Source organism: Rosa rugosa, chromosome 6 (genome assembly GCF_958449725.1).
Source record: "Rosa rugosa chromosome 6, drRosRugo1.1, whole genome shotgun sequence".
Classification (NCBI taxonomy): domain Eukaryota; kingdom Viridiplantae; phylum Streptophyta; class Magnoliopsida; order Rosales; family Rosaceae; genus Rosa; species Rosa rugosa.
The window spans coordinates 51313617-51450413 of record NC_084825.1 but is presented as its reverse complement, the minus strand read 5'-3'; the positions used below and the strand labels follow the sequence as shown (position 1 = coordinate 51450413).

Here is a 136797-nt window from a genome sequence, read left to right as displayed (position 1 = left end):
CTTTCTCACTTGTAGTCTGGTCTTACTAGAGAGTCACTTTTAGTGACCAAAAATCCTGGTTATGGTGTTTACTCAGGATCAACATGCAAACAAGGAGAAATTGAAGCAGTTGTTATTGCAACAAGAGATTTTGTTGTCTAAGTAACTTCCAACAAGATTCCAGACTTTGTATAGAAGAAGAATGGTATTATCAAAAGTTCCATGCGTTGTCTCATCCTATGAAGGATATTTGTAATGTGATATAACACATGTTGCATCAATCCTTGCACCTTTCCTTTCTGGAGATGTAACTATGGTTCCAATGTACTATATGTCATGATGTGATCAGCTATTGTATTATAATTTAGTCTAAGATATGCCATGACTTGTACGTTATATATATCAAAAAAGTACATGATTCTTTTTGGAGCTTTGATTATTAATTTATTATCATATTTCATTCTTTTGGAATTTTGATTAGTTTGGTGCAATTAGGTGTGATTAATCCAGCTCATCTTGGGAAACTTTCTAACACTTTTTCTAGAAACCATACAACTAGAATAAAAAATAAAAATTTTAAATTGCATGTATAATTTGTATAATTAATATAGAAGATGAGATAAAAGTGATGCATTAATAATTTGAACTAGTGTACAAGGATAACACATTAGACAAATTTTAATTTGGTATGGTTATATATTCAGATAACAAAATTATGTATCAGTACTATTTTTAGCATTTATGAACATTTTGGTAATTATACCCATCCACAGCACTTTTTATTTATAACTTACTAAACACTCAAAAATTATTTTTCGTTCTCTGATTACACGCATTTCTATGCATGTAATTGTATCTAAAACACTAGAAATAAGCTAATCCCTAAGTCAATTAATATGTGATTAATCCATTTTATTTGTTTTGTAGAAAATAAGCGGAGTTGCGGAAATCGAGTTAAAATAACGTGAAATTAGAGCAATTTGGAATTTCCGACAAAAAGATGACATTGTCAATGCCGATGTACTGTGGTCCATGTCAATGAAGAAGTGGAATCCAACCCATGCAGTCATTCGTGAGTGTGGCGAAAAAGAAAGAAAAATAGAAAAGGAAAAAGAAAATAATAATAATGGAAGATATGAAATGAAGAAGCAGCAGCTTAATTAAACAAAGTTAATTAAGTAAATCTGTTAATTAAGCAAATCTGCATGTTGTTTCTCCACCCTCCACGTGACATCCTCTTTCCTCTCACTCATCACAACTAATCATACATTGACACATCATTCCTTCATTCTCACCTCACGAACCACACACATTAACCTTTATATTTTGCTGTTATATTTCTTTCTTTCTCACGCACCGCACGACACCGTTTGGGTGTCTACTCGTTCAGCCACACAAAGAACCCTATATATCGAAAGACACTGTTCCCTTCTCTCTTGGACAGCGCCGGCGCACTTCCCAGTTTCCATAGGGGGAGGGCTGCTGCCCTCTCCTTTCCACCCTTTCATTTCTCTTATTTTCTTTATTTTTCTTGTGGATATTTGGAGGATTTCTCACTCAAACTTCAAAGAATCATCATCAAGAGCACCACACTTCTATTTTGGGTAGTTTGGTAAAGAAATTACTTGGTTCATACTAGCTAAAAGTGACCAAGCTAACTCTCCCATCTCTTCCTTATTATCTATTCCATAATTTTATTTGCTATTGATGATGATTTGACTATGGATAGTGAGTAGTTCAATTTTGTGAGAGCTAGGATTGTGAAACTCTAACTCATCTTGTGTAAATATTAATGCTTTAATGAAAGGTAAATTTTTAAGAACAGTACATGAACTTAAGGCCACTCCGAATTAAGGTGCCCAATTTTTATATAACCCAACATAAGTACATGGGCTTTGAAACCCGACCCACCTTCTGTACATGCCGTTATCTTCTCCGTTACGGAGGGTGCCAGCTGTCTACTGAATTGCCCTAGTAAATATGACACGTGGCACCCTCCGTAACGGAGGAGATAACGGCATGTACGGAAGGTGGGTCGGGTTTCAAAGCCCATGTACTTATGTTGGGTTATATAAAAGTTGGGCACCTTAATTTGGAGTGGCCTTAAGTTCATGTACTGTTCTTAAAAATTTCTCTTAATGAAATAAATGTAATTTTTCTTGTGTATGCTTTAAATCCGAATTTATTGGTCCTTAGAATCATGTTTCTAGGCTTTGTCACCCTTTGAAATTATGTTATGGGCAATTGTGATGATTAGATTGATAAATTGACAACTTATTAGTCTATGACATCCAGGATTTAAGTGTGGTAACCATTAGCTAGCTTAATTGTAGCTAAGCTTGCTTGGGTCTCTATTATCTTACTCTCTAGGCCTCTAATTTTAGATATTGCGGCCTTGACCGGCGTAATGCCTAAGTTAGAGAGTTGATTGTGGCCTTAACCGGCATAGTCAATACACCGAAATGATAATTGGTTTAGTAGCCTTGACCGGTACTAGATACGGGACTTAACACATATAGAAAATGCATGCATTTGTGAAATTGGCATCGATATTTGCAAGATAGTTAGTGTGAATCATCCAACACTCCCATGTTCCCATTAATTTGAAAACCCAAATTTAATTTTCTAGTTCGTTAATTAGTTGTTTAGTTTACTTTTCGGTTGCGTTTAATTTAGTTAATTCACAATTCAAAACTTCCTACAATTTTCGACTCATTTGTGCATATCCACCACTAGGCTCTTAGTTTTGATTAGACTCATGGTGAAAACTAAAGCCGAGCATTGCTAAGGCTTGGTGCCTTAGAATAGCATTTTTATTTATTTTCTTTTTCTTTTTCCTTTATTTTCTTAGTGACTCTAGTTCCGGCTATCCAATGATTGTGGGTTAGCCACTAATCCCCGTGGTACGATAATTTTGGGCTTAATACTTCCCTATCTTGACACGATTCGTACGCTTGCAAGAGTATATGATTCAAGTCATTCTCACAGCACTTTAAAAAACAGTTTACCAAACACCCAGCTGCTTCTTCTCACAGCAATATCAGAAGCGCTTCTTCTCGCAGCACAGCAATGCCAAACTAGGCCTTAGTCTACATATTATTTTGTCAAATTGGATGGAATCAAGCTTGGTCTAGTTTATTCCTAACCCAATTCTCCACTATTCCTCATCACTTGGGTTTAGTCTACATATTCTTTTGTCAAATTGGATGGAATCAAGCTTGGTCTAGTTTATTCCTAACTCAATTCTCCACTATTCCTCATCACTTGGGCTTCAATGTTTGTGTATTTTATCTAAACCGATGTAGCCGGTATGATACTAGCTGGGACAACACAATTAGTTTTTAGTACGGGGATGTATGTACAAGAACTAAGAACTGAAGTATGAGATGGGTACCTCTAGTTCACCAACAAGGATCCTCCTCAAATTTTATATTATATATGACAGAGTGACATACCATCCATGCAACAAGTGAAAATAAAAGAACAAGAAAGCTGTCTCAAGGAAGCCTACCTAAAATACAGGATTTTCAATCCTAGCAGGAAAAGGATGGAAACGGATACTCAATTTAAAGTGAGTAAACAGAATTCCATACTCGATCTCATAGAATGTGTAGAGTATGACTTTTAGAATATGTCTGAACTTGAGAAACACTGAAATACGAACGAATTTTTTTCAAAAAAAAAAATTTGTTATTTTCATTCAGGTGTGGCTATTGCCACACTACCATTTTCTTAGTTCACCCTACAATCATTTAAATTATTAAAAGACTATATTACCCAAGTGCAAAATGACTAATAAGTACACTAATTTTCTAAAATTTAAATATGTAAGGAAAAATAAATACATAACCAATTAATTAAATACACATACTACTTAATTTCTCATTGGATAACATTAATCTTCATTTTCTCCACTCAAATGTGAATTTATCACTATTTTTTGTCTTTTTGTTGCCTTCTCATCGTTAATTCATTATTCAATTCATAAAACCATTAATGTGAACTTCATCAAAATCTTTGTAGTACCCTTTGTGAGCACCGAAAGTGAAAACTTTTAAATACAAAAAAAAAAAAATCAATCTCTTCTTCATTGCTCATAGTTATTAACTTACTAATATTTTGACATGAATTGAAATAGACGAACATTGAAATTGAAAGAAGAAAAAAAATGGAAGTAAACCTGATTAAGTTTAAAAAAAAACTTTTTTAATTGAATATATCTTATAAGGATATTTCTGGAAAGAAAAATGGGTTAGATAAGTAAATTTAATAATTGAAATTAAAATATAGGGTGTAATCCTCTATGAATCGGCGGCTGGGCAAAAAATTAATTTTGAGAAATCAGCGGTGGCATTTGGCCCTGGTGTAAGAAATAGTGTGAAATTGGAAGTGCAGCACATTTTGGGGGTACAAATTGTTCCTTTCCATGAACGTCATCTTGGACTACCTACAGTTGCTGGAAGAAACAAGAAGGAGATGTATAAGAAATTGCATGAAAGACTTTATCATCATTTGGTAGGGTGGCAAAGTAAATTCTTATTGAAGGCTGGCAAGATGATTTTAGTTAAGGCAGTGGCACAGGCAATCCCTACTTATACAATGAGTATTTTCAGGTTACCAAAAGGAGTGCAAAAAGTCTATCAGTCAAAAATTACAAAATTTTGGTGGGGGAAAGGCGGAGGTAAGAAGGGGATGCACTGGTGTAAATGGGAGAAGCTTTGTCGAAGTAAATGGGAGGGAGGTTTGGGGTTTAGGGATTTGGAGGTGTTCAATCAAGCCTTACTGGCGAAAACCTTTTGGCGCATCATGCAGACGCCCCATTCTCTGATTGGCAGACTTCTCAGAGCTCAATATTTTCCAAATGAAGAATGGTTGACTGCAAGGCTGGGTAGGGGTGCGTCGCTAATTTGGAGGAGTTTGGTTTGGAGTAAAGAAGTGTTGGATTTGGGCATGAGGTGGAGAGTAGGGAATGGGGAACTTATCAATGTAAAATCTGATAAGTGGCTTCCTAGGCCTTCTACGTTCAAGGTAATATCACCTAATTTGGCTCTGTTGAATTCAAAAGTGTCAGATCTTATTAATTCTAATCATGAGTGGAGGGTGGAGTTTATTTATAGCCATTTTCTTGAGGTTGATGCACGAACCATCCTATCTATTCCTTTGCCTAGAAATGGTGGGTCAGATAAATTGGTGTGGCACTACAATAAAAATGGGAGGTTTTCAGTGAAGTCAGGGTATTGGGTAGCAGCACAGGAGAAGTTGAGAAGAGATGATTTGCATGCCTCGGGGAGTGGAGTGGGTGGTTGTTGTGGGTCCCAAAAGGGGTGGAAGCTTTTGTGGGGATTAAGACTTCCTAATAAGATAAAAGTTTTTTTATGGAGAGCATGCAATAACTTTATTACATGTGCAGCAGAATTAAAAAGAAGGAAAGTTAGTGGGGATGGTAGGTGTTTGGGGTGTGGATGGGGTGATGAAACGGTGTTACATGCTTTGTGGGAATGTCCTTTGACCCGTAAAGTATGGCATCACACTTTTCTTGGGGAAGTTTGTAAATTTTGGAAAGAAATAAGTTTTTTTGATTTTTTTTTGCATGTATCCATGGTAGCATGTGGCAAGGATTTAGAGTGGTTTGGGGTGGTGGCATGGCAGCTATGGCATGAAAGGAATAGTAGGTTGCATGGGCAGATTGTAATGATGGCTGAATCCTTAATCACCAAGGCTGCTGCTTGGTGGGAGGTGTACGAACAGTGGGGAGATCATGGCAGTAATGTGCAGCAAGGTACTTGCATTGGGCAGTTGGGTGGGGGCAGTTGGGTGGGGTAAGGCGTGATGTGCAGTCAAATGCTCTTAGTGGGCAAGGAAGTAGGCACTCTGGTAGTAGACAAGAGAGATGGGAGAAGCCTAGGATGGGCTCAGTAAAACTAAATATTGATGGTGCCTTGAACATGAGCCAGGGTGTGTATGGTACAGGGGTAGTGGTTAGAGATGACAGAGGAGTCTGCCTTGGGGTGTTGGCAGTACCAAGTGTGGGGTTTGTTAACCCACAGACATGCGAGGTTCTAGCATTAGTGAATGGCTTACATTTTTGCTATCAAGCAGGCTTCACTAATTTGGGGATTGAAGGAGACGCACAGAATGTGTTTGTGGCATTAAATTCCAACCTTGAAGACCTCAGTCCAGATGGAGCTCTAATTGATGAAGCTAAGGTACGTACTTTTGAGTTTGTTTCACTCTTGTAGTTGGGGTTATATCCCTAGAAAGTGTAATAAAGCTGCTCATAGTGTAGCAAGGGAAGCTCTTTCCCTTCCTTTTCCTACATATTGGTGGCAAATGGCCCCGGAGTGGCTCTTACCAATCCTAGTTGATGAAGTCTAGTACTTGAGATGTAGTTGGAGTGTGGTACTCTTCCCAACCGGTTTGTGGTGGGTTTAATGAGGCCACTATATACTCCTTGATGTAATCCGTTATTTGGTTAATGAAATCTTTTGATCAAAAAAAAAAAAAATAGCGTGAACAAAGCAAATTGTAGGGTGGCAATAGCGTTCTCATGTAAAGAGAAAAGGAACTCCCCTATTCCTTAAATTATAGGGGTAAGAATCCAGGTAAATAAGGGTTAGGGTGTGGCTATTGTCACCCTACCATTTTCTTTGTTCACCCTACTTGCTCATTACACCCTACGTTTTAATTTCAATTATTAAATTTACTTATCTAACCCATTTATCTTTCCAAAAATATCCTTATATAACATATCCAATTAAAAAAAATTAACTAAAATCTCACATTTAATTTATACCAATAAAAAACTAAAATATGCTAAAGTTTCCTAATAAAATCACAATCTGATTTACTTTCATTAAAAAAAAAATGTCAAGTATCATCGTTCGTCTATTTCCATCTATATATATATATATTTTTTGAATAAAGGGTGGTGCGGCTGCCCTCAAGCCTTGATTAATGAAACTGTCGAATACAAGGAGGGGGGACATTGAGCCAAAACCCCTTATTACAATACGCAACTAGAGAACATTCTGAAATACTATCATGAGGCTCTACTAAACAATTGTATTCAACGAAGCACCAACTAGCAAAGAGCGCTCTACTGGCGACTCTATTTGCTTTGACACAGGTCACACAGCGGTGACACAACGGAAAGATAACTCGATCTGCAACTCGATTACAGCATAGCATAATTTCCATATGCACAGCTTTCCCATCATGTTGCCACTGGAAAATACATCTAGTGACACTAAGTTTCACCCTGCCACTAGGAGGCAGTGACCATTTGACCAAGCAAAGAACTCGCCGCCTGCCTAGAGCAGACACGTTACTGCCACTAGGAGGTTGCGACCATTTGCAAATGCAAGGAACTCGCCGCCTACCTAGAGCAGACAAGGCACACCAGGTGCATAAACCGGCACGAAGCCCATCTCGTCCTACCAACCTATGGCAGTGACTTATTATAAACAAAAAACAAGCAACAAAATAACAAACATAAATAACATAGCTATCCCAAGCCTGGCCCACGAAGGGAGCCCAAGCCCAAGCAAACATCCAAGGAAGAGGAAGCCCACCAACTGCCAGCCGGGCCTGGCCCAACCCCACCACAGCCACTGTTGTCGAGACCTGCCCAGCGCCGCCCCGCCGCCTTCGCCGGAACACGGTTATCGGTTTGGCATCTCCGACGCGCCTACGACGACTATTCTGCCAGATCGGAGCCAAGCCTTGCAGCAACGCCCTCGTCGTCGAACCATGGAGCCGCCATCTTCGACGCCCACTCGGATCGGGATCTGATGATCCAACCCAGATTGGGTCGCTCGGATTATCCCCCAGCCACGCCGCACCGGACGCCGCACTGCCTGGCCACCTTCGAAACGCAAATCTAGTATGTCGATTAGGCCATCGAAGAGAGAAGCCTTGCCAGCCAACAGCCACGGACTTCCTCACCCTCACCTCACTGACCACCACCGTAATCTCCCCAATCGGAATGACGTTGATTAAGGAAACCGGCCTCAAACCCAACTCACGCGGAGTCGACAGTAGCCCGTCCGACGACGGCGTAGGGGCACGCCGCCGGACAGGGGGAAGCTCTATCTTTTTCTCTCAGGCGCGTGCAAGCGCGTTCTTTTAATTATAGAAGTACTTAATTTCCATCTATATTAACAGATTTGTTAAATACTATAAGCAAAAAAGAAGAGATTTTTTTTTTTTTTTTTTAATTTTTACTTTCGGTGTTCACAAAGAGTATTGCAAAGATTTTGATGAAATTAACATGAATAGTTTTGTGAATTGAGTTCAATGAGGAGGCAAGTAGGCAACAAAGAGACAAAAAAAAAAGTAATTAATAAATTCAATTTTGGATTAAGAAGATGAAGATTAATTTTATCCAATGAGAAATTAAGTAGTCTTTGTATTTAATTAATTGGTTATGTATATAGTTTTCCTTATAGATTTGGATTTTAGAAAATTAGTGTACTTATTAGTCATTTTGCACTTGGGTAATATAGTATTTCAATAATTTAAATGTTTGTAGAGTGAACTAAGAAAATAGAAGGGTGGCAATAGCCGCACCCTAAGGGTTATTGACCCAAAATGATAAAATTACGAAAAATGTTCCCATCAGTTTACAAACATGAAACTCCCTAGTGTGGACGGGAAATATGGAATAACACTGATAAACTCATTACACTGGTCTAAAGGGATGAGGACCGATAATGCAATTATTAAGGTTGCTCCATTACCCCCTCTAGAAGTGGTCTTTCCAGAAAAGTTTAGCAAGTTTGGTGTTGATAAAGTTGCCTACGTACGATACTTGCCTATTAAGGATCAAGGTCTCGTGTTGGTTAAGAGGATTTATGATTATGTAAAAACAACAAGAGATTTTATAGTATTTCAAGTCACTGTCGATGGGAATGAACGGACTTGGGAGATGTTGCCCTATTTGTTGGCGGAAACTCCACCATTGCACTTGTTGCTTCAAGTGTTGAAGGTTGTTTTGCAAATCATATGTACTTCTTGTAAGATTTGGAATGGTATAGCTAGGCAGGATCAGGGCCGGTCTTGACATTTTGAAAGCCTGAGGCAAATAATTAAAATGTGGCCTCACATAAAAAAACCATATAATCGAACAAATTTTTTTATATATATAAATTAAACCCCTACATTAATAGTAATGCAAAAAAAAAAAAAAAAGTGTTCAATTCCAAAATAATTTTTCTCTTAGAAGTTGAAAAAATAAAAAAGAACATAATATAATATATTCTTTACAAAAGAAACTAATGAAAAACAAAGGGCAAATACATTAGTATTCAATTTCAAAATATTCTTTCCATAGAAGGTGGAAAAAGAAGGAACCAAAAAAGTTTAATTGCAAAGAAACTAATTAAGAAAAAGAAAAAGACAAAAAAGTGCAATTAAACTAATTAAGACAAAAAAAAAGGCCACTGTGCTTCGAACCTTGGTGCTGCAAGCAACAGCAAATCTATGTTGCCGCTGCAATAGCGTGGCCATTTTGTATTGTATACGCAAAAGAAGATTATCTAATTATACAATGAATTTATGTAAAATAAAAAAAATAAAAATAAAACTTGGCGGAGGCCCGTCGGAGAGTGGTGGCCTGAGGCGGCTGCCTCAGGCAGCAGCCCTCAGGGCCGGCCCTGGGCAGGATGCATGGAGTCAAAATTATGGGGCTTATAGAAGATATTATGAACCCAATATTGGCAAAATCAAATCAACAAGTGTTTCTCTATGATGATACTAGAGGTATATGTAGATAAGGGTTGTTATTTTCTCAAATGAGTGAGGGCGTTATTAGAATTTAAAAAAAAATTCATTCAACCTCTGTGTTTTTATCTATAGGAGCTAACATTTAGATTGCTTTTATAAGCTGCTGCTAATGATCCATAATTTTTAATTAAAGCTGTTTCTTTTTAAAATACCAAAAATCTTAAAACCTAAAATTTTAGAAAAATTCTTATTTTTATAAAAGCAAAGCAATTCCAAATTAGCCCTAATCAAATACACTATAGTGTTCAAAGCCTTCACCTCAGGGATAATGGGATACATGCTTATCAATGAACAAAGAGCGAGTCACTTTCATAAGGTGATGCATTGGTGCCGCACCTGGATCAAGCTGGAATGGTAAATGATATTCTACAATTGAATTTGGCTTCCGGTGCTTCTCAAAGCATGTCTTTTTTTTTTTTTTTTGAAAATGGGCTTGGGTCTCCCGCTAGGTTGGAGTAGTGGTCCTCCACCCTACATTATTATTAATAAGAGTTTGAGAGTACAACGAGGGGGACAGAGCCTATACCTCGTGAGAATATACACTCATCCTCAATAAGTACATCCTGAATAATATCAGGAGTGTCCTCAACCCAATAATCGATCATCCATCTCGGATATACTAGCAAGGTGTGTAAGTCTATTTGCAACACCATTTGCTTCACCAAAGACATGTCTAAGGGAAATAAAACTGAATTTGGCTTCCGGTGCTTCTCAAAGCATGTCAGAAAATATATGCTTCATTTGTTATACCAATTTTTTTTTTTTCAAATTTACTTCAGCAGTTTACAATATGCCATGTTTCTATGTAGTTTTACAATTACATAGAAACAAAGATTGCAAAAGATTCTTTCCTTAAAGCAAATGTTCTTTCTTGATACATCCATGAGCGTGCCTAAGACAATTTTCATCCAAAGGTAGGGATAGTTTTTTTTTTTTTTTTTTTTTTTGAGTAAAACATATCTTACATTGAACTCATAGACGATGGTTACAATTATTAATAAGGGCATCATGAACATCTACAGAAGCATAACTTAACCTAAGAAGATTAACCTAAAAATAAAAGATAGAACAAACCATAAGTTGTCAGAATGGTTGTTTGGTTACAAAGTTGAAGCTCACTTTTTGAAATTAAAAAAACAAAACTACAAACTGATGTAGATTATCCTTAACCCTAAAAAACCCGAGAGATGTACTAAGGCAGAACGAGGATCCATCACTTCCAAAACAGAGGACAAACCTTCTACCCACCACCTGATCGAAGATCAGATTCATGAGATGAGAGATTTGACGGATGCAGGTACTCCACACCGCCAATTGGCGGGAACGCTTCTCGCTCCTAAGAGATTTGTCGCCGACGCCATCTGGGCAGTGCACAACTCTCCCCTCAAAGGGTAAAGAGCCGGCACCAATCGAAAAAGTAATTTACGATAAACATCGCCATTGAAACCTTTCCCTAAGAAGGTATGAATAGTATAGTACTTGTTTGGCGCAAAAACCAGTTGGCTTGCAAACTGTCTCTTTTGAGCGTGTGCGCAGGCGTGCCAGCATCGTGGGGTGCAGTCGTCGGGGTAGTCCCTTGACCTGACTTCTTCTTCAAGCGTTGTAGACGAGGAGAGCACCAACCTCGCCACAAGGTTCTTCTCTAGCCTTCCGGGAAAGGACTTTCTGCCTTACGGATAAGGACTTTGGGTGTGATCTCTTCGCGTCACCGAATCGATACTTAGTATTGTAGACTAAGCAGAGCAATCACTGGGAAGTTTGGAGAAAGCACGGGTTGCGCTAAAGCGTGACTTTAGCTTCGCTGGATTGCGAGGGCGTTACCCTTGCTTCGCTGGTAGTAACGGTGGCGGTTGCGCTCGCAGTCGGCTCCCGGGGAGACTGGGAGTGGAAGTACGGTCGCCGGGTTGATCTGGTGATGCTGACAGTCGGCTCTTGGAGAGACTAGGACTGGCGGGCGGTCACCGGGTTTCAACAAGGTTGAAGGTTTGCTCCGGGGAGGCTTTGTAATCGCTAGGATTGATTGATATGATCGAGGTCCTTTTCTTCGTCCTTGAAACTTGGTATATATACCTAGGGTTTCGACTGTTCCTTGTCATAGAAGGGATATTGATTGAAGTTTCCTATTCAATCCTCGCTACCCGACTCCAATAAGGTTTCGTTTTCCTCATGGATCACTGAATGGGTGAAGCTGTAACCCAAACCCGAGTAGGCTTATTTTTTGGGCCGCAGGTATCGGCCCGCTATGCTAAATCCACTAAAGGATCTTGCCAAAATTACTTTTGGGCTCAAACATTGCCCCCCAGGCCCCGATATCAGGCCCATATTTGTAACTGATTGAAGGGGACTAAAACGACACGTCTGATGATCGAAACGATGCAATTAATGAGGGTTGCGTCTATTCGCTTGGCAAAATGTCTTTTCGTCGCATCGTTTCCCTCACAAAATCTTTTATTTAAATACCGCAGCCACTCTAGGCCTGTCACATCAGAAACCCTTCCAGTCTCTTAAACCCAGAAAAACTCTTGCTCCATACCCACTTTGCAGAAACCCAGAAATGGCTCCGCCAAAGAAGGTGATCATAGATCAAGAAGAAGAACTCACTGATGGCATCGCTCACACCTGGGGAGTCAAAATCGGTGCCCGCTGTCGCACTCATACTTCCGTCCAGAGACCTTTGCTTCTCAGGCTTTCAAATCATCACGCCGGGCTGGGTCCGACACCGCGAGACTCCATTCCCGACGATGTCATCGTCCTTTATAGCCTGCCCATTCGTCGACCCGCTCAAGTCCTCCAGAGAACCCCTGCAGATTTCAGCAGTTGGGGTGCACACAATCATCGAGCAAAAATAGGGCATTGGCCGTCCAAAATCAGCCAGAAGAGCTTTCATGGTATCGTGAAGTAAGAGCATGAGATTTGGCTCGCTGGGACAGGGCAGGTATTACCCACACCATCGATTTATGCTTTCGCCTTCCTCGCGGTGGGAATCGCTCACCACTCGCTGCCTTTCTTTGCTTTTGGCATACTGCCACCAACACCTTTGATTTTCGATTTGGCCAAATGAGTATAACATTGTTGGATATCCTCACCATTACTGGATTACCCATCGATGGCGAGCCCTACCTGCATGGCCAATTCGATTCTGACACCTTTGCATCAACCATGGCCCAAACTGGCCGTAGCGCTCATAGTGGCTCCTATCCGCGGTGGGTGATCCACTATCGCAAGGAGCGCAACGCGACTGGTGGTATTGCTTTTCTGGAGTATTGGCTCTGCAAGTTCATTTTCTGTACTTCTGCTTGTAAGCTCACTGGCGCTTGGACTCTTCTAGCAACGGCCCTCTACAACGGTCGCCGCGTGGGGTTAGGACAACCGGTGCTGGGTGCCCTCTACCGCACTTTATACCAGGCCACAATGCATCCCTTCGAGACTAGCATTTCTGGCCCCTTTTGGATTCTTGACTTCTGGATTCAAACCTACTTTCCATTCTTCCGCCGCGACGACATTCCTCTGCTGCCACCAACTGATGCCCTTCTTGGTCAATGGTTTTGTCGTGAAGCGAGGTACATATCTCCACCATATTCTGAGTGCTTCTCATACTTGTACCTCCTGCATGAAATGCCCTACTGCGATTTAATACTTAATAGGAGATTCCCTGCTCCTCTTGAAAATGGGTTTCTTCCTGGGGCACCTGGTTATAGCGATCGCGCGCGCTTGGCTTTTTGCCGTGCGATCTCTTGTTCAGATATTAGGCTCGCTGTTGACGAACTCACCTATGAGCTTTATGCTCCCAATCACTTTGCTCGCCAGTTTGGTCTCGTCCAATTGGTGCCATTTCCCCTCTATGATGCCTGGAACTACAACACTTCTTGGCGCCGAATTGGCCCCTTAACTGGACCTCCGCCCGAACAAAGCATGCTTGCGTTAGTCGATCTCCCTGACTGGGCGGCTGATATCGTCCCCATAGATGGGACCGCTGAAGATTATGATCAATGGTGGAAGGAAGTCTCTGTTAACTGCTGGAGGCAAAGAGATGACGAACTCTTCGCGGCCATCTTCGAAGAACTGAGATATCCTTACGATGCTGACACTGAAGAACTTGCTCGCTTCCATGAAAATGAAGAAAGACCTCCACCACCTGAACCGGCTCCGCGACCCGCGCGAGCCCCACGCTTGGTTCAGGCTGGAATTGTAATCCGCGAGCATCCTTCAGAGGTAAATTTTTAGCATATTCGTTGTTTCCTTGATCATTTCCATCTTCAAACTCTTAACTCAAAGTTCATAACAGGGGCGCACACCGCCTTCAAGCCATCGCGCCGCAGGTGTTCCTCCAACCACTGGCCCGGCCGCTAAACAGAAAGCAAAGCTGAGCAAGCCTGAAGTAGAGGACTCTTCCTCTGATGATGATGATCCTCAAACTGTAAGGATTTTCTTCTCAACACGCATAATTTGGCAGCCTTCTCAAATTCTAATTTGGTTTGTTTGCCAGATCGCTGCTGCTTTAGTACGCAAACGCAGTCGCGCTGAATTCCGGACCGGTCCTTGGGCAACAGATGAACCAGTCGCTGATCGACTGGTAATATTCCTCTTTACAGTGGGCATTGACACTTTGTTTTGCCATATATGATAACGTTTCTCTGCTTCAGGTTCGTCGTAGGTTTTCGAGGCACGTTAGGGAAGGCTCCTCTGCTGCCGGAGAGGGTGTATCTGGCACGCCAGCCCAAGAAAACAATGGTGACTCTCCTTCTGTAATCAATGCTGCAAGCAACATGCAGTTGGTTGTAGTTCCGGCGCAAGTCATAGATGACAGCTCGCCTGAGCTTGAGGAAAGGCTGCCGCTTCTCCATACTCCCCGCGAGCAACCAATTCTCCTTCTAGAATCAGCAGTGTCCAACCCGGGTCCAACTTCTGGTGAGACTGCCCCAATACCAACAGCGGATTCCCGCGAGCTACCAATTGAAGAGGTACTTCTTTTAACCAAAAGTTTTATCTTTACCTTTGACTTGGTTATTCTGAAGATGTTTCTTTCCAGGGTCCAAATGCAGAAGCGGTAGTCAGAGAAATAGCGGATGAGGCTCCTGTTGAACCTGCTCCCAATGTGGTTGGTGAAGAACCTGCTCCTCATGCCCCCCAAGTCATTGAAGTCGAGGAGATAGGAGTACTGCCTGAGCCAGCGCCGGAAGCGATACCTGTCGCGGAGCCTCTTGAGGCCCCTGTCGCTGAGCAACCTACTCTGTTCACTTTAGAACGGTTAGCTCGCGTACTTGAAGTGACCCCACCTGGGGTCGTAGACGACGCCAGAGAAGGTCTTCGTCGCCTCTTGGGCCCTGATATTCTAATCCCTGGGGCGCCCGCGAAAGTTTTGGAATATCTGAGAGTGCTTCTCCGCGAGGGTGTTGTCTCTGAAGATCAATTTCGCGAGGTTGACCAGCTGCTGCAGCAACTCCCGCAAGGGCTCAATGAGAGGGCGGTCGCGAGCGCTCAAGCCAGGCAAACCGAAGCACATTACCAGACCCTTACTCACCAGAAAGATACTGCGCGCGATTTCTTGGGTGATCAAGCTGACCTCATCAGGGATCTGACTCTCGAGAGGAACCACCTGAGGTCCCAGATTCAGGCCCTTCAGACCCGGTTGACTAATGTCACTGCTAGGCTCGCCCATGCGGAGCCTCAGTTAGAACAACCCCTTGTTGCCTTCGAGGTGCTGTCCCAAGAACTGGCCCAAGCCCGAGTAGCTGCCCAACAAGCCGCACAAGCCGCCGCGGATGCTAGTTTTCGCCTGGACGAGCTCTTTCTTCGCTTGACCCATGCAGGCCGAAGACTTTTGGGCCTCTGATATTTCAGTAACAGGCCCATATTTGTATGAACAATATAATTATTAATAATTTAAATATTTAGCCCACATTACTTGGCCCAAATATATGTTCAAATTTTTCAAGCAGTTCAGCATTTAACTAGCCTTTATTGTTTTTGAAACTGTTTGACAAGATAATCTCGAAACAAAGCAGTTACCTCCTTGAAAATTGCTCCGCTTCCCACGTATCTTCAATTATCTTCATTTCCGAGATCTTTGCATTCAATTTCAACGATACTCATATTGATGGCGTTGAACATATTCCAACTGCCCATCGCGCAGTTAAGGCCCCTGAAGTTGGTCCTATAAATACCTGTACTTTGGAGAATCAGCACTCAAGCAAATATGGTTTCCCCAGTAATAGCTTCACAAACCCTACTTCTCTTCCTTTTGTTTCTGAAATCTTCTCCTTACGATCTCAGCCTCAACCCCAAATCCTTAGGTTTTATGGCTTAATCTCACTGCCTGGGTAGGTCTTATGGCCTAATCTCAGGTCCATCCGCATGTCTTTGGTCTCTGGAAATCCGGATGGGATTCCCCGGTTTCCATTAGGTTGAAGAACACGCGGCGCTCCTAACGCGGCGGAACCTGATTCTGAGGGATCCCTCTCCTCAGATTTCTCGCGTCGGAGCAGGCGGAAGAATGGAGGAAGGCCACTCGAGGCCGATTGTTCTTCTTTCGCAGCCTACTTCCGGGGGCAGACTGTCAGACTTCTGTCATTCCCCTGGTGGTAGATGTGGTTGTGAATCGCACTCGCTCGGAAGACCCTCTCCATCCCGGACGGTAAGCCACTAGAAGGTTTGGGATGGATTATTTCCTTCCTTCTGCCTCCGGTACAAATGAGAGCAGCTGCGACTCTCACCAAAAGATCATGTGGGTGAAGAGAGGGAGAGTACCCCTGTCACCACAAGATCCAGAAATTCTCAATAGATCTGCAACTCTTATAATTATTAAGCCATTTTTGGCCTTGTAAACCGCAAATGTAATTATTTCGATTTGTATTGCTTCTGGCCGCAAAGCCACTTTATGAATGAAAGAGTTTCTGAGTATGTATAAAAGAAAACTGTTCTAAAAATAAAGCCCCATGTATAGGCCATTACATATAATTCTTAACACATGTTGTCAAGGAATTTTGAAATAAATGTATAGAGTGGTGCCCCCCTAGTATTCGTAGGCGAAGCAAATCCATGAAACAAAGGCCACATGAAAGGCCTAAAGGGATGATGGGAGCCGAGGAAGACTATGGTTGCCCCCCAGTCTGGGAAGAAGGAGGATCTGGAGGGTCCTCATATTCCCAAACACTAGGGTAATATTTCTTTAGGAAGCGCCCGTTAATGGGATTGCGATGGATGTCGCCGTCCAAATCTTTGAGGTGAAACGCTCCGCGCTCCAGAATGCGGTGAACAACAAAGGGTCCTTCCCATCGTGGAGTCCATTTACCGCGACCGGTCAATTTCTCGCCAAAGGGCAGAACCGCTTTCCAAACAAGGTCACCTTCCTTGTAACTGCGGCCACACGTCCTCTTATCATAGGCGCGGGCGATACGCTGTTTTTCCATCACTAAATTATCCAAAGCCGCTAAGCGCTGCCGCTCAAGTCTTCGTGCTCCTGCCACATCGCTTGGACATAATCTTCGCCAATCAGGTGATGATGATCCTGGACGCGCAAGGATTGAACGTTAAGTTCTAAGGGTAAGACTGCGTCATGACCAAACATTAGTGCATAGGGTGTGGTAGCATTAGGGTTTCTCTTGGAGGTGCGATAAGCCCAAAGAGTCTCATACAACGTGTTGTGCCAAAAGCGAGGGTTCTCAGCAAGCATCTTATTTATAATGGTGATAATAATCTTGTTACTGGCCTCTGCTTGACCGTTGGACTGAGCATAATATGGTGTACTGTGGACAAACTGGATGCCCAAGTCGTTGACAAGCTTCTCCACCTCACCGCCCATGAACGCTGCCCCCCTATCTGAGACAAGCACTTCAGGGATGCCAAACCTGCAAATAATGTTCTGAAAAATAAATTGTCTAATAGTGGCACCTGAAGCCTCTTTCAAAGGCTCAGCTTCGACCCATTTGGTAAAGAAATCAGTGGCCACAATGATGAACTTGTGTTGGAGGGAAGAATGAGGGTGAATCATCCCAATCAAGTCCAATGCCCAGCCTCGTGCAGGCCAAGGCTTGATAATAGGCTGCATGGGAATGTTGGGAACGTGTTGCACTGGACCATGTGCCTGGCACTCTTGGCAGCCTTTCGCGAACGTAATACAGTCCTTCAAAATGCTGGGCCAATAATACCCATGTCTGCGAATAAGCCAGCGCATCTTAGGGCCCGCTTGATGGGCACCACATACTCCGGCGTGGGCTTCACGCATTAAGCGCTTTGCTTCGCGGCCATAGACACATCGGAAGTCTATGCCATCTTCCCCTCGTTGTCGCAACTCGTCACCCCTGAGGAAATAGTTTAAGGCAAGAAAACGTATCTTCCTGTCTGTTGTCGGATCTGGTTGCTTGAGGTAATCGATCAACGGAATGCGCCAATCGATGTCAATAGGCTCCAGGATTGCGACGACCGGATCGTCTGGCGGGTCAAGCCACGAAGGCAACGAGCGACGCTCGACTTTCAGAATGCGCTCGCGAACTCCATATTTCAATGTGATGCCTGTAGCCAGCTGAGCAAGCTCATTGGCCGCAAAATTGCGCTCGCGAGGTATGTGTTCCAAATCCACATCATCAAATTGATCCAGAAGCTCAATGGCGCGATTCAAATAAGGAATGAGCAGACAGCTTGCACACCTGTACTTCTCTTGGAGCTGGCTTATCACGAGCAGAGAGTCACCGCGTACCTGAACGTCTCTTACGCCCAACTCCAACAACACTTCTAAGCCAATGATAAGGGCTTCGTACTCAGCTTGGTTATTGGTGCACTTAAACTCCAACTGGAAAGAATAAGAAAAACGATCACCTGCTGGATTTTCCAGTACAATCCCTGCCCCTGCTAACGTTTCGGTTCTGGAACCATCAAAAAATAATACCCAGGGTTGCAAGGAGATTGTAGCTTGATGCCACATGGCGTACTCTGGGATGCGCGCCAAATCTGGTCGAATTGCGGTAGCGGTAGCTATCTCTAATTCCTTCACTGGGGGAATATCCAACATATGATGATGAGCCAGAAAGTCTGCAATAGCCTGTCCCTTCACTGCCTTCTGTGGAACATAGTGTAGCGAGAATTCGGATAGAGCCAGTACCCACTTGCCAATGCGTCCCCTTAAAATAGGTCGCGACAACATGTACTTAACCAGGTCGGTTTGAGCAATGATGCATGTAGTAAATGATAGCATGTAGTGTCGCAACTTGCAAGCAGAGAAGTACAATGTGAGACACAATTTTTCCATAGGAGTATACCTTGTCTCGCAATCCGTAAGTGTCCTACTGAGGTAAAAAAATGGCATGTTCGACACCTCCCTCATCATCTTGGGCCAGTAGGCTACCAATGGACGCCTCAGCTGCTGAAATATAGAGCTTCAATGGGAATCCAGCGCGAGGAGGAACAAGCACTGGTGGACTCGCTAAATAGGCCTTGATTTTGTCGAAAGCCTCTTGATGTGGAGATTCCCAGACAAACTCTTTCTGTCCTTGCAACTTCAGCAATGGAGAAAAGGGCTGGATTTTACTGTGATCCCCTTTTCTTTTGGATTTTACCACGACATCATCGATGTAAACCTCTAAAATCTTTCCCAGGATATCATGGAAGATCAGGTTCATGGCTCTCTGATAAGTCGCCCCAGCATTCTTCAGCCCAAAGGGCATAACCACATACTCAAAAACACCCGCGAACCCAGGGCACCTGAACGCAGTTCTATGTCTATCCTCCTCGGCGACTGGAATTTGGTGATACCCTGCGGTGCCATCCATAAAGGACAGCAAATTATGTCCTGCCACGGCGTCTACCAACATATCCGCCACCGGCATGGGGTAAACATCTTTAGGTGTCGCGAGATTGAGATCTCTGTAATCCACGCAGACCCTCATCTTGCAGTTCTTCTTGCGAACCGGCACTATATTGGATAGCCACTGATTGTATTTGGCCACCCTGATAATGCCTGATTTATGCATTTTCTCGACTTCCTCCTTGACGAGGACTTGAGTTTCTGAATTCATTCTTCGCGGCTCTTACTTCACAGGCCTCTTGTCAGGGAGTGTTGGCAGCTGATGGCAAACCAAGTCCTGTGACAGGCCGGGCATATCTTCATATTTCTCTGCAAAGCAGTCTTTGAACTCCAATAATAGCTTAATAAGCCGCTGCTTTTCGCTAGGCTCTAAGTAAGCGCTGATAGCCACTTCCATAGGCTCAGCTTTTGTTCCAAGATTGACCTTCTCGGTAGGGTCTCTGACCTTGGGGGGTGTATCGTCCAGCGCTGCCGGAGCTAGCTGAATTTCGACCTCATCTTCGTGTTCGTGATCAGAGAGTTCTTCATTGACGGTTTCTAAGGTCGCGATTCGATCATAGGCCTCTCTTTCCACTAAGTATGATGATAGTCGTTCATACAACGAGTGGAGGGCCTCTATTCCTTCCTCCGGAATGTCGTAATCCATTAATCGTCCAAGGGTTTGGGCACAGTGTGGCCAGGCCTCTCCAGGCCCTCTTTTGCGAGCGTGAGCCCCCACTGTGCCAAATCAGAGGTCGTCACCCCTGTGGGGCGGCCCTTGTTATCGATGCCACTCACCTGCAATGGAGTAATAGGCTCCAGGTAATATCTGGCATCTACATAATTCGCGAACACTGGGAATGGACGAGGGTCCGCTTTGATCACCTCAGCCTTATCTGTTTCCCTGTTCCACATAACGAGTTCCTGATGGAGAGTTGACGGAACACAGTAGCTCCGGTGGATCCAATCTCTGCCCAGAATAGCGCTATAAGCTGCATAACAATCTGTCACAAAGAACGCATAAACTCCCTCTGCAAGGCTAACCTTGTTGCGCAAGAAAAGCAGCCCTAAAGTCTTTGTCACAGTCCCCGCGAAGTTCTTGAGTGTAAGGGATGTAGACTGGATTTTCTCTTTCTTGATCCCGAGCAAGTGCATGGTCCTGGTAGTGAAGACGTTCATGGCAGCTCCGGTGTCAACCATGATCTTGCTAACTTTGGTACCGCCAACTTCTGCTGTGATGTATAAAGGTCGCATGTGTTGGACCATAGCAGGTGTTGGCCTGGTAAAGCTCATGAAGAATTCACTGCTGGTAGCATCTTCTGTTTCAAGAAAGACAGCCTCTTCTACAGGTGCCGTAACTGCTGACGTAATCTGCAAGGGATGTGCACTACTTTCCTCAGCTTCCACACAATCCTGCGCGGCGACGGGCAGTGCATACCTCGCCGGCAGTACGTAAACCATGTTGCAGGACGTATCAGTCATAACTGTTTCATCTGTGCCCTCATCTAGGTCCAACTTGGGTTCGTTGACAGGGGTGTCAGTGTTGAACTGCTTAGCCAGCCGGTCCACCAACGATTCTTCAGTGAGACATTTTACCTCACATTGCTCATGTTCCTGCATTCCGGTAGCCGGCTTAGGAGAGTTTGACTTTGGTTCCCTGACTACATTCCCTTCAACAGGGACAACTACTATACTCTGGACCTGTTTAGGTTTCCACTGTAAAGTGTCGGTAGTCCTGTCCTTGCCCCCCAATCTCTCAAAGACTGAGGATTTGGCCTCTGGATCCTCACGAAACAGCTTGCGTCTGACAGGCGGTCGCCTAGTCGGCGAGCTCTCTTTTCGAGCTGGCGGAGGTCTTCTTTCGTCGGTGATCCTGCAAAAGACACTGGGCTTAGATGCCCCTGTTACTGAATTTGCCTGCTTCTGGAAATTGCAGGGAGTCATTAATGGCTTAGCAGCGAGGGCCTCCATCTCTTTCTGATACTGCTCAGGTGATTTGACCAACTACGAAGGTTTGATCAGGCCCTGGTCTAGAGCCTCTAGCGCGCGCTTGGCTTCTCCAAACCTGCGCTGCAGTTTCCTCTTCCTGGAAGGACTTATTTCTATTGCCTTCCCCTTCTCTCTTGTGTACCACTTACCTTCCTTGATGGTGGTGGTTGAAGCCGGTGGGATATAAGGCTTAGTCAGAATGTGTTTGTGCTTGAGCGTAGCCTTCTCCTCTTGTGGCCGATCAACCGCGGCCACTCTCAGCTTCTTGAACAGGTTAGAATCTTTTGGAGATGGCGGTGATTCCACTTTCTCCTTTTCTTTTGGGCTGGCAGGCTGATAGTTTCGCAATGGCGAGGCCCACTTGATGGGCGGGAGAGAGCCAAAGCGAAATGTCTGCTCGACCTCTTCGTGTGACACTTGGATGCCACATTCTTCCTTGCATCGCGAGCATAAAACCACGGATGAAGCGTGGCCTGCTGGTTCAGCCTTCTTCTTTGTAGGGGCCTTATCACTGTCAGATTGGACTCCTTTCCCCTTTGTACTCAAATCCAGGGTTAGTTTCCTTTGGTGCTGCTTGGCCCAGTTTACATCGACCATGTTGATCCCAGTGTCAGGGAAAGGGTTCAGGTCAACGAGCGCTGCGGCTGTTACTGGAGCTTCAACCTGCAAACTGCCATTATTAAGCCATACTTGAATCTGGTCTTTGAGTTTCACACAATCAGCTGTATTGTGATTCCACAGGTTGTGAAATTTGTAGTATTTCTTCCCTTTCAGCTGATCTGGTCGTGGGAAAGGTCCGAAGTCAGTCTTCACCATCTTCGCGGCGATCATCTCATCTAGAATTTCATGCGCTTTATTGGCATCATATGTATATGTCGCGAATTCAGGTTTAGTGAAGGCCATTGATTTGAGCTTGACAGGTTCCTTGGAGATTTTCAATTGTTTCAAGGCTGGATTCTTCCTCCCTGTCAGCTCATAGGCAGCGATGTCATTATCCTCTTCTTCATCTTCTTCCTGCACCAGTTCTTCTTCATGATGATGGTAATAAGGGTCATAGGTAGCTGGCTGGTAGTGAAGGGCTGCAACTGTACGATGTTTTCCTGGCACATATGTCCCTTTGGACGCATTCTTTCTTGCATCAGTGACTCTAAGAAGATGTTCAAAGCTGCCCACTTCTGTGATAAGCTCTCCCATTGACTGGATCATGCTGCCATGCTGCTTCTTTCGCTGGCGAGGCTCCAGTCCCTTGATCGCCAACTTGATCAACTCTTTCTCAGGCAGGATCACGTTCAGTTTGGCCTTCTGAATCTGGAAGCGTTGAAGGTATGCGACGGCAGACTCAGTAGGTTGCTGGGCCATCTGAGTGAGAGAAGCCAAATCTACCTCAGGCTCAATGGCTCCAAAAGTTTCTCGAAAGAGCTTTTCCATTGCTGGCCAATCTGCCACTGTTCCTGGTGGGAGTTTGGAAAACCACCTAAAGGCAGCTCCAGAGAGAGAAGTGCCAAAGATCCTGCACTTGAGGATGTCATCATTCTGGTACTGGCCGCATTGCACCTTGAACCTGGCCAAGTGAGTTATTGCATTCTCGGTGTCTTCCCCTGAAAAAGTAGAAAATATGATATTTTTATAGCCTCTAGGGAAAGGCGCGAGCATTATATGCGGCGGGAAAGGTCCCTCATAGACCCATCCATCTGGGCCCTAGGGTTAGCCAGTCTGATCATCTCCTCTACCTCATCTCGTCTCACATATTCTGGACCCGGAGGAGGAGGAGGTGGTACCGCCATCGTATGGCGAACAGCCTGCACAGGTATTGCTTGGTTTGCAGCTGCTGTCCCTTCTCCTATCTGTACAACGCGGGTTGTAGCTGGTTGTTGAAGAGTCACTGCTGGCATAGGCATCTCTTTTGCCAAAGCTGTTATCTTGACCGGGTTACCAGCCTGGTCAATCCCATAATAGCTTCCTGGCAGCTCTTGATATACGTTCTCTGCCCCATCGCTGTCGTACTGAATGAACACGGCGGAGTCAGACGAAGTTTCAACACCTTTTGATGCCTGCTGCTTCTGTCTGGCGGTCTGTGCACCTGACAGCGCGGTCTTTTCCTTGCTGCCGCCAACAACCAGGGCTTGTTCTTTACCTTTCAATTGCGTGGTAGCAGCGGTTGCGGCGGGCGTAGCGGTATTGCTGCTAACCTTCTCGCGCTGATTTGGCGGCACATATTTGCCTGAACCAGATGGTTGGCCAAGGGAACCAAGGATAGCGTTAGGATCTCCTAACGTCTTATTCAACACTTCTTTGGCTTGGTTCAACTCTGCTCTTTGCATGGCCACCTCGGTTGCGAGAGTCGCTCCATCTTTGCGAAGACCTGCCATATCTGACGCTGTCTGCTTGGTATGGTTCGCAAGAGCATCAATGATTCTTTTCTGCTGCTGACTCTGGGCATCTGTGATGCTTGTAGCATGAGCCCTTAATGCACTCTCAGTTTGTGACATTAGTTGCTTAGTTTCCACAGCTTGTTGGGAAATACGCTGGTTTATTTCGCGTAAGATCTTGTCTGTTTTCTCGTTTTCCCTTTCCAGATCAGCAGCCATCTTCTTGCGATGGTTTTCAATATTTTCCGAGATGATCGCGCATGCGACCTCGACGGTCGCTCCTTCTGGAATAGGCTTCTCAACGAAAGCCTCTCCTTCTTCACTCTCCACTGTATTGGAAACAGTAGTAGTGACAGGCTCATTGGCCTGATTAGTAGTGACAGTTTGACCCTCAACAGCGGTCGGGTGATTTTCTCACTGTTCAGTTGACATATCGGAGTATTGGGAATGGAGAGAATCTATGAGTCACTTGTTCTTCAGAAAGACCACGACAATCCGCGCGAGGATGCGGTTTGTAACTGGAGGTCTTGTGTTTTGAGCAGTTAGCGTAGCCCTTTTGGTAAGGATTTTCGCTTGACTTCCCAATGGCTAACGTTCACGAAGAGACACTTAGTTGGTCCCACTGGGCGTGCCAAAATGTTTGGCGCAAAAACCAGTTGGCTTGCAAACTGTCTCTTTTGAGCGTGTGTGCAGGCGTGCCAGCACCGTGGGGTGCAGTCGTCAGGGTAGTCCCTTGACCTGACTTCTTCTTCAAGCGTTGTAGACGAGGAGAGCACCAACCTCGCCACAATGTTCTTCTCTAGCCTTCCGGGAAATGACTTTCTGCCTTACGGATAAGGACTTTGGGTGTGATCTCTTCGCGTCACCGAATCGATACTTAGTATTGTAGACTAAGCAGAGCAATCACTGGGAAGTTTGGAGAAAGCACGGGTTGTGCTAAAGCGTGACTTTAGCTTCGCTGGGTTGCGAGGGCGTTACCCTTGCTTCGCTGGTAGTAACGGTGGCGGTTGCGCTCGCAGTCGGCTCCCGGGGAGACTGGGACTGGAAGTACGGTCGCCGGGTTGATCTGGTGATGCTGACAGTCGGCTCTTGGAGAGACTAGGACTGGCGGGCGGTCACCGGGTTTCAACAAGGTTGAAGGTTTGCTCTGGGGAGGCTTTGTAATCGCTAGGATTGATTGATATGATCGAGGTCCTTTTCTTCGTCCTTGAAACCTGGTATATATACCTAGGGTTTCGACTGTTCCTTGTCATAGAAGGGATATTGATTGAAGTTTCCTATTCAATCATCGCTACCCGACTCCAATAAGGTTTCGTTTTCCTCATGGATCACGGAATGGGTGAAGCTGTAACCCAAACCCGAGTAGGCTTATTTTATGAGCCGCAGGTATCGGCCCGCTATGCTAAATCCACTAAAGGATCTTGCCAAAATTACTTTTGGGCTCAAACAGTACTAAGATTCATCGATTAACAAGTGAATTTTATTAATAATAAATTAACGAATATTATTAATTAAGCAACTAGGAAAAATCAAAAGCCCCTCTAGGCTTTTACTTTGTAGCCCAGAAATATGCCCTTTACAGTCCTAATACACAACAGAAGCGATACACATTACATCCCTGAAATTACCTTGGCACATAGTTCAGGGCCTAGCTAGCTAACTTCTTAGTATCCGCTAAGTTCACTAGTTGGAGATAAGCGGACTCGAATTGCTGACATCTGTCATTGTAGCTAGTTAAGGGGCTGGAGAACTAGAGGCAAGCCATTGCTAGGCCTCAGAGAGAGCGCAATAGAAGGAGCATGAGTATAAGTCGGGGAAACAGTAAAAGAAAACCTAGACAGAATTAGGGTCAGCACAATCTTGTACTCCAAAAAGGTCAAGTTCCTACCAATGCACATCCTTCCTCCGAACCCGAATGGCAAGTAACCCATCTTGTGCTTGCACCCACCATGTATGTCATCCTTGAACCTCTCCGGCTTGAACTCGTGCACATCCTCACCCCATAGCTCAGGGTCATGGTGCATACCCACAGTGTCGATCCACATATTGGTTCCTTTAGGGATTGTTAGGTCTTCACTCACTTGAATGTCATCTTTTGCTTGCCTCTGCGCATTTGGTGCTGAAGGGTATAATCGGAGAACCTCATTCATCACCCATCCCATCTGCATTAAGCAAAACATAATATTAATTAACAACAGATTAACATACTAATATAGAAACAGGGTCTTTCTAATCAGATTAAGAAACTTCCCAGTGGCATCTAAAAAGTGCTACTTTGTTATTGTTTGTGACGCTGACATGGTATTCCTTCAGGAATTAGAAGCCTAATAAATTAATTAACATGACTAATGTATGGGAACGCGCCTAATATTTTACCACTGTTGTTTGACCATTGACCAAACCCGAGGCTGGAGAATAGGACATGACCAAAAAAAATTCGATAGGGACATGACCAAAGTTGAAAGGGCCTGTTCATAAACACGTACCCATTGTTTGACGGCCTCCATTTACATGCAACTACTTAATTGAATTCGTTTCAACCATGGAGACCATGCAACTAATTAACTCCTAAACAAAAGACACGTGAAGACCATGCACGGCCATGGATCCACATGTGCTTTCTTCTCCATTTTATTGTGATAGCTAGAGACTATAGACTTTATCTATATAGAAGATAAGTAGCACCATACCAGTATAAGTTTATAACACAAACACATGCATGATATGATCTAACGCGGTTGCATCGAGTTATTACCTTCTTTAGTCCAGCAAGGTTATTACCCTAAACAAAAGACACGTGAAGACCATGCACGGCCATGGATCCACATGTGCTTTCTTCTCCATTTTATTGTGATAGCTAGACAGTATAGACTTTATCTATATAGAAGATAAGTAGCACCATACCAGTATAAGTTTATAACACAAACACATGCATGATATGATCTAACGTGGTTGCATCGAGTTATTACCTTCTTTAGTCCAGCAAGGTTATTGACATCAATTTCTTTATCTCCCACAACTTCCTTAATCTCTGCCCTCAATTGATCTTGCCAATCTGTATGGGTAGCTAGAAGTAGCATCGTCCATGTGATCGCCAATGCCGTTGTCTCGTGGCCGCCGAAGAAAAATGTCTTGCACTCGTCCACCAGTTCCTGTGTGGTCAGAGACCTCGAGAAGTTGCCCGGTTTATCGCTCTCTTTGAGTAGCATCCCGAGAAGGTCGTGTTGCGGGGATTCTGATCTAATCGATTTCTTTCGTGCAGCGATGATCGATAAAAAGAGCTGGTTGATTTCTTCCCCGAGTCTTCCGGCCTCGAGGGTTTTCATGGGATATATGAATTTGCCAAAAGGAACTCCCACAAAACGGGTCGTCTTGAAGAGGGTCATTTGTAGTGCTCTTAATTTTTCGAACACTAGGCGACCACTGTGGTAACTAATACCGAAGCTGGTCTTGGCGATGATCTCCCCAGCTGTTGCCGTGATTGAATCCTCAACGTCAATTTCTTGGATGCCGGAAGTGTTGATCTGAGTAGCCCAGTTGTCTAGCATTGTTGTTGCGGTCTCCACCATCAAACTAGCCATTGCCTGTACATAGTCGTATAGAATATAATTGAGCTAGGCATTACATAAAAAAGAAACCTTGCAAATTTTCTATGTACGTACTTTGGAGCAATTATCATGTTTTAACTAAATTGTTGTATAACTCAATCAAAAAAGCTTCGTTTAAGTCTAAAAAGAGATATAAGTACCTTCAAGTTAGTAGGGTTAAATGCTGGAGTGATAACATGGCGGTGACGGACCCAATCATCCCCTTCGGACATGACAAGGCCATTACCAAACATGGGAGCTCTATCGCGTCTAAACACAGCCGGTTTGCCCCAATTCTTTGCGGTGACCTCCGAAGACAATTTTTTCAGTAAGGCTGCATCTGCTACGTATAGGAATGGCTCTGTGCCCAACCAGTAAACGAACATTTTTCCTGCACCACGATAACAACACATATTAATTAACATGTAACAACTATATATGTACTGCATAAGTACATTCTTACATTTAAGCATGCATGAAATGAATTTTAGAGAACACATAATCTATTGATTAAGTTTATATATGGAGGTAAAAAAAAATTCTAAGGTCGGTTTTTACCGTAGGCTTTCTGCCAGCGAGCAAAGTAGGGAAAGAGAGTCGAGTGTATGTCATGGGTTACACTATTTGAAGATGGCCCAAATGAAGAAGAAGAAGAGCTTTGGCTAGTCTTCTTCTTCATCTCGCTAAGATTTCCTAAAGGAAAACTAGGACTCGGACCGGTTAACCCATTTTTCTTAAGCTTCCTGTAAGTCAGGACAGGAAAAACCCAGCAAGAAAGTAACAATCTGCAGAGTAAGTACAGAACGACGACGATGAAGACTGCCATTGTTAAGAACCCGATGAACTCCATATCTTTCTAATATTTCAACACGTACGCACTAATTAGAAGAAGTGAGAGAACCCAGGCTTCAGCTGCGTATGTGTTTGTGAGTACAAGAATAGAATTAAACGAGTATTTATAGAGGTCGGGTGGTAGGAGGGAGAAAACACACGGTGAAGAATGTTGAAGACTGATACCAAACTTGTCCGCAGTTTGACCAAGACTTCTAATGACGTGGCTTCCTGTAATTAGTTAGTGGCACGCCTCGGCTTTTGAATTGAATAGGGACTTTCAACAATTTGAAACCATTGCTATAATAATTACTTTTTCTTCCCAGTTTTGTCACTGATGAATCATCAATTTGCGGCTACTCTATCTCCGACCACTGTTTAGATCAGAGAAGAAATCATTGCAGCTGAGAAATATACAGTTGCCGGTGGAGGTGTGGACCTCGATGGACCCACCGTCCGTTGAGCGGTTGGACGGAGGAGAGTCAACACCCACGTACAAATCGAGGAACTTGAAAATCAATTTCTAGAATTCTGCCGTGCAGTAGTTGATTCACAACAAATGGATTTATGTTTTATATATATATGGAGTTAAATAGATTCATCTTGTTTGGTTAGAGGTTCAGATTGACTAGCAGAATCATATGAACTGAGTACCGGTATTGCGTCCTACATATTCCGTCATGCATACTACAACGATAGGTGTATTTATCATCCCTAGCTAATTTCGGAAATCTCAGCCAATTATGTGTATGTGAATACAAATATATTTCTCAATCCTTGAATCTAGATCTCAAAAGAAGTAGAGAATTTTATGATTTAGTATAAATATATCAATTTAATACTACATGCATGAAGTTAATTATCGTCTCGTCACATAATCAGAATGCTTAAATAAATATAAATACATTAATGTATATTAAGCTTTCTTAAAATTATAGTTTCTAAAACAATATATGCATATAAAAAATTAATAATGCATACATCCTTCGTTTTGATAAAATAAATAATACGAAAAAAAAAAAAGAAGACCATCTCTTCGTTTAAGGCAGCTGCTTTGACTTAAAATGTAATCAGAAATCTTAACCACTGCATGAAAAGTTGACGAAGGAGCTGGCTTTCCCTACCTAAAGTTGCATAGACTTTTTCTTTTTCTTTCTGAAAGTTGTATGGACTTGAAGCATATAGAATTTTCACATGAAGAATTTTATCCAGATTAAGTGTGTACAAATTTAAATTTTCATGCTCATTCATCGACCCACAATGCATGGAGTACCCCCCAAGTCCAGGGCTTAACACAGTAAAGGAATGCTTATCAAAGTTTCTTTGCATTTCTTTGTTAGAACTCTTGCTAGATATCGATGGAAGATTCCACAGGACCAGACTCGATATATAGCCATAACGGTCGACGGGTCAGGTTTGAATTGCTCTTAATGTTATTAATCAACTCTGCAAATTTAACCTACCCCCAAAATATATAAGTATCATTATTTCTTACATAGAGCCAAACTTTAACGAGTCAACTACGACCGTCTCTCTTATGTCTAATGGCTACCCGGCCATGCAGGAGAGTTTCGTGATCTAAATTCCTTGCAGCTTAATCTGGGATACGGTAGAGGCTAGGGTCAATGCCTTCAAAATACATGTCCATAATCACACCTGTAAGTTTGTATTGAGATGTTTTATGTTTCATTGAGTTTCAAGAAAATAGTAGAGCGCGCGGGATGCCTAATGATCGAGTAGTTTAAAATCAAACTTTAGAGTTACATATGTAAGTGTTAGAAATACTAATTTTGTAGACACAGGTTTTGATGTTGCATTGGAAGCATATATATATATATATATATATATATATATATATGTGTGTGTGTGTGTGTGTGTGTGTGTACACGAATGAAAAATTTTCAAAATTAAACTTGTGGTGTTAAATTAGCATTATTGTTTTATTGTGTAATCTCCACTTCATTAAGTATCCCTTTAAATAGAAGTACTGTGAAAATTTTGACATAGCAATTTAGCAGCCATTACCCATATGGTTGTTATATGATTGCAATTGCAGAAATAGATTGTGGCTTTGTTAACCACCGTATTAACGATGGCCGTGTAGCTTAGCATAATGTCTTACATTAATCTACTCTAGCACTAATAACCACTATCACAAGACAAGGGTCACTTAATTAAACCTTTAAGCACCTTTAGCCGTACACTTAATTAAACCTTTAAGCACCTTTAGCCGTACGTGCATATATGCAATTCTAGTTATTAGCTTATTCAAAGAGTTTTGTGAGGTGTGGTATAGGGCGGAACTAGGCTTTATTATTTAGGGAATATCGAGACGTAAAAAATAAGTTTAAACATATAACATCGATTTTAGTATTTTTCTTATTTTTTGGCGCAAGGTACTATTATTATTGAAAACCTGAAAACTATACTTTTTTCATCTTCAAATCAATAAAGTTTTCATTCTAACCCGTCTCATTTACACAAACTAAAAACCAAATATATTTCATTCATAATATTATGAAGAAAATAACCAACCAGGTTAGTTTGCTATATTTCTTTCTATTAGACTCATGGAGGCCAACCGGCCAACGTCTATGAAGTTCATTGTGAATGGGCTAAACATGATGTTTGCCGGGGGGGGGGGGGGGGGGGGGTGTCTAGTTACATGACTTTTAGCTGATCTACTAGAAACAGGGGGGTGGGGGAGGAACCCCCGCGGTCCTCAACACTGTTCCGCCCGAGGAGCCTTAACAAGCTCTACTACTCTAGTAAGTATAGTGATAACTTCTTGGTCATGATTAATATCCAGCTGGCTGGTATCTCCTCATCAATATCTCATCACAGATCAATTAATGGAATATGGATCACTAATGAGTTGGTGGTGATTAATCATCATCCTTTATATTAAAATTTGAAATCATCCTTTATATTAAAATTTGAAGATAAACAATTCAATATCTTTACATTAATATCCTTAACAATTTGTTAGCAAAGAAGATAACATCTCTTTCATAGAGATAGAATATATCACTGTGTACATCGTGATGCAATGATAAATTCTTTGACATCACACATTCAGTGACACAGAGGAGTGACGAGTACACTACCTTAGTTAAAAAAATACAAGATGTTCCGCCCAAACAAAAGAAAAAGTACGTAATTTTTCCATCTAAAATGATGATTTCCTTTATTAATGTTCTTTGCTAATCATCATAATTTGTTTAATAACTATGTACATACATACGTAATTATACATAATCAAAAGACTATAAATATAGACATATGTAATGGACTTGCACTGCACATTCTACATTCTCATGAAAGTTCCATTCTAGAATTTTCCAATTATATAATTTCTATTAATACAAGGCAAACCATGGTTGAAGGTTGAAACATTTAGCTTTAAACTCTGTTTGCCTGCAATTTGAATAAGAAGTTGAAACCTTTAGCTTAACCAAATAGCAATTAGCAAGTGTGTGCGTGTCTATATATATGTGCGTGTGTGTCAGAATTAGGTTACTCAGTTAATTAATATTGAAAGCATCTTTTTTTTGTTGTTGTTGAGAAACTTGATGTTTTTGTAGGTTTGGCTACTCTATATAGACTTGGTAAAATCAAAGATGTCTTCAATATTAATTAATTAATTAACTCTGCCATGAAAACTCCATCCTTTGTGTCAATTGGTTTATTTGGTCAAGATTCAAATATTACTTTTCATTCTTTTTGTCAAATTTTTTATTGTTGGTCCGCTTTCAACATTAGGAAATCATGATGTTGATTATTCGCCGCGGCTTTATATGAGAATCAAACACAGATGACTAATAAAATTAAACGATATTAACTAATTAGTGCATGCAGAGGGCTTTTGTATCTTTATTTATACCAAACTGTCTATTCTGCATGCTCCTTCCTGTGTGTTGCATATGCCAACAAGGGAACGTTGAACCTTTTTTTTTTAAAAAAAAAAACACGTTTTCAATCAAACTACTTGCTCAATTGATTATAAGAACTCAATTCACTGTATTGACAACTAAGTTTTTTTTACAAAATATCTCAAGAAATATATCCGGAAAGGCGGAAATTGCAAATCAACACACTTCGGGTCGCATGTCTGTGCATCACTCATCACTGCCAACCGACCGATCTATAAATGTTAGTTACTGGGCTGGAGGCCTGGAGCTACGAGAGAGCACTTTATTGCTCCATCAATTGCAAATAGATTATAATGAAAAACAAAGTAAGAAAAAGAACATCTATCTGTACGTTTTCTCTTCGTAAATCGTCATGTAACACAGAATCACACAAACACACACATATATATACGTACTCCTCTAAGAATTCAGAAACCTAAATCTTACACTGCATGCCCGTTCTGTCTCTTATTAATTTGTGAAGTTTACATTGAGGATGCCCTCTTTAAATCAACAGATACACATTATATATAAGGTAAAAGTTGGGGGGAAATAACTTTTACACAAGTAAAAACAATGTTTTCTTATTAATGATTGTGAATTTTTATATGGCACGACAAAGTACTTTTGCAGATGTAAAATCACCTTCTTCTTTTCTTTTCTAGTGTATTCGTGTACTATAGAGAATTAAAAAGATCTTATAGCAAATTACTCAATTCTTCTTTGTGGGCATATGAACACGTCATCAAACGAAAATTTTCAATCTAATGTACGTCGTCAATTGCTTGATAGATTGAGTAGCAATGTCAACTTCTTTTCTTATATAATGACGTAGTAAACTTACTAATTGTCTACTTTTTGACACTTCATATATAACTATCTTTCTCAACTCTCAAGTCAACAACCTCCTAGGTATAGTTCGGACTTTGGAATTCACTATGTTGGAATTTTAAAACTTATTTACTTTTTTTATTTGGTGCCCCTTGACTAAAAGTATGATAGTTTTTCTTTGTTTAAGCCACTAGGAGCCGCACTCACTGACAATTGTCAATTCTCATTCTCAATATTAGACCTATATATTTAGAGCTTGTCAACTTGAATTAAAGAATCACATTAGTCATAATCTTTCTTTTACTTTTCCGATTACTTGATGATGACAATAGTCAAAAACTCAGATTTTCTATAGACGGCTAGAAATTCCTTGACAAGCATTTTTTGAGTATCATATTATAAAAAATGGCCAAGTTTTATAATAATATTTAGAGGGGATTGAAATTTATACTCCTCATTTTACAATTCACACTCCATTATTATTATGTTTTTTATCCGAAAAGACTATTAATTAAATGGTGTGGCTATTGTCACCCTACCATCTACTCTCTTCACCCTACATAAAAAAATATTCCAATACTAACCTTGTGATTAAGAAATTTTATAAAATAAAAACAAAAAATAAAACTCAAGAACGTTTGCAGTGTACTAGGCCACTGCACCTCCCACGGTGCAGCCCAAATTACTAGCTGCCTTTGCCTTTAACGTACAATGAGCTCTTGATTTGATGGAATTCATTTCCACCCACGAATTTTCTCTCTTTGTCTTTCAATCTCAGTTCACTTTGATTTTGTTTTTCATCAGGCCTTTTGTGCATCTTGATTAACTCCAACCCAAGTCAACAAATTGCGTGCATGTGCTCTATGATGAACCGACTAACAATATTAGAAGAAAAAGTGGATAGAGAGAGAGAAAGAAAGAGACCAGGATATTTGTGCAATGCTGCAAATATGGATTGGTATACGATCTGTACTAGGTTTATATTGTCTTGTTTATTTACTTGTAATTATTTTTTTATTCAAGGGTAATATTTGAAATTTTGATGTTAAAAATCAAATGTAGGGTGAACAAAGAAAATAGTAGGGTGGTATTAGCCGCACCCTTAATTAAATCTGAAAGCTCCCAAGGCAACCACAATTTATAGTGTCAAACAGCAAGGCATTCGAGGTTTCTCTAGGAACCATATTAGTCTATAAAGCACTAACATTAAGATTGTGCCCTAAGTTAGCAATGACATATGCAACAAAGTTTTTTTCCCTAAAAATATGTTTAAAAGTGATATCAGAGAAAAATGTAGCAAGGGTTCTGATATCATGCATAATCTTGATGAGTCTCCGGGGGTTTGATGGCTCCATTGACGGCATCAATCACTAGCTTTGAGTCAATCCACAGTACTCCATGTTTACTTTTTTAGTATCCTAAGTTTTGTCATTTTGTAGTGTGAATTGTAAAAATGTGATATTAAGATACTTAATCAAAAAAGAAAACATGGAGTGTGAAATTCACTTCTCTATCTAAAAAATTTACAAATTCTTTTATCTCTGATGATCAATACCAAATGGTAAAATTGCACTAAGACTTGATGACTGACTTTGTATTCTCTGACTTATCAAAAAAAAAAAAAATTGTATTCTTTGCGATCAACCAGGTATAGAGACCCTTTTATTGTTGTGAGAATTAACCCTAGTTTTTCGAATGAAGAGAATTACCTAACCAAGATTAACAGATTCAGTTTAATTGTATTCGTGTATCTTACGAATCGTTGCGTCAGAAATTACCTAAATTAAGAGATTCAGTTTAATTGTATTTGTGTATCTTACGAATCGTTGCGTCAGAAATTACCTAACCAGGATTAAGAGATTCAGTTTAATTGTATTCGTGTATCTTACGAAGCGTTGCGTCAGAAATTAATCAGGCGTTATGTGTTCTTTCCGGACGAGCAATAGCCAAGCTAGAAGTCTACAAACGATCAAGTGCTGAGCAAAAGGCAAAGGCAATAGAAATTTAAAAACTACTTTAACAGAAAATATAGGCTTTAGGGCTGCCTTCGTCAAATTGGAAATCGAGTAGTTGTCGTATTGGAGTCGAGATGCACCAGAGACATGCATTAGTCATTGCAAACGTTGATCTTAGTTTTTTTTTTTTCACCTATACTTTCAGTGGTAGAGAAGCCGTGTCCGAATTTACCTGCACTTTTTCACGGGGAAGAATGATAAAAGTCGTTGAATATCATGCATGCACCAATAGTTATCAATACTGTTTAAAAATTGAAAATGTTGTTTGATTAATTAAACATATCGAGAAATACTAGTTGCATTTTATCATGCCCAGTGCTCTTTAAGTACAGTGTTGTTGAGTTTGGATCAAGTTTGTTAATTCTTATTTTGAAGGACAGGAATCTAAGAACAACCCAAAAATCCCGGTTTGTGTTTAGAATCGAATCGAGCAACACCCAATAGGTTTCAAGTACCCAATCAGTCATTATAATGCTTTTTCTTTAGTGAGTGGCCCACGCCTCTAGGTTGAGAAATGACAACGTGAAATAAAAGGGATAAGAATCAAAAAGTTATCTTTTTAATATGCGATTCTAATTAGAATTATCAAAGAGTGCGATCAAGTTAATCTAAGAGATAATTTTAAAGAATTGAAAGCACTCATAGTTAGAGATAATTTTAAAGAATTGAAAGCACTCATAGTTATGTTGAAATATGTTAAACCCTATATCGTAATCTCAACATTCATAAAACATGACTTTTAATAGCTACTCCAAGTGATGGACCTTAAAAAATCTCGACTTAATTTTTTCTAATGTTTTTCCGGCTATACAACTTTGGAAAATTGTTTTAAAAAATCGGGTTAAGATTTTTAAGGTTCGTCAGTTCTAGAATTACTTAAAAATTATTATTTACTTATGCAAAAATTTTGGAGAGAAATTAAGAGTATGAGATTTTGACCAAAAACCATGTGCTATAACTTACAATATTAGGTAAAAATCATGATCTTGAAAATTAATATTTTGAAGAAATTTTTGAGATCGGCGTCCTACAATTGGATGTTAATAATTTTATAAAGGGACCTCGGAATTTTTTATTTTATTTTTTTGGCAAAGAAAGGGACCTCGGAATTAGGGCATAATATCCTTTTTTTTTTTTTCAATGACATCCCTTAGAGTACATTACCTTCAGAAGGCTAGGAAAAGTAAACAAAAACAACTATGGAGTTCTTTTGTGCTTGTTTGCAGTGGGGGTGTATAATTTATAGCACGACATTAATTCCTAGATGGACTTTTGGACCCATACATATATATATTTGCTCATGAAAAACATTATTTCCATGTGTATGAATTGTATATAAAACCCACGCCCACAATATTTTACACGTTTATTATACAATATTATGTATGCAAAAAGTTCAACGTGATCGAGGGCTCGGTATGTTGAGGGTGCTTGAGTATATAAGATCAAATGTTTGAACGAGTGGAAAGCATGCAACTCACCGCGCCGTCCTATAACCGATGAGAAGTTTTCGCAAAAATGCAAAATTATATCGATTACTGACTATGATTGGAGAGATGCTAAATACAGAGGGAGACTCCATCAAGGACATCATCTGGACATCATCTATATGATAAAGTAATTTGAGGTTCACATCCAAAACCAATTGGCAATGGATGGAGCGTCTCAAACCCTTATAAACCCATAAACAAAGTTATATTTTTCCAATGTGAGAGTTATATTTGTGTATTCTCAACACGCCCCCGCACATATGGCGATTTCTCAAGCCATACACGTGGACAAGTTATATTGGGTGATGGTGAGCACGTGTGGCCATCGCTGAAACCAAACATATAGGTAACCCGCTCTGATACCATGATAAAGTAATCTGGGGTTCACATCCAAAACCAATTGGCAATGGATGGAGTGGCTCAAACCCTTCTAAACCCATAAGTAAAGTTATATTTTTCTAATGTGAGAGTTATATTTATACACATTCTCAACACTACAGAGATATCGATCGACCTTTTGGCCTGAACTGTATTCTATAGGTCTCTTGTGGTCAGTAACATCAGCTTTAGAACTACTTAATTTCTAATATGCTTATGTACTTAATTATTATCATACCTGAGAAGCAACGTACATATTTTATTTGTGTAACAGATTCAATAATTCTGAGCTAGATAGGCTCCGAAGTTGTACATCATGAAATTAATGGAAATTATGTGCTGCAGCTAGTTTGATATTTGGGATGCTATTTCGTAGTTAAAAGTCTTAAGCATGTGGTTATCGATCTTTCTTGTGTTAAAAGATTAATGTTCAATCTTTTTTTTTTAATTGGAATTTCTAAGAGTAGGTTTGGCAACGATCTTTTCTATCAGTACCAGTTTTCAGTTTTTCACTTTCATAGCATATCCAGCTTTCTACGTTATCTAAACTCGCGTTGTTATATATGCTTATAAAAACAAAAAACAAAAAACAAAAAACAAAAAACAAAAAACAAAAAACAAAAAACAAAAAACAAAAAACAAAAAACAAAAAACAAAAAACTGAAAAAAAGTTGGCACAGTCTTTATTGGTAGTCACTTGATCATCTGCGGTCCAAGGGCTGGAGTACCAGAGGCAGGCCATAAGATGGCCTCATAGAGAGCAAAGTAGAAGGAGAGTGACAATAGGTAGGAGAAATAGTAAAAGAAAACCTAGACAGAATCAGGGTTAGCACAATCTTATACTCCAAGAAGCTCAAGTTTCTACCAATACAATTCCTCCAAACCCAAAAGGCAAGAAACCCATCTTGTGCTTGCACCCACCATGTATGTCATCTTTGAACCTCTCTGACTTAAACTCATGCACGTCCTCACCCCATAGAACTGGATCATGGTGCATGGCCACAATATCAATCCACATGTTTGTTCCACTAGGGATTGTCAGGTCTTTACTGACTTGAATGTCATCTTTAGCTTGTCTTTGTGCATTTGGTGCTGAAGGGTATAATCGGAAAATCTCATTCATCACCCATCCCATCTGTATAAATATCACAAATTATGTCAAAAACAACAAATCATGAAGCTATCTTATGTGATGCGTTAAAAATAGGAGACAAGCTATGCTACTGTGATGTTTATCATACACTGATTTTACATCTATTTGAACAAAAATTACAATTTATATGAATCAAAATTACAATATTGAGAACAAAGTTACGACATTCGTTTACACTACTTACATGTAGTTAAACCAAAATTACAATATTGACAACAAATTTGTTCAAAAATTTGTAACAAGGTCGTAGGTGGTGTAATTATCATTAATAGGACTAAGATTACACAAAATAGGACTCCAGTTACCACAATAACAATAAATTTGTTGTCACATTTATAAATGTGAGTATGACATACTGGTATGTACTATAGAACTTTCCTAAAAATAGTAGACTTACTTCTATGTAAATCAATGATCAACCAATCTATCATTATGCGAAGTTGATATATATAATGAGAACTCATATTTTTTTTTAACCTTCTTTAGTCCAGCAAGCATATCGACATCAATTTCTTGATCTCCCACAACCTCTCTAATCTCTTCCCTCAATTCATTCGGCCACTCCGGATTCATGGCCAGAAGTAGCATCGTCCACGTGATCGACAATGCTGTTGTCTCATGCCCTGCAAAGAAAAACGCCTTGCATTCATCCACGAGCTACTGTGTCGTCAAAGCCTTTCTGAAGCTGCCTTGTTGATCACTCTCATTAAGTAATAATCCGAGCAGGTCGTGCTGCGCAGGAGACGATACTGACCCAATCAAATTCTTTCGTGAAGCTATGATCGGTGAGAACAGTTGGATAATTTCTTTTCCAAGTCTTCTGGCCTCGAGGGCTTGCTTGGGGTACAAGAATTCCCCAAATGGAACTCCCAGAAGGCGCTTTGTTTGGAAGAGGCTGATTTGCAGGGCCCTGAATTTTCCAAACACTCGGCTGTCACTTCGGTAACTAATGCCGAAGCTGGCCTTGGTGATGATCTCCCCTGCTGTTTCAGTGATCGATTTCTCGACATCAATTTCTTGAGTGCTGGAATTCATGAGCTGGTTAGTCCACTTGTCTAGCATTATTGTGGTAGTCTCCACCAGCAAGCTCGCCATTGCCTATAGATTGGACGTACATTAGAGTTATATAATTGAGCTTGTTTTATATATAACTGAGCTTAATTGTCAGATACCCTACCATTACACTACGATGTCTATAACCTTATCGAGTTCCACTCATTCAACTCAATTATTGGAAATTAAGGAGGGTGAGAGAGGCAGAGAGGGTACCTTCAAGTTAGTAGGGTTAAACGCAGGAGTGATTATCATGGCGGTGAAGAGCCCATTCATCACCTTCAGACATGACAAGACCATTACCAAACATGGGAGCCCTATCACGTTCGTTTGAACACAGTAGGTTTCCCCCAATTCTTTGCAGTGACCTCCATCGACACTTTTTTCAGTAAAACCGGATCTGCTTTATATATACAAAAATGGCTCTGTCCCTAACCAATATACGAACACCTTTCCTGCATTTCCGGAATCACAATTAAAACCGAAAAAAGTTCCAGTAAAAAAAAATAGGGGAATAGAGTTGAGTGTATAACATGGGAAATGTTACCATTCGAAGAAGATCTTTGATTAGGGTTCTTCTTCATCATCTCACTGAGATTTCCTAATGGAAAACTTGGAGATGGACCACTCAACCCATTTTTATTGAGCCTCCTGTGAGTTAGGAAAGGAAAAACCCAACAAGAAAGTAACAACCCGCATAACAAGTAGAGAATGAAGAAGAATATCAATGCCATGGCAATGTGCTCCATTATAATTATATCTATCTCTCCAAGATTGTGTCTTCCAAAACAATTAACTAAGAAGATCGAGAATGAAGCTGAGTATTTATAAAAGAAATTAATCACTAGCTAGCATGTAGCTTTGGCAGCTGCTCCTATATTTGCAGTAGCTAGATAACTTGGTACATTAAACTAATATATAGTTAATTTGAAGTCAGAGAATTACTTGTTAAATAGTCACTTTCTCACATTAGAAAATCATGCCTAAGAGATTAAATAATGGTGTCATCTTTTGTTCTATTGTTATATATGATCCAACATTCCAACCACGCAAAGAGGTTAAATTAAATTAAAGCCTCCATTACCTTGGTTTATTGTTTATGTGCTTCTGAACCAGCTTCCTGTGTATCTGGATTACTTAATTAATTTCAGACACGTTTTGCAGACAAAAGTGATTGAGATCAAGTCGATCATCATATATAGCAAAAGTAGTGTTAAAACGCAACAAACAACGAGCGTGGCTTTAACTAAGGAAAGCATCAACTAACAGTCACGTATAAATTAATTATCTACAATTACAACAAGAAAAACATATGGGTTTTGCCTCATTACTTTTATTTATGATCTTGATCTTAGTTCAACTATCCAATTCTTGGAATTTAATTTGGTTGGACTTCTGTTCTTCCCACGCTTATCATGATTCATGACTCATGAGCTTTGTGATCAACAAGAATTGGATATATCGTATATATTATTGTTGAAACTAACTTTCGCATTGTAGTAGATCAACTCCCATTACACAACAATTGAAGTAGAAGGAGACTCTAAAATGGTAATCGATGCAATTAATAAGCGTCTGCAACCATCTTGGAGATTGCTAAAAATTATTCAAGACGTCCATGCTATTGCTACTTGCTTTCATTCTATCAGCTTTAAACACATATTTGGAGAAAACTAATTTTGTGGCTGATGCCATTGCGAATTTAGGGCACAATGTTGTAATAGGATCTACTTGGACCAATGGGGTTCCATCCGAGGCCTCTAGGGGTCTACTCTTTGACATTGTAAACTGTGGGTGCTCGAGGGGCTTCCAGATTTAATTGATAGTCTTTTTCGTATAAAAAAAAACTCCCATTCCATTGGACAAAAAGGCCGCACCTACAGAAGGAACAACATAGGCTCAAGAGACAGGCCCAACCCGCGCAACTAGAAAACACTTCACTTACAAATTGTGGGCCTTGAAACAACTTAAGATTGGGATTTTACGAACTCTAAAGGTAGGCACAAATGCACAATCTTCAGTCCAAGGGCTGGAATACTAGAGGCAGACCATAAGATGGCCTCATAGTGAGTAAAGTTGAAGGACAGTGACAATATGTAGGAGAAATAGTAAAAGAAAACCTAGACAGAACCCTAACACAATCTTATACTCCAAAAAGCTCAAGTTTCTACCAATGCACATCCTTCCTCCAAACCCAAAAGGTAAGAAACCCATTTTGTGCTTGCACCCACCATTAATATCATCCTTAAACCTCTCTGGCTTGAACTCATGCACATCCTCACCCCATAGCTCTGAGTCATGGTGCATGCCCACAATGTCAATCCACAAATTGGTTCCTCTAGGGATTGTTAGGTCTTCACTCACTCGAATGTCATCTTTAGCTTGCCTCTGTGCATTTGGTCCTGAAGGATATAATCGGAACACCTCATTCATGACCCATCCCATCTGTATCAATTATGGAGACAAAATTCAAAAACAACAAACCATCAAACAATTATTGTAATGCGTTGAAAATAGTAGACTATTAGTTATATGGAATGGTAGATCAATGATCGACCGATCTACCACTATATGAAGTTGGTACGTATTGATAGTTTGATACATTAATGTACCGAATGAGACCTCATAATTCCTTACCTTCTTTAGTCCAGCAAGCATGTTGAAATGAAGTTCTTTATCTCCTACCACCTCCCTAATCTCTTCCCTCAGTTCATTTTGCCACTCCGGATTCGTGGCCAGAAGTAGCATCGTCCATATGATAGACAATGCCGATGTCTCATGACCTGAAAAGAAAAATGTCTTGCACTCATCCACCAACTGCTGTGTTGTCAAAGCCTTTCTGAAGCTGCCTTGTTGATCACTCTGGTTAAGCAATAACCCAAGCAAGTCGTGCTGCATAGTAGACGATCCTGACCTAATGGCTTTCTTTCGTGCAGCTATGATCGATGAGAACAGTTGGTTAATTTCTTTTCCAAGTCTGCTGGCCTCGAGGGCCTGCTTGAGGTACAAGAATTTCCCAAATGGAACTCCCAAAAGGCGTTTTGTTTGGAAGAGGCTGATTTGCAGGGCCCTAAATTTTTCAAACACATGGTGATCACTTTGGTAACTAATGCTGAAGCTGGCCTTGGCGATGATCTCCCCTGCTGTTTCTCTGATTGATTTCTCTACATCAATTTCTCGAGTGCCGGAATTTCGGAGCTGGGTAGTCCAGGTGTCTAGCATTGTTCTGGTAGTCTCCACCATCAAACTCACCATTGCCTATAGATTAGACATAGGATTAATATAAGTGAGCTTATTTGATATATATATATATAGAACTACTCGCTAAAGTCAATTTTAAAACGTTAGAGGGGGGAAGAAAGAAAGTATATCAGATAAATCTAACAAAATAAAAATTTAGGGCGGGTTATCCAAAAGATGTTCTAGTATGGATATAGGGTTTAGCTTTAGAAGTTTATTGACGTTCAAACCTATTAGTAAATCTTAAACCCTAAGCAATAGATGTGATATATCAATATAAATAATATAAAGTAACAACTTCAGCGGCGGATACGTCATTATTAGACATTATAACGTATTCATACATGCAAATTATATCCTTAAAGATTTATGGTTGGTTGTTAGTTAGACTTGATAGATCACCCACTGAGCTAATGAGCTATTATGAGGGGTCGATTTTTACAACTTGAAACGTACCTTCAAGTTGGTAGGGTTAAACGCAGGAGTGATAACTTGGCGGTGAAGAGCCCATTCATCACCTTCAGACATAACGAGGCCATTGCCAAACATGGGAGCTCTGTCGCGTTTGAACACAGTAGGTTTGCCCCAGTTCTTTGCAGAGACCTCAGTTGATAGTTTTTTCACTAAAACAGGATCTGCTATGTACAAAAATGGCTCGGTTCCTAACCAGTATACGAACACCTTGCCTGCATTGCCCGAATCACAACTTAAAAATTGATAAAGTTTTAGTCAAAAAACTAGACTGGTGATCGATCATATTGCGTACCGTGGGAATTCCTCCACCGAGCAAAGTGAGGGAATAGAGTTGAGTATATGTCCTGGGATATACTATTAGTGCAAGAAGAGCTTCCAGTGTTAGTCTTCTTCTTCATCTCACTGAGGTTTCCTAATGGAAAACTTGGAGATGGGCCACTCAAACCATTTTTCTTGAGCATCCGGTGAGTTAGGAAAGGAAAAACCCAACAAGAAAGGGACAGCCTGCATAACAAGTAGAGAATGATGAAGAAGAAGAATATCACTGCCATGGCCATGTGCTCCATTATAATTATATCTCTCTCTGCAACATAAAGAGAATGAAGCTGAGTATATGTAGAATAAGAACACTAACCATTAGGTCATATAGCTTTGGCAGCTGCTACACTACCTAACTATTGGTTCGATCATTATGAAGTCAAAAAATTTGTTCTGTCACTTTCTCACATGAAAAACATTCCAAAGACATTAATGATAATCTCGATCACACACTATCATGAATTCATGACTCATCAGCTTTCTGATCCACAAAAATTGGATCTACATAATATTATCGATACTGACTTTCGCATTGCAGTAGATCAACCCCATTGGATGAATGAACTGATATGATTAAGATCTGATATTCACTTGCACCATATGTATGATCTTGAGCAAGAAAAAAGAACAGTAAATTACATTTTTGTTGTCCTCAAATCTTCCCCTTAAGTCTAGGTTAATTTGCTTGGTATAACCATTTAAAGCGCGGTACTGGTTATATTTCAACTTTTTTCTTGTTTTACACATGTGCAACTCATTATTACTTTTTTTTTTTCACGAAACTTCCCATTTCACCCTTATTTATAAACCTCACCCACTTTCGTCCCAACCCCATATACCCACGGTCGGCAAAGAGACAACTCATCGGAATCGGAAGCCCACCAAAATATCGTTGGGACACCACTAGTAAATGTTTTGATCAAAAGAAGAACTTCATTAAATAATGAAACGATTACAATGAGTTATGGGACCGTGGGTATCCCACTACTTCACACTGAAAGTTCATGCTGACACACTGATGGAGCCAATGAGGCCCCGACCCTGACTCTAAACAAAGAAAATTGAAATGTCAAGTAAATTGGATTTTAAGATGTTTGTAAATCATTAAAAATGAATATATAGCAAATGTGATGGAATAAGTAGAATTTCTCCAAGCCCAAAGACCCCTTTTTAAAAAAAAAGCCAAGCCCAAAGGCCTTGCTAAAAAAGGCCACACCTACAACCAAAAGAGTAATATTATCATTGGCCCAAGAGAGGCCCAACCACCCAACTAGAAAATTGTAGGTGTTGCAACTAGACCAAATGATGGGCTTGAAACAACTTGAGAATGTTTTTTTTTTTTTGGGATTTTTTTTATAACCCCAAAAAATAAAAAATTAATATTGGTGTTTATAGAATTTCAAGTTTATTCTGAATCAAACTTAGGATCAAATGGTGCTCGACAGATAGAATTTTTTTTTTAATAAAGTTTGGACACAGTTAAGTGGGAAGCTTTAATCTCTCAGTTTAAGAATTTATATATACTTTTGAATCTATACAATGACAGTGTAAGTCATCCAACACTTAAGTGCGATCTCAACTCTTGATATTTGTAATCAACTTTTCATCAAAATAATCAAAAAATACAATTGATGCTATCCAACCGTCCGTTATTATAGTTGCTCTAAATTCGTTAGGGTTTATAAAGAAAAGAAAAATAGACGGCATAAAATTAAGTTTGAACACAAAGCGGCAGGCTTTTTCTACAGAAGTGTCAATCACACCATGGAAGACCCAAAATCAAAACGTGTTGAGAGCAGAGAACCACACATGACAACAACAACAACGCCACCTCCACATGGAGCAAGCCCACCCCAAAAACCCACTTGTCTTCCTCGCCAAAACCAGACCCAGAAGCAGACCGACGTCAAGAAGCGAAAGCTTTCCAACACCAACATGGAGAAAGACTCCCCCTACTTCAAAATCCGCGCTCTCCTTCAACAACTCCGTCCTCATTTTATTGAGGTAACAATTCCACTGGGTTGGTCTGTGTTTTAGTATTATTAATCAGAGGAAGAAGACAATGCTAAAACATAAGCATGCACCACATACGTTTGTTATAGTGCACGAGTTTTGTGTTCTTATTGTGGTTTGAATAGGCACATGTAGACCAGGCCTAGTTGGGTTTGAGTTGGACCATTTTATAGCACTAGTACACCTCTATACTTCTTGCCTATCATTTTTTGCAAATAATCAAAACTTGTTCTAGGGCCCAAATAATCACTTTACTACAATTGCATATCCAGAGTTCAGTTGTGGTGGATGTTTTTAGATTGTAAATAGTGGTTTACGGGTGACTGGTGATTGTATGCTGGGAAAACTAGAGGCTGCTGCATAACCTGGTTGGTTTTAGGAGCAGGATACTTGCTTGAGAAATTAATGGCTAGGCATTGATGCTTATTTGATTTACGGTGTAAAGAAGAGTACCTATTTGGAATATACGCATGATAGAGTTTGAAGAGAGAGTATTGGCATCACAATATGTAGCAAATAGAAATCTTTGCTTAGGGAAATATTTTGATCTCTTGGTTGATGGATTCTTTGATGCATTGTGGAATTTCTGATAACTGCCTGCGAAGATTTATATGATCAGTTTTTACAATATCTTTGCCATTTCTGGTTTTTGAATTCTCTGTCTACTTTTGAATTATCGACTGTTTAAAAGATCAATATTTATATGCAGGTTCTTCAAACACCTGATTTTCGGAACTGTAAAGCAGCTGATGAGATTCAAAAACGTGAGTTCTTTTTTTATGATAATTACATCCCATGTACTTGGATGAATATGAAAGAATGGCATTCACAGTTAAAGATTTACTTGGTTCTTCAATTTCGCCTATGATCCATGCTTGGACTCACCTTCTAGTCAACGTTTTTCATGGGTTTACTCTGGATAATGTCTCTTTATCAGAAAATCCACTTGTAACTAACTTTTAGTTGCACAATTTCTTTGACATTATTTAGCATGAAAAAGCAGGATTGATTGATTGCTTGGTTTTTCTATTTATACGGTAAGTCAACTGAAAGCTTTGCAAGTTTTGTGTACAAAGCATGTCTAATATAATACATTTTACATGCAACTTGCAGAGGTGAAGCTTCTCATAGCTCTAAACAAACAAATGACCATGGATACTGGAACACAGAAGAAGTTTGCATCAGAACATCAACAGCATTCGTCCCATACCAGGCTGCCTGCAAAAGAAAACAAAGATGGATTAGCAACACAGCAGGTTCAACCTAGATGCTCTGTTGAAAAACAACTGCCTAGTGCAAAATGGACTCATTACATCCCAGATAAGAAATCATTTGTCAGCAGCCAGCTACCGGGAAGCTACATTGTGGGTGGTTCGGTTTTTGGTTGGAACTTCATCACATTTTCCGGCAGTAAACCAGTCTATTATGGTGTAACAAAGGAGGCATATCGAAGCAGCCACATTAGATCAGGAGATGCTTCTATGCTTTCAACAGATGGTTCTTCTGGACAAGGGAGACCATCTATGTAGCAAGGTAGAATAACCCAACAGTTTGCCAGTGCAAATGAAATCTGACAGTAAAAACCATGTATAGCTTTTTGTCACAAGGATCCAATCTGCTGAGATAAGTCTGACTGTAATTTCGTTTCATCTCAAATAGCATTGGTTGTCTTACAGAGTTTTCGGGACAAAGCTAGTGCAGTTTTGACACTCCTAGCTTGGCTCGCTGCCTTTTTCTCTTTTAGCTTGCAGCAATTTTATGCCATATATACATTTTACTTGAGCTCCTCTTTTAATTTCTTCGACATTCTTTTTTATTTTCTCAAAAATATCTTGTGCCGATAAGTATGTCACCAACAAGGTGTTTTTATTATTATTGATGAATTGGGCTAAAAATTGATCGTCAACAAGGTGTGTGTCACTATTGTTATTGGTTGATCTTTGTCGGCAGATGTGTCTGTTATTTGAGTGAATTTGAGCGATGAGAATTTGTCAGCAACAAGAATTGCATGCCTTACCGAGCTACTGGGTGATTTTTGTCGACAAAATGTCCCAACAATAATATCTATTTTAATTTTATTTTAGGCATAAAATTACATTTTGAAATTGATGTTCAGATTCTTATGCAAGAATCAAAGAAGGTCTTGACTCTGGTCCTGCAAATTTGAAATGATGGTTAAGTATGTCAATAATGACGGCAACTTACCCCTCCCATTTATGAAATTTTATCCATGTCAAGAATATTGAATATAGTCCATAAAACTAAAAGAGTATCATAGAGGTGATAGAGCCCTTTGCTCGGTTGAGAAAACAAATGAGATTAATATATTGATTGCGAAACGATCTTGTCAATAAGGAAATTAATATGCCCTCTGTTTACATGAAGAAGTGGCAATAATATTGCGGTCATAATTCCTGAATCAGAAGTCATGGAAGAGCATGAGAGCATCATCAAGCTTCACGAGGGATAATGCCATGATTTTCCTGACACCTAGAAACCGGTTGGCTTTTTTCTCTAATTCACCGACGCGTTTCTCCTTCGGGGTATTTGTAACCTGCAAAGAGTTGCCAAAATAAATTATTAGAACATGTAAAAAGCTGCAACAAGGTACTGTTAGGTTGAAGCTTGAAGGATAATGAAGAAGAATGTATAGACTCTAGACAGGTCCTGATATCATATAAACAAGGTAGCACTTTTTTCATTGCAGAAACAGAAATGACAATGTGAGAAAAGCAAGTAGAATTGTCATTTGCACCCCACAAGGGATCTGGCAAGAACTGAACAAGAGAAAATACGTGCCCTATTGCTTTTGGTGCAGGAACAGAATTGACAGGAAATTCTACTAGATAAGAAAGTGATAAAACAACCATGTGTGTCCCGAAAGGAATTTGGTACTGAGCAACAAAAAATATAGGCCAATAAGAATTTTCTAAGGAAAAGGCACCGACAAACCTCCTTATTCTCTTCCCTCTCATGATCATATCGCTTAACCAAATTGTACGCCGCATGGTACATCTCATCTGAAACATGTTCCCAAACAATGGACTTGTGCACTTTCCACACCATGACTTGTGACTGTTTAGCTGTTGTCAATGATAATTTCTGCAGGTAGATGAAATATTGTCACACAGAAAATAAAGCTCATAATGATACTCAATATGACTTTACACAGGATAAGTCAACAAAGTCTGTGATTGTGTAATTGATAAACAAAGTCGAAAACATGACAGCAGAAAACTAAATAAAGTGCCATGTGCATAAAGAAAAGAAGAAGATAAATGCTGTACCTCCATATGAACGTAGTCATCCTTCCAGAGCTTATAGAGAATCTTAGGTGTTTCCTTTTTGTCAACAAGGGCATCTACTGATATCTATAAAGAACCAAGTAAATGAATTACCAAAGATACTACTAGAGTATGTCATATCAAGTCATATAACACTCATGTACAATATATAGCCAGGAAACTCAGGTGTCCTTTTAGTTTCTTACAGTAATACAGTACACTCAACAAAGAGCAGAATACTAACAAGTTGTTACCCATATCTTAAAACTTTCTGGATTGCCAGTAGTAGCACACAGAGCTAGATAACTATGTATTATGCAATAGCAACTTATGTCATACAAGACTAGTGTTGAAGATATGGTTAGGTCTCCTATTAGTTCCTCACAGTACTACATTATCCTAAACAATGAGAGCAACAAATTAACAGCAGCTCTACCGAATGTAGAAAACTTAATGGATTGCGAAGAGTGGCACCATAACAATGTAATTACCTTATCTGTCTCAAAAAACCGACCAGCGTTTGACTGGCCTGTCAGTAACCTAAATATTCTATAAGCATCATTTCCATATCTTTTCATCACAATCGACTCCGCCTGCAGTATAGAAAATATACTTAGACATCTATCTTGGTGACCTAATGATAGATAACATATATTTGAAAATAACAAAAACCCGACAAACCTCATCATTCTGAAGCAGTTCTATAATTTTCTTCAAGTCTGTAATGGCAAAAAATAAGGGAGACATTTTGTCACTAGCAACTCAATACAAACCATCCATAAGAAAGATAAAGGATGGTCAAATTCTTTACTATACGAAATTGAATGAGAAAAAGGACACTGTACCAACGCTATATGGCACATCCTCATCCTCCCCCTCACCCTCACCCTCACCCTCATATCCTCCTCTTACAGGAGGTGCACCGCACAACAAGCGGAGGGAAGCTTTGACAGAACCCTTGGTCAAACTACGGCCGGCTGCACTATCTATTACCTCAGTATAAATGGCATCCATCTTTAAAGGAACTACAAATATTATCAACACAACAATTAGTAAAGTGGAATGACGAAGTCAGGTACAAAAGTTCCATGATTTCACTTTATTTTCACACTACTGCAATTCCACTTTCATTTTAAATATTAAAAAAAAAACATAAAAAACACAACCCAAAATTTTTTTAAAAAAACAAATATCTAACCCAAATAGCGCTTGAAATCATAGAACTAGGTACTTGATCCAAGCAACTATCCAACAACTTCTCAAAAAAAAAAAAAAAAAAAAACATAAGACAAACCAGCTCAGTGGTGGCATATAGATTGGTAAACATACAAACGGTGGAGACAGCTTAGATGTTTGAATTGGAAGTGGAAACACACAGAACAGTTAAATCAAAATGATGATCTGTGCAAAAACGGATACTTAAAAAGCAACAACTTTTGACTTATAAGTATCTTGTATTGTTATAACTTTATAACAATACAAGACACAGACCACTAAACATCATAATAACTCCAGTTCGACTACTTGAAAGAGACAACCATCTATGCTGAATGAAAATATATCTATCAAATACGAATGGGAAAACTACTCAACAAATATTATAGTTAAAAAAATTAGTCACTTAGTTGCTGGATAACCAGATTAATAAAAAAATTTATATCCTAGAGTCCTAGACTCAAGCATAGGTAGTCAACTGTGTATGACCGACTCAGCATATATTAATCCAAACTTCCAGCTCACCTGAATAATCTGTTTTCACTTTGGTCTCCTGCATTCTAGTTGCCTTCAGCACAGCTCTTAACACAACTGCAGCTCGATCATCATGTCGTGCTCTAACATTCTCAACACAAGCCTAAACCCAACAATCAAATATCAAAGTAGATTCAATTTTTTGTTTAGTTCTTTGATTTGAGAAGAGAGAATACATTCACTTACGGGAGCAGCATACCTGAAAAGCAAGGAATGCAGTCTAAGAGAATTCATCTAATTTAATTAAAAATGGTAGAGTAAGAGAACCCATTATCCACTACAGTGAAAGAGAAAGAACTTAGGTAATGTTCAGACACTCCGTATGATTGTCCACCTTTATGTTACCTTTTTAGTTACGGTCAACCAAAGAACGAATGGGCATTCGAAAGGCAAGCGCATTCGATTCCAAGGTTCATTTCAATAAACCACGTACTACCATACACGTAGTTTGATCAAATGCATGAAAATATGAATTTGACAGTCTCTGCTACTAGAAAGTCATACACAGAGCATACAAAAGCATGTAAGCAAAGGTATTTTAGATTAAATCATGCCTAAACATTCTCAACACATTGTCTAACAAACAATTTTCCCTCATTAACATGAATTGATAATTATAAATAAAATGGAAAATCAGACAGAAAACCAACCTTATGCCTTAGACAACGAATGAACTGCTCAAAATTAGCACGCCAAAGAACCACTTCCTTATCATTGGACCCATGTTCTTCACCAATATCCAAATCATCAAACTTGCGCTATAAATCAGAAAACTGCATATTAGAACATAACTAGACTACAAGAAATTGCATACTGCAAACAATAATCCATGTACCAACCTTCTCCCCAACACTCATACTAGAGGAATTATTCTCACTTTTTTGCGATGGATCATCAGTTTCTGGATCTGTCGTAATTAAAAATCTTATTGCTTCCATAGGCCTTGCTGCTGCTAGAACACGTTGTTCTATGGTCTCTGATACTTGTGCCATCTGTAAGAGTTGATTGAAATGTTGATCTATAAGGATGCAGAGTTTTAACCAACAAACTTAAAATGTTCACACAGGTTCAACTAGGAGAGTTGTTCAAACACGAAATGACTCTGACATAAAATATCAAGTCAGGGTTCATTGTTACTTCACACGGACTTGAAAAGTATGACTTAGACGAATAATAGTTGATCAGATTATCCGAAAAGGAATAACCTGATTTTGACACAACAAATATGTTCTTCCATCTGTTTATCCCTGTCAGTATTAATTCTAACACATCTATTGTTTGATTGGAGTATTTTTAATATAAGGGACTGTATGAGTTATCTGATATAGACATTAAGTCCAAACACAAAAGCATTAACAAATGAGTCAACTAGTCATTATGTTAATTGATGTCACTACATAAATAATCATGTGAAGATTAACTAATAATTGACAGGAACCTGAAACCTGAAATCACACTATTCAAACACTGATACAACTCAAAACTTGAAAATGAAAGATTCTGAGATCGTTAAAGATTATTATTCCAGACTTAAGGAAATTGTAAATCAATTAAGAGCCTATGGTGAAAATATTAGTGAGACTAGAGTAGTTGAAAAAAATACTCATTAGCCTTACTGAAAAATATGATCCAATAGTAACTGCCATCGAACATTCGAAAGACATATCGAATCTTTTGGTGACAGAAGTAATAGGCTCTTTAGAAGCTTATGAGAAAAGATTGCTGATACAACTCAATCTCCGTCAACAGATGTAATAGAAGTTTTAATTATTCAACACCCCACATCAAAGAGGCCTACCCAAAACATAATATATTATATTTGACACAAAATATCTAGTTGCATTACCTTAGCAGATTTAGAGCGTGGCTTCTTCGGACCTTCTTGTTCAGGTGCTTCTTCAAGAAGTGGTTCAGGGGCCGGGCAGCGTTCAACAAAACGAGCAGTCACAAGTCTAACAAAGTTATCTTGAGCAGCATTCTGAACTGCAGAAAGAAAACCCAGAAAGAGTACTTAATATCCCCAATAGAAAATAGCATGTATAGGCATGGAGAGCACACAAAAAAGTACATTTAATCACAACATCCCATTAAATTCTCTTTTCCTTGCCACAAAAGAACACTATTGAACTCATCATTTTCCAATACCAAATAGATCAAACATTAAAGCAATACCTTGACTGCTATTTGATTTGGATTTCTGATTGGCTCTGTCCATTAATTGTTGCTGTGTAAGTCTACCATGCTCAAGTAAACCAGCAAGAAGTTGTTTGCACTAACAAAACAAACCAAATGTACATAAAACACCAATCGAAATCCAACCCCTAAATTTCACCAAACAAAAAATCCACCCCCCAAAAACAACAAAAACCAATACACAAAAAAAAAAAAATGAACTAACATCATCATCAAGCTCCTGGGCCACAACCGCCAGAAATTTCGCAAACCTAAGTCGATGGAGTATGTTATCGTACACCGCAATGTACTGAACTTTAAGCCCAGCCTCTGCATAACCACAAATCCACAAAAAGCAATTAGCTTTACTCAAATTGAACCAATCCAATCTAGGGTTTTGCAAAACAGATTGAAATAATCCCAAAAAAATTGAGATGAGCAGTGGAATTACTGGACTCTTGGGTAAAGGGCTGGACGCAATTGTGCTGGACCAGAATCAGGAGAGAGTTCTTGACTTGCTGGGGAGTGAGCGCCGTCGATCGGATCAGAGCGCCCAGGTTTAACGGTCCGGATTTCAGAAGGGTTTCGCAAACTTTCTGCAAAATCGTAAAGATGGAAAATTTAAGAGCGAAGAGAATTGAAGAGTGAAATTAGAGAGAGAGAGTTACAGCGACGAGGTTGCCGAAGTGTTTGGTGATGATCTGAACGGCGTATTGGATGCCGCTGTTGGTCACCGTCATCATCTTCTTCTTGTTTGAAGCTTCAGTTAGAGAGACGCGGGAAATAAACGGTGGGAGTTTGCAGAGCCCTAACCGAACTAACCCGGGCCGGGTTATTGTGACCAGCATACAATGGGCCCAAGGCTGTTATGGGCCTGGCCCGGATAAATTAATCGGAAGTCTGGTACCCTCGGGTGTTATGGGTTCGTTTTCTGCTGAACGAAAGTATCTATGGACATGGCCAGGGAAGCCCATGCTTGAAGTGGATTAGTTTCTGTGGTTGTCAGCTTTGGGCCAATAATTACATATATTATGATGACGCTAGGGTTCTTTCTGTTGTGCACATTGTGTTCTTAACTTCAACGACCATGGAATTTCATACATGTAACAAATATAATTAGAAGGCTAGCTAGCTAGGGATTAGCATTGAATGAGAGTTTGGGTGAACAAGGGTGCTAGGGGAGGGAAGGAATGTGTCACTATCTGATAGGGAATAATTCTGAGTTTCTTGGTAGCAAGGATTGCTGTTTGATTACAACACTTACCTGCCTATCTCATAACATACCATATGCAAGTGCAAGTGCAAGTGCCCCATACTATTATTTGATGTTTGGTCCCTCATACGACTTACATACCAGGATTTGAGATTGAACACTTCAGAGGATTTAATGTCGTAGGCCATGTGAATTCATTGTTACTCCCAAATTATCCACCACGTACATATAAAAAGGCCGGGGAAATGCTTAAAATGGCCTAATTTTCATGGATTCTGATTAGCTCGTGTGCTAATTAATTAGCTAGTTGAGTACAATTTTATTATATATCAGATCAGTTATATATAATAACAAATTAATTAGAGAATAAATGAAAATGCATGAGTCATGAGGGAGATATATAGAAAGCAAATAGCTAGCTTTACATTAACTACTTGATCGAGAAAGAAGCATATCTTTCATGACTCATGTGTATTTATATATGTATATATATGCAAAGCTAACTTCCTCAATCACACCAAATGCATGAACAAATTAAAGAAGCCAAAAGCAGCCAACCTTCTCTTTTGCTATATAATTCAAGAACCTACCCTGAACCAGTGCATATAATTATATTTTCATCTCTCAAAAATTGGAATTTGCTTTTTGAATCATCAGTTCATCACCGAGATCTATCGATCGATAGGAACCTGTACGTGTTTCTGGCTTGAGAGGGGTTTTGATGATCAAAGTATGTACGTACTTAAACTTACTATGCTTCTTCACTAATTAGTGTACGTGGAGGCTTCCAAAGGGATCGCATTGATCTAATTTTGTAACCCTAATCACATCCACATGGTATTTGCTGTTAATTGGATCATGCAATCCCTTCGGAAGCTTCCATCATCAACTAGTTCGGAATCAATGAGATTGATGAATCCAGGTAAGTAGTTGAGTAAGAAATCAACACATGCAAATATTTTGGGTCAGTTTTATCAGCTTTGTTTATGTAGTAGCTAGGTACAGATCTAGAAATCATGACATGCACAAAGTACTGTAGATTACTGAATATATGGTACATTATGTAGTTAGGTTCTTATATAGATGATCTTAAAAGGAAGAGAATACAATTACACTCCTGTAAACTAATTCTTTGTAGTTCTTTTACTTAAGGCCGTGGTGATTGTTGTTCTATGTATTCTGACAATTTCAAGGTTGTTGATCAGTCTAAAATGGTAGGGTAAGCATGCACAAGAGTCTCTGAATCTTTTCCCATATATGCTCTCTCTCTCTCTCTCTCTGTAATTTCCAGTTTATGTTGAAGCACTGAAAATTCTATTATCTTCGTAAATATGTGATTGTTTTTAACCATTCAATACGATATATAAAGTAGACTAACATCACATGATTCACATCTCATACCAGATGTTGAAGGTTTATATGGGATTTGTGTTTAAATAAGCATGCATGCATTGTTTTGTAGTGAGAATTGTATATGAGTTTGCGGTGATGTTTCAATGCTTGTCTAAGTGATGGACCTAAAAAATCTCGAATGAATATTTTTGTATGATTTACTTGTAGTTTTTTTATTTTAGAAAATTGTTAAAAATAATATGTTTGAGATTCTTCTGTTCCGTCAAGTGGAGTACTATTTTCTAAAAGTCATGCTTCGTCTTTAATGAGATTATGACATGAGAAATGTTGCAAAGAAAGTATTTGACATAGTTTTACACTTTGAATGTGTTATGGGCGGGGATGTTTGTTTTGTGGGATTGGATAGGATTGGATTGTCTTATATAATAAAACAAGACTTGACCCATGTTTGGCAACAACATGGACTCTTTTAAATGAGACTATGGAGTCCCAAAATCTCCAAAACACCTTCTACCACAATCCCACCAAAAACCATGGGATTGTGGAAGCCTCTCTCACTTGTTCAGCTCTTCCCTTCAGTTTGTCATTCTCTCAACACTCTCACTGTTGGTGTCGAAAAATTCCGTAGAGGAGTTTGACTCACCAATGAATGCGGACTGGCGCGGGAGCTGACCGGGAACAATCGAGAAGCTTCCCTCGAGCGTTGACTCGAAGTTTGACTGTTGGCTCGAGGAGGGGGGGGTACCTGCAGAAAACTCTCCGATGCCTAAGTCAGTATGTTTCTTAGTAATGGAGCAGAGAGAATTGGAATTCGATGCATTACCTTGACGTCGAGCAGCCTATTTATAGGTGTACCTCGGCGTGGGCTGCAAGTAAACTTGCACAGCAAGCCGTAGTGACTTGAGCGGCACGCCACCATTAAGGCCGTATTTACTCCTGCAATAACCGTCACTTATTGGCGGCCATGATTGTCATACTGAATGTCGCATTTATCGTCGCATTTACAGCTACATTAACCGTTGCATTTACTGTTGTCATTACTTCTCTTTAATTGCCTTGATTGCAGGGTCAAATTTATTGACCACCCCCACAATGCCCCCAAATTTTCTCCTTGGGAATTCATCCCAAGAGAAAATTTCCAAAGCTCAAATTTCTCTATGGGCTCCACATCTTTATACTTCTCTTTGGGCACCCCTCTTTGAATTTCATCTAGGCCTTCCTCGTGTTGAAAATGTAGATGCCCGTATAAGAAGATCCTCGTTCCTTGTTTAGAGTCGCCATCTCATCTCGTCGACGACGCCGATGCCGACGTGCCCAAATCAGGACTCAAATCTGCCTTTGTCTTGCAGCCATTCTAGTATCGGGTCTTCGCGTCGCGGACTCGTCTGCTTGTGGCGTCTACGGTGCCTCGCCCACAACGCCGAAGCCTAGTTTCTAGTCTCACCTGCGCTCGGTGCCCCCGCTGAGCTACGTTGTTCCTAAGCCGTGCCCCCAGCGCAGCTCAAACTAGACTCCGAGCCTGAGGTACCCTACTGCGAAACTCTTCCTCTTTTCCTTTCTTAGTCACCTAACATTCTGCGACGTCGACCTCGACGTCATGACGTCTCCTTCATAATGACCATGACGTCGACATCGGCGTAGGCGTCGATGACGTCTTCTTTAATGTCTGCGGCGTCAACCTCGACGGTGGTGATTTTTCCTCAATAATCTCAACACCAACCTCAACGTCAGTGACATTCTTCTCAATAACTACTATGCCAGCCTCGACGTCGATGATGTCGCTCTCAATAACCTCGGCGCTAACCTCCACGTCGGTATCAACCTTGACGTCGGCGCCAACCTCGACGTCGGTGACGTTTTTCTCAATAATCTCAGTGTCAACCTCGACGTCGGCGCCAACCTCGACGTCGATGACTTCTTTCGCAATAACCTCAGTGCTAACCTTGGCCTCGGTATCAACCTCGACGTCTACGCCAACCTCGATGTCGATGACATCTTTCGCAATAACCTCGGTGCTAACCTCGACGTCGGTGTCAACCTCGACGTCGGTGACGTCTTTTTCAATATCCTCGGCGTCGACCTCGACGTCGGCGCTAACCTCGACGTCGACCCCAACCTCGACGTCGGCGACGTGTTTCGCAATAACCTTAGTGCCGACCTCGATGTTAGCGTCTCGTCGTCGACCCTTGGCGTCAACCTTGACATCGGCGTAGGTGTCTATTTTAATGAAGGCAAGGGCGTCTCGACGTCGGCGTAGGTGTCCACTTCGACAAGGGTGCCTCGACGTCGGTGTCCATTTCGACGAGGGTGCCTCGACGAGGGTGCCACGTCATCGGCGTAGGCATCCATTTCGACAAGGGTGCCACGTCGTCGGCTCTCCTATGTGCCCCCTTGTATTCCATTCCCTTAGTTGCCCCCTTGTTTTTCTTGTCTGTGCTCGCAGACGCTCAGAAAGAAAAACAAAATGAGAGTAAAATATTCGAGGCATGGAGCTGTGCAAAACAATAGAAGAAGGGAAACCAAACCGTGATAGCGAGTCTATCCGCCACGCAATGGTTACACACCCTATATCCTGCATGATTAAAATTCGTCACGCCATCCCACCCCCGCCTGCAGCGAGGGTGTGGTCCATCATCCCACCCCCGCCCTCGGCGAGGGGCGAGGCACGCCATCCCACCCCCGCCTGCAGCGAGGGTATGGTCTATCATCCCACCCCCGTCCTCGGCGAGGGGCGAGGCACGCCATCCCACCCCCGCCTGCAGCGAGGGTGTGGTCCATCATTCCACCCCCGCCCTCGGCGAGGGGCGAGGCACGCCATCCCACCCCCGCCTGCAGCGAGGGTGTGGTCCTTCATCCCACCCCCGCCTGCAGCGAGGGTGAGGCACGTCATCCTACCCGAAGTATTAAGGTAACTGTCCTACTCAAGGAACCAGCTCCTATAAATCAACTGTTACTGTCCTACTCGAGGAACCAGTGTCGAACCATTAAGGCAACTGTCCTACTCGAGGAACCAGTTTCGAACCATTAAGGCAACTGTCCTACTCGAGGAACCAGCTCCTACGAATCAAACGTAACTGTCCTACTCGAGGAACCAGTTTCTACAAATTGAATGCAACTGTCCTACTCGAGGAACCAGTCATACATATTGAATGCAACTGTCCTACTCGAGGAACCAGTCATACATATTAATAGGACTGTCCTACTCGAGGAACCAGTCCCAGTGATATTATTCACGCGAGAAATACAAAATACATAATTTCAATAGTCTCTCGAATGAGATATCAACACGCGCAAAAATCACTTAAACTCTTTTATTTTTCTTACCTGAGTTTTACGAGTTGTGCCATCTTTTATCAAAACGAAGTCACCATATTATCGTACCTTCTCCATTACTCGAGATGAATTTCGGCGCGTGGACTTTTCCATGAACCCTTTGATTGCCTTAATTTATATCATTTTATACTGAAGGAGTTTACCAGCCTTCATTGCTGTAACGATTGCTGGTCGCACTCCCTGACACTTATATATTCCGTGCCCCCTTGTCATGTGGAGTGGGCAATATCGACTTCTCTCAACCTCGTCACTAGCCTCCGGTTGGGGGGGCGGCTTTTCGAATATTCCTTCATGACCGTGTCTTTTGTATATGGTCACGGGGTGAATCGTAAACCATTCTTCAAGGGGATAATCTTGAGGCTTCCCTCCTTTATCACTCTGAATGTCATTCTTTGTGTTATTCCATTCAACTTCTCTCGAGGTGACAACGGCAGTGAGTTGAGCTTCGCGTGCTTCTTTGGCTTTTTCAATTCTGATCTCCCCCTGAACCCTTGTAATGATGTCGTCCATGTCCCTTGGCGGATCACGCAGCAAACTTTCGCATAATGGCGTCCCCAAAAGCAATCCTTCTCGGAGGGCGATCGCGGCGAATTGGGGATCACAATTAACATGGCGCATTTCAACTGTAAACCTTTCAAAAAATTTCCCTACCTTTTCTCCCGGCTTCTGCTTGGTACTGAACAGAGTCGCCATATCCTTCTTTTGCTTGCGATTGCAGAAGTATTGTGAAATGAAAGTGCGGCTCAATGTGTCGAAATCCGGTATGGAATGCGGCTTGAGATCCTGAAACCATGTCGACGCCGGCCCCGTGAGACTGGAAGGGAAAATCTTGCACATTAATTTCTCGTCGGTTGTCTCGATGGACATCTGTTGCTTATACCCCTTGATATGGTCCACCGGGTCAGTTGTTCCGTCATATTTGTGGAATACCGGCGTGGTAAACCGGCGAGGTTTTGCCGCATTCAAAATGTCGTCGGTAAACGGAGACTTACTGACGTCCCTTGCGATTTCTGCCGCCAACTCTCGTGGGCCGGCACGCTTGCATGCATCAATCATTTTTTCCATCTTCTCACGCCACGATTCGTTGCGCGCCCTTTTGGATTGTCCTAATCCGGCTCCGCCATTTTGCCCCCCATTCGACGTGCCTCCCATCCCCTCGACGAGGGGTCCACCAGAGATTCCCCAGATAATGTCGCTAGCGCCCGCGCTTGCTACCACGTTGTTAGTTTGGTGGAGATCACCGATGGCGTCGTCGTCTGACGAATCACTGTCAAGTTGTAGGAACCTTTCAAGTTTCCGTCGACGACGGGCCTCGTGGTCCCGCTTTTCCTTCCGAAATTGCTCGAGCTCTTGCCTCAACCGCTGCGTCTCATCAGTTGGAGGCAGGTTCAGGTCGCCGATGAGGCTCAGGATGGACCCATTCGGTGTCTGGTGGGGAGGAATTTCGTCACTACCAGTCCTTAGTGACAGAAATGGAATCCCGTCGGGGGCAGCTCCCGCCATCACTTTTTAGGAAAAAATGTTTCCCACAGACGGCGCCACTTGTTGGTGTCGAAAAATTCCGTAGAGGAGTTTGACTCACCAATGAATGCGGACTGGCGCGGGAGCTGACCGGGAACAATCGAGAAGCTTCCCTCAAGCGTTGACTCGAAGTTTGACTGTTGGCTCGAGGAGGGGGGGTACCTGCAGAAAACTCTCCGATGCCTAAGTCAGTATGTTTCTTAGTAATGCAGCAGAGAGAATTGGAATTCGATGCATTACCTTGACGTCGAGCAGCCTATTTATAGGTGTACCTCGGCGTGGGCTGCAAGTAAACTTGCACAGCAAGCCGTAGTGACTTGAGCGGCACGCCACCATTAAGGCCGTATTTACTCCTGCAATAACCGTCACTTATTGGCGGCCATGATTGTCATACTGAATGTCGCATTTATCGTCGCATTTACAGCTACATTAACCGTTGCATTTACTGTTGTCATTACTTCTCTTTAATTGCCTTGATTGCAGGGTCAAATTTATTGACCACCTCCACACTCACCTAAACCTGCAATTCAACTCCACCCCCTCTATGGAAGAACAGAGCTCAAGGAAGAATGGGAAGCAACGATGAGTTAAAGTCGGAAGTGCTGGAGCAGATGAAACAGCAGCTCGCCACCGACGCAGGTAAAGTCAGAAGGCGGTCCGTCTCTAGCAGTCGAAGGTCAGAAGCTGGGTTTCAATTTTCTACAGCTGGGTTTCAATTTTCTCGTGGAGAAGCTGGGTTTCACTTTGCTACAGCTGTGTTTCACTTTGCTACAGCTGTGTTTCACTTTGCTACAGCTGGGTTTCAATTTTCGCGTGGAGAAGGCGGTCCGTCTCTAGTAGTCGAAGGTCAGAAGCTGGGTTTCAATTTTCTACAGCTGGGTTTCAATTTTTGCGTGGAGAAGCTGGGTTTCACTTTGCTACAGCTGGGTTTCAATTTTCGCGTGGAGAAGGCGGTCCGTCTCTAGTAGTCGAAGGTCAGAAGCTGGGTTTCAATTTTCTACAGCTGGGTTTCAATTTTTGCGTGGAGAAGCTGGGTTTCACTTTGCTACAGCTGGGTTTCAATTTTCGCGTGGAGAAGGCGGTCTGTCTCTAGCAGTCGAAGATCAGAAGCAACTGTGGCTGTGCTTTGCACAGAAGGTCGGAGAAGAAGGACCGGCAGGTCTGGGAACCGGTGGGAAGTTCGGCAGCGTCTGGCAAAGGCACCACAAGAAGGAGGTGCAAGGATGATGGATTTCGATTGCAAGCTTTAGTCCAGGCAACACCAAACATGGGTCAGATTTTAGAGTAACATATCCCAGGTTATAAGAGTCCAGGACAGTTATAGAAATTAAGGAGGAGCATCACAGTCCTGGGAAACAAACATCACCCTAGTGTGCCGGCCGGCACACCAAAATATATCAAAAACGTACATTGTCAGCATTTTTTTTTTCTTAAAATTCTCTTAAACCATAATCTCACAATTGGTTAAACATGATTGTTAAGAACTGGTCCAAGTCATGGACCTCAAAACTCTTGACCCAATATTTATTTTTATTTTTTTAATTTTCTTGTTTTCTGGCTGTGAAATAGAAAAGAATCGAATTGAGATATTTGAGTTTCGTCAAATTGAGAATTACTTAAAAATCATGATTTAGGGGTAGAAAATATTTTTTGTTAGAAAATATGCTCCAAAAAACGTCCACCTTTTTGGCCGGCGGAAATCAAGTCACTAAACAAATTTTTCTCCTTTCTGAAAAAAGTTTCAGAGTTCCTTTTCCCAAAAAAAAAAAAAAAAAAAAAAAAAAAAGTTTCAGAGTCAGTTTCCCGCTGACTTGGGACAATTTTCTAATGTAACCATCAATATTCACACTTGCGGCGTAAAGCATTGATACTTTTAGTATCTTAATTACCTTCAGTATTAGTCTTATCGATGCAAAACATCGGTTTCTTTAGTGGAACGACTCCTAGCTAGATAGAAGTTTGAAAAGCATCGATCGCAGATATAAATATATGGCTCCCCGTCTCCGACTCACACGATCATCATGAATTTGACTACAAAGTACAAATATTCATATCCATCCAGAAGATCAAAGTCCAAACTGATGCCTGTGTCTGTTGATTATATATAACAAACTCTAAGCCGCAGTCCTTGCTCTAATTGCAAAGATAGTCTATTATATTCACCCGAAAACCACGGAGGAGAACAGTAGTCCTCTTCTTTTTCTTTTTCTTCTCCTCCTCCTCCTCCTCCTCCTCCTCTCTCTCTCTCTCTCTCTCTCTACGAAATGATGAAAACTATTACTGTAGCTTATAGCTTTCTTTACGTGTCTACCAAACATCTGCACCAGAAGTCTACACAGATGCCGGTCCACGTTTTAACTTTGAATTTCTTGACCAGTAGCTCTTTTTCTGTGTTTATTTTCTTCGTCTTTTTCTTTAAGTATGCATTGATGTGCGGCTTAGTTGGGGAGCTTAGGAATCATCTGAAAGGAGGACAAGAACAAGAACCATCCCAGAAAGTTGGAAACAACAAAAAATATCTTGTCTTATGGCCTTATATGCTTGAGGTTACTGTTTGATATGGCCTCTAGCTACTGCGTGTACAATTTCGTATACAACTCTACTCGTGGAAAATATGGGTTGCTAATTTGGTTTTTCATATGGTTTTCAATGTAATTGGGGAGGGTTTATGCTTGGAATGAAATTTTGTTAGGTTGCTAATTAACAATTTAAGTTTGGTTCTGATGTGACCACTGACCAGCTTCGATCCATTGGGAAAGGGTACTTGTTCACAATTTCTCCAGTACTATTAGCTCTATAACTTCTCTAGTACTAGTATTAACTCAATAAACCCTAAGGAATATCAACTTAAGAAAAGAAATATAGTCAAGTTTCAATTCACAGCGTCTCTTGTACTAGTTTACAAAATAGAACGTAGAGCCTGTGGACAAATTAGGCCGGGTTTCATTTTCCTCCTTTCTAGGGGTACTCTAATTCATGCAATCAACAGTTTTTTATGTATATTTTTTCTGTTCGCAGCTAATAGTTTTTTTTTTTTTTCACAAGGGATCATGATGTGTCATTTAATAGGTTATTTATGTACTAAACATCCGAAGGTAACTTTTCTTTTCATTCTCGAGTCTCTAATCGACCAACCTACCCAACGGGAGTTGGCGAACTGTTGGACTAGACTTTAGTTACAACTTACAACTTCAACTCGCATATATCTCTCATACAAACAACAGTATATCCAACTTGAATTAAAGGTCTCATACAAACTTGAGAACAACAATTATGGCATCCCCTACATAACTAGGATATCGATCAGAGAGAGAGAGAGAGATCTCAAAGAAACAATATAATGCATGCAAGTAAAATGCCAAACTCCCTGATTTGAACCTCACCAAATCAACTATACGTTACAGTGCTGCGAGACCTTAAAATCACAAGTTAGGCGGTCTTAGATATATGCAAGACATTTAAAATAAATGGTTAAAATAAGCAAACAGGATGGAGAATGGTACCATACAATCGAAAGTTAGGCAGATTGATTAACTAATTTGTATATTCTTCTCCCTTCAAAAAAGACAAGATTAAGGATAATACTTGGGTCCAGATTACTGTGGACACATCCATTGAAATTCTCTCTGCGTATCATAACTATTCAGCTTGTAAAAACCATTTCAGTGAAAAATAAATATTGATATACGGTGTTAATAAAATGGACTTAAAAGGTATTATTTTCCAGTTCTTTAGTTTTTGATTTTGCCGCAAGGGAAAAAAAATATCTATTGATCGGTTTCACATACAGTTTATGTGTCATTATCAAGTACGAATAAACATCATTCCATTATAGTTACTCGATACAATCATTGCTCTTTGATTCGGTTTTCATTTCTAATGAGGTGGATTAATTTAATCCTTATGGTTTGAACCGAACTTGCAAAGAGAACAGTGTCTAACAGCAGTGATGCCAGTGATTAGCCTCAAGAATAAGAACTCTGTTTCTAGATCGATGACCAAATTAACGAACGAACCAGAAAAACAGTAAAAGGTGTTGGAAAATTTAGTTGATGGATGCTATTTCCGTCACCATATTTTGATTCTCCTACAAAATCACACAAATACAATATAATTCAATAATAAATAATTATCATTATTTTATTGTCATGTAGATTAAAATAACAAGAATTGTAAGTCTTATCTCTTGACTTTGTAGGCTTCCAAGGAACACATCATTCGAAAAGCGTTTAAGGTTGAGGCGTGTAAACACTGCCCTTAAGAGTAGATTTCGCCCCTCGGAGACAATGTCTCGGTGTAGCAGGTTTGTGGCGCCCTACCCTCCAGGGTACAACAACCTTGATCCTTGTAGGTGTTCACTCACAATACTCGGATCGTATCGAACAGCTTGAAACTTTCTTTTAGTAGAATAGATAAATTAAAGGAAATACATGAATACTTTGAGCTCGGAAAGGTAATAAAGGAGATTGAATTTCTGTTGTATATTTTTATCTGGAAAGCTAGGGATTATATATATGGCAGGAATTAATGATCAATGCGATGACAATTTAACAATAGCAATTAAGCTATGTAACTTATGTAACCGAAAGGAATATTATGACATTGATTAGGAAGAATCAAAACGTCAAAATAAGAATGACATTTAAACTCTGTAACTTATGTAACAGAAAGACAATATATATCTTGACATTGATGAGTAAACCAAAACGGAAGAAAGTAAATAAAGAACCACCATAATTACAGACTTTGAACAAATGAATGATATATGAGTAAACTGATGAAATTTTTGTGTCAATCACAATCAAAGAGAGTTAATGACTATTGCCATATGCAATTAAAGGTCCAATGGAGGTTTCAAATATAGCTGGTATTTTGAAATATTCTATAACTAAATTCCAGCAAAAGGAACGTAATTAAGGTAGATCAACTGCCATATTAATTAAAGAGATCGTAATTAAACTATGTCAACTTTCAAATTAAGGGAGACTTCTAGTTGGGTGTGGCATGGTTTATTAATTAGAATCCAAACACATGCATATATCTACGCCATTGATAGCGGGCAGACATGTGTATAGTTTATATTGACTAGTAAGTTACTTGTATTAGGGTCGTAGAAACCCATCGAACATGGCCCTTATATCTCATAGTAATTATGACCCCGGACCCCCTATTCTTCACTTCCCACTAAAATTTAAAGTAGGGTTCGTGTCCATTTTTTCAGATTCAAAGTCCAACATTTACGGAGCCTATTCAGAGCGGTACACCAGCACTATAAAAGGAGTTCTTCCCACTTATGCATCTTCACAACCCAAAATACAAGTTCCAGCCTATAGGTCAAGTACAGAGCTTCTGCCATTACCAGAAACCCTAGCTTTCTCTTCTGTGATTGCATCATTGGATCAGCTAGCTGCGGTTATGGCTTCTAACTTCTGCTTCACGACCCTTGCAATCCTCGCTCTTGCCCTTGCTGTTTGCGTGCAAGGCACTCTAGGTTCGTGATCTAAGTCTTCTCATGTTTCATGTATTGAAACTTTTTTTTTTTTTTCCAAATAATTTAACATGTTATGTTATGAGACATTAAATCAGTATCACTAATACAAAGCTAATTAATTGGGTTTGCAGGGGGAGTGACATGTGAGAATCTAGACGAAAGCACTTGTGCGTTCGCAGTGTCATCATCGGCCAAACGCTGTGTGCTTGAGAAGCACGTAAAGAGGAGCGGAGAGGAAGCATACACATGCCGCACATCAGAGATTGAAGCAGATAAACTGAAGGACTGGATCGAGAGCGAGCAGTGCATTAAATCTTGCGGCCTGGACCGCAAGTCTTATGGAATCTCATCCGACTCTCTCCTCGAGTCTCGCTTTGCACAGAAGCTTTGCTCTCCTCAGTGCTACGGCAGCTGCCCCAACATTGTTGACCTTTACTTCAACCTCGCAGCTGGTGAAGGTACCTGTGCAAATACATATCATGCTAACGCAATACCAAATTTGCTCATGGAATGATACGTCAATATATATCTTTTTTTTTTATACGTCAATATATATCTTAGAGTACGTTAATATGTAAATGACATGAATTTCGTTGATCTTGGTGTTATAGGGGTGTTCCTTCCAAAATTATGTGAAGCACAAGGAGCAAATGCTCGTAGGGATTTGTCCGAGCTGCGAAGCTCTGGATATGTTGCGCCAGGACCAGTAAAATCGGTTAACTTGGTAGCAGAGGCACCAGTAAACTACATGAACTTGGAAGCTGAACACTACGTTGCTCCAGCACAGACACCATGTGCCGATGCTCCAGCACTGACACCAGGTTACTGAAGTACTTAATTACAAAAGTACCCCGTATCGATCATCTACATCATTCGGGGCCTGTGTGTTATTTCAATCATTATAATATATGTGTGTCAAATCAGAGTTAGTGACTTTTAGTAGTTAGTACTATTCCATTGTTTAGTTATGTTCTATGTAACAGAAAAAACGGGTATATATTCTGGCAATAGTCATCGCTCTGTATGCTTTAATATACGGTATATATATACCCAAGGATTGAATGAGAATAAATTTATTTTTACAGTAACCCTCTGGTCAATGTTATATACTTTTTGGTTTAACAATGGAACACTTCTGCCCCGACTAGTTTGTCCGGTGAAGGCCATAGCATTCGTCGGCAGAAATTCAACGACTGATACTGGAAAGTTCAACAATCAACACCACCAAAGAGCGCTTAACCCCTCCAAAAAAAAGGGGGCGTTTTACCATAACTAACGCAATCTTTACTGAACACCAGAGTCATGAAAGACACCACAACTTAGTAAACCAACCATATTTTCAGATCACTACCTAAATAACTACAATAAAAACCAAGCATGCGATAACGGCCAATCCAACAATCCAATCGCCAAACAAGATTTTAAGAACAAATCAAGATAAAATTCACAACATAACCCAACAGAAACAGAGCAGACGAAAAGATCAAGCCTCCTCCTGAACGTCCTCCTCATCTTCATAATCATACCCTTCCTCATCTGCAGTGGCATCCTGGTACTGCTGGTACTCTGAAACAAGGTCATTCATGTTGCTCTCTGCCTCAGTAAACTCCATCTCATCCATTCCCTCTCCTGTGTACCAATGCAAGAAAGCCTTTCTGCGGAACATAGCAGTGAACTGCTCACTCACCCTCCGGAACATTTCTTGAATGGAAGTGGAGTTGCCAATGAATGTCGAAGCCATCTTCAGACCGGTTGGTGGGATGTCACAAACAGTGGACTTGACATTGTTGGGGATCCACTCAACAAAGTAGGATGAATTCTTGTTTTGGACATTGATCATCTGTTCATCAACTTCCTTGGTGCTCATCTTACCACGGAACATTGCTGAAGCAGTCAAATACCGCCCGTGACGAGGATCAGCAGCACACATCATGTTCTTGGCATCCCACATCTGTTGAGTGAGCTCTGGAACAGTGAGTGCCCTGTATTGCTGGGATCCACGAGATGTAAGTGGAGCAAACCCAACCATGAAGAAATGCAATCGGGGGAATGGGATCAGATTAACAGCAAGCTTGCGGAGATCAGAGTTGAGTTGTCCAGGGAAACGAAGGCAGCAGGTTACACCGCTCATGGTAGCCGAAATCAGATGATTCAGATCACCAACTGAATCAAGTAAATCATTCGTTAGCTTAAGCCATATTGCATAGTGTCAATGAAGAAACTTAAACCATAATTGTTCATCAAACAAGAGCAACAACTCAGGTAAGAATCAAACAAATAAGTGAAACAATAAAACCAATTGGATACACTACGTGCACAGTCTCTAAGATGATTTTAAAAGCATCTAAATATGGCAGCAAGCAGTAAGACATGAGAATCACTACCGGCTACTGTCACAATCCATCTCCAGCCACCATGTTACGCATTTTCTGCCTGTCTTCTAAGACTAGGTAGCTTGGTACTATAATTTCTATATGGTAAGCCAACCACATCTGATCCGAAAGCAGGAACAATCTTAACTTCATGCATAGCTGATATTGCTTTAGAATTATACTACAGTTAACACCCATCTTCCCAAGTCAAATTTTCAATACCTTATATTACTCAATGAAAGTATATGAAATACAAGATCTACAAAAAATAAACCACACATTTTTCTAAATTGAATATGGAAACAATATTTATGATTTAACAAGGCAGACGACCAAAAGGAGTATAAACTCACAGCTTGGAGTAGTGAGCTTCAGTGTTCGGAAGCAAATGTCATAGAGAGCTTCGTTGTCCAAAACCATACACTCATCTGCATTTTCAACAAGCTGGTGAACAGAGAGAGTCGCATTGTATGGCTCAACCACAGTGTCAGACACCTTAGGGGACGGAAACACAGAGAAAGTGAGCATCATTCGGTCTGGATATTCCTCTCTGATCTTAGAAATGAGAAGTGTTCCCATTCCAGAACCAGTACCACCTCCCAGAGAGTGGCAAACTTGAAACCCTGTGGATAATTCAGCAAAACAATTACATCAGTTAACCGTCAGTACAGTCACGAATCTCCGAAATCTACCAATCGATGCTGTTCTAGTCGATAACTGGAATTAAAAGACTATTTCTACATATTTTCTCATACTTTTCCGATAAAATCAACCACAGAGGAAGTAAAATGCTAGAGCTAAGCAGCATCCCAAAATGTACATGGATATAGCCAATTACCGACTCAGAGTAAGCATAGATCTAAACAAGAACACTAAAATTGAACTCGGAAACGATTTCCAGTAGCGAAATTACACGAAACTAAGGCTTGAATAATAATACCTTGCAAGCAGTCACAGTTCTCTGCCTCCTTCCGAACAACGTCAAGAACCGAGTCAATCAACTCAGCGCCTTCAGTGTAGTGACCTTTCGCCCAATTGTTCCCGGCGCCGGACTGTCCAAACACGAAGTTATCCGGCCGGAAGATCTGGCCGTAGGGTCCAGATCTGACGCTGTCCATGGTGCCAGGCTCCAGATCCATGAGCACGGCGCGTGGAACAAACCTGCCGCAACTGGCCTCGTTGTAGTAGACATTGACGCGCTCGAGTTGGAGCTCGTTGTCGCCCCCGTACCGGCCGGTGGAGTCGATGCCGTGCTCGGCGCAGACGACCTCCCAGAACTTGGCTCCGATCTGGTTGCCGCACTGGCCTCCCTGGATGTGAAGGATCTCACGCATTTTGAATGCGACTGGAAAACTAGGGCTTCAGAAACAAGAAGAAGAAGAAGAAGGTTCTCAAATTCTCAGAGAGAAATGAGAGAGGGTTTGGATTTTGGAAGATGAAGGGTGAGTTGAGGGCTTTTATAGTGGGTGGAGCTGACGGTGGAGTTTGACGGCGCCGTTAATTTGAGGTGGGGAATTTAAATTTTGAAAAAGCAAACCTGATAGGTTCGGGGGCTATTAAGGCGGGATCGGTTACGGTGACAGCAGGGGTTGGATTGGATCTGAAGCATTGGATGAGTTGACTGGAATGGAGTCAAGTTGATTGGACGGTTTGATGTTGGGGTGTAAGGAAAGTTTGGTGTGAGTGCAATAGATGAGCTAACTGACGCTTTTGAAACGGTTAGGATATTTTGAGTCACGCGCTTTTTTTGGGGGGGGGTGAGAGTTACGCGATGCGGTTCAGTGGTAGAGACGTAGAGTGGCTAGTGTGGATTTGCATGTGAGTAGCACTTCAGGCAAATTTATATTTGCTTTTTATTTTTTATTTTTTATAAGAAATATTTAATTTCAGAAAAATCAGTTTCAAACAACATTATGTAGCAAGTGCTTGATTGTATAATTATAAAGACATGTACCTTGATTGTATAATTATAAAGACATGTACATCTTGAAACCATTATTGGAGGTCTAGTGAAAAGAATATCAAAAATTGGACGATTAGGGGATCTTGATGAATTGTTTGGTCTATTGAGACACTCCAAAGTTAATATGCAATAATAGTTTTGTTCTAATAAATTTTATAATGTGTTAACAAAAATAATCATGTAGGCCAAGAAGTTTGAGAACAATAGTTGGTTAAATAATCATCAGGTATTTTGGTTATGTCGGTTTGAATTTTACTCTTATTAAAATTATTGCGTCATTTCCTCTAATGATGGGGTTTTTTATTTCATATTTATTCGATAGTTTATGTTACAATATTGAAGGGTTCAATTATCTATCTCTTTTGTCTAATTACGTAAAAAGTATATGTTTGTTAAAATATCCGAAATACATGAATAACATCATGTTCTATGGAGATGATAAGCGTGTAAAACAAATTAAGAGAAAGTGTTCGACTGATTACTTTAGTAATACTATGTGTCTATGTGTGATGAAAATGGTAAACACGTGTCGGTCAGTTGTGACATGTTGGTAAGTCATAATGTTGGAAGGTTATGAGTTCGATTCTCACTGGCATATATAAAGGTGAGGTGAGCTAAGAGTTTTTTTTTTTTTTTTTTTTAAATGATAAACACGTAAACTTATTAGGACAGCACAACCAATATCTCATCTTGTGAAGAATAATTCACGAATCTTTCAGACTTACTGTATAGTGTATTCATGGATAGAGTGGAAGATTAGTTGTCACATATCAAATTTGCAGTACCTCATGGCCTACCAATTCTCAGTTGGAAGCTAAACAAACACGAAACATGACATGCCAACCGTACTTGTCACTCAATCTAGCACTGAGATTATTGAAGAGGACCCATGCCCTAGAAGACTAACAAAAGCAGAAAGAAGCAATGTAATCATCATCTCGATTGAGAGCAAGTGTAGCCATCACTCAAGCCTTGCTCCCAAAGCTAACACTTACTGGTAAACTTCGAGATTGACCATTACAAAAGTATGATTGCACTCCCATTCCAGGAATCCAGAATAGTTTACTCGTTAAAATTTTAGGCCTCATTGGCCAGAGTGAAGAAAAGCTTTGACATTTCCAAAGAGTGCCAGAAGCTTACGCTTTTGGGTTGCTGGCATTGCAAGCAATTTGATTTCGGAGAAGTGCCATTGGGTATTCGATCTTTTTCTGGTGGGGAGGGAGGTGTCAGATGAGGTGAGGGAAATATACTTTTGGCCATATGACATTTTCATATCATAGCAAAGAAAAATTAGTAAACGAAACCGTAAGATGAAATTTGATGATATAAGTCATAGACCCGAGAACTCCAAGATGATGTTCTTATTGGTTGCTACCACTATAAATTCTAACAAGCGTACACCTTTGATAGTTGATCATTTATTATAGTTACGAAATAAATTTTTTTTTTTACTCCTTTATCTCTTTTCTTATTTTTATCACTATAAACTAATCGTACATCATTGAGATATAAATTGTGATTAAAAGTGTAAAAAGTTTCAAGTTGGGGATGTAGCTCAATTGGTAGAGCAATAGGATACGCTTTCTTATTTATCAGGGTTCGACTCCTTGCGTCTCCATTAATTACTTTTTTGAAAGGAATTGTTATTTTTTCTTGTGTTTCTAAAGAATTTGTCAATCGTTAAGATCTCGTTAGTAACCAAATCGAAGATGTAGCTCAATTGGTAAAGCAATAGGATATGACTATGCATCACAATTTACTTTCTTGTAACCATGCAAATCTTCAATTGACTATACAAGTCTCAAGCAGTCAAGAACTCTAATACTTATTATATGTACAGAAAATATATATTAATATTTCAAGTCTGGGATGTACCTCAATTGGTAGAGCAATGGGATACGCTTTCTTATTTATCAGGGTTCAACTCCTTGCTTCTCCATTATTTTATTTTTTTTAAAGCAATTTTTATTTTTTCTAGTGTTTCTAAAGAATTTGTCAACCGTTAAGATCTCGTTAATAACCAAATCGGAGATGTAGCTCAATTGGTAAAGCAATAGGATATGACTATGCATCACATTTTACTTTCTTGTAACCATTCAAATCTTCAATTGACTATGCAAGTCAAGTAGTCAAGAGCACTAAAACTTATTATATGTACAAAAAATATATATTAATATTCCAAGTTGGGGATGTAGCTCAATTGGTAGAGCAATGGGATACGCTTTCTTATTTATCAAGGTTCGACTCCTTGCGTCTCCATTAATTTTTTTTTCTTGAAGAAATTTTTATTTTTTTCCTTGTGTTTCTAAAGAATTTGTCAATCATTAAGATATCGTTAATAACCAAATTGGAGATGTAGCTCAATTGGTAAAGCAATAGGATATGACTACGCATCACATTTTACTTTCTTGTAATCATGCAAATCTTCAATTGACTATGCAAGTCAAGCAGTCAAGAACTCTAAAACTTATTATATTTACAGAAAAAATAAATTAATATTTTAAGTTGGGAATGTAACTCAATTGGTAGAGCGATGGGATACACTTTCTTATTTTTCAGGGTTCAACTCTTTGCGTCTCCATTAATTATTATTATTATTATTTTGAAAGGAATTATTATTTTTTTCTTGTGTTTCTAAAGAATTTGTCAATCGTTAAGATCTCACTAATAACCAAATCAGAGATGTAGCTCAATTGGTAAAGCAATAGGATATGACTATGCATCACATTTTACTTTCTTGTAACCATGCAAATCTTCAATTGACTATGCAAGTCAAGTAGTCAAGAACTTTAATACTTATTATATGTACGGAAAATATATATTAATATTTCAAGTTGGGGATGTAGCTCAATTGGTAGAGCAATGGGATACGCTTTCTTATTTATCAGGGTTCGACTCCTTGCGTCTCCATTAATTATTGTTATTTTTTTTTAAAGGAATTATTATTTTTTTCTTGTGTTTCGAAAGAAGTTGTCAATCGTTAAGATCTCGTTAATAACTAAATCGGAGATGTAGCTCAATTGGTAAAGCAGGAGGATATGACTATGCATCACATTTTACTTTGTTGTAACCATTCAAATCTTCAATTGACTATGCAAGTCCAGCGGTCAAGAACTCTAAAACTTATTATATGTACAGAAAAATGTATTAATATTTCAAGTTGGGGATGTAGCTCAATTGGTAGAGCAATGGGATATGCTTTCTTATTTATCAGGGTTCGACTCCTTGTGTCTCCATTAATTATTATTATTATTTTAAAGGAATTTTTTTTTCTTATTATTATTTTCTTGTGTTTCTAAAGAATTTTTCAACCTTTAAAAAAAAAAAAAAAAAAAAAAAAAAAAAAAGAATTTTTCAATCATTAAGATCTCGTCAATAACTAAATTGGAGATGTAGCTCAATTGGTAAAGCAATAGGATATGACTATGCATCCCATTTTACTTTCTTGTAACCATGCAAATCTTCAATTGACTATGCAAGCCAAGCAGTCAAGAACTCTAAAACTTATTATATGTATAGAAAAATATATTAATATTTCAAATTGGGGATGTAGCTCAATTGGCAAAGTAATATGAGTTGCTCTCCTAAGATTTAATATATGTAAAGGAAAAAAATGATTTGATTTTGGAATAAAGAAAAACTCATTTGATATATATATATATATATATATACAGATCCAATCCAGAGCGGAGCTCCGCTTTGAAAATTAACGTGTGAAGTTCGAGTTTTTGGTCATTTTTCTGTCGCATATCCACATCTCGACCATTCAGTTTTTTAGGTACTAGTGTATAGATCGTCTCTACAAATTTTCAGCTAAAATGATGATCGTTAAGGCATTGATAATTGCCTTAAAGCTAGTACGGTTCAGGTTGACAGATTCAGTCCGTCAATTGGTTTAAGCGAGTTAGATACCTTAACGATCATCATTTTAGCTGAAAATTTGCAGAGACGATCTATACACTAGTACCTAAAAACTGAACGGTCGAGATGTGGATATGCGACAGAAAAGTGACCCAAAACTCGAACTTCACACGTTATTTTCAAAGCGGAGCTCCGCTCTGGATTGGTTATATATATATATATATGATTTTTAAATTGAGAATGTAGCTCAATTGGGAGAGTAAAATGATTTGATTTTGAAGTCCTTGCCTCTCCATCAATTTTTGTTCTGCATTGAATAAGAACAGATAAAGATGTTAACACTATTTTTTTGCTTATTTTTGTTTCTATAACTACAAGCAAGGTAATATGTAATATATACAACATATTTTACTTTTCCATAACTAGACAATCTCCGAATTGACTATGCAAGTCATACACTCTCAAACTTTAACATGTTCTTATTGATTACTATAAACTCTAATAGTCATACACCTTTAAGATTTTATAATTAGTATATGTAAAGAAAAGATATTTCAAGCAATATGATTTTCATGATTACCAAGGTTCGACTCCATCAATTTTTCTCTCTTTTACATCAAAAATTGAAAAAAAAAAAAAAGACAGTATGAGCAAGAACACAACACAATAACTGATTTTCAGCTTAATATTGGGTTGAACTCCAAATGCAGGCCCATTTACTAAGACACCTAAGTTAACTATAGTGCTCCTCCCCGCAGCTGATCTCCCATCTCCTTGAACCCTCAAAGCACCCCCAAAACCCTCTCAAACTCTTTTCTCCTCCTTTCGCAGACTAAACATGGCGAACAAAAGACAGAGAGAGGCACGCAAGAGATTCAGAGCAGAGCACCCAGAACTGGTTAAAACCCCAGAGCCAACTCCCCCAAAAGACCCAAGCAAGAAGAAGAAGGTAAAGAAGCCCAGCTTCAAGCGCAAGAGATCAGAATCTGGAGCACCCAATGACCCGGATAGAGCAGCCAAGAAGTCTCGGAGTAAACACCCACTTAGAGTCCCTGGTATGAAGCCCGGTGATAGCTGCTTCATTTGTAAAGGCACTGACCATATTGCCAAGCTTTGCCCTGAGAAAGCTGAGTGGGATAGGCACAAGGTGCTGTGATTCTTGTACCCAGTTCTGGTTTAGTTTCAGTTTTCTCTATCTGGGTTTATGCAGAAATTGGTTACGGGTAGATGGAAATATGGATTATGAATGTGTGTATAGCATTTAGTAATGTAAATGAGAGAAAATTATGTTGATGGGTTTGTGTTTATATGATGCTATGCAGATATGCTTGTTCTGTCGACAACGCGGGCATAGTCTGAAGAATTGCCAAAAGAAGAATGAGAATGATACGGAGGCGAAGTTATGTTATAATTGTGGGGAAACCGGGCATTCGCTTTCTAGATGCCCCTTACCTCTTCAAGATGGTAAGTTACTGCTGTATTTTAGATTACAGTTGAGTTGGTTTGATTCTTAAGTGATGTTTGCAGGATATATTAAGGGGCTAGGATTTAGTGTGCTTGTTTAGTGATATATATTGCACATCTCTGATGAACTGATTTTAGATCAACATGACAGCGTGCATTTGATGTTTAGATGCACAATGCAAAGGCTAAATTATCCAACTGAAATCATATCGTTTTCTGAATGGAGTAATCCTCAGGCGGAATTGGGTTTAATAGTGATTAATTATTCTATATATATGATGAAGTGAACTTTGGGGTTTGAATGGAGCTTCTTGAAGAAACGTGAACTTGAGTATTTACTATCTAGGAGGTTTAGAAATAAAAACTGTTATCTACAACTACAAGCTACTGAAATCACATAGGTTAGAAGATTTTTTTTCCCTCTGCTTCACCCTCAATCACTGAGTCTGTGTTCTTAATTCTACTGGAAGTACTCATGACTCAGATAGTCAAAACGAGGAATTTGTTTGGTGATTTTCAAGTGCTTAAGTATATGTTTTGAGCTGTTACTTGTATATGTCATGTGCGATCATTAACTATATTTGATGCTTGTTATATTAGCTCTGAACTAATGAATTGAAATTGAGCTAACCTGAGGGTGATTTGATCACACATGGACTTGTGTCAATCTGGCGATGAAGCTTGCAATTATGTTCATGTCATTGTTATGTTATTCATATTTGTTCATCTGATGATGCAGGAGGAACTAAATTTGCCAAGTGCTTCGTCTGTAACGAGACTGGTCACCTGAGCAAGGACTGTCCTAAAAACTCTCATGGGATTTATCCAAAGGTAAATGACTTGCATATGTTATCTTCACTTTACCATGTCATTGATACTATATTATTAATCTTAACAGGGAATTAAGTTCTTAGGAGAGGTTATTGATTCATGTTTGTGCTATTTTGTTTCTTAGGGTGGTTCTTGTAAAATATGTGGCGGTGTAACACATTTGGCACGAGACTGTCCTAACAAAGACAGCAGGAATTCAATAGGTTCTGGCAATTCTAATCCCAAATGTAAGTTTTTGATATTGTGCAGCACTCATTTATTTCAATTAGTTTGTAAAAGGTGCTCTTATCAGTTAAGTAAGCTGGCATTCTTCTAAGTTTGGTTCTCCTTGTTTTCTTGTTATTTTCAGGGAATGAACCAAGAGGAAAGGTTACCAAATTTGCGAGTGGAGATGATCTTGAGGATGATTTCAGTTTCATAGGTGAGAAGACTGTTGCCAAAACAGTAGACGAGTCTGCCAATGTAGTTGGTGCTGCTTCTCTTCCACAAGAAAGTAACGTAAACTCAAAGAAGAAACAGGGTCCCAAAATAGTAAATTTTGCCGGATAATGTTCAAATTCATGTGAATCTCTCCCGTCTTCCTAATGACACCAACAATTTTGCCGTAGTGGAAAATATATGCCAGAGCTTAGATCTTCTCTTAGTTCTAATGTAATGCTGTTTTTAATGCTGCCAGTCCTAAGAAGATTCTTAATGTAATGTTCACTTTCGGTGACATTTATCATGATGTATTTTTTGTGTTGCCTTGTCTTGCCTAAAGGAAATGACTAGCTCCTTTCTTCTTAATGATTAGATCATTGCACTCGTTTTCTCTATATTTTTATTTGTGTATTCTCTTATCCCTTTAATTTCGATCACAGCTGATATGATTAGTTGTGGACATGATCAGCCGTAAAAGCTTAGAGAATTCTCAACCCTTGTTTCTCCTAAAATTTCTCTCCTTTCCCGCATTTTTCTCATCCCTCTCGCCTCCCCAAAAATAAGGATCTCTCCTCTGCTATACTCTCCATCTTTCTCTTTCTTCTTCATTTCACACAACACTTCCGGTCTCTTTCCGACAACAAAATGGTACGTCTGAACTTTCTTTCTCTCAGTTCATAATGAAGATTATATACAAATGAATGAAAATGGTATGAATGAAATTTGTAAAGAAGCATGTAACACTTTTGAGCAAAAACATATCTTTTTCTGGTTCTATGCGTGGAAATTTTTCTTGGTTTTGTTCTCTTGTTGCTTATACCAAATGTTGGGGTGCCTAGGCCGCCTCGCCTGGCTTTGCAGTGTCCGGCCTAGCCGTGAATGAGGAGTGCAAGCAGAAGTTCTTGGAGCTAAAAGCCAAGAGAAACCATCGTTTCATTATATTCAAGATTGATAAGCAAGAAGTGGTGGTAGAGAAACTTGGAGAGCCAGACGAAACTTACGATGATTTCACAGCCTCGCTGCCTGCGGAGGAGTGCCGCTATGCTGTGTTTGATCTTGATTTCACCACTATTGAGAACTGCCAGAAAAGCAAGATTTTCTTCATTGCATGGTAACTTATAAGTTGGTCAATTTTACTTCTTGTTTGGATTGATAATAAATCCTGCATGTGCATGAAGCTTTGATTGATCTCATTTTCGAAAATAATAGGTCACCTGATACATCAAAGGTGAGAATGAAGATGGTGTATGCTAGCTCCAAAGATAGATTCAAGAGAGAATTGGACGGCATTCAAGTTGAGTTGCAAGCAACTGATCCAAGTGAATTGAGCTTTGACATTATAAAATCCCGAGCTCTTTAAGCAGCTACTCATCAACCTTGATTTCCTTAACATTAAAATTTCTCAGCACTGATTTTTTTTCCTTCTCCTCCTTAATTCCCATCTTCCCTATTTGTTTGTGTGGTTGCATATATATATATATATCAATGATGTAGCTTAATGTAATACTATGAATGGTTTACCAATTTGAAACTTCATTCTCAAAAGCACAAAACAGAATGCGATGCATTTATCTAGTGGAAATTATTTCTGCTCATTACAACTCAGAATGACTCATATGTATATACATAGATGTCTAAAAGTATATAACCCTTTCTATGATGGCTTATGTTGATTTTCCCAGTAACTCTTCTCCCATTTTTCGACCTGTTTAATTGAATTTGATTGTCTCCTGAGTACTGAAAATAGAGAAGGAGGGTCATATGGTGGAGGCATGGTACATGGGCTAGTGATTGCAGGACCCTTCACCATGGATTCCATCATAAATTGCTTCTCTAGTCCTTGTGCTTGGCACGCCATTGCCTCTGAGCAGAGTTCGATAGCTTTCGGAGGTATGGTCGGCTTGAATTGCAAGAGCTTTGCGTATTCGCTTAAAAGATGAAACATGTAGTCATACACATAGTCCATCTTCAAATCCTCTTGAATTAGGTTACTTGCTGCCTTTCCAATGGCTTGTGCCTGAAGAATCCATGAAAAGTAATGCAATATGAGAAAAAGAAAACCAATGCAATATGAGAGAATGAATATTCAGGAATGTTAAGTTAGTTCACTATTCAGAAAAGCCTCAAAGACAACACTTGCCTTTTGCTTGTGGTTGTTTCCCCAATCTACAGCATACTTAATAGACCTGCACTTGTCATTATCCTTGATGGGCCAGTAGTGGTGCACTGGCATCAAACCTCTCGTGAAGAAGTCATAGTATCGGGGCTTTACTATCAAGGTAACGGAATCACAAGCAAGAATGTACTTGTTACTCACAGACCAAGCAGACCCTTCTATATAGATCTTATACCTACAATTAGTATATGTGCATGGAACAAACTAAGTTACTCTATCTCTGAAACATAGCAAATGAACACTAAAATGTATTGTGGGATTTATGTACCTATGAACGCATTGGCTTGCCAAATCCGATTGCTTTCCCATCCTTTACTTCTCGAGACCAATCCTGCAGTCGGATTTCAAGTAATATTGTCAGATTCGCATTATTTTCAACTACATTATTGCCAATGCAGATGAGAGCCACAACATACAACAGTTAAAACAGGAATGTCTTGACACTTGCCTGAGCATAAACGCGAGCATTCCAATCCTGTTCCTCGGAAACATTACATTTGAGGAGGTCTTGCCTTGTTGCCGCTACAGCCGGATTCCCTTTCCAGTAAGCATAAGGTTGTCTGTCTACCCATCTGCTCCTCTTGTTACCTTCCTCTAGCTGCTTCAACAAGTTCCCCCATGGAGCTATATTAATTTCAGGCCTGGACAAACATCAAGGCAAGTCATTAGGATTACCACCAAAATGTTCGTACAACTTCTCATATCGTCACACAACCATCACTGTAAATCTAATAACATTAACATTAGAGTATCAATTCGTATCATTAAAACGTCGAGAATTCTTACCATCCCCAAAAGGACCAATCAGGGAAGACTATATCGAGTGAGCGGTCATCCCCACAGTAACGAAACAATGGTGGCGGGGCAGAAGAATTGGGCCCGCTATAGAACCTTGACAGAATCACCGGCCAGTCAACGCAGTCAAACATGAGCTCCAAATCAGGCACTTTCCCTGGGTACCTACGCAGCAACTGTAGGATCCCCCACAGCGTAAAAGTGTCTCTGCTCTGAAACGACTTGACGTATGTCTCCAAATACGCCTTGCCGTTTACAATCACCAGCTTAAAACTGGCCGTCCGCCTAGACTTCTGCAACGTGTCCCTTGTGATCCCCGTGTGGGCCCATGGCCTCAGGTCCTCGTGTATCCAACGGAAGTGGTCAGGACACGTGGGTGGGGACGGACGGTCAGGAACTTGGTCCGGGGAAGAGGTGGTGGTGGGGTAGCTTGAGGGGCAGGTTCGGGTGAGGTCGAACGCAGTGCAGTTGAGTGGGATTTCGAGTATCTCTGGGGGCTTTTCGGGAAGCACAGGGGTACGCTGAGGGTATAATTGGGATGCTCTGGTCGTTAGTATTGAATCTTGGGCCGAGGTACCGACTTGAGTCTGTGTCTGCTACACAAAGCACAAAAGTACATTTCAATAATGGTCCAATAGTATTAGACAGAGATCTAGCCAAATTCGTTACCAACTAACTAAAAAAGGTAAAAATGTGTTCTCCATAGTACACCAATAAATTAATAGAGTAAATAGTTTCTAATTTCAACAAGTGCATTTCATCGATATCGCTCTAGTTAATGTCACTGACCTAAAGAAATCGAAAGCTAACAGAGTTTTTCTAGTATCCCAAAGCTTTTAAAGCAAGTCAACTTCTGTTAAGGTTCGCCACGTAAGTTAGAGGATACATCTTTCCTTCTAAAAATTTACCCATAGTTCAGTTACCACAATTTTTGCGCATTTGTAATACTCAGTATTTACCGATACGATATTCTAATAAATTGGTCATCATTTCTACTTAGGGTAACTAGTATTACTAGTATTTCAAGGACACAGGCTAAGCATGAAAAACATAATGAGTATGGGCGTGGTATTGAATTGAGGAGCATTAATACTACAATGCTAGGGTTGCGGAGTCTTAGACACATGTCCCATTAAAACGACAACACTTTAGCCGACACTCGAAGCACATGTTAGGCTCCCAAAGTTTCTAACAATCATATTGCAACGTGCCTACGACGACGAACATACTGTTATGACAGATGTCGTTTACCATTTTCTAGATTTTCATCACTGGAAATTAAAAAACGATTAAAAAAAAATGATCACTGGAAAACAGCAGCAGTAGTATTGGAGAGTGGTGGGATCTTACAGTGGAGTTGAGGAGGCGCGTGCAGACAAACGCTCCGACGAAGAAGAGGAGGAGGAAGACCAAGGCGGCCGAGGAAGATCTCGCAGGAGACTTCATAAATGGGGGCAGGAACAAGAAGGACTCTGACAAATGACTATAAAGCTTCCACCTTCTGCTGTCTCTCATGCCTCTGCAGCATTCATTTCAACTCACTCTTTGCCCTTTCTAGTATTTCTCTGACATTCTGAGACCAGATTCCATGGATTTCAAGAACTGGGTACCCGGAGATGGTTGTTTCCTGAAGTAGGTTTGCTTCAGTTTTGGCTGGCTCAGGCTACAATCTATTTGGAGATCATGAAGTTTCAACCTTTGCTGTTTATAATAATAAAGATGGTATCTTTCTTTCAGATATGAATCTAGATCAAGAAGAGAGACTTTGCTTATTTAGAAAATGACCATAAGGTAGAAAACAAAGATAGAAAGGTTGGAAATTTTGGAGAAAGGTTAGATCCAAAAGGAACAAGAAGGAACCAAGAGAGAGAGAGAGAGAGAGAGGGAGAGAGAAGTGAAAGAAGAGAGAGAGAAGTGGACAATAGTTGTAATTGACATTATACAAATTATTAGGCAAAGGTTGGTATTATTCAATTTTACAAGAAGACTTTTTGAAATGTTGAATCTTGTGACAATGTGAATGTGGCTTCTCATGCTTGCCTAGTTTATTTCTCTCAACAATCTGGCTGCTCTGTTTTGTTTATTAATTTCTCTTTTAGGTTTCTATTGTGGACTTAACAAATGCTGGAGGACAAAAAGATGGTCTACTTTTTTTTTTTTTTTTGGCAAACATGAAACAACAACATTTCATTAATACAAAGTTACAAACCAGGTATACAAGTACACGTGTACAACCCCAGCAAAAAAAACAAAGATGCTCTACTTTAGCCATTAAGCAACAAAAGTATGAGTTGCCCATTTAGTAGTTTATTTATGGTTGAACAAAGAAAACATGAACTTCTTGCCAAAAGAAAGAGGAAACATGAACTTGGTTCTGTTTTAGGAATCTCAGTTCTGTGGCTTCGGATGCTGGCACTTTAAGAAATTTTTTTCTATTAATTTTGCAAAATCCTGTATTACATAAATGAAAAAGGAATTCTTCAGAGGACTGGAAGACCTTTTTGCAATGATTATATTGCAAAACCAAGGTATTTAAAGTTGGAACTTGGAAGTAATTAAGTCCCGTAATTGAAGTTAATTACAAATCCTAAGTTTGCCAAAAGGTCTACCTTTTACATTTCATTCCCTGAATAACTAAAAAATTTTCATTGTCTAGTGGAAATTATATCTGCTGATTGCAACTCAGAATAACTCATATGTATACATAGTTGTCTAGAAGTATAGAAAACTTTCTATTATTGCTTATTTTGATTTTCCCAGTAATTCTTTTCCAATGTTTCTACCCGTTTAATTGTATTTGATTGTCTCCTAAGTACTGAAAAGAGAGATTGAGGGTCATATGGAGGAGGCATGGTACATGGGCTAGTGATTGCAGGACCCTTCACCATGGATTCCATCATATATTGCTTCTCTAGTCCTTGTGCTAGGCACGCCATTGCCTCTGGGCAGAGTTCTATAGCTTCTCGAGGTATGGTGGGCTTGAATTGCAAGAGCTTTGCGTATTCTCTTAAAAGATGAAACATGTAGTCATACACATAGTCCATCTTCAAATCCTCTTGAATTAGGTTACTTGCTGCCTTTCCAATGGCTTGTGCCTGAAGAATCCATGAAAAGTAATGCAATATGAGAAAATTAATATTCAGGAATGTTGAGTTAGAGTTCACTATTCAGAAAAGCCTCAAAGCCAACACTTTCCTTTTGCTTGTGGCTGTTTCCCCAATCTACAGCATACTTAATAGACCTGCACTTGTCATCATCCTTGATGGGCCAGTAGTGGTGCACCGGCATCAAACCTCTCGTGAAGAAGTCATAGTATCGGGGCTTTACTATTAAGGTGACAGAATCACAAGCAAGAATGTACTTGTCACTCACAGACCACGCAGATCCTTCTATATAGATCTTATACCTACAATTAGTATTTGCATAGCACACTGTTACTTCATGTGTGGAACAAAGCAAATGAACACCGGAATTAATGTATTGTGGGATTTTTGTACCTATGAATGCATTGGCTTGCCAAATCCGATTTCTTGAACCCTTCCTTTTCTTCTCGGGTCCAATTCTGCAGTCGATTTGCAAGTACATTGTCAGCTTCCATAATCCGTATTGTGGTTAAAGATGGGTACATTAATGCAGACGATAGGTACAAATGGAACAGTTTTAAAGAGGAAGAGCTTGACTCTTGCCTGAGCATAAACGCGAGCATGCCAATCCTGTTCCTCGGAAACATTACACTTTAGGAGGTCTTGCCTTGTTTCTGCGACCTCCGGATTCCCCTTCCAATAAGCATAAGGCTGTCTGTCTACCCATCTGCTCCTCTTGTTACCTTCCTCTAGCTGCTTCAACAAGTTCTCCCATGGAGCTATATTAGTTTCGGGCCTAGACAAAGATCAAGGCAAGTCACTAGCATTACTAGCAAAATGTTCATGCAACTTCTTACATGATCACACAATCACAGTTATTATTATGTTACTAAACTATCAATTATGATCATTTAAAACGTCGAACCAATGATAAATGTAACTTTTCAAAGAAAATGTCGAGAATTCTTACCATCCCCAAAAGGACCAATCAGGGAAGACTATATCGAGTGTGCTGTTATCCCCACAGTAACGAAACAATGGTGGCGGGGCTGTAGAATTGGGCTCGCTAAAGTTCTTTGACGGAATCACCGGCCAGTCAACGCAGTCGAACATGAGCTCCAAGTCAGGCACTTTCCCTGGGTACTTACGCAGCAACTGTAGGATCCCCCACAGCGTAAAAGTGTCTCTGCTCTGAAACGCCTTGCTGTATCTCTCCATGTACGCCTTGCCGTTTACAATCACCAGCTTAAAATCGGCCGTATGATTCGCCTTCTGCAACGTGTCCCTTGTGATCCCCGTGTGGGCCCATGGCCTCAGGTCCTCGTGTATCCAGCGGAAGTACTCCGGACACGTGGGAGGAGATGGACGGTCAGGATCTTGGTCTGGGGAAGAGGTGGTGGGGTAGTTTGAGGGACAGTTTCGGGTGAGGTGGTAGTCAGTGCAGTTGAGTGGGATTTCGAGTCTCTTTGGGGGCGTTTTGGGAAGAACATGAGGGTATAATTGGGATGTTCCGGTGGTTTCCCATAGGAACTGGGAAGGGTATACCACAAAAAAAACAACAATGGGCTTACTAGTTTCAAATTTCACCAAGTGCATTCATCAATATTACTCTAATTAATGTCATTGACCAAAAGAAATAGATAATTAACTAGAAATTTTCTAGTATTGCAAAGCTTTCAGAGCAATTTAATCTATCTCAGCTTCTGTTAAGGTTCGCGACACTTAACATATCCAAATCGTACAGATGTAAGTTGGAGCAAACATTTTTCCTTCTAACTTTTTCCCTTAGTTATTTACCACAAGTTTTGCTTATTTACATCACTCAATATTTAGCAATACACTATTTTGATTAGGAATTGATTATAAGTCTTCCATTTGTAAAACACGAGATTTCAACGTAGGGTAACTAATATTTCAAGGACACATGCAAAACATGCAAAACATAATGAGCATAGGCGTGTTATTGAATTGAGGAGCTACAAGGTCCATTAATATCAAGTACTATGCTACTATGCTAGGGTTGCAAAGCACATGTTAGGTTCCAATCAAACGATAGTATCACCGGAAATTAAAAACAATTAAAAAACGTTTCCCGGAAAACAGCAGTATTAGTCTCGGAGTGGTAGAATCTTACGGTGGAGTTAAGGAGGCGCGTGCAGACAAACGCGCCGACGAAGAAGAGGAGGAGGAAGACCAACACAGACGAAAAAGATCTCACAGGAGACTCCATAAATGGGCGCATGCAGGAACAAGATGGACTCTGGAAAATGACACCTTCTGCTGTCTCTCATACCTCTGCAGCATTCATTTCAACTCACTCTTTGCCCTTTCTAGTATTTGTCTGACAATTGCAGCATTCAGAAACCAAATTCCATGGATTTCAGAAACTGGGTACATGGAAATCCTTGTTTTCTGAAATGGGTTTGGTTCAGTTTTGGCTGGTTGAGGCTACGTTCTATTTGGAGGTCATAAAGGTTCAACCTTATTTGGTGTTTGTAATAAAGATGGAATCTTTGAGATATGAATCTTGATCAAGAAGAGAGCTTTCTTAATTAGAAAATGACCATAAGTAGAAAACAAAGAAAGAAAGGTTGGAAATTTCGGAGAAACGTTAGATCCAAAAGGAACTAGTAGGAACCAAGAGAAAGATGGAAGTGAAGTGAAATAAGAGAGAGATAGGTGGACAGTAGTGTAATGGGCATTATATTATTAGCCAAAAATAGGTATTATTCAATTTACAAAGTAGACTTCATAAAAATAGTGTAATGGGCATTATACATGAACTATTGAACTTGGTTCTGTTCTAAGAATCTTAGTTCTGTACTTCTGTGGCTTTGGATGCTGGCACTTTTAGAATTTTTTTTCTGTTAATTTTGCAAACCAATTCTTATTGTCCTGTATTACACAAAAGAAAAAGAAACTCTTCAGAGGATACAAAACCTTTTTGCAATGATTATATTGCAAAACCAAGGTTTTTAAAGTTGGAACTTGGAAGTAATTAAGTCCCTTAATTGAAGTTGATTACAAATCCTAAATTAGCCAAAAGGTCAAAGGTCTACCTTTTACATCTCATTCTCTGATTTATCAATTTTTTTTTTCATAATCTGTGAAAATTTGTAAGGGATGATTATGCTCCCAAAGAAGGCGTTACAAATCATGACAATGTTTGCTATGCCAAAGATCAAAAATTGAAAGTAAAGCAAAGTTAAACCCATTCATAGGTTTTGAATAGACAGAATAGAGAAGAGAATATTTATCATTAGCCTCCTGTAGAATGTGCTAATTACTAAATAGTTGTTATGTAGCTCGGATTCTTGTTGCAAAAATTCTATAGTGCTCCGGAGTATTGAAGCTCTCAAGAGAGCCGGAGTGTTGTTAGATTAGTCTTTGTTCTTGCAACTTATATTTGGTTTTTTTATTTATTTCTCCAACTTTGTTTAAAAGCTGTGGATTCTGAGATTCAGTAAAGTTGTGTTCAAAGAGAAAAAAGAAACAAAGCAGATTCTCAGTACATTAATATAACCAGTAGTTCTTGTACCGTCCTGAAACTCTTTTTCAGAGTCTGCTAAAGCTGATGCAGCTCTGTTCAAACCTCACTACACCAAAAACAGGCTATAGAGACGATGCCTAGTGACGAAATAATAAAACTGTCTCTAATGCATACTCTAATCTCCACCACACTACAAATTAATGTTAGAGGCGATGTTATTCCGTCTCTAATACCAAGAGTCTCACTTTTTAAATTATGTAAAAATAGAAAATAAAATAAAACCCTCATCCTATCAATAAAAAAAAAAAGGAAATGCCTTTTTAATTTTATCCCGTCTCTCTCTCTCTCTCTCTCTCTCTCTCTCTCAGAGATTGCAGAGAGTCTTCTAGGTCGCCACGCCTCCACTACCTCCGTAAACCCCCCAACACCCTCCCATATCTCAACGAAACCACCCCAAACCCTATCCTTCGTCTTCGTCCTGTATTTTATAAAAGAAAGCTTCTTAATTTTTGGTTTGCTTTGAGTATTCCCAATTGGTTTGTTCAATTTTGCTGTTTAGGTTAAAATTATATGGTTCAGATTAGAAATTAGGTTTTGGTTTGATGGGTTTTCTATTGATTGGTTGTATGCTGCCTTTGGTTTAAATTGCAGGTTGCAAACTTGTGTTTGTTTGCTGCCAATCCTAAAGGATCGATTGGCTGAGATTGTTGAGGAGGAGTTGATACCAATCAGTTGCGGAAACAATGGCGAGGAGAAATTTCTAAACAATTATGCGGACCATAGGCCCACTCCTTTCCAAGTCCCTCTTCAATCAGAGTATGAATGTCCTGCTCCTCTATCCCTCAGATGTTTATATTTGGATGCATGAATAAGACCCAGATACTCTGATTGCTTGTGAAAATTGCCTTCATTTAGTAGCAATTGATAGAGGAAAGTAGAATTGGCAATAGTTTTATCAGTGTGCTTAAATAAGTGCAAGATTCTTTCTTTGATTATTGAATTACATTGAAATTAATCTGATAACTAGCTTATAATGAACACTGAGAAAATGGTATCATTATATTTACATTTAAGAAAACGGAATCACTTGAACTCCTATTTTCAATTCCTCATACCTATAGGTTTCATATGATGGTGTCAATGCATTCCATAATATAAACTCTGTTATGTTTTTCAGTGGTCTCACTTCGACTTTAGTGGTCCAACTTCTAGGAGCACAGCTTGTGTTGCAATTATTAGAAACAACCAACTTGTTGTTGCCAATGCTGGTGATTCTCGTTGTGTCATATTGAAGAAGGGTCAGGTAATTTATCAGTTTTCGGTGTTCTTCTGCATGGTTGTTCTGTTGATTTCTTAAACAATAGAAGGCTTTTTGCTTTTAAAGTTTTAAATATATGGTTGTACCTGACTACCATATTTGACTTAGTTTCCATGTTACATAGATCTATCTCACCTAATTCATTTTCTTGTTCCTTTTTTATCTTTTCCTGCTGTGGATTTCAGATAGGAGATCAAAGATGTGCTAAATTCACACTTCATTTTGTCCAGGTATGGATTGGGCGTTTTAATTTAGCTTTATTGTGCATAGTAGGTATCAATCACTGCATTAGCCTTGCAAATTATCGAGCTAGTAATGTACAATGCTCATTCTTAACTTCCTAAGTAGATTGCTGCAATAGTTGTGGATTATTTGGTTTAACTTTTGTTACTTACTACTAGACCAACTTGGTATCATATTGTACTCGAGAGTATTTGTTCAAACCAGAAATGTAAATTGACTATGATATGCCACCATTTGGTTTTTATGCTGATCTATTATGTTTTTCCACAGCTTAGGGAAAGGGTGATGCTGCAACTTAAGCTTGGGAAAATCACTGCTACTTGAAAGAATGTTGAAAGAGTTCGTATGTTCACTAGTCTTTTTTGTTGAAGGTTGCAGCTACACTGACTTCTGAAGAAGAATATTTAGTTTTTTTTTTTTAATCTTTTAGTTCTAGAGTGTAATACTTGAACTCACTGTATGTATCTTTTAAATACAAATTTTAGTTTAGTTGTTAAAATTATAAATCGTTTGTTCAGACTTTTTCTGCTTTTTATGTATAATTATAATACATAAAAAGCAGACTTTTTTTTATATTATATTTAATACTATTAGAGACGGAATACAGTGTCTCTAAGTTTTCTGACACATTCTGCCATGTGGCAGCCTTTAATTAATAGAGACGGATAGTTGGGGTCAGCTGTCTCTAATAGTTTTTAGAGACGCAAGAATTAGGGACGAATTATTACTTCGTCACTCATACTTGTAGGGACGGATTTTAACGTAAATTTGTCCCTAGTGCTTCTCTTGTGGCAAAACTTGGGCGTCTCTATAGCCCGTTATTGGTGTAGTGCCTTGGAGACAGAACAACAAAAGCCTCTGGTCAACTACAGAGAATCCACAGCCAATTCCAGAGACCTTGATGTGTATAACTCATACATAAAAGCCTTTTTCTTTTTCACAAAGTAAGATTCATCATAGCAAATTAATTAACCCTCAGACCATGTTTAGGGTGTTGCTAAACTAATTAACAAGTAGTACCATGTTTGTTGGACCTCCTGGTTGATAATAATAACTATCATAAGCTCCTGCCCTACTTGTCAATATGGTTTTGCTGCTTTGTAAGTTGAGAGTGAGTGACCTTCATCATTTCATATTTCAAGAGCGTGTGACAATTGCAATGGAAAATTGCACAGTAGGCCAGTAGGGTATATGCTAAAGTGAATCAGAAGGATTAAGAAGATTAGCATTGGGGTTTGAGCACAATCCACGCGTGATATGAAGCCTCTCTCGAATTTCAAAATCCAATAATCCTCTCTCCTATATATAATACTGGTCCTCTTGTTTCCTTAATTCATTAGCTTATTTTCCATTTCCTAAGCACTATTTTTCTGCATTCTGCTTAGCTTAGGTTAGAATTTTGATTTGCACAGGATCATGTCTGTAAGTTTCTTCTCCTCCTCCTCCTTCTCTCTATGTCTTAGTGAAACAGATATATATATTTTTTTTTTTGAAAAGAAACAGATATATATATATATATATATATATATATATATATATATATATATATATATATATATATATTTAAGCACTGAATGAAGTTATTAAGACAATAGGGTTTGGAAATTTGATATGATGTGGGTGGTTTTTGCAGATGGTGGAGGTGAGAGTTCCAAATCTTGACTGTCAGGGATGTGCTTCCAAGTTAAAGAAAGCTCTCTTCAAGCTCAAAGGTACATCCAGTTTTGAACCGCATTTCTCAAATACTTGGTGAAAATGATTTATTTCTTTGCTTTAGGTGTCGAAGTAGTGGAAATAGAGATGGAGATCCAAAAGATAAGCGTGAGAGGGTACGCGTTGGATGAAAGGAAAGTGCTAAAGGCAATTAAGCGAGCTGGAAAAGCAGTGGAGCCATGGCCATTTCCTGGTTACTCACATTATGCCTCATTTTACAAGTACCCTACATACATTAAGAACCATTACTACGACACCTACAAAAACGAAACCACCACCGGTGTACACACCTTCTTCCACACTCCGGCAGTTTATTCAGTCGCCGTGGCGTCCGATGAGGCCATTGCTTCACTCTTTAGTGATGACAATCCACATGCTTGCACTATTATGTGAGCTTGCTTTCTTGTTACCAATTTTGGTTTTGCTGCTATTTGATTTGTCATCCAAGTTTCCGGCTTCTTTTGCTTCGTTTTCATGTTGTGTATTGAGGTTTCATTTGTTTGAGAAGTCCATCTTCTACATTGTTGTTCAAGATCGAGCAAGTTTTTCATCGCAAGACGCTTTTTTTTTGCCCTGAGCATTTTGATTAATTGGTTTGTTCTATGAAGTATCACTTTGTGATAGAGATGTGAAATGGGACGGTCCAGCCTGACCCGTTAAAGCAGGCTCATTTGGGCTTCGAAATGTGTTTGGGTTAGCCCAATTTTATAATTACTAGGCCCGCTTACACCAATTATAAACAGAGTAGTCCTTCTTGGGCCGTGCTTTGACAGGACCCATTCCATGCTTGTAAGGTGTAACGGGCCTGAATTGGTCCAGCCCAATATTTTTAGGCTATAAACACAATAAGATACTTAACCGAGTTGAATGAATTCAACCCCTTTTTTTTTTTTTTTTGAGAATGAAATGAATTCAACCTTTATTATGTCGAAAATCAGTGACCAGATATATTTGAAACTTCAGTGACTAAAGTGTCGAATGAGTCATAGTTGAGTGACCAAAGTGACTATTCTCCCTATTAAATATTACCGATAAATAGTGGTTATATTTCTCCATTTTTAAACTTCGTTTTGACTATGATTAGTTTCAAAATATTCGAGATCTTCTTAATTAATCATTGTGGATAAGTCATTGACTTGAATTAGTTCAACTAACTAAACACATCATCATCATTATTTTTCAAAAAAAAAACTAAACACCTCATTACCTGTCGAAACATATTGAATTTCAACTTCCAATTTGAGGCACAAGCACCACATGCATAACTGATTCTTAAAGAGGAAGACAAAAGTTGAATGATTCGAACAAAGAAAAACTGAATACTGTTGCTGCTGCCATCATCATCATCATCATGGCACTGCTGTTGCGTTCAAAATCTTCATCTTCTTTATTCATGGCATCCCTCTTTTTCCTTTCGTTTCTTTCCAGAACCTTTTTCAGGTCGTATCCAAAATTCAAAGTCATAATTATGAACCAGTAGGATTATGAACTTGTTGTGACCATCTAGAGTGGAATTGATCAAGATCTGGCATTTATTTTTCATTATACGGACCTTTTTTTCTAAAGCAAGTGAAGAAAGTTGGGCGTTATATCTTTCTGAATGAAGAGAATCTTGAAAAGATGGAACAGGTACCAAAATAAGGAGTGGCCCAGCCAACTTGCCTGCCAAGGCACCGACTTGTTTCATCCATTCAGGTTCAGATTAATTTGATACAACAGTTTTCATCTTTTTGGCACTGTATATTTTGGACAGGTACAAATCAATAAGGAAATGATACATCAAACAGGTTGACATCAAACAGGTTGGCATCAAATCATATCATCGTATGATAAAAGAAGTATTTACCATTGTTCCGTAATGAGATTTTCTCTCAAAATTTTAATCACAAGTAAAGTGCGAGTTTATCTTATAAATTACAAGCAACCACGAAAAATTCAAACAATCATCCTTTAGTCATTTAAATTATCATCATTTCAAGTGTATTCGACATATAAGATTTTTGGTTTTGACGATGAAGAAAATACATTCACCGAATGTTTCATTTTTCTATGTAACAAAAGGGTGTTTCTAAATGTACCCAGCAAATTTCTATGTAGACCCAGCAAGTAAAAATTATTTCTATATTTCCAATTTTACCCCTATTGTTGGAAAAATGCTCAGCCAGCAGTCCTCAACTCCTCACCTGAGTCATTCATTCATTCTCTTACAAAAACGTTTTTGCCTCTTCAAAAAGGAGAGCCCTTTCTCTCTCTAAAGTCCAAAGCTTGAGACTTTCTCTCTGACTCGAGAAAGTCCAAAGCCTTCAACTTTTCAAGCCACGAAGAACACAAGCAGAATTGTTAGAATTGAAGGACCCAGACGGCCCTTCATGGATGAATTGAGGATCGATTACAAAAAGTTGTCTTCTAATTTGTCGGGAAACAATGGTTTTGATAAAATAAAAAATTAAAACCCCAAATTCAAAAACTACCTGAATCCCCAGCGTGCCCATTCAAATTCACGGTTCTCGCACCCTCCACATCCATCGCCTTTATCACAAACAAACCCTTCTTCGTCTTCAAGCTATCTCCACAACCGCCTTCGCGAAAGTTCACAAAACCCAGCTTCGAACAAGACGACGACGTTTCGAGCCCAGTGCTCAGGGCAGGCGAGGATGCCCATTGCAACCGACTGGCATTCATATCTCATAAAACCCAATTCCACAACAATTCAACACAACGGAATAAAAGGTGGGTGAAAATTCTGGATTTGGGTTTGAAAAGAGAAGGCAATGAAAATGAAAGGGTAATGAGTGTGAAAGAGGAGTGAGAACGTAGAGATTGAGAGAGAGGAGTTGGAAGTTGTCAGCGACGGTCGGCGTACCGGTGCTGGGTTCAAATAAGGGTAAAATTGGAAATTAGTGGGCAATTGTTTTGTAGCTGGGTGTATTAAGAAATTTGCTGGGTACATTTAGAAACACCCTAACAAAATTCTATAATCACGGTGGTTTATTTTTCTATTGGACATGTTGTTCCTCAGAGCACACATGGTTTTGGTTACCATGAGGACAAATGGTTCTATGATGACCATACCAAACAATTGTCCTATACATCAAGTTTTAGCCTTTTCCTTTTCTTTTTGGCATGCCAAACCCAAAAACCCAAGCCCAGATGAGCCTCACATTTCCTCCACCCTCTTTATAAACACCACCAAACCACAATTTTTTCTTGGTTTCAGCCTCTTTCTAGTTATAACTCTCTTTGTCTTCTTCAGTTTTCATTTGTGCTCTCACATTTCTCCTCTCAACAAGTCACCATGGCTCAGGTGCTGTTCTTCTTTTCAAGCCAAGTTTAACACAACATGTTTATATACATATGCTCTCTTTTTATTCAATCAGTTTAATTTCGTTTTCACAGTATCATCAAGTCTATCTGTAACCCTTCTTTGATTTTTGGCATAGCAGAAGGTGGTGTTGAAGGTCTTGACCATGACTGATGAGAAAACAAAGCAGAAAGCCATTGAAGCTGCGGCAGATATCTTTGGTATAAGCCATGAATTATCATCAATCGGTTTCATAGTAATATCTGAGTGATTCTCTTTGTTAATTTTCTGGAACTTTTTTGGTGAACAGGGATTGATTCGATCGCGGCAGATCTGAAGGACCAGAAGCTCACAGTGGTGGGGATGATGGACACAGTTGCAGTGGTGAAGAAGCTGAAGAAGGTAGGTAAAGTCGACATAATATCTGTTGGTCCAGCCAAGGAAGAGAAGAAAGAAGAAAAGAAAGATGAGAAAAAAGACGAAAAGAAAGAGGGCGAGAAAAAAGAAGAAAAGAAGGAAGACAAAAAATAAACACCTGTTCGTCGATCAACTTCCTGTAATGGTAGGCCAACTTCCTGTAGTGATAGACTCGTTCATGTGAAACTAGTCTGCTTCCGGGTGAAGCTGTGTTGTAATTTACATGCGTTAATGCAATGTAAAATTTACTTTTCGGGAATGTAAGGGTTTGATAATTTTGTTTTCTTGGCGATGTAAAATGTAAATAAGAAGCTGTCCAGATTCAGAAATGGTATGAGACTATGCGATGAGATTTATTATGCAAAATTAAATTGCTGATAAGATCGTCAATTTTGGCTTTATTTGTAATATAAGAAAATTGGCAAGGAATATGTCGGCATCACGTTTGTGTTGCCTACTGAGATAAAACAGACAAGCATTGCATGCATTCACATGAAAATTGAATTTAGATTTGAGAATTTGAGACGATTTATTCTATTTTATTTTAGATTTATGGAGGCTGAGATAGGTTGGTTGGAATTAAGCGTGGAATTATTAGATTCTGCTGGAAATGACGACTCTGCTCAGTCATTTCCCATGCCTCTTTGATCTGGGCTACTTGTGTTTGAAGTTTGATGCTGATTGCCGTCTCGAAGAGTATGACTGGCTGATAATCAAACCGTAAAACGCAACCCAAGTTTGATTACTCCACTAACTTGAGATCCATTGGATCCTCGGTTTAAAAAAATAAAGTCGGGTATTACAAATTTATAGATTATGAATCCATAATTGTCACCGCGAACGAACAATTTCCAAAAAATAATTAAATTCTAGCCGAGGATCCATGATGTTAAGCTAAATACTAGGTGTTGTTACATTCAAATAGTTGACAAAGGACATGTAATCTTGTTTCTAGTTTCTACTAGCCCTTTACGGCCTGCAGCATTTCTATTAAACTATATTATAAGGAGAGTACCTACAAACAGAATTGATCAATAAATATTTAGCTTGAATTGAATTGAATTGAATTGTCCTGTTAGGCTATGATGCTTATTAACCTGTAATAACTACAAAAACAGGCCAGTCATGGCCAATGCCAGAGATTCTTGCTTTGCACTTAAATATCAACTACACGACTACAATGGTGACCAAAAAGTGTTCTATATAATGGTGATGATAAGTGCCGAGAATAAGAATATGTTTTATGTCTGAGAAAGCAACAGAAAGTCAGAAACCAATTTACTCTTGGTGTGTGATGCAAAGTGACAATGAAAACACTTTCATCTACAGCTTAAAGAATGATGATGGCAATTAACAATATAGAACCAAAACAAGCAGATAGAGGGCATTATCAATTTAATAGATCGTTTGTGCACCTGAAACTTTGTAAAATATGAGCAAAAGCACAACATTACTGGCATTTCAGACTCTTTTTGCTCATTTATAAGAAGCAATAACACAAGACGTGAGGTTACGTTTACCAAACTCTATATAACCCAAGCAAGAAGAAACCCTTCATCTTCAGAAGCCTGAATGAAATGAGAAGGTGGGAGGTTGGTGAGGGGGTGAATTTGACCATCTTCAAATGGACATAACCACCCAATATAGAAAAAATCGAAGTAAAGTAGCTAGCGGGTTCTAAATTTTACCTCCAACTAAACTCTCTGCGTTATGATCCCAAAATGTGAATCAATTCATCAGAAAATAACTCACATACTATAACATTGCAGTCCACATTCGTATTTCCATATTATACAAAAACGAAGTATCATACATCCCTTTTGCATTTTGGGTCACTTGTTCGATAAAGGCATAAACACTTCATGCCAGAAATTGCTATGCCACTAACAAGTGCCAAACAAGGAAATTACAAAACTATGGTTAAGCCTACCTCTTTCTGTCCCCAATCTGTATATTTTTCATCTCCCATAACACACCCATCTATTTCACCATGCATGTAAAGTGAAAATAAGATCAGGTGCAGGAAGTAATGCGAATCTACAAACTGCTCATAACTAGAGCTGAAATTTCAAGGCTACAAGCAATAGATTATGTACAAATAATGAAAATGATGAAAGCTTACCACTGCATCGTTCCAAATTCCAAAACAATACATCAGAAAGACAATGAAGCAAGATAACGTTTGCAATGTCTCAAAATTGAAAGCCACTGGAGAGCCCCAGGAAACAGAAATGCAAGAAAGACAGCACTATACTCTATTTGCATCTCCTCAATACTTTCCACTTATGCATATGTGCACCGATAAATACGTCTCTTTGCATACATATGTATGTATTCATGTATGTTAGAGTGATTATACTTCAAGTGTGATAAAAAAAATAGATTCAAAGCAGAAAGAGAGGTAAGTGTGGTGGTGGGATGTAGAAAGAGAGAGTAAAAAATAAAAAGGTAAGGGGGGAGGGAGAAAGAGCAGACTCATGAGTCATGACTCGTGAGGTTGTTGCTACTTTTGGCAAACAAAAACAAGACAATCACAGCTTTAGTGCACAATATAATGAGGGAAAACATGGACAAACTGCATTTTATATATGTCAATCAGTTTGCAGGAAAATAGAAGCCAAAGACAAGTTGTGCGTACTTCACTTTTCTCCTTCCATGATTACTGAAACAAGCTGTTGTACATGGTGTCACTGGAGACAGCCAGGAGCTACATTATGTAAACTACGCTGGATCAAATTAATTTCATCTTATGGGAAGTAAATACTTCACAAATCAAAGAATCTGCCACTTCAACATCTTCTATGCCTCTTGAGATTGGAAAGCAGGTGGGCATACTGCCCCTTCTCTACCATCTGTCTTATTACTTCATGTGCTTCAGAAAGCTTTCCAGCATTTCGCAAGTAACTTACTAGTGTGCTGTATACAGTGAAATTTGGATTAACACCTCTGGATTCCATCTCTTTAAGCATGGAGCATGCTTCCTCAAATTTTCCTGCCATACAAAGCCCACGAATAATAGAATTGTATGTGAATACATTTGGAAGCTGACCATCAGTGACCATCACATCGAACAACTCTAGAGCCTTCTCAAGTTCCCCAGCCACAATATATCCAGTGATCATTACAGTATAACATACAACATCAGGCAAGCAGTCGTACTTTATCATCTCATCAAAAAAATACTTGCAGGCCTCCATGTTTCCAGCCCTGCTCAGTCCATCTATCAATGTTGTGAAGTGAAGAACCCTTGGCTCGAAACCTTCTTCCTTCATGTGATTCAAAAGATTAAGAGCTGCAAGTGGTTTGTCTCCCTTACCAAGTACATGAAGAAGAAGGTTGTAAGTATGAAAATCCGGTGAGAATCCACTCCTACCCATTTCATCAAGTAATCTGTGAAATTGATCCAACTTCCCCAATCTATACTTTGCACACATCATAATATTATATGTCAGAATATCCTGCAAGTAACCCTCTGCCAACATCTGTTGATAGAGCCACTCGATCAACTTGTACTGCTTCACTACAAGAAGGGAAAGTAAAATTGCATTATACGAGTGTTTAAATGGCCTAAAATTAAACGTCTTCGACTTTATGAACCTCTCCACCACTTTCCTAGCCAAGCCTGCCTGACCACAAGTACATATCAAAATATTAAACGTCCGTGCCGTAGTTGGATACCCTTTCTCAATCATCTCATCAAGTAGCCTCCACATTGCCTTAAACTCCTCACAGTTTGCAAATATCTTCATCATCAAATGGTACGCGTCCGCAGTGTGCTTGTAATTCTCCTGCTGACCAGACCACACGAAAAACTTAAACCCCAGCTTCGCACACTGCATCTTATTCCCATAACTCACTATCTTCAATATCTCAAACAACACTTCCCTCACAATAATCCCCGAAACCTTTATGTCCAGCTCATCCAGAGCTGCTTTCGCATCAAACCCGGGTTCATCCTGCTGTAAAATCTCAAGAATCCTAATAGTACAACTCCTCACATTCTCGAAAAAGCTCCGTCTCGCCGAGAATTGCTCCCGGGGATGGCTCTCATTCTCTAACAAACCATACTCCTTCAAAATTGGATCAAAATCTGAACTTTCCGATATGGGTTCCTCAATAGACCCATCCCCATTCTCCCCTCTATTCCCACCAAAACACCCATCGGTTAGTTTTCTTGCTACGACTACACAACACGAAAACCTGTGATAAACCCTTGGACCAAACAGAGATATATAGTTCATGGCTGGTACCCATTATCTCTTAAAACTTAACACTACTTGAAAAACCCAATAAACCCAGAAACGAAATTCGAATTGAAATCAAGTTTAGCTCTGAAAGCTTTGTGCTTTGGAATTGAGGGAGGCCCATTAAATTGGGGGAACCAAAGAGCTCATTGAGTGACCTATTTTCCCAAGTGGGTTTGAGAAAGCGGAGGAGGACTTACCTGGGTTTTTGTGGAATCTGAGAGTGATGGGCGTATTGGTGTGTTGAAGCTTGGATTAGGGTTTTTGAATCCCGCCAGAGGTTTTAGTGAAAATGAAGGTGAAGAGAGAAAGGCGAGCCCTTGGGACTTTTGGAAGCTTGGAGCCTTGGACTGAGGGGGAGTGGGATCGAGTGTTTGCAATTGTAGGTTCATGGGGTGGGGGAGCCAGTAGTTTTTCGCCACGACTACAGTAATTGGCCAATGACAGTGGGCCAGGTGTTAGTGGATTGATATGCATAAAGAACACTGTTAAAGGTCACATTTGAATCTACAATATTCCGTTTTTGAAGTTTCAACGAGAAGTATCGTAAAGAACTTGTTGCTATGAAATTTAGATGCTTGAAGATCGATTGTTGCGAAAATTGATGTTTTACGCTATTTAAAATTTTATTGAGTTTCTTCAAAGCAAATACAACTTATCACGTTCTCAAAAAGGATGTTGAAGTCGAAAGTCAGAGACGATATTTTTAGTGGATTGATGGATTGATGCGTGTAAAGGGGGTTGGGGCGACAAGAGATTAAATTACAATTCTCTGATCCATTTCTTTGCTGAAGCGCCATATTTGGTCACCATATATATTGTTTTAAAGTTTTCGATGAGAATAATTAGGGAGGAAAATATACTAATATTGTTACTGAGTTTATCATTGTTTTTATGAGTATTTTCATATTCCGTGTAAAAAAATAAAATAAAATAAACCAAATGATATACAAATGTGTCATGATTTTTCATCTCATGTAGTGCTTCAAACGATGTATTTCACACCTAAAAAGGATGTCGGAGCCTGAAGTTATGAACAAACAAAGTTAATAAATGGATTAGTGTATAGTTGCAAAGGGGGTGGCGAAACACAAAACTTTGATTTAACTGTGTCGTCACATGTCGTAGTGAGTGTTGCAATAACGGCAAATGCTCCCATGTCTGACAACGATGCATCTGCTTGAAGCCATGAACATGATACGACTAATTTTATGCAAAAAATTTTAAAATAAAATAAACTAATAAGATAATTTATGAAGATAGATACGATGACTTGAGCTCTTTAACATCATTTTAAATTCTAATTTGTTTCAGAATACTTCATAAATATGATCCTAGCTAGAGTTTCGTCTTTCTTTTCCGGTATATTTTCTATTTCATTATCCAATCTAATGTATTGACACATTTGGTTTTTGTTTTGAGAATGCATGTCAAGTATTTGAGCCTCTTCGCTCATCGCCAATTGATTTCGTGTTAAACGTCTAGGTGACTCCATCAATAGTTAAATACTTGCAATGAAAGTAATCTGATAATATATATTCCACGGATGATTTTCGAAACCAAAATAATTTTGCTGCAAATTTGAGAATATAAATTATTATTCATTCATTTATTCATGTTCCCGCATGCATTGCGTCCACCCCATGCAGGATGAGAGGTGTGGGAACTCATTTACACGAACACTAGCTAGCTGCACCAACTGTGTTTATTTATTGAGTTCTGTTACACCACATCCAACCCTAATGAAGGGATGATGGCGCTGATTCATTGTCCAGAGGACATTTATCCCAGCAAAAACACCTATTAGTCTTTTCATCACATTTGCCATCATACCATAATTGATCTGTACAGTCGATATGGCAATGAAGGTCGCGGATATATTTTACAGACGAACTATTGCATGGATCATTCGTAAGCAGTCGGGAACACGGTCTCATGGCATTTGCGCGCTCGAAGAACACCTCGTCTGAAATAATTACGGATAAACACAAGTGAGAATGTGTTTTATAAACAGTGTTTCGATCCCGAATACCATAATGCATGCAAATATGAATTTAACCATGAAATCCAGAGTTCGTTGTTAAGAGGGGGAGACTTACTGGAAGCCAGGATGAGAAGGAGAAAGAAGATGAGTCCAGTTGACTTCATGGTTTTCTCTCCTGTATTTCAATTGTACTTCTTTTTCAATTGCAGAGATGGTTTGAGGAGAAAGTTAATTACCCCCAAACCCCAATTTATACTGCGTGCGAAAATGTATTGTTGTGTAAGAAGTGTAACGTAACTATTCTCAATATGCAGAATTTATACAGCTTCTAATTATAGACTTATGTATTTCCATTCTAAAATGGAAAAATCAGAACTTGAAAAAGGAGAAGAGGTTGAATTTGGTAAGTTTCAACTATCCTCATATACTGGGAGAATTCTTGGGTATTTTGGTATTTGTCATACGTACCCTCATTTTGTTAAATATTTTGAACCATTAGATTAGTAATATATCCAATGGTTCAAAATATTTAACAAATTGGTAACTTGTTTAGCCCTTAGCCTTTCCAATTTTTTTTTTTTTTCCTTTAGTCTATATTACTAATTAATTTTATCATTAGCAAATTAATGTTTGATTAATGTTTGTTATCAATGGACAATTACACAATTGAAAATTACGTTTTTTCCGTATTAAAAACAAAAACCTTCTAACCTAAGCTCGCAAAATTAGTATTAGTTAAGTAGTCTTTATTACCAATTAATTATATCATTAGTAGTTTCCTTAACCAAATATAATTCTTTTTACATGCATTTTACGACAACCACAACAATTAGTGTAAAAATAGATAATATTTGTTTTAAATGTAGTCAAATGAGAACCTACTTTATGACTTATTTACTCAAATGAGAATCTACTTTTTTTTTTTTTTTTTTGAACCAAATCATTCATTCATCTCAAGCCAGAATTGCACGGATACATACATTCCCTTGCCAACTCAAGGACAAGTTTAGGATGTGGTATGCTAGCACCACCCATTAGACAACCAATGCTCACATATTCAGCGAGCCTATGAACTATGAACATACATAGTAAATAGGCACAAAAACAAAACAAAAGTGCATAGGTCCCTAAAAAGATGGGGTATAACTTAGAAAGAAAAATCTATCTAACATATAATTGGGCCAAAGGCAAAGCCCTAGTCCAAATTAGAGGCCCACTGGGAAGCTCAAAAGGAGAAAGCCCAACCCCAAGGCCCAGTAGGTTTTGGAGCAAGGCCCAAAGATCATCAGCCGCATGCGTTTGCCCGTACAACCCCGTGCCACCACCAATCCGCCATATCCACGCCGCGTCGACCACGCCCCAACTAGCCTCACCGACACAACCCCGCAAAACGACGCACCACCGACATGGCCCACTTCGCCGACACGACCCAGCAGAACGACGCACCACTCCAGAGTTAGAAGATGCCGCCCGGATCCTCCAGATCTTCACTGCTGCACAGCTCCTCAGAGCCACGCCACCGCTCCCCATCAGAAACCCCGTCGCCATTGATCTGCAGAGCTCAGTCCGAAGCCCGCCAAACTTGCACAACACAACCACACCCAGAGATTTCGTCTGGACCTCACCACCGCCACCCGTCTAGATCCTTGAGTTTCAATGCCTCTCCCAAGACCTCCCCAGGCAAATAGCAAGTCCTGTCCGGCAGCGGCCCATTAGCGGCAAGGCAAAACCTCACCGATTCCGAGCGCCGCCGGACAAGCAACTTCTCAAAACCTAGGCTTTTTGGGTGCTCTGGGTTTTCTGGAGTTTTTAATAAGTAAGTGAAGTTATAGATTGATACTAATGAGAATCTACTTTACTCTAATGAGAACCTACTTTACTCTAACGAATACCTTATTTACTTTAATGAGGATTTTTTTTTTTCTAATTACCACATGTGTCCTCAAAGTGGTTACATGAGTGCTCAGAGTGGTAAATATTATATAAAACAGAACATGTATGAGATATGTTAATGCCCATAGCTTTATCCGTTCTCATTTGTGTAATAAAGTTCTCCCTTGCGTAATTAAAGTAGTATATTGTGTAATGTCCATCGTCGAATTAGTAATTACTTTTAGTCGACATAATTTATCACAAACTTCAACAATTGATGAAAAAACGATAAGTTTTGTTCTAATTATAGTAATTACTCCACCTACAATCTATGTACTAGTTTATGGATAATTTCACAAGTGTGACAATAAATTTGTTGTTAGAGTGGTAAATCTTTATGTTTTTATCATTAATGAAATGATTACTACAATGACTACACATTTTACCACAACCACAACAATTAATGTAAAAGCGGTAACTTTTGTCCTATTTATAGTAATTACTCAACCTAAACTAGTGTACTAATTTATGGACAATTTAACAATTGCAACAACAAATTTGTTGTCAAAGTGGTAAATCTTTATATTTTTATCATTAATGGAATAATTACTCAATGACTACATATTTTACCATGCATAACTCACAACTAATGGTGTAAAAGCGGTAACTTTTATTCTGATTGTAGTAATTACTTCAAAAACTATACAATTTACAAGATTACCAACCATTTTACAATTCCGACAACATTTGTGTTGTGAACATGGTAAAATTTAAATTAGACCAAAAGATATCTAACAACTCAGTATTGTAAGGAGCTTCTCCACTTGATAATCAAGGTTCTTCATTTGATAAAAGTTGTCCAAATATGATATTTACATCTTTGACCACTCAATTACAATAACCACAACAACTGTTGTCATAAGTTTTAATTGTAGTTCAACTATGTGTAATTTATTATTTTGACAATACTTGTTACATGATTTTTAACAAGGGAAAATTTTGCAAACAGTACACCAAGTAAAGGCCACTAATAATTCTTATACATAAAGTTCCAAACCAAACATTTCGGTACACGAAATCTGAAACTCGACCCACTATCAGTACACGACGTCAATTTTTGACACCAAAATGTCAATTATGCCCTCAGTTTTTTTTTTTTAATAATTTTTTTTTCCTTCGTTTTTATCTCTTTCTTCTTCCTTCTTCCGGCTCCACGAAACCTCGCTTCCAACGCCGCCTTCCTCACCTCCACGCTTACTCCCTTGCTTCCAACGCCGCCCTTGCCCTCCAATTGAACACCCATTCCTCCACCCGAGAACAGGTTCTGCTCTAAATTTAGTAGCTGGGTTTTTGAATTTGATTGTGATTCTTGTGTACAACTCTGAATTGTTGCATATCTTGTTCAAAGTTTGGATCTTTCTTATCTGGGCGTGTTGCTTTTAATTCGAATTAGGAGGTTTCTCTAATTTTCTCACATCTTGGTTCGTTGCTTTTTCTTTTGATCTTAAAAGAGAATTGGTTCGTTGCTCTTTCTTTTGATCTTAAAATTTTCTCACATCTTGTTCTTTTTTCAGACTGTGTGTGCACCTGTGTTATCTTATTTTGGTGGCTGAGAAGTTAACAGAGGTGGGTGAGCTCGGGCTTCTTCTCACATGAAAACAGAGGTGGGTTTCGTGGAGCTGGAAGAAGGAAGAAGAAAGAGATAAAAACGAAGGAAAAAAAAAATAACAGAAAAAAAAAATTATTAAAAAAAAAAAATTGAGGGCATAATGGACATTTTGGTGTCAAAAATTGACGTCGTGTACTGATAGTGGGTCGAGTTTCAGATTTCGTGTACCGAAATGTTTGGTTTGGAACTTTATGTATAAGAATTATTAGTGGCCTTTACTTGGTGTACTGTTTGTGAAATTTTCCCTTTTAACAATGTTACATATCAAGAAAGAGTGTGTTGTTAATATGGTAAATTTTTTTTTTAAAAAATAACACATGTCGATATTTAATTGTGTAACATGTTGACCAGTTCAGTAGGTTTCCACTATATTAATTTACTAAAAGTAAAAAAAATAAAAAAATAAGGGTATGGCAAACATCAAGGTACTCTAGACGACCCCCATATACTGATGCAACATTTTGGTACTTTGAATTTATTAATAAGTTGTAGTACCAAAACTCAAAAAAAATTCCAAGCAACATATTCTATATCAGCCTATCAAGAGTACTGTTACGTGAACTACTCTTTCGGATATCACCCGAGCGCAGAACGTACATACTCGGTTAATTCTATGCTCAGATGTGCTCAACCATCGTTAAATATAAATCATAAAGTGGATAATAATAAGATATTTGAAATTTATTTATATTTCGCTCAATTCTCCACCTTTAGATTTAGATCGATCCAACAACAGTTGAGCATAACTGAACGTGAAATTTACTTATCACATGCATCTCATTCTATGTGATAACTGACATAATATAACACCCGATCTTTCAGATAATTTCATTAAATAATTGCACATTACCTAGTTCACCTAGCATTATTGCCTAGCTGCTTAGCATAATCCTATATCAATGTATTTGTCAATACTTTATAAGGGCCACTTGACAAGCTTCATGTAATCGTATGTTTGAGAAAACTTCGGCTCCGTTTGGGATTGTTTCGTTTTAAAAAAACCAGCTTTTGTTCAAAATTTTAGATTTTATTGTGTTTGGTAAATAAATAAAAAACAGCTTTAATTGGAAGTTATAAGTCACTGGCAACATATTTTAGAAGCAGCCCAGAGGTTGCTCTTAGAAGCTGTTGTAGATCAAGAGTTCAAGACACACTCTGCAGTTATTTTATTTACTGACAGCACTTTTAAAAATATTATTTACCGAACACGAAACTGTTTTAATTTACAGTTGATTATTCTTACAACACAGCAACAACAGTTTTTTTTTTAAAAGTCACAGCAATCCCAAACTAGTCATTCCTCTATTTCATTTATTGTTTAACCCTTTATTTCTCTCAATCACCTCCGTATAATATTCTGTTGAGCTTTACTCGGTGATCGACGATCGATTTTCTTATCTAAAAAATCAAGACACTAACAAGTTATCCATCTTTCGAAACCTGACCACCATTAATTCCTGCGCCAATCTATTGACTAAAGAGAGAGCCTGGGCCTAGGCTCTTTGCTGATGGGTTGGGGTTCTCCCCAAGCTAGCTTAGGTTCTTTAGTTCTTTAAGAATAATGTAGGGTGCATCATCTTTGGATTGCGACCCTACTCATCCGGTTAGCTTATTTTTATAGCAACATTCATCTAAGCTAGATCTTAGTCTAGACAATGATTCATTATTGACGTAACCCTATTAGGGTGGGTCATTGTATAATGTTGCTTACTAAAAAGAGAGGGATCAATAAAAAAATGGAGGTAGTGTTCACGCGTACCCATACTAATTCAAAGTGAGAAAATTGTCTAAGCAGCTGCCTGCACTTGAAAATGTAACTCCAACTATCGCTAAGTAGCTTACTTAACCCCAAACTTCATGCTTAACTGAGAACGAAAGCCTACTCACACACAGCAGAGAACGAATTGAAACACCGAACAACCCAAATTTCATTACATCAACTCAAAGTCATACGTTACGTTCTTCCACTTTCGCATATATCAAACAACACAAACAGTAACATTACAAACATAAATTACATACATAATCTTTGCCAGGAGTAAAACCTCGTCTAGTCCTCCTTCAGTTGCCGGATTCCTGTAGCCTCCGGTGCTCCACCACACAAACACCGCGCCGATCTTCCTCCCCGGTACCAGCAGAGCTAGAGATACCTTGCCGACGTTCTTCATCGCTCTTGTTAGTACCACCAAGCATCGAACCAACAGAGTCCTTAATCTTATCCACCACAAAATTCTCATTCCCCCCGGTATCCCCCAAACGCTGCCTCACCTCCACCGACTCCGTCACCTTCCCCTTGGGCCTAGCACTAGCAGAGTACCCTGTCTCTTGCTTAACACCCGGCTTATGCTTGTGTAATGTCTCAGTTATAACCTCAGAAAGTGCTCTGTCTTCCTCTCCAGGCCTCAGCTTCTCCACGAAATAGTCCTTCACAGACACCCCTTTGTCCTGTCCAGCTTGATTAACAACGCCAGTACTAGTATCTCGGTCGCTACTAACAGTACTCCTGCCTTGAATCTTGGACATCACAGCAGTCCCTGCCCCGGTAACCTTCTCATACACAGGTGTTATCTTCTCCGCAACTGTAGAGGTAATCGTCTTGCCATGTTGATCCGCTGCTGTTGTCCCAGACTGCACATTAGTACGAGTAACATCTTCCCTGTCATGCACCTGATCAGTTGCCCCATATCCCAGCTTGGAAGCAACAACATTCTTTGCGGATATCGCCTTGTCAGCAATGGCAGATCCGGCAGATGAAATCTTCTCAGTATAGCTTCCGCTTGTCTGGACTGGCTTCTGATCAGTTGTGGTATCATATTCCGGTTTGATGGTTCCTCGGACTTGTGGAGTCTCTGCTGGTCTGAATTGGTTAGTAGAGGGATCAAGTACTTTGTTCCGAGGTGATGAACCAGACTTCCCAGCACCAGTAACATAGCCTCTCGAGTAGTCATCATGATCAGGCTCGTTCCCACCATATCCCAACTTGGAAGCAACTGCATTCTTTGCTGAAATTGCCTTGTCGGCAATGGCTGAAGTGGCAGATGAGATTTTTTCAGTGTAGGTGCTGCCCTGGTTTGATGGTTTTTCAGGAGAGAATTGGTCATGGCTTCCGGTAGACAGATTGTGTTTGGCACCATTGTTCAAGTATTGGCGATCATCACCATGTAGGTTCATCTTATCGAAGGAATGAAGTATTGGTGTTACTCCAATTTCCTGACCACCTGCCATGGAATATGAACAAAAGGTAAGAACACATTACAAAATCAACTTGAGTTTATACATATATAAGATAAGAAAGTTCATTACCAGATTTGGTGGGATCAGTGACTTTGGTCTCGTAATTTGAAGGAGTGTAAGCTAGAGGATTGGCCTTAGGCGCATGAGGGTCTTCCTCAAGTCCTCTAGGTCGGTCCAAATTGACCCTGGACTGACCTAAATGCCCTACCTGCCCGGATACAAATGTCTGCCTTGGGTCGACGTCCATTGTACTTCTGTGAGTTGCATGAGCAACAGAAGAAACAGGGGTACTCTGTGGCACTGGAGTTCCTTCCCCTAATACATCAGTCTTCTCCAATTTGACCCTGGTCTGACCTAAATGCCCTCCTTGCCCGGAGCCAAAAGTCTTACCTGGGTCAACATCCATGGTAAGAGTGTTGTAATTCCCATGATGAGGAAGAGGAGAAACAGGGGTGTTGTGCGGCGCATGAGGACCTCCCCCAATTACATCAACCAATCCCTTTGGCTCTTCATGCTTAAGAACAGGTCCAGTTGTTGGACCAGCCAGTTTGGTCCTTGCTCCTCCCAAAAGATCCTCATGCCCTGTAGTAGTTCGATTTTGCCCAGGCACAAAATCCCTCACCGGTCCACTAAATCCCACATTAGTCCTCTCTCTTGACACTACAGGATCATACTCATGGTGTGTGTCTCCGAAATGAATGCCTCCTTGCACAGGAGCATCAGTCCTCCTAGTCGCTGAAGAGTTGTGCACGACACAACAATGACCGAAATGTTAAGACCACTTTATAAGTTTGTGTGCATAATAAGCCTTAAAGCCCTCAACAAATTCGATATGTTTGGTCACACATTTCATTTATATCTCAAAAAGAAATCTATCGGAGGGAGTTGAAGCAACTTACTTGCACCATGGCCTGTATTTCCATGTAGCCCAGGCACATTAGACCTCTCCCTTGGAACTACAGGATCATATTCATCATGCCCCGCTCTAGTGTCTCCGAAATTCACCATAGGCACTTTCAAAATGTCTCCTTGCATAGGAGCATCAGTCCTCCTAACTGCCGAGTCATATACTACATATCAAAACTCAAAACGCTTAATCACACATTGTTTCACGTCTTAAAATGGAGTCTACAAACTATACCAGATTCAAAGAAACTTACTCGGTGCACCATGAACTTCTGGGTCGTCTACCTCTTCGTCATCTTCCTCATCCAGATCATGATCATCAGGAGTATGATGGCCTTCGTGTTCATGGTCGTGATGGCCATGCCCTGTGATAGTCTCCTTTAACTTCCTCGCTTTCGCCTTCACCTTCTTCAAAACTGACTTCTTCTCATGGTGGTCTTCATCTTCACCTTCTGCAATAATAACACACATAAACACAGAAATATACACCAACATAGAATTGCTAGTTAAAAAAAGAGTTTGATCTTTACCAACACGAGAATGTACTACATGAGTATCCATGATTCAAACTTTGTAAGATTTCTGGAATTGATTAAAAGAAAGAACTCTCTTTTTGAACAAGCTAGAAAGAACTGTGTTTAACAACAGTTTGAGGGACCAAGGAGGGGAAGTGGAAGCTTTAAAAGGGATGGCCGGTGCAAGAGGCTGTGCCACCTCTGCATGAGTCGGGCTCTGTATGAACGACACAAGTAAGAAATAAACCAACCACGTCTCATTTTCTGCAGCCACGTAGTGGGACTGCCATGCACGTGGCTTAAAGGCGACGTGGAATGGTTTCTCCCGCAATGGATAATCACACAGTAGCCGTTACTGATTGCACAGTGTTAAGCGACGTCGTATACTGGTCGTATAATTGCAGTGACATTACTTTCTGTTAGCAGAAGCTGTCCAGTAGCTAGTCGGAGAAAAATGGCATGGTTGGTACGGACACATTGACACATATGCAACTAACTTGTCATACACATATACACACCTACTAATTATACGATACTATAAAGTATTGAAAGTTAAACTTGAATATTAATTATTGGATTACATATTGCCTTGTGATATTTTCCATGTAATAGTTCTTTCTCTCGAGCTATTTCAAGTTTGATTTCAATCCATGAAACACCCGGCCCCAACAAAAATGTGTTTCTTTCCTCCAGGTGATAATTTGATTGTATCATCACCACAACCGATTAATCTATGCATGAGAACCGTATTAATGGAGTTATTAAGTTATTTGATTTTTAGTTGTATCATGTTTGAGTTCTCAATATTGTTTATCTAAATAATTCCAACCAGTGTCACAAGCTATCTATATTTAGCAAATTCCAAAAAGATAGCAAGTGATGATGTGAGTCGCCAATCCTTAAGATGTCATAAAGATCCTTATAATTGAAACTCTCCGTATATAATTGGCTGAAATATGATTGGTACATAGACAGATAGTCATTGAGTGACTTGTTAATTGTCAAGATCTAATAATTAGTGCAAATTTATCAAAATAAATAATATTACACAATCGATACTAAAATCACCCTCAACATGGAGAGAGTTTTGAATTAGGTGGTTGGACAACAAAAATTATGACACCAACCAATAAGAAGACACAATGTGACCTTCCATTGAGGTACAGTTGTATGATCGACCAATAAGAAGACACCAAGTATATAATTCTAAAAATAAAGTGAGTATTTTAAAATTTATAGTGCTTCGGAGTATTGAAACTCTGAAAATTGAAACCCTCATTTCAATTCAATATATAGAGACGCCGTTAATAGTAACTAATTTAACAACTCATGTATTTGGAGCCTACAGAACTTTTGAATATTTTCAAAGTCTATACGATAATACGAGAGCAACAATCTAGTAGAGTAAGTTGTGACCCATAGTCTGTTAGATGCGAATACCTTCTTGATCACGTTTCAATGTGTACAATATGCACACCGGTACATGTTAGCACGACCCACACCTAGCCATTTAACGGCCAAAGTTCAAAGCGATTGTTTTTCACTTATCTTTAATTAACTCTTTCTTTTAGAAACCCTAACTTAATTACCTGACATAGAAGCCTTCTCGTACAAGGAAAAGGATTAAGGATCCCATTCCTATAAGGAAAATGATAGTTACTTGTTTACTACTCTTTGATTAACCCTAACCCTCAAGGAAAAGGAATTCAAGTTGACCTCATTTTCCTATAAATAAGGCAGAAATGGAAACCACAGAGCTCACTCACTTCACTCCCAAAACAACCATCACAATGGAGAAGGGAAGGCTCATCCGTCTCAATGATCACTGGGTCTCGATTGCTATAGACAATCTTGATTCTTTCGGGGACGTTGGGTACCTAGACTTCAAGTTTCTCGATCAGGTTTTACCCCACTGCTCCAAAGACCAGTTGATTCACATCGAGAAGAGCACAAAAAATACAGATCTGACTCCGATCAACGATAAGCTGTGGAAGAAGTTTTTTGAGAGAGAGTTCGGTGGCAAAGCCACTGATAAGGTGATCGAAAAGATGAAGATCAAGAAAGTGAATTACAAGTGGTCGGAGTTGTACCAGGCCAAGTCCAAGAGAGTGGAAAAGGCCGAGAAAGAAGTCGGTGAAAGATTGAAGAAGCTGTATGAGAAAGAAGTCGGTGAAAGATTGAAGAAGCTGTATGAGAAAGAAGTCGCCCAGAAACAAAGCCGGCGAGTTAGGGTTTTGGACAAGGTTCCACCTTCTTTGTCAAGCAATAAAAGAATTGGCTCCAACAAAGGGAGCAAACTGCTGAACAGAGTGAGGAAAAACTATCGAAATAGTCTGGAGGTCAGAAATATTGAAGCTATGAAGATGAAGATCGAGAACTGCTGCCAAGTGTTCCGATCTGATCAAAAAGCCAAGAACAACTAATCAAGCTATGAACGTCTTTTGAAGCATTGATCAATCTTGGTGGTGGCTTTTAATCTTCCCTATAGCTAGTAAAGAATCCAAAGATTAATATTTGTTGTTGATTTCAAGAAAAAAAAATTCAACGTTTGTTCTTGTTTATCTTCGTTGATCTTGTTCATCTCTCTGTATGTAAATTAACTTGTGATTGATGAAATATAAAGTTATTTTTTTATGATAATTTGGTCTTTACTTGATCTTGATTATATAATCTGTTGCTTCTGGTCTGATCAATATTGGTTCTCTTTTCCATTACACATTCACAATACCGAATCTAATGAAAAATTAGACCTAAAAGAAAGGGTCTATAATGATATCTTGCCTTGGTCTGGTGATCAGATATTTTGAGGAAACAAATTAACCATTGGGCTGTCTTCTGTTGATAATTAGTAACCCTTCTTCCATTCCCATTAGGACTTTTGGTCGGATCCCTTGCCGCCACCATTAGTACAATAGTACGACTTCTACCATTCTCATAGTATGATACTAAATTGTCGACAAATCTTCCATACAGTGGTTTGATAATCAAAAATTTATGATACTATGAAGTATTGACACTAGTGTTGGATAACATATTGTTTATGAATTATGATATTTTTCATGTAATGATCCTTTCTGATCACCTGATGAGCTATTCCAATTATTCCAAGTTTTACAATTTCCATCCGTAAAACACCCCAACGTACAAAAATATGTTCTTTATTCCTTGCAATAATATATCATCACCACGACCAATTAATCTATGAGAACCATGTGTGCATGACACCCTTTCATAGAGATGGCTATTTATGCTAAAGGAGTTATTAAGTACGTTATTTGATTTTTAATTATGTCATATTCGAGTTAAATCTGAATAATTTCAACCAGTGTGCAAGCTATCTTTGTTTAGCAGATTTCAGAAAGATAGCAAGTGATGATGTGAGTCGCTAATCCTCATCAATCCTTACGGCATAGTTAGATGTCATAAAGATCATTAAATTCTCCATAATAGGCTAAATTGTGATTGGTATAGAGATAGATAGTCATCTAGTAGTCACTTGTTAATTTTCAAGATCTAATAATCGGTGCAAATCATCAAAATAAATAATGTTACCCCATTGGTACTAAAATCACCCTCATCATGGAGCTCTTGTATTAGGCGGTCGGACAACAAAAAATGTGACACCGACCACTAAGAAGACTCCCTATTACCTTCCACTGAGGTACAGTTGCATGATATGCCAATAAGAAGATATCAAAGTATATAATTCTAAAAATAAAAAGACTCTTTTAAAAATCTATAATGCTCCAGAATATTGAAATTCTAAAAATTGAAATTCTTATTTCAATTCAATATATAAAGACCAACACGGTTAACAATAACTAATTCAACAAACTAAATATGAGGCCCTGTACCAGAGAATATTCCAGTACAGTGAGTTCGGGTGTTCGACCCGTAGTCCGGTGTGTACGCTAGTAACAATATGCACACCGGTGCATGTTAGCAGGACCGGCGCCATTTAATGGCACAAATTTAAAAGCGCCAAATTTAATTCCTCCAAATCTCCAAGTTCTTCTCCGAAGTCCTCCCTCAGAATTGAGTTTTGGATGAAACGATTATAGGACTGTTTATGATTTTTTTCTTCTTCTATTTCTTAAAGGATTTGATAATTCAGTATAAGCTATAGGTTTGTACCAGCAATTATCAAACTCGTAATTTCGATCCAGAACTGTCAGGAATTTTGATGGTGAATCTGATAGGAGTTTATGAATTATGAAACTGAATTCATATGCTAAGTACTTTTGTTAATTACCTCTCTAAGTACTGTAAAAGTACTTGTTATTTAGTTGTGGAACTGTAGTGTGTTGACTAGTTCAGATCTTATTTTGGTATGTGGTGACCTGCAGGAGAAAGTCGATGTTCTCAAAAAAGAGGGATCCGGCTCCTCTAAAGTGAGGAGGATGTGAATTTACTTCAATTTAATAAAATTTAGGCTCTCCGTCTAATCTAAAGGTTCTAACAAGTGACACATCACTTTTCCACAAATTTTTGGTTTTTAGTCTAAACCACAGTTAACTTGCCGTTAACCCTAGAAAAAAAATAAATTAGGAATTTCACGTTTGCTTTCTTTGTGCTTCCATGGCAATTCATGGTTGCACGAAGAAGAAGAAGAAGAAGAAGAAGAAGAAGAAGAAGAAGAAGAAGAAGAAGAAGAAACTGCTTGCATTGAATCCAGACCGAGGCCGTGATGGTTCTTCAGATAATGGATTACATGCATAATTTTATGTTTTTTAGTGTACAATACATGATGAGGGAAAGTTGATGACTACCTGCATAAGAATCTTACATAATCTCTCAGTGGCTTGTTCTTTGCGAGCACATAAGGACCTTGTCAACTACTATTTTAATGTCTTCTTGCTTTCTAGAAAGAATGAACAATTGAATGGTAAGTCAATAACAGCTAGCACGATTTTTTGTTTCTTTCTTTTCTTCAACCATGGATGAGTTGCCATGGAAGAACAGAGAAGCAAACGCGCGCAGAAACTCCAAGCCAAATCCCTAATTTTTTTTTCTTTTTTGGCTGACGACAAGTTAACGGTGGTTTAGACGAAAAATCAAAAATTGGTGGAAGAGTGATGTGTCAATTTCCAGGACCTTTAGATTAGACAGAGAATCCAGATTTTATGAAATTGAAGTAAATTCACACCATCCTCACTTTAGAGGAGCCGGATCCAAGAGAGGAGAAGGGACCGGAGAATCAGATAATTGCCGGTTCAGAGACTCCAGAGACTGAATTTCAGAAAGTATGAGAGTGATATTCCCAGATTTTAACAGCCTTACATCATTTTTGTTTTGGTCTGATGAGTCTAAGTTATACTACTGTTGAAGGAGGATAGTGGCAGAAGAGATGGGGATAGTGATGCACGTACTCCAATGTGAAGTGCTCCAATTTGAAACACAAGAGCTGGATGTGTTCTTGGTAAACTGAATTTCTACTGATGAAGTTGGTAAATAAACAATTTGCCTCCACATCTACATGAGAATACTGTGCTTAATTACATTATATTATGTGTCTCTTATGTGCAGGAAAATGCTTACATTTATGAGAAAGATGTCCCGATTCTTTCTGAAGTTCCGGAGATTGAAATACTCTAACAAGTGTCTATTTAGATCTGAATTTTGTTATAATCGATTATTCATTTTGCCTTGTACACTTAACTTTGGCATTTCAAAGTTGTTGATGCAAATAACTCTAGAACTTTCAAGTTCTGTGTGAATGTCTTTCTTAAATGTGTGATTAAATTATAATGGTGATTTTATCATTTAAAAGAAGGCTTAGTTTGTTATCAGATTAGATAGCATGGTGGAGATGTCCCAGATTCAGGGAAACATCATACATCAAGAGGCAAGTCTGCAAGCCCGGTTGTTTTTCAGGAATTTCATATTCTTGATTTGGACTCATCCCTAATTTTTGAATACCTCTTTAAAGCACAAACAGCAAATGAACCAGAAACGTGTGACTGGATGTTTAATGGAGACAACTCAGACAAGAGCTTCAACAGTTTGATTGTTAGTCCTGAGCTAGCCCTGGTTGATGATACATTCAAATCATTGCCTGTACGGCTGTACCTGTTCTAGATGATAATGAAAGGATGAGTTCATCATATGTTGTTATTGAGGAAAAGTTTACTGACGTAGAGCCACAGCCGCTATATGCATCAGATCGGATTTACTTGGATTGACATCTTCTTGAGAAAGATAGCACCTGCCATGATTATTCCTGTCAGAAGATGTTGGAGGATATGAATCCGCTGAGCATTGGTTTCTATTGGGATTCATTTGATGGTGGAAAGTTCTATGACTTGGTGTTCTCTGATGATCCTGTAGAGAACACAGAAGAAATGGAATTACAGGTGTTTCTTTCTGATGCCATTCCTATACTTACTGGTCATCTTGGAGATGCTTCAACCAGATTGTCATGCCACAATTTTCCACTGACAAAAGAAAGGAGAGCATATAGATAAAAAAAAGTTCTGTAGATGGATTAAACAAAGATGAAAGCAAGGAATTTCAGGAGTTGCTCTCTGATGGCATTGATATTCATACCGGTCATATTGGAGATGCTTTAACAAAATTGTTTGGTGGCCATTTTCCACAGCCAAAAAAAGAACAGCAGAGAGATAAAAAGGGTGCTGAGAGGGCTTCATTGCTTTTCAAGTCTATGTCACAATTCAATGATATTGACTTTTTCTTGAATCCTCGGACGGGCTCTACGGCTGGAAATAGTGATTGTGCAGTTATGGCAGTTGATAAGATTGCTCCATGTACCAAGTTTTGCCCAGTTATAATATTAATTAACCTGTCTATGTTTAGTTTCATTGTTTATAGTTGCTTCAAATATTTGTCACTTAACTGATTCACAACTTACCAGTCCATACATGTATACCAACACCAGCTGAATCCCAAGGTGAACGATCTCATTCGATATGTGCTCAAGTTGAGCATAGGAATGACCAGAAGTCAAAGGAACTCTTGAACAGTTTTCCTTATCAGGAAGAGTATAATATGAGATCGATCTAAAGAGGATTCGGATGAAGTTGAAGCCCGCCCCTCCCCCCCCCCCAACTATTCCTTCTATGCCATTTGCAATGGAAGCTGACTATATTCAGCAGAGCATCATGTCTTTCCCTGAGACGGTCATTGTTGTAAACACTCAAAATCTAGATAAGGAAATGATAGTCTCCAGAAGTACTTATCAAAAAAAATCTTGCAATGGAGAAAAAAGGTGCACAAGCCGTAGAACGTGATTCAGAGCTACCAGTGGACATTATACTCAGTCCTGCAGTGTGTTTAGTGTGGTATGACTGCAGAAACATTGGAAAGAAAGCAACTTCTCTTGATGAAGCTTCTTCATGCTTTACCTTTGTGCATTGAGAACTACGCCACAAATGATTTGACATTGCTGAGTATTACTTTCAGTACCTGCATTCTGGTAACCGCCATAACTATGGTCATAGTTTTTACTTTTACTTTTATTAACTTTTTTTTTATCTCCCAATTGATCAATGGATAGAATGCAACAGTCAGGAGTTAGACTGTATGGGTTTAGTCAAGAGGTTTAGTCAAGCAACCTCTTAATTAACTCTTACGTAGCTCATTAGGCAAATGACTGAATTGGTGGATACTTTCTGTACTCATTAGTATATTTAATAGCCGGAGATATGAAAACTTTGCTCATTTATACCATCAACACTGTGAAAGAATGGGTTATAATCATAATTACTGATTGAATTTATGATTTGATACCTGAAACTATAGTCGTACATGTGTAATATTCCTAGTCGCTTATAGATACATTGAACTCTGCATATATTTTGTGCTCTCTTTCTACCGGTCTTTGAAGGAGACACCAGCTTCCAGTCCACTGTAGTGGAGCCCTCAGATGGACTTTATGCTGCAGCAGCAAGCCTGGGAATTGATTAATTGATTTGCAGCTCTTCAACTCCTATTCATCAGAGTTGACTGATGATATTATATTGAGATGCATCGAACAAGCCACAAAGTCAATTATAGTGAGTTGTGTTGTAATATAAATGTCTATATCATGTGGAGTTGCAGCTATGATCATTGAAGCCACTACAAGCATGGCAGCTCTCATAATTGCAGCAACCATGTGGAGTTGCAGCTATGATCATTGAAGCCACTACAAGCATGGCAGCTCTCATAATTGCAGCAACCATGTGGAGTTGCAGCTATGATCATTGAAGGCACTATAATGGACTTCTTACCATAGCATTCACACTAGCTTTGTATTCCTATATAAACCCTCCATTGTGAGATGAATAAACACTTGAATCTCCATCCTTCTCTGCATCTAAACTCTCTCTCTCTCAAGTTCTTCCCAACAAAGCTCTCTCCATTTTCTGAAACAGTTTTATGTTCGTTTTTCAACACGTTATCAGCACGAATAGCTCTACGATTTGGATTGCAGATTGACAAGAGGAGAGGTGAATAACTCTTGGGTTGCAGAGAAGAGGCAGTTCATCATTCAATCAACTTCACTCTACCAGCTCTACAACCAAGTAGGTTTTTCCAAACAAAAACCGATTTTGCTGTTTCATTTTACCTTCTGTTCTCTGTGTTCCAGTATTTATTTGAAATAGTAAATCAACTCCAAAACTCACCAAATTTTGTATGCTGGAGCCCCTGTGTGTTTACTGCATCTCTGTAAATTTTCATATTTTTCTGGGTAGTTTTGCTTAGTGTTTCAGTTCGTCTTTCGACTGCTGTTCAGTAGGAACTGCAGTCACGATTTATGACTTTTGAAGCATCTAGTTTAACTTAATCTTCTATGAGAAACACTTATTTCTCTTGCACTATAATTGGCATAATTGAATGAGTAAAAAGGAAAATCAATAGCTTTTAATTTAGCTATCAATTCATGTATATTGTGACAAATATCTATATATACTTGTTTGGACTTTGTGATAATGATACATCTTTCCTTCATTATTTATTATGATAATGTTTTGTGGTATTACCTGCTCATATTAAATTTAAATATTTTACCCGCTTAAATTCTTTGCATTAGAATATATATGTGCGGAATGCAGGTACTTAACGAACCGGAAGTTCACACACATAAATATTGAACCAAAAGGGTTGAGAAATAATATTTCACATATATCGAACCTGTAGCTTCGATAATACCATATAAGGAACTTGAAGTTTCCTCCACAAATTCACTATACATGTTTAATCCGATTTTTCATACCATGTTATAGAACCTGAAGTTCTTATTGATTGCTTATGGAAGTTATTACCCATAGCACTAACTATTGTCCTTTAAATCCTTGTAGAGAATGTCAAATCTCAACAAACTTGACTTTGTCGCTTTGGAAGTTTCCGGAAGGAACTATCTCAAGTGGACCCAAGATGTCAAGCTTCATCTGACTGCAAATAAGATGAGATCAACGATTATTGCTGACAACATCACCCCTGAAGACATGAAGGCAAGGGCTATGATTTTCATCAGGAAACATATGGAAGAAGCACTCAAGGTGGAATATTTAGCTGAAGAAGACCCACGATCTCTTTGGGTCGCTCTAGAAGAGCGATTCAACCACCAAAGGGCCATCTACTTGCCGGAAGCAAGGCACGATTGGCAGAACATACGTTTCCAAGATTTCAAGACTGTCAATGAGTATAACTCTGAAATCTGCCGGATTCGGTCACTCCTAAAATTCTGTGGAGAAGAGCTCACAGAAGCCGACCTACTGGAGAAAACTTTCTCCACCTTCCCACCTTCCTGTATGGTCCTGCAGCAACAATACAGGGAAAGAAACTTTGCTAGATTCTCCGAATTAATCACCATCCTGTTGCTCGCTGAAAAGAACAACAACCTACTTCTGAGGAATGATCAAGCAAGGCCCACCGGTACTAGAGCAATTCCTTTGCCTGAAGCAAATACTATTGCCCATCACGAAAATAATCGTGGAAGGAGGAACCGGGGCCGTGGAAGGGGAAGAAGGTCTGAACGTCCAAGGCATGGAAGGAGAAATGGGCCCAGAAATGGCCCATATGATCGTGACCACCCAGGCAATGGCCCAAGGGGTCGAGGAGGACGTGGACAAGGCCCACGTGGTGGAAACCGAAATGGCCAAGTCCGACAAGCTCAAATTAGAGAGAACCCTGGTCCGGCCCGTCGCCCTCAAAATCAGCATAATCTATGTTATAGATGTGGAGGCACTGACCATTGGTCCCGCACCTGTCGTGCAACAGATGAAGAGATAGGAGAGTATCACGCCAGACGCGGAACTCGAGAGGCCAACCTTGTGGAAGAGTCAGTCCCTATGGATACCACCTTGGAGATTACTGATTTCCAAGCAGCCAATGGATACATCGAGGATTGAAAACTCGAGGACATGGGCATAATAGGCACTTGTGCCATATCTATGTTATTGTTATGAATAATGCTTTCTATTTTTCAGATTATCTTTGGTGATTTTTGGAATATTAGTTTTACATAATTTGGTTATGCTTGGATGTTTAATTCAATAAAGTTATTTATTTTCATACATGTGATCCATTGAGTTAAATATGTGAATAGGCATGTCTTGTGAGGAAGTTTGTTGTCTAGCTGATAGTGCTACTACGCACACCATACTCCGAGATAGGAAGTTTTTTTTAAACTTATTGCCTACTCATACCTCTGTGACAACTATATCAGGTCAATCCAACCTGATAGAGGGCCATGGCAAAGCCCAATTTATGTTGTCCAATGGTACTGAATTTACCATTAATGAGGCCTTATATTCTCCACGTTCCAGAAGAACGTTATTGAGTTTTAAGGATATTCGAGCCAACGGTTATCACGTTGAAACCACTGAGGAAAAAGGAGTGGAATATCTTTGCATAACCTCCAATTTGTATGGCCGGAAGCGTACATTGGAGAAGCTAAAATGCCTCTCGAGTGGTCTCTACATGGCTACCATTAGATCAATTGAGGCAAATCACATAACCAGCCAGAAGCTAACCAATTCGAGCAACTACTTGCTTTGGCATGACCGTTTGGGACACCCAGGTCAAAGTATGATGCGCCGTATCCTAAATTCATCCCACGGGCATCCCCTTACCAATAAGGATCTTGTGTACAGTAACACATTATGCCAAGCTTGCTCATTGGGAAAATTAAATATAAGACCATCATATGCAAAGACTGAAAAAGACTCCAACCTTTTTCTACAAAGGATACAAGGGGATATATGTGGACCTATCCAACCACCATGCGGACCATTTAAATATTTCATGGTTTTGGTTGATGCATCGACAAGGTGGTCACATGTTACACTATTGTCCACAAGAAATGCTGCGTTTGCTAAACTCCTTGCCCAGATCATTAAATTAAGGGCTCACCACCCGGATTATCCAATCAAGTCCATAAGACTTGATAATGCCGGAGAGTTTACATCAAAATCTTTTGATGATTATTGCATGTCCCTTGGGATTAATGTTGAGCATCCAGTTCCCTATGTTCACACCCAGAATGGTCTCGCAGAAGCGTTCATTAAAAGATTACAAATGATCGCACGGACCTTGGTAATGCGAACCAAGCTTCCAGTATCTGCGTGGGGCCATGCAATTTTGCATGCAGCCATGTTGGTCCGACTGAGGCCCATTGCCACCCAACCTTATTCCGCGTTACAGTTGGTGACTGGGTACGAACCTGATGTTTCGCACTTACGTGTATTTGGGTGTGCAGTTCTCGTGCCAATTGCGCCGCCACAACGTACAAAAATGGGTCCTCAACGAAGGATGGGCATATATATCGGTTATGAATCTCCATCCATTATACGCTTTTTAGAGCCCTTGACAGGCGATCTCTTTACCGCTAGATTTGTGGATTGTCACTTTGATGAGACAGTCTTCCCGCCGTTAGGGGGAGATAAGAACGTTACCGTTCCTGATGAACGACGTGAATTGACGTGGAATGTCCCCACTATGTCTCATCTTGATCCCCGAACCGCACAATGCGATAATGAAGTGCGAAGAATTCTAGATCTACAGAGTGTAGCCCAAAATATGCCAGACGCTTTCTCTGATCTAGCTAAAGTGACGAGATCACATATACCTGCTGCAAATGTGCCTGCAAGAATAGATGTCCCTGTAGGACGCGTTGTCCCGGATGGACGAGGTACGACCATGGCGGCTAACCAGTCACATGTCCCTGCCCAGAAGCGAGGTAGACCACTAGGTTCGAAGGATTCCTATCCCCGGAAGAGGGTAAAACCGGCACAAACGAATCCACTAGACATCGCGATCTCAACTGATCCATCTCACGAGATAATTCCAGATTATGGGTCCGTCCTAGAAGAGACAACGTTGGGGGACGCTCCAACGTCTGAACCCACTCTCGAGAATAGAGAAATCTCTATAAATTATGCATGCTTAAGTGAGATTTGGAATCGGAATGAGATTATCATCGATGATATATTTGTATTCGCGGTAGCTACCGAAATTATAACTAGCGATGACATCGAACCTCGCTCTGTTGATGAATGTCAACGTAGAGACGACTGGCCAAAATGGAAAGAAGCAATTCAGGTCGAATTAGATTCCTTGACAAAGAGAAAAGTGTTCGGACCTGTCGTTCCCACACCTCACCATGTTAAACCTGTAGGATTTAAATGGGTATTTGTAAGGAAGCGTAATGAGGAAAACGAGATTGTAAGATACAAGGCTCGTCTAGTGGCGCAAGGATTCTCTCAACGCCCTGGGATTGATTACGATGAGACATATTCTCCTGTAATGGATGTTATAACGTTCCGCTACCTCATCAGTTTAGCAATTTCCGAAAAACTGAATATGCAGCTAATGGATGTGGTCACAGCTTATCTCTATGGGGATCTTGATACAGAGATATACATGAAAGTTCCTGAAGGACTTAAGATACCAGATACAAATAGTTCTAGACCACGGAACACCCTCTCCATTCGTTTGAGGCGTTTACTTTATGGATTGAAACAATCCGGACGGATGTGGTACAACCGTCTAAGTGAATATTTGATTGAGATGGGATATGTAAACAATGAACTATGCCCATGCGTGTTTATTAAGAAAACAAGTTCTGGATTTGCAATTGTGGCAGTTTATGTCGATGACATGAATCTGATTGGTACTCCTGAAGAGATCAAAGAAACCGCCAAGCACCTGAAGTCTGAATTCGAAATGAAAGATCTTGGGAGAACGAATTACTGCCTCGGCCTGGAGCTTGAGCACCGTGCTGATGGGATTCTGCTTCATCAATCAAACTACATCCAGAAGATGTTAAGACGCTTTAATGAGGATAAAGCGAAACCTTCAAGCACACCCATGGTCATCCGAAGTCTAGACCCTAAGAGAGATCCGTTTCGTCCCGCAGATGATAACGAAGAGATATTGGCACCAGAAGTCCCATATCTAAGTGCAATAGGTGCATTATTGTACTTGACTCAATGCACTAGACCAGACATTTCATTTTCTGTGAACTTGTTAGCTAGATATAGCTCTGCACCAACACGTCGCCACTGGAATGGTATAAAAGATATTTTTCGTTATCTTAGAGGAACGATTGATATGGGCTTATTTTATCCCTATGCATCAAGAAATGGATCAAACCCCCTTGATCCTCAGAATGATGCTCGCCTTGTTGGATATGCTGATGCAGGCTATCTATCAGACCCACACAAGGCACGTTCCCAAACTGGTTATGTCTTTACCATTGGGAATACCGCAATTTCTTGGAGGTCTACAAAACAGACCCTTGTTGCTACCTCTTCGAATCATGCTGAGATTCTAGCTCTTCACGAAGCAGTACGTGAATGTATATGGTTGAGAGCCATCACAAAGCATGTTCAAAGCACATGTGGCCTGCATTCCACCACTGATGAACCAACCACTATCCACGAGGATAATGCTGCTTGCATCGAGCAAATGAAGACAGGTTTCATCAAAGGAGACAACACCAAACATATTGCACCAAAGTTTTTCTTCAATCAACAACAACAAGAGCATCAGAAGATTGAGGTCAAGCAGATTCGATCTGAAGACAATCGTGCAGACCTCTTCACTAAGTCACTACCAAAGTCTACATTCCAGAAGCATGTACAAGGTATTGGTCTACGTAAATTATCTGAATTACCTAACATGTAACTTTTAGGGGAAGTTGAAATCAGGGGGAGTATCCAGAAGCATACCCACTTGACCATCGTGTACTCTTTTGTCCTTCGTCCAGGGTTATTTTGTCCCACTGGGTTTTATTACCTGGCAAGGTTTTAACGAGGCACATCTTTAGCATAGTCGCTCCATCCTGAAGATGTTTTGATTCAACATATATGCATTTGCCCATCTTTTCCCTTCGACCACGGGTTTTTCCCACTGGGTTTACCGGGCAAGGTTTTGGTGTAGCAAATCTAAATGCATCCCTCTCGTAGACATACTACCTACTTATGATGCTGATAAGAAGACTCCACTTATCTCCGAAGCTATGATATTGCTACCCCACACTCATGAGCGTTGTGCTCTTTTTCTCCTTCGACCAAGGTTGTTTTTCCCACAGGGTTTTTATTACTTGGCAAGTTTTTTTTAACGAGGCAACTTAGAAGCGCACGACCTAGACAATACTATTAACATGAAATATCCAAGGGGGAGTGTTGTAATATAAATGTCTATATCATGTGGAGTTGCAGCTATGATCATTGAAGCCACTACAAGCATGGCAGCTCTCATAATTGCAGCAACCATGTGGAGTTGCAGCTATGATCATTGAAGCCACTACAAGCATGGCAGCTCTCATAATTGCAGCAACCATGTGGAGTTGCAGCTATGATCATTGAAGGCACTATAATGGACTTCTTACCATAGCATTCACACTAGCTTTGTATTCCTATATAAACCCTCCATTGTGAGATGAATAAACACTTGAATCTCCATCCTTCTCTGCATCTAAACTCTCTCTCTCTCAAGTTCTTCCCAACAAAGCTCTCTCCATTTTCTGAAACAGTTTTATGTTCGTTTTTCAACAAGTTGTCAATACTTTACAAGAACCACTTGACAAGCTCCATGTAATCGTAGGTTTGAGAAAACTTCCTCTATTTCATTTCTCGTTTAACCCTTTCTTTCCCTCAATCTCCTCCTTCACAGTACAATATTCTGTCGAGCTCTACTCGGTGACAATCGGTTTTCTTATCTAAAGAAACGAGACACTAACAAGTTATCCATCTTTCGAAACCTGCCCACTAGTCCTGCGCCAATCCTTTGACTAGATAGAGATCAATCAAAAAATGGAGGTAGTGTTCACGCGTACCCTTACTTCAAAATGTGAGTAATCTGAGATAAAAATTATGAGTCATTACTTTATTTGTCCAAGCAGCTGCCTGCACTTGAAAATCCAAGTCCACCTATTGCCAAGTAGCTTACTTACACCCAAACTTCATGCTTAACTGAGAACGAAAGCCTAATCACACACAGCAGAGAACGAATTGAAACACCGAATAACCCAAATTTCATTACATCAAACTCCTCATGCGTTCCGTTTGTCCACTTTCGCACTCATATCAAACAACACAATGTAACTGTAACATAAATTACATACATAATCATCGCCAGGAGTAAAACCTTGTCTAGTCAAATCACAACACACAAGCGTTTCAAATCATACACAAAACAAACTCCCAGCAACTAATTATTCACCATAGTCTTATAGTAGTAGCCCTCCTTCAGTTGCCGGATTCCTGTAGCCTCTGGTGCTCCACCACACAAACACCGCGTCAATTTTCCTCCCCGGTAGCAGCAGATCTAGAGAGACCTTGCCCACGTTTTTCATCACTCTTACCAGTACCACCAAGCATCGAACCAACAGTATCCTCAATCTTGTCCACCACAAAATTCTCATTCCCCTCCGTATTCCCCAAACGCTGCCTCACCTCCGCTGACTCCGTCACCTTCCCCTTGGGCCTAGCACTAGCAGAGTACCCAGTCTCTTGCTTAACAGCCGGCTTAGGCTTGTGTAATGTCTCACTTATAACCTCCGAAAGCGCTTTGTCCTCTTCTCCGGGCTTCAGCTTCTCCACGAAATAGTCCTTCACAGACACCCCCCCTTTGTCCTGTCCGGCTTTATTAACAACCCCGGTACTAGTGTCCTTGCCAGTACTAACAGGACTCCCACCTTGAAACTTGGACATTACAGCAGTCCCTGCCCCGGCAACCTTCTCATACACTGTAGAGGTAATCGTCTTGCCATGTTGATCCGCTGCTGTTGTTCCAGACTGCACATTAGTGCGAGTAACATCTTCCCTGTCATGCACCTGATCACTTGCCCCATATCCCAGCTTGGACGCAACAACATTCTTTGTGAATATCGCCTTGTCAGCAATGGCAGATCCGGCAGATGAAATCTTCTCAGTGTAGCATCCGCCTGGCTGGACTGGCTTTTGATCAGTTGTGGTGTCATGGTCCGGTTTGATGGTTCCTCGGACTTGTGGAGTCTCTGCTGGTATGAATTGGTTAGTAGAGGGATCAAGTACTTTGTTCTGAGGTGATGAACCAGACTTCCCAGCACCAGTAACATAGCCTCTCGATAAGTCATCATGATCAGGCTCGTTCCCGCCATATCCCAACTTGGAAGCAACTACATTCTTTGCCGAAAATGCCTTGTCAGCAATGGCTGAAGTGGCATATGAGATTTTTTCAGTGTAGCTGCTGCCCTGGTTCGATGGTTTATCAGGAGAGAATTGGTCATGACTTCCGGTAGACGGGTTTTGTTTGTCACCGTTCTTCAAGTATTGGCGATCATCACCCTGAAGGTTCATCTTATCGAAGGAATGAAGCATTGGTGTGACTCCAATTTCCTCACCACCTGCCATGAAATTAATAACAAAAAATAATAAGAACACATAACAAAATCAATTTCATTTTGAACAGAGATAAGATAGTTCATTACCAGATTTAGTGGGATCAGTGGCTTCGGTCTCGTAATTTGAAGGAGTGTAAGCTTGAGGATTGACCCTGGACTGACCTAACTGCCCTCCCTGGCCGGAAACAAATGTCTGCTTAGGGTCGACGTCCATGGCACTTCTTTGAGTTCCAGAAGAGACAGGGTAACTCTGTGGCACAGGAGTCCCTTCCCCTAGTACATCAGTCTGCCCCAATTTGACCCTAGTCTGAGGACCTCCCCCAGTTACATCAACCAATCCCTTTGGCTCTTCATGCTTAGGAACAGGTCCAGTTGTTGGAGCAGCCGGTTTGGTCCTTGCTCCTCCCAAAAGATCCTCCTGCCCTGTAGTAGTTCGATCTTGCCCAGGCACAGAGTCCCTCATCGGATCACTTATTCCGACATTAGACCTCTCTTTTGGCGCTACAGGATCATATTCATGGTGCGTCTCTCCGAAATGAATGCCTCCTTGCACAGGAGCATCAGTCCTCCTAGTCGCGGCAGAGTTGTGCACTACACAACAATGACAGAAAAATCTTAAACCAACTAAAAATGTACTAAACTTGGTGGTGAAATGTTCAGATCACTTTATAAGTCTGTATGCTATTAATAAGCCTTAAAGACTTCAACAAAGTCGATATGTTTGGTCACACATTTCATTTATATCCCAAAAAGAAATAGATCAGAGGGAGTTGAAGCAACTTACTTGCACCGTGGCCTGTAGTTCCTTGTAGCCCAGGCACATTAGACCTCGTTGGATCACTGACATTGACATTAGGCCTCTCCCTTGCAACTACAGGTTCATGCTCATCATGCCCCGCTCTAGTGTCTCCGAAATTCACCTTAGGCACCTTCAAAACGTCTCCTTGCACGTGAGCATCAGTTTTCTTAACTGCCGAGTCATATACTACAAAGTCCATCAAAATCCAAAACGTTTAATCACACATTGTACAAAATCACAAAATGGAGTCAAACGGAGTATAACAAAGTCAAAGAAACTTACTTGGTGCACCTTGAACTTCTGGGTCGTCTACATCTTCCTCATCCAGATCATGATCATCAGGGGTATGATGGCCTTCGGGTTCATGGCCAAGCTGGCCCTGCCCTGTGATAGTATCCCTCATCTTCCTCGCTTTCGCCTTCACCTTCTTCAAAACCGACGTCTTCTCATGGGGCTCCTCATCCGCACCTTCTGCAATATAAACACACACATCAACACAGAAACAAATATACACCAACATAGAAATTGCTAGTTAAAGAAGGGTTTGATCTTTACCAACACGAGATTGTACTGCATGAGTATCCATGATCCAAACTTTGCGATATTTCTGACTGATTTAAACAAAGAACTGTTTTTGTGTTGAAAGAAACAAGAGTGTGAGAAACAGATGAGGGGAAGTGGAAGCTTTAAAGGAATGGCCGGAGCAAAAGGTTGTGCCACCTCTGCATGTGGCGGGCTCTATATGAACGACACGAGTAACGAAATAAACCAACCACGTCTCATTTTCCGCCACGTAGCGGTACGTGCCATGCACGGTGTTAACCGACGTCGTATTTGGGGTGAGATGGATGGAGTTGTGGATAGGTGTACGGACACGATGAGGACGTGCCGACGGGGTACTGTATATGATGGACTGCTCCAGAAATGAAATAAATAATTGCGGTGACATTACTTTCTGTTAGCAGCAGCTGTCCAGTAGCTAGTCGGACAATTTTGCCATGGTCGGTAACTTGGTATAAACACATTGACACATATGCAACTAACTTATCAATATCATACACATGTACACCTATTAATTACAAGAAATTACATATTGCTTGTGATATTTTATATGTAATAATTCTTCCTCACGAGCTATTCCAAGTTTTATGATTTCAATCCATAAAACGCCCCAACAAAAATGTGTTCTTTCATTGCGATAATATATCATCACCGAAATGAATTAATAATCTATGAGAACCATGCCCTTCCCTTGCATAGAGATGGCTATTTATGTTAAAGGAGTTATTAAGTTATTTGATTTTTAATTGTGTTATGTTCGAGTTATTTTGTGAAATTCTGAATTTTGAGGTAACTCCAATATTATTTTCAAGATCAAAAATAGAAAGTAAAAGTCATTACGAGTTCGCAGTATTTTTTGGTGAATTTTTTTATTACCCGATCTATTTAAAAAAAAAAAATTGAAGTTTTGATGCAAAGTGAATTATTTGATGATGTGGCGCCGTGCCATTGGTTGGAGAGCCATATTCGGTGCGTAAGAATGCAGCTGGCATTTGTACTCGTCTAGGACACTTGTCAATTGATTAGACAAGGTTTTGTAATTAGTTGACAAGTGGTGAAACCCCTTTGGAGGAAACTTTAGATGTTGACACATGGTCTCTTTTTATTGGCCCTCTTTCCCTATATTCTGCCCACACATCTCTTCCGTACCAAATCTCTCTACATTTTCTGTATCTAGCTATCTCTCTCTAAAACTTCGATGGATCATAACTTTTGATCTGTAACTCTGATTTAAGTTCCATAAAAGCTACATATTCATCTTGTTACCCTATTTCTATCCATGGAGGTTTGATTAAGATCAAAAGGTTATTTCTAGAATGCTCGTTTTAGGAAGCTCGGTTTACAATTGATATTCTGGTAGGCGATTCGTATTGTCTAGGTGGGTTGTGTAATATGTTTCAAATATTCTTATTTCATTATTTGTTATAAAAATTTTGGAAAAAAAAAAAACATGATTTTAGTTATATACGAAAAATCTCTCTATTTTCAAGTAAGTGGGTCTATTTGCGAAATATGCGGGGTTTATATATGTTATGTGTTGGATCCATTGTTTGACTAGTTATGAAACATGTAAACTTCTAAATTGGTTATGTCGAGGTGAGGATGTGTCACATAGTGGTATAAGGATAAAAAAAGGTCATTAGGGTGGTGGTCACTAAATTGACGGATAACCAATAAGAATGGACGATGTGATGTGATGAGTTGCTGTGAATTGTTGTGTACACGACATACTATTTTATAGCATGCGTAAAATCACTAAAATGACATGTCTTTACTGGCATATTACATGATCTACTCACTGAGGGCTTGATTTTGCTTACCCACCTATCTCTAATATCTTTTGCAGAGAAGTACTAAGAGTTTATCGAATCGAAAATTGGTCGGACAAGCCTATAACGATAGGCCTATAACGAAGAGTTTTATTTACATTATGTTTTGTAACACTCACACCTTGAATTCAGCGTTAGGTGCTTAAAATTCACTGACACGGGTCCTAGACTTGACATACTTCTCATTTTTTATCTAAATAATTTCAATCAGTGTCGCAAGTTTTCTTTATTTAGCAAATTTCAAAAAGATAGCAAGATGTGAGTCGCCAATCCTTTAGGCATAGTAAGATGTCATAAAGATCCTAATTGAATCTCTCCATACATAATTAGCTGAAATGTGATGTGTAAATAGATAGATAATCATCGAGTAGTCACTTGTTAATTTTCAAGATCTAATAATCGGCGCAAATCATCAAAATAAATAATGTTACACCATCGGTACTAAAATCACCCTCAAAGTGGAGAGAATCTTGTATTAGGCGGTTGGACAACAAAAATCATGACACCGACCAATAAGAAGACGCCACGTAACATTCCGATGAGGTACAATTGTATGATCGGTCAATAAGAAGACACCAAAGTATATATTTCAAAAAATAAAGAGAGTATTTTTGAAGTTCTATAGTGCTCCAAGTATTGAAATTCTAAATACTAAAATTTTTATTTTGATTCAATATATAGAGACACCGTTAACAATAACTAATTGAACAACTCATATCTTTAGAGCCCTATACAGTTTTCGAAGTCTCTAATAATCCAATAGAGCAAGTTGTGACCCATAGTCCGTTACTTGATGCATTCAGAGCGAATAATACGCTCACCAGCGCATGTTAGCATGACCCGCACCACTTAAAGTCTTAAACGGCCAAATTTAAAGCGCCAAATTCAACTCCCTAAATTTTCAGCTCCCTCTTTTCTCTCTCTATCTCTCAAAGAACCTGAAATGCGAACTCGCTTCCTCAACATCGACTACTTCACCCCCACTCCACTCCAAACCCTAGAAACCCTAACCTTCCTCCACCTCCCCATCCCTAACCTCCCTCCTCACCCCAACCTCTCCACTTCCAATGTCCTCCAAAACCTACGCCTCGATCCCGTCCTCCAAGTCTCCCTCCAAATCGAACAGTTGCCGATCACCGCCGCGCTCTCCAAGTTCTTCTCCGACGTCCTCCCTCAGAACCTCCCCGTCGACATCGCGGACTTCGAGGCTCCGAAACGGCGCAGTTTCGGTTCCGGCAGCAGTGCTGTTCGGGTTTCGGAGGTAATTCAATTCGCTGTATCAGAGTAGAGATTTGGCTTACGGGATTAGAAATTGGGAGATTGTTCATAGCTTCGTGAATTCTGGAATTGAGTTTTGGATGAAACGACTGTTTATGCTTTTTTTCTTCTTCTTCTTCTGTTTCTTAAAGGATTTGATGATTCAGTATGAGCTATAGGTTTTGTTAGCGTCTAGTGCATCATGTACCAGCAATTATCAAACTCGTAATTTCGATCCTGAACTGTCATGAATTTCTCACCAGTATACATTCTAGGTTTATCTATCCACGGTTTCGATCCGTGCTTAATTTTGATGGTGAATTTGATAGAAGTTTATGAATTATGAAACTGAATTCATATGCTAAGAAGTTGTGTTAATTGCCTCTCTAAGTACTCTAAAATTACTTGTTAGCTCTCGAGTTGCTGAACTGTACTTCTGTGTTGACTAACTCAGGTCTTTTTTTGGTTTGTGGTGACCTGCAGCAGGAAGCCGATGTTCTCAGAAAAGAGAAGGGACTGCAGAATCAGATAGCTGCCGGTTCAGAGTCTCCGGAGACTGAATTTCAAAAAGTACGAGGATGACATTCTCAGATTTTAATAGCCTTACAATATTTTTGTTTTGGTCTGATGAGTCTAAGTTATATTACTGTTGAAGGAGGATAGTGGCAGAAGAGATGGGGATAGTGATGCACTCCAGTGTGAAGTACTCCAATTTGAAACACAAGAGCTGGATGTATTCTTGGTAAACTGATTCTACTGATGAAGTTGGTAAATATACAATTTGGCTCCACATCTACATGAGAATACTTGCCTACATAATATTATGCGTCTCTTATGTGCAGGAAAATGCTTACATTTATGAGAAAGATGAGGTCCCGATTCTTTCTGAAGTTCCAGAGGTTGAAATACTCTAATCAATGTCTATTTCAATCTAAATTTTGTTATAACTTTCGATTATTCATTTTGCCTTATACACTTGACTTCGGCATTTCAAAGTTGTTGATACAATGACACTGGAACTTTCAACATCTGTGTGAATGTCTTTCTTAAATGCGTGATTAAATTACAATGGTGGTTTTATCATATAAAAGAATGCTTATTTTGTGATCAGATTAGATAGCTTGTTTTGATAATTTTTTCACTAATATCATTCTTGGAGTAGCCTTTTGATAGGGAAGTGGTGGATTTAGGAATAAATATTGGTATAGAAGGGTTAGATTGCATTACTTTTGTTTTTGAATTTTGTGTATCATGTTAACAAGTTGCTGTTACTGAGTTTGTCCCAGGATGTGTTTCTGATTCCCAGTTGTATATTTAAAAACAGGCTGTTAATGAAATCAAGGATTTTTATTTTATTCTTTTTTCAGGAAACTCTCAATCTTACAATGCAGTATCCTTGGGATATTCATGAATCGGTGCATATAGTTGAAGACTTAAAGTCAGAGTATCCCATGGATCAAAATGCTTATTCATTCGAAGATGATGGTTCTTGTCAGGACCAAATGCCCTCTTATCAGATACCTTTTCCTATGTTAGAAGCAAATGAGATACCTCTGCAAAATTTGACAGCTCTGTCTATGGAGGATGAACTTTCTTCTGTTTATGAAAATATTGAGCCACAACATTTGGTTCAAAGTGATAACTTAAATGGCAAGGAGCTTTTGGGTTCAAAGGAATATGGGATGTTAGAGCTTCTTTCAGATAATTGTCTATCAAAGCCGTGTGTTGGATCTGACCTCGGGTCCCTCAACATTCCCCCTGAGATGGACTTGTTAAGCATGGTGGAGATGTCCCACATTCAGGGAAACATCATATATCAAGGGGCAAGCATAGGTTCTCGTTTCCAGTCTGCATGCCCAGTTGTTTTTCAGGAATTTCAGATTCTTGATTTGGACTCATCCCTAATTTTTGAAGAACTCTTTAAAGCACAAACAGCAAATGAACCAGAAACTTGTGACTGGATGTTTAATGGAGACAAGAGCTTCAACAATTTGATTGTTAGTCCTGAACTAGCCCTGGTTGATGATACATTCAAATCATTGCCTGTACCTGTTCTAAATGATAATGAAAGGATGAGTTCATCATATGTTGTTATTGAGGAAAAGCTTACTGACGTAAAGCCACAGCCGCTATCTGCATCAGATAGGATTTACTTGGATTGGCATCTTCTTGAGAAAGATAGCACCTGCCATGATTATTCCTGTCAGAAGAAGATGTTGGAGGATATGAATCCGCTTAGCATTGGTTCCTATTGGGATTCATTTGATGATGGAAAGTTCTATGACTTGGTTTTCTCTGATGATGCTGTAGAGAACACAGAAGAAATGGAATTACAGGTGTTTCTTTCTGATGCCATTCCTATGCTTACTGGTCATCTTGGAGATGCTTCAACCAGATTGTCTTGCGACAATTTTCCACTGACAAAGAAAGCAGAGCATATAGATAAAAAAGGTTCTGTAGATGGATTAAACAAAGATGAAAGCAAGGAATTTCAGGAGTTGCTTTCTGATGGCATTGATATTCATACCGGTCATATTGGAGATGCTTCAACAAAATTGTCTGATGGCAATTTTCTACAGCCCAAAAATAGACAGCAGAAAGAGAAAAAGGGTGCTGAGAGGGCTTCATTTCTTTTCAAGTCTATGTCACAATTCAATGATATTGACTTTTTCTTGAATCCTCGGACGGCCTATACGGCTGGAAATAGTGATTGTGCAGTTACGGCAGTTGATAAGATTGCTCCATGTACCAAGGTTTGCCAGTAATAATATTAATTAATCTGTCTATGTTTAGTCTCATTGTTTATAATTGTTTCATATATTTGTCACTTAATTGATTCACAACTTACCAGTTCATACATGTATACTAACACCAGCTGTATCCCAGGGCGAACAATCTCATTCTATATGTGCTAAAGTTGAGCATAGGAATGAGCAGAAGTCAAAGGAACTCTTGGACAGTTTTCCGTGTCAGGAAGAGTATAATATGAGATCTAAAGAGGATTCGGATGAAGTTGAAGCTAGCAGTATCCCCCCACCTATTCCTTCTATGCCATTTGCAATGGAAGCTGACTATATTCAGCAGCGCATCATGTCTTTCCCTGAGACGGTCATTGTTGTAAACACTCAAAATCTAGAAAAGGAAATGATAGTCTCCAGAAGAAGTACTTATCAAAAAATTCTTGCAATGGAGAAAAAAGGTGCACAAGTCGTAGAACGTGATTCAGAGCTACCAGTGGACGTTGTGCTCAGTCCTGCAGTATGTTTAGTGTGGTATGACTGCAGAAACATTGGAAAGAAAGCAACTTCTCTTGATGAAGCTTCTTCATGCTTACCTTTGTGCATTGAGAACATCGCCACAAATGTTTTGACATTGCTGAGTACTACTTTCAGTAGCTGCATTCTGGTAACCGCCATAACTATGGTGATAGTTTTTACTTTTATTATTATTTATTATTAATTTTTTTTTTTTTATCTCCCAATTGATCGATGGAGAGAATGCAACAGTCAGAAGTTAGACTGTATGGGTTTAGTCAAGTAACCTTAACATCTTACTTAGCTCATTAGGCAAATGATTGAATTGGTGGATACTTTCTGTACTCATTAGTATATTTAATAGCTGGAGATATGAAAACTTTGCTCATTTATACCATCTACACTGAAAGAATGATTATAATCATGATTACTGATTGAATTTATGATTTGATACCTGAAACTATTGTCATACATGTGTAATATTTCAAGTCCTTTATAGATAGTTAGATATTAATTCCACAATGAAATCTGTATATATTTTGTGCTTTCTCTTTCTACAGGTCTTTGAAGGAGACACCAGCTTCCAGTCCACTGTAATGGAGTCCTCAGATGGACTTTATGCTGCAGCAGCAAGCCTGGGAATTGATTTGCAGGTCTTCAACTCCTATTCATCCGAGTTGACTGATGAGATTATATTGAGCTGCATTGAACAAGCCACAAAGTCGATTAGGGGCGTATTTCCTCAAATGCCTGAATCAGAATCTCTTGCAGAATCATTCCTTACCAAGTTTCCTTCAGTTAATGCTTTGTCAGCTCATGCAATACTGTCTTCTGGAGTGTCTCTCATTGAGTTTCTTAAATGGTCTCATGAAAAGAGGATCCATGCAATCCAAAAGTATCATGTTCCTGATGAAAGTATCAGACTATTTAGTGCTTTATGCAGATATGGTGAACGTGGAGATTCTAAATCAATAATGACAGACTGCTCCTCTTCAGTGTCTTCAGGGCCAGACTCAGGAAGATATAACTTAAATGTTTCTGAAAGAAAAAGACGAAAGTACAATTGTAGTCCTGACAAATATGACATACGAATGAATGACTCCTTGCATCTGGAGCCGATAAACATATCCACTGATGCCATTTCGGATCCTCCTGCAGCTTCCAAGCTACATAATTCCTGTATGTCAAAAAGCCCTCACATAATTGATGAGTTCAGAAAGCCTAGATTCACTCACAATGATTTGTTTGATCAAGAACAGGTTTTGGATATGGCTATGATGAAGAATCCTTTTAGGCTTCCCGAGCAATATGATTCTCAGATCTCCAAAGAGCCTCAGTTATTAAGTGGGACAAAAAGGTCGGTTTTTTCTTTGAAGGATAAGATATCAGGTCAGAAACAGGGACCAAATGGGGCTATGATGAACACATTTGATTTCAGAGACCTGAAGAACTCTGAAAACCTGCATGAGGATATAAAAGGAGAAGTTATTGATCTAACAGATAGTCCTGTATTTGATGTGGACTTTTCTTCTATTGCCAACTCCATGGAATTCTCATCTTTGATGCCTGAGCTTGAAATGGATACCATGAGAAAGTACAAAGCTGCAAGAAAGTTGTCTTTTGGTTCAAGCAGTCACCGAACTTTCCCAACAGCTGCTGAAATAGACTCAAGCACAACTATTTGGGGTCCTGTAAAGGAACCGAGACAAAGTTCGCAAGTTGGAGCCAACAATTATGCAGATACGGAGATTGAAAATGATGTTTTTCCTTCAAGACAACATAACAATTTCTTAGAGGAGAGTTTCAGGCAGAGGTCCAGTGGAATATCTCAACGGATACATCTCCATGAGAATGATATATCAGCTTATGGAGGAACACAGCTCTCAAATGCTCTCCATTCAGGCACTCCACAACAAAACAGTCCCTGGACAATAGAGTTTCTAAACAAAATCAAGGAAAAGAGCAGGTTGCGCCAGCAGTCCTTTCCACGGGACTTATCTAGCCCAATATTGGGGTATTCAGGCAATGCGCCGAAAGTTAATAAGAGAAGAAGTCCATCCATTCTTGAATTTTTCAAGTATGAAGGTGGTAACACTCCGAGAAAGTTACCAGAACGGAAAAGACAAAAGCGACCGGTACAACGCTCATCCAAGATTGAAAAGAGTTCAGCATTTCCTCTTACTGGATTTACACCAGCTGATAAGAGAGCAAGACAGGTTGTCTAGTCTGACTACCCTTCTGGCATCTTTGTAGTTTTATTTTTATATGTTATAATTTACATGCATATACCATATTTCTATCACTGATAGTTCATACCGAGTTCCAATTTCTTTTATTGATTTCTTCACTTGATCAATTGCAGACACTATCTTTTGCAATGAATAAGAGTGGAAGCCAAACTAAACTTGTGTGGAGTGATGGAGCTAATGGTCCGAGCAGAAAGTTTCAGAGTCGTATATAATTGTAAGCTTGAAATGAAATTTCTCTGGTTACAGTACATATGCTAGATTGGAATTGTGTAATATCTGAGATGTAAAAGCCAATACTCTCACTTCTGAATATTATTCTGCATGCCAAATTTGAACCTTATCAAATGTCAATGCAAGAAAATTGAACAAGTTATCACAAATGAATGAGTAGAGCTTGCTTGATACAAAAATAATGCACTTTTTAGCCAGATTTGATTTTCGGTGGTTCTGTCTTGCATCTAATTGGAGAGCCATGAACAATAGTGATGAGGAAGAACTGTCTAATTCTTATACAGCATATTTCTTGACCTTTTCTCTGTAGTTCGATAGTCCCACCTGTATCTTTGCTCCAGTGCTCAGCACCTCAGCACAACCTGCTTCACTATGCATTCTGTACAGTAACCTAAGTGAAACAGCTCACAGGGTGCTAGTTCTTCTTATTGCTTCTGAGGTTACGCACAGTCATGACAAGTTGTTGCCTTTCACCTTCAACCTCTGCAAATCTGAGACTTACCTCTGAATATCTCTCTTCCATCTCCTTCAGTTCTTTTTCCATGGATGTGTTTCTTTCTTTTAGCAATGTCAACTCGGTCAGCAAGTCCTTATAATTACGCTCTCTCTCCAAGGAATCTTCAGATTTCCTGTGAAATAGAATGAAACTTATAAAACACCATTCTAAAAAACCCCCTTTGTGTTAGAAGTTAAATGCATAGTTTAATCCAAATTTTACATAAAATAAATAAAAGAGACACTCGTCTGGGAAAAAACATTGTTATAATTAGTTGAGATAAGCAGCGATCAGTCCAAGTGTTCTTAATTGAATGCTTGTACCTTTGGTTATTACTAGAAACAGCAGCTTGTCCATTATATTTCTTGAGCTTCTTATCTGTAGTGCTGATTTTTCCTTCTTTCCTTAACCCAGCCTGTAATTGAAGTATTTGCTTACTCAAATTTTCCTTTTCCAATGCTTCCTTACGCAAGGTGTTCTTAGACTCATTGCATTGGGTCCGCAACTTGTCCACTTCTGACTTGAGACGAGTGATTGTCGCCTCCTTCTCATCTTTCATGGACCTCATGTTAGTAAGTTCTTCATGCGTTTTCACTGATTCCTGCTTTGATGAAGCAAATCTTTTCTCCAAATCATGCTTTTCAACATTCAAATTCTGGATGAGCACCTCATTTTCAGCAATTAGTTTCTTCATTTGTTCCAAATCTCCTCTCAATTTCTCTTCCTCCTGTTTTGTGATGCTAGAGTTCTCTTCTGTGAGCCTTTCTATCTCAGCTTTGAGCATTTGGATTTTCATTGTGAGAGCTTCATGCTTTTCTTCCTTATGCAGTTCTGCATATTCAAGCTGCTTCGATTTGTTTTCTAGTTCCAAGGATATCTGCTCTACATGCTTTGCTTTTACATCAATCTGGTTCTTGATCAGTTCTAACTGTTCATTGGATTTCTGGAGCTTCTCTTCCAGAATTCTGTTCTGCACACGCAGTTCATTAGCTTCTGCCAGTGCTTTAGTGCTCTGCTTCTCGTTCTCATTAACCTTAGATGCCATTTCCACAGAAAGCTTTCTTAATTCATCTTGAAGACGCTCAGCTGTAGCAGCACTATTCCCCCTTGTCTTTCTTAATGCTTCTTCTGCTTCAGTAGCTCTCTGTTCTTGCTCATCTTTGGCATGTGCCAGATCCTGCAGTTTATCTTCAAATCCCTTGGCCTGCTTCTCCATTTCCATCTCCAAACACTTGACCTCATTTTCCAGTTCCTGAATTGAGATCAAACATTCTGCGAATTCATGAGCTTGCTTCTCAATTGTTTCTTCTGATCTCTTTACTTGAGATTCAAGCTCTTTTATGGTCGCAATATAACCTGCACGCTCATTTTCCATCTCTGTTCGTAGCTTTTCTTGGTTTCGATCTAACTTCAGAGAGATGTCATTGTTCTTCTTCTTCAAAAAGTCATAGTCCAAGGTGAGCCGTTTTATATGCATATCTTGTTCTTCCCTCTCCTTCTCGTGGGTGTCCATTTCACTCAAAAGTTCTCGGATCTTCTGCTTCAACGACTCTGCTTCATCCTCATCTGTTTTGTGCACAGAAAATTTCCCCATTAATTTGGAATTCTTTTCAGTTTCTAACTTGCTTGAAAGATCAGATATTTCCCTATCTTTCTTCATCAACGAATCTTCAAGATCCTTCACCACAAGGATTAACTCAGAATTTGAGTCTTGTGTTGTCTGCAGTTGCGAGTGAAGATTGGTTCTTACTTTCTTTTCACGATTAAGCTCTTGCTTCATTGTTTCTAACTGCACTCTTGTATCTTTGTCCGCGGGCTGCAATTTTTGGGAAGCATGTACCTCCTCACCACGTCCCCGCGATGACTTTAGTTGTTGACATTCTAATTTGAGTGCGTCTCTCTCCTCTTTAAGGCTAATAATCTGTCTTGACAGATTTTGTCCTTGGCTGCTCTCTTTTGACACTTGCTTTCGGAGAGACTGTAATTCCAGTTCTGATATGTCCGCCTGCCTCATCAGCATTGCATTTTCCTTTCTGAGTTTCTCAATGGAATCACCTGAAACATCTTTCACTTTTTCCGTTGGAGGCTTGTCTTCAACTCTATTTGGTGAG

The 136797-nt window shown here is 39.6% G+C and overlaps 16 protein-coding genes, 1 long non-coding RNA gene and 3 pseudogenes across 19 annotated transcripts in view; 9 read left to right on the top strand and 11 right to left on the bottom strand.

The window, feature by feature from the left end:
• Window positions 1–25364: 25364 nt before the first annotated feature.
• LOC133715980 (cytokinin hydroxylase-like) lies at window positions 25365–28396 on the bottom strand. Its single transcript, XM_062142703.1, has 4 exons — window positions 28044–28396; window positions 27647–27876; window positions 26868–27482; window positions 25365–26060 (listed from the first exon to the last, which is right to left on the bottom strand). Exons 1-4 carry the CDS (start codon window positions 28333–28335, stop codon window positions 25629–25631), a joined length of 1569 nt encoding a protein of 522 aa, XP_061998687.1. The 5' UTR covers window positions 28336–28396; the 3' UTR covers window positions 25365–25628.
• A 9246-nt stretch (window positions 28397–37642) lies between these two features.
• Window positions 37643–40842, bottom strand: LOC133716980 (cytokinin hydroxylase-like; annotated as a pseudogene).
• Window positions 40843–40900: 58 nt separating this feature from the next.
• LOC133718142 (cytokinin hydroxylase-like) lies at window positions 40901–43491 on the bottom strand (annotated as a pseudogene).
• A 1429-nt stretch (window positions 43492–44920) lies between these two features.
• On the top strand, window positions 44921–46973 carry LOC133718869 (uncharacterized). The gene is made up of 3 exons (XM_062145748.1): window positions 44921–45183; window positions 45902–45956; window positions 46306–46973. Exons 1-3 carry the CDS (start codon window positions 44944–44946, stop codon window positions 46719–46721), a joined length of 711 nt encoding a protein of 236 aa, XP_062001732.1. The 5' UTR covers window positions 44921–44943; the 3' UTR covers window positions 46722–46973.
• A 520-nt stretch (window positions 46974–47493) lies between these two features.
• On the bottom strand, window positions 47494–53219 carry LOC133715167 (uncharacterized). Of its 2 annotated transcripts, none has more exons than XM_062141555.1 (14): window positions 53066–53219; window positions 52849–52993; window positions 52624–52727; window positions 52398–52497; window positions 52072–52208; window positions 51065–51217; window positions 50876–50983; window positions 50217–50328; window positions 49322–49501; window positions 49158–49195; window positions 48968–49069; window positions 48480–48563; window positions 48145–48294; window positions 47494–47746 (listed from the first exon to the last, which is right to left on the bottom strand). In XM_062141555.1, the coding sequence occupies exons 1-14, from the start codon at window positions 53138–53140 to the stop codon at window positions 47612–47614; spliced, it is 1623 nt and encodes a 540-aa protein (XP_061997539.1). In that variant the 5' UTR covers window positions 53141–53219; the 3' UTR covers window positions 47494–47611. The 2 variants fall into 2 exon arrangements, with proteins under 2 accessions (XP_061997539.1, XP_061997540.1); XM_062141556.1 differs by having other exon boundaries at window positions 49370–49501.
• Window positions 53220–65108: 11889 nt separating this feature from the next.
• On the top strand, window positions 65109–66396 carry LOC133714897 (uncharacterized). The gene is made up of 3 exons (XM_062141166.1): window positions 65109–65308; window positions 65440–65766; window positions 65920–66396. The coding sequence occupies exons 1-3, from the start codon at window positions 65233–65235 to the stop codon at window positions 66135–66137; spliced, it is 621 nt and encodes a 206-aa protein (XP_061997150.1). The 5' UTR covers window positions 65109–65232; the 3' UTR covers window positions 66138–66396.
• A 173-nt stretch (window positions 66397–66569) lies between these two features.
• On the bottom strand, window positions 66570–69118 carry LOC133714896 (tubulin beta-1 chain). The gene is made up of 3 exons (XM_062141165.1): window positions 68621–69118; window positions 68034–68303; window positions 66570–67471 (listed from the first exon to the last, which is right to left on the bottom strand). The coding sequence occupies exons 1-3, from the start codon at window positions 69012–69014 to the stop codon at window positions 66792–66794; spliced, it is 1344 nt and encodes a 447-aa protein (XP_061997149.1). The 5' UTR covers window positions 69015–69118; the 3' UTR covers window positions 66570–66791.
• Window positions 69119–74272: 5154 nt separating this feature from the next.
• Window positions 74273–77723, top strand: LOC133714854 (actin-depolymerizing factor 7). 2 transcript variants are annotated; one of them, XM_062141116.1, is made up of 7 exons: window positions 74273–74651; window positions 74827–74968; window positions 75708–75799; window positions 75924–76026; window positions 76149–76255; window positions 77059–77330; window positions 77429–77723. In XM_062141116.1, the coding sequence occupies exons 1-7, from the start codon at window positions 74343–74345 to the stop codon at window positions 77577–77579; spliced, it is 1176 nt and encodes a 391-aa protein (XP_061997100.1). In that variant the 5' UTR covers window positions 74273–74342; the 3' UTR covers window positions 77580–77723. The 2 variants fall into 2 exon arrangements, with proteins under 2 accessions (XP_061997100.1, XP_061997099.1); XM_062141115.1 differs by lacking the exons at window positions 74273–74651; window positions 74827–74968; window positions 75708–75799; window positions 75924–76026; window positions 76149–76255 and adding an exon at window positions 76732–76867.
• Window positions 77724–77755: 32 nt separating this feature from the next.
• On the bottom strand, window positions 77756–81122 carry LOC133714853 (uncharacterized; annotated as a pseudogene).
• A 547-nt stretch (window positions 81123–81669) lies between these two features.
• Window positions 81670–84889, bottom strand: LOC133716529 (uncharacterized). The gene is made up of 6 exons (XM_062143232.1): window positions 84408–84889; window positions 83244–83803; window positions 82877–83069; window positions 82688–82752; window positions 82388–82596; window positions 81670–82287 (listed from the first exon to the last, which is right to left on the bottom strand). Exons 1-6 carry the CDS (start codon window positions 84513–84515, stop codon window positions 81926–81928), a joined length of 1497 nt encoding a protein of 498 aa, XP_061999216.1. The 5' UTR covers window positions 84516–84889; the 3' UTR covers window positions 81670–81925.
• Window positions 84890–86074: 1185 nt separating this feature from the next.
• Window positions 86075–87777, top strand: LOC133717375 (uncharacterized). Its single transcript, XR_009849583.1, has 4 exons — window positions 86075–86579; window positions 86941–87066; window positions 87267–87311; window positions 87595–87777. It is a non-coding gene; the product is annotated as an uncharacterized LOC133717375 (long non-coding RNA).
• A 780-nt stretch (window positions 87778–88557) lies between these two features.
• Window positions 88558–89593, top strand: LOC133718426 (heavy metal-associated isoprenylated plant protein 31). Its single transcript, XM_062145262.1, has 3 exons — window positions 88558–88746; window positions 88958–89036; window positions 89102–89593. The coding sequence occupies exons 1-3, from the start codon at window positions 88741–88743 to the stop codon at window positions 89428–89430; spliced, it is 414 nt and encodes a 137-aa protein (XP_062001246.1). The 5' UTR covers window positions 88558–88740; the 3' UTR covers window positions 89431–89593.
• Window positions 89594–92154: 2561 nt separating this feature from the next.
• LOC133715497 (heavy metal-associated isoprenylated plant protein 39) lies at window positions 92155–93084 on the top strand. Its single transcript, XM_062142011.1, has 3 exons — window positions 92155–92341; window positions 92481–92559; window positions 92649–93084. The coding sequence occupies exons 1-3, from the start codon at window positions 92333–92335 to the stop codon at window positions 92867–92869; spliced, it is 309 nt and encodes a 102-aa protein (XP_061997995.1). The 5' UTR covers window positions 92155–92332; the 3' UTR covers window positions 92870–93084.
• Window positions 93085–95310: 2226 nt separating this feature from the next.
• Window positions 95311–97324, bottom strand: LOC133718085 (pentatricopeptide repeat-containing protein At3g60050-like). The gene has a single exon (XM_062144890.1). It carries the CDS (start codon window positions 96994–96996, stop codon window positions 95545–95547), a length of 1452 nt encoding a protein of 483 aa, XP_062000874.1. The 5' UTR covers window positions 96997–97324; the 3' UTR covers window positions 95311–95544.
• A 7089-nt stretch (window positions 97325–104413) lies between these two features.
• Window positions 104414–107320, bottom strand: LOC133714016 (low-temperature-induced 65 kDa protein-like). The gene is made up of 6 exons (XM_062140030.1): window positions 107195–107320; window positions 106919–107116; window positions 106658–106828; window positions 105828–106493; window positions 105472–105742; window positions 104414–105441 (listed from the first exon to the last, which is right to left on the bottom strand). The coding sequence occupies exons 1-6, from the start codon at window positions 107223–107225 to the stop codon at window positions 104586–104588; spliced, it is 2193 nt and encodes a 730-aa protein (XP_061996014.1). The 5' UTR covers window positions 107226–107320; the 3' UTR covers window positions 104414–104585.
• A 1601-nt stretch (window positions 107321–108921) lies between these two features.
• On the top strand, window positions 108922–109602 carry LOC133716979 (uncharacterized). The gene has a single exon (XM_062143605.1). The coding sequence runs from the start codon at window positions 108922–108924 to the stop codon at window positions 109600–109602; it is 681 nt and encodes a 226-aa protein (XP_061999589.1).
• A 4665-nt stretch (window positions 109603–114267) lies between these two features.
• On the top strand, window positions 114268–117531 carry LOC133716978 (uncharacterized). Its single transcript, XM_062143604.1, has 3 exons — window positions 114268–114367; window positions 114490–114611; window positions 116479–117531. Exons 1-3 carry the CDS (start codon window positions 114268–114270, stop codon window positions 117529–117531), a joined length of 1275 nt encoding a protein of 424 aa, XP_061999588.1.
• A 5106-nt stretch (window positions 117532–122637) lies between these two features.
• Window positions 122638–125507, bottom strand: LOC133714017 (low-temperature-induced 65 kDa protein). The gene is made up of 5 exons (XM_062140031.1): window positions 125365–125507; window positions 125092–125280; window positions 124795–124995; window positions 124098–124601; window positions 122638–124013 (listed from the first exon to the last, which is right to left on the bottom strand). The coding sequence occupies exons 1-5, from the start codon at window positions 125393–125395 to the stop codon at window positions 122926–122928; spliced, it is 2013 nt and encodes a 670-aa protein (XP_061996015.1). The 5' UTR covers window positions 125396–125507; the 3' UTR covers window positions 122638–122925.
• Window positions 125508–128105: 2598 nt separating this feature from the next.
• Window positions 128106–134205, top strand: LOC133718550 (protein SHORTAGE IN CHIASMATA 1). Its single transcript, XM_062145412.1, has 8 exons — window positions 128106–128460; window positions 128940–129026; window positions 129112–129198; window positions 129299–129355; window positions 129824–131209; window positions 131343–131861; window positions 132271–133926; window positions 134073–134205. The coding sequence occupies exons 1-8, from the start codon at window positions 128143–128145 to the stop codon at window positions 134169–134171; spliced, it is 4209 nt and encodes a 1402-aa protein (XP_062001396.1). The 5' UTR covers window positions 128106–128142; the 3' UTR covers window positions 134172–134205.
• Window positions 134206–134243: 38 nt separating this feature from the next.
• The window catches only part of LOC133718551 (uncharacterized), a 4506-nt gene continuing 1952 nt past the window's right edge, over window positions 134244–136797 (bottom strand). Inside the window, exons 6-7 of the mRNA XM_062145413.1 lie at window positions 135010–136797; window positions 134244–134819 (exon numbers count right to left, since the gene is read on the bottom strand). The exon at window positions 135010–136797 is cut by the window's right edge and continues 140 nt beyond it. Coding sequence (XP_062001397.1) covers window positions 134606–134819; window positions 135010–136797 — 2002 coding nt within the window. The 3' untranslated portion in view covers window positions 134244–134605. The remainder of the gene's footprint in view (window positions 134820–135009) is intronic.

Bases quoted from the DNA above. Each gene is read 5' to 3' on its own strand.
- LOC133716978 (XM_062143604.1), top strand. From the start codon at position 114,268: ATGGAAGCTGACTATATTCAGCAGAGCATCATGTCTTTCCCTGAGACG. The intron at 114,368-114,489 runs GTACTTATCAAA...GTATGACTGCAG, and splicing joins GGAAATGATAGTCTCCAGAA to AAACATTGGAAAGAAAGCAA. The intron at 114,612-116,478 runs GTAACCGCCATA...AAATCCTTGTAG, and splicing joins CTTTCAGTACCTGCATTCTG to AGAATGTCAAATCTCAACAA.
- LOC133715980 (XM_062142703.1), bottom strand. From the start codon at position 28,335: ATGGAGTTCATCGGGTTCTTAACAATGGCAGTCTTCATCGTCGTCGTT. The intron at 27,483-27,646 runs GTACTTATATCT...GACTATGTACAG, and splicing joins TTAACCCTACTAACTTGAAG to GCAATGGCTAGTTTGATGGT. The intron at 26,061-26,867 runs GTAATAACTCGA...TGCTTAATGCAG, and splicing joins ACCTTGCTGGACTAAAGAAG to ATGGGATGGGTGATGAATGA.
- LOC133716979 (XM_062143605.1), top strand. From the start codon at position 108,922: ATGGAAACCACAGAGCTCACTCACTTCACTCCCAAAACAACCATCACA.
- LOC133714017 (XM_062140031.1), bottom strand. From the start codon at position 125,395: ATGGATACTCATGCAGTACAATCTCGTGTTG. The intron at 125,281-125,364 runs GTAAAGATCAAA...TTTATATTGCAG, and splicing joins TGCAGTACAATCTCGTGTTG to AAGGTGCGGATGAGGAGCCC. The intron at 124,014-124,097 runs GTAATGAACTAT...ATTTCATGGCAG, and splicing joins CACTGATCCCACTAAATCTG to GTGGTGAGGAAATTGGAGTC.
- LOC133714896 (XM_062141165.1), bottom strand. From the start codon at position 69,014: ATGCGTGAGATCCTTCACATCCAGGGAGGCCAGTGCGGCAACCAGATC. The intron at 68,304-68,620 runs GTATTATTATTC...AATTATCCACAG, and splicing joins GAACTGTGACTGCTTGCAAG to GGTTTCAAGTTTGCCACTCT. The intron at 67,472-68,033 runs GTGAGTTTATAC...TACTTGATTCAG, and splicing joins GAAGCTCACTACTCCAAGCT to TTGGTGATCTGAATCATCTG.
- LOC133718426 (XM_062145262.1), top strand. The intron at 89,037-89,101 runs GTACATCCAGTT...TCTTTGCTTTAG, and splicing joins AGCTCTCTTCAAGCTCAAAG to GTGTCGAAGTAGTGGAAATA.
- LOC133718869 (XM_062145748.1), top strand. From the start codon at position 44,944: ATGGAAGACCCAAAATCAAAACGTGTTGAGAGCAGAGAACCACACATG. The intron at 45,184-45,901 runs GTAACAATTCCA...ATTTATATGCAG, and splicing joins TCCGTCCTCATTTTATTGAG to GTTCTTCAAACACCTGATTT. The intron at 45,957-46,305 runs GTGAGTTCTTTT...TGCAACTTGCAG, and splicing joins AGCTGATGAGATTCAAAAAC to AGGTGAAGCTTCTCATAGCT.
- LOC133715497 (XM_062142011.1), top strand. The intron at 92,560-92,648 runs GTATAAGCCATG...TTTGGTGAACAG, and splicing joins AGCTGCGGCAGATATCTTTG to GGATTGATTCGATCGCGGCA.
- LOC133718085 (XM_062144890.1), bottom strand. From the start codon at position 96,996: ATGAACTATATATCTCTGTTTGGTCCAAGGGTTTATCACAGGTTTTCG.
- LOC133714854 (XM_062141116.1), top strand. From the start codon at position 74,343: ATGGCGAACAAAAGACAGAGAGAGGCACGCAAGAGATTCAGAGCAGAG. The intron at 74,969-75,707 runs GTAAGTTACTGC...CTGATGATGCAG, and splicing joins CCCCTTACCTCTTCAAGATG to GAGGAACTAAATTTGCCAAG. The intron at 76,027-76,148 runs GTAAGTTTTTGA...TGTTATTTTCAG, and splicing joins TGGCAATTCTAATCCCAAAT to GGAATGAACCAAGAGGAAAG.
- LOC133716529 (XM_062143232.1), bottom strand. From the start codon at position 84,515: ATGCGCCCATTTATGGAGTCTCCTGTGAGATCTTTTTCGTCTGTGTTG. The intron at 82,753-82,876 runs GCAAGAGTCAAG...AATCGACTGCAG, and splicing joins ATGCTCGCGTTTATGCTCAG to AATTGGACCCGAGAAGAAAA. The intron at 82,597-82,687 runs GTACAAAAATCC...TACTAATTGTAG, and splicing joins GCAAGCCAATGCATTCATAG to GTATAAGATCTATATAGAAG.
- LOC133715167 (XM_062141555.1), bottom strand. From the start codon at position 53,140: ATGATGACGGTGACCAACAGCGGCATCCAATACGCCGTTCAGATCATC. The intron at 52,209-52,397 runs GTATTGCTTTAA...TTCTTTCTGCAG, and splicing joins CAAATCAAATAGCAGTCAAG to TTCAGAATGCTGCTCAAGAT. The intron at 47,747-48,144 runs GTTTGTCGGTGC...AACTCTTTGCAG, and splicing joins AGAGGGAAGAGAATAAGGAG to GTTACAAATACCCCGAAGGA.
- LOC133714016 (XM_062140030.1), bottom strand. From the start codon at position 107,225: ATGGATACTCATGTAGTACATTCTCGTGTTG. The intron at 106,494-106,657 runs GTAAGTTGCTTC...ACAACTCTTCAG, and splicing joins AAATACAGGCCATGGTGCAA to CGACTAGGAGGACTGATGCT. The intron at 105,442-105,471 runs TGACTACTCGAG...TGTTACTGGTGC, and splicing joins GGGAACGAGCCTGATCATGA to TGGGAAGTCTGGTTCATCAC.
- LOC133714897 (XM_062141166.1), top strand. From the start codon at position 65,233: ATGGCTTCTAACTTCTGCTTCACGACCCTTGCAATCCTCGCTCTTGCC. The intron at 65,309-65,439 runs GTTCGTGATCTA...TTGGGTTTGCAG, and splicing joins TTGCGTGCAAGGCACTCTAG to GGGGAGTGACATGTGAGAAT. The intron at 65,767-65,919 runs GTACCTGTGCAA...TTGGTGTTATAG, and splicing joins CAACCTCGCAGCTGGTGAAG to GGGTGTTCCTTCCAAAATTA.
- LOC133718550 (XM_062145412.1), top strand. From the start codon at position 128,143: ATGCGAACTCGCTTCCTCAACATCGACTACTTCACCCCCACTCCACTC. The intron at 129,356-129,823 runs GTTGAAATACTC...TTCTTTTTTCAG, and splicing joins TTCTTTCTGAAGTTCCAGAG to GAAACTCTCAATCTTACAAT. The intron at 131,862-132,270 runs GTAACCGCCATA...CTCTTTCTACAG, and splicing joins CTTTCAGTAGCTGCATTCTG to GTCTTTGAAGGAGACACCAG.